Source organism: Gallinula chloropus, assembly GCF_964237585.1.
Source record: "Gallinula chloropus genome assembly, chromosome: 2".
NCBI lineage: Eukaryota > Metazoa > Chordata > Aves > Gruiformes > Rallidae > Gallinula > Gallinula chloropus.
Genome location: NC_140086.1, coordinates 38,064,100 through 38,208,278, shown reverse-complemented (window position 1 = coordinate 38,208,278; position 144,179 = coordinate 38,064,100). Strand labels below are relative to the sequence as shown.

At 41.1% G+C, this 144,179-nt stretch overlaps 2 protein-coding genes across 2 annotated transcripts; one reads left to right on the top strand and one right to left on the bottom strand.

The window, feature by feature from the left end:
* Positions 1-85,557: 85,557 nt before the first annotated feature.
* Positions 85,558-114,249, bottom strand: ARMC1 (armadillo repeat containing 1). Its single transcript, XM_084260210.1, has 6 exons — positions 114,052-114,249; positions 110,271-110,362; positions 91,944-92,133; positions 88,328-88,444; positions 88,169-88,243; positions 85,558-87,812 (listed from the first exon to the last, which is right to left on the bottom strand). The coding sequence occupies exons 1-6, from the start codon at positions 114,241-114,243 to the stop codon at positions 87,621-87,623; spliced, it is 858 nt and encodes a 285-aa protein (XP_084116336.1). The 5' UTR covers positions 114,244-114,249; the 3' UTR covers positions 85,558-87,620.
* A 9,805-nt stretch (positions 114,250-124,054) lies between these two features.
* Positions 124,055-142,722, top strand: MTFR1 (mitochondrial fission regulator 1). The gene is made up of 7 exons (XM_084260553.1): positions 124,055-124,192; positions 127,479-127,577; positions 133,092-133,210; positions 136,341-136,582; positions 138,871-139,123; positions 139,292-139,460; positions 141,132-142,722. Exons 1-7 carry the CDS (start codon positions 124,127-124,129, stop codon positions 141,189-141,191), a joined length of 1,008 nt encoding a protein of 335 aa, XP_084116679.1. The 5' UTR covers positions 124,055-124,126; the 3' UTR covers positions 141,192-142,722.
* Positions 142,723-144,179: the final 1,457 nt, after the last annotated feature.

The following is a 144,179-nucleotide window of genomic DNA, read 5'->3' as shown; positions in this document are numbered from 1 at the left end:
TTTTATCATTGGTTTAAATACTGAAATAGCATTTAGTATGCTGCGTGCAAAAGCACTCAAATAATCTCTAAGACATTGCATAGCAAAGTAGAATATATCTAAATTGCTCCATCAGTGCAATTATAAAAAACTACTCAAGGTTGGAAAGTTAAACTAGAGGAATACATTTACATAAGCATGACTATATTCATTTTTGATGGCTCATACTGAGTAGCACAATGAAGATGAAGCCCGGAAAAAGGCAAGGACCTAGCCCTACCTTTTGAGATCGCTGCTCTGAGATGTAGCCCAGCAGGTCTCACAGGGAGCTGTGAAGCTGAACCTAACATTTTAAAAACTGAAGGTTTAGGGAGAAGGTAGGACACAAAAAAAAAATCTAAAAGCACCTGTAGCTGTAGAGAGAAAAAATTCTGCCAGTATAGGAGGGACCAGAAAAAAATCCAGAAAACCAAAATCAAACAAAAAAGATCAAACAATCAACTACAATTAAAAGCATAATACTTGTTGTTGTTGTTATACGTAACATTTACAAATGTGTGTGCTCAACATGTGCCAACAATGCACCAATACACATTAGCTCACATACTCAGCTGCTGGATGAGACACTTCATCAGGTGGGAGCAAATTACGAAAGATGCTACATCATCTTTGGGGGTACAGGGTCTGTCTGCTGCAATGAGCAGCCCAAACTTGCTAGTCTGATGTAACAATACCTATTTCCCCGGAAAACAGAGGGCATTTCCAACCAGTTATTTCCAAAGACTGAGGAGGCCAGGCAGGGCTCCTCCACCACCACCACCACCAAAAACACCACAGCCACCACTGACCCGCATTTTGCCGGGGCGGGGCAGGGGGGGTGGCGGTGGAGGGGCCTGGCTGGGAGCATCCGGCTGGCAGTTGCTAAGAGACAGCACATGCCAACGTGGCTTGAATGGGAGCCAGCCGAAACGGCGGGACTGCAGGAGGGAATGGCTCACACCCGGAATACCAACTCCTGGCATCTTTTTCCTTCGACTCCCGCCGGCTCCTTAGCGTTGTGGGAGTCGGCTTTGATTGGGGCGGCTTTTGTGCAAGGGATGGGGGCTTTGCCAATTCTCCCCGGTCCTGCTTCGTAGCATTTATTGATAATGGCAATGTGTTAATTATAGGAGACTCGCTCACGGATTGTGAATCCAGCAGGAAGGAACACACTGCAGTACAAAATGTTCCCCTCGCACCGACACGCGCCCACCCGTCTATTTTCCTCCCATTTGAATTACTTTCCATTTGTCTCTCAATATTGCTGCTTCTCTTTTGTTTGCTGAGGAACCGGAGCTGGTCGGATGGCAGAATGGGTCTTCCAGACAAAAGCATCGCATTCAGTGCCCCCCATAAGCTCTTCAGTGCAAGAGTGAGCACTGGGAAATGGTCAGGCGGCTCTGAAAATCTTCATGAAACTCCAGAGTTCCTTGGAGTTAACTCTAAAGGCTGCTCCCCAAAGACAAAAAAGAAACATTTTATTCCAACAGGCATGCCAACAAGTTGTCCATTTGTCCACGCTGTTCAGCAGACATGTTCACGTAAGCCATAATTAGTCACAGAATAAGCATTAGCATAATTTTCTTACAAAGAACTTTCTGACTGTTGCAGCTAAAGGTTTTTGGCCAGGAGTGTTTCTGAATTTTTATACTCAGATTTCCACTCTAGATTGGAAGAAAGAAGAGTCTTCCTTCATCAAATACCAATCCATGAGAAGTAAAGCCACTTTTCAGAAGTGGTGAGGGTTCATGAAAATCACAACTAAAAAGCAGGGTAAAAGTGGGATTAAAAGTGGCTCACAAAACTGATTTACTTTTTTCCCGGACTATTGCTGTGTTTCCTGAACACCCTTTCAATGCAGAGTTAACCAGGAGTACTGGTTCTGTGATAGGAGACACACACACTCCAGCCATGTCTTAGCAGCTAGCAAACAGGAAGGAAGAAAAGGTCACCTACTATGTTGGATTTAACTTAAGAACAGCAAAATTTCCCATCTTCCCACTTGCCACAGAGGATGATTTTAGAAAGACTCAACTGCTCCGGTCCCTGGGGAAGCTAAAGATGACAACAGTCAGAAATCAAATGTGAGTTATCCTCTGAACACTGACCTAAAACCACTAGCAGTGTACTGAATTTCTCGTTTTGCATTTTATCAGGTCCCTTCTAAACAATGATCAAGTCACACCAGAAGAATACGGCTGAGACCCTCCATAGGAGTGCTTGTGTTCAATTACATCGGTCTGTCTCTCAAAAACCAGCAAACAAAACCTCTACACATTCAGTTTCTTACCTGAATATGTTTAGTCATAAGAAGCGTGTGGCCCCTTCTGCAAAGCACTACTTGGCAAGACCAATTAGAACAGTAGAAAAGAAGGTAAGTAAAGTGAAAAAAGTATTTGAGAATGGCTGTCTACTGTTCAATATATAGTTAACAGATGATCAAAGTAACATATTTGGGACAATTCCCCATCAATCTTTAATTTTCTGCAACTTCTACTGTCTCCTAAGATGTTAAGTGCCCTAATGCAGCACAAAAATTTAACATGCAGAGTCTTAAAAGAGAAATAATAGACACTCCATTACCAAACCTCAGTTAATATATCTGTATTAATGCACATCATTCTTAGAAGACTAACCAAAATATGTTTACCTGGAAAGCTAATCTTTCATTCACATACCTAATCATTTTTAGCTTCCTTAGAGGCCTAAATTTTAAGAGCTTTAACAGGCTTTTTTTTTTTTTTTTTTCCAGGTTAAGAGGGCTACATATCATTTTATAAAACCAAACCTTAAATATACAAAACTAAATGTCCAGGCCTGCAATTCTCTATCATATCAGTCCCAAGGAGGTAAATGAAATGTTACAGTGGCAATGAGACGACAGAATGGACTGTTCATATCCTATGAAGTCTTGCCCTGAAAACACGCTCTTTTCCAACTTTATACAGACATAATCCTTAATTCACCCTTGGTTTGGCAACTTCCCCCAGTGGGGAAGAGTTAGAGATGAAATGACAGTGCAATAAGGACACAGTGGCAGCCCTATTTCTGAATTCACTGGTTTTTGTCAGTTTTTGTTACAATATTAAAATCATTTAAATCTGGGTGTAGTTTTTTCTGTGAAGCAGACAGGCTATTGACACTGTGTGACACGGGTGACTGGGGGAGATTTTGCATGTCACAGTATATTTGCGCTTTGACTGTCCTACCTATGGATAGATCTGTTATTAAAAGCTTCAGTTTATGCTATCTTCCTGCAGGCCATTTCTTTGAGTTGATGAAGCAAATAATGGTTTTTGTTTTGCTTTAACACAGCTTTTAAGGGGTTGTCAAAGAAAGACTGACGAGGGGTTAAGAATTTCTTTTTGAAGTTGTACAGAATTACCAACTAATGAGTTGATTTCTTTGATGGGTCTTTTATAGTTGGCTGCAGCTGGACAAGAATCAACCACAAAGGGATCTTGATTTTGTTCATCGTTAATTCCAACTCAACAGATGAAGTCTGGCTATCATTGTCACCTTCACAGTTTGCCTTTGTATTATGTGAAGCTCGCATACTCAATTAACAATCTGATTAGCAAGTTCTTGCATTCTTCAAGTGGCTTTCTTCATTACTGCCAACATATCAGGTCCTTCAAGCAGGATTATAAAGCCATAATGCTTTTTTGGCAACGACATAATTTATAATGCTAGTATTTAAGATACTGAAGTACACAGGCTAGCAGAGGAAGTTAGAAATGAACTTCAGAAAGAAACTAAGAGCCTGAAAGATATTGAGAGAGTTATTTCATTAGCAGTTACAGCAGAATTAATCTTTTTTCCCTCCTTTGTACAGAAGCTGCGTGTAACAAGGAGGTTTTTAGTTTTGCAAGTGTGGTTCAAATTATCGAATTCTTACAGAATTAAAACAAACCAAGAAATTGCTCCTTTAGCAAAAGGCCCAGGTGTTCTGGACTCTGGTGGAGCAAAGTAAATGCTGCTCTGGACTGGAAACCGGTATCAGTAGCTGCTTCACAACAAGTAGATGCCATAACCCTCTCTGACTCTCTTCTCCAGTCCGAAGCCTGGAATCACTCTTCCAGGAAGTCAGACCTAATGGGAGCATGTGGCAATAGCTGAACTTGTCATGTGTTTGAGCTTTGCTTCAAATTTACATGATTTTTTGTTAAGAATAAAACCCAGAATATTGAGCAACATTTGGTTAGCAATTAAAAATTATGTCATGTTTGTGTCTAAGGGAGGTACACTGACTTAGTCAGATTTGATGTAGATGAAAATGTGCTGTTTGATTTCATAACTGCACTTAGCCCCATACAAAAGCGGAAGCAAACACACAAAAGATGACGATGACTTTTTAAATGAAGTTGTCCTATTGCAAACATACAAAGAAGAAAAGACAAAAGCAGGGTGGTGAAATACATTACATTTACAACTTCATTGACTATGATGTCATAGTCAAAAGAACTTGGGGTTCTTTTCTATATTGTATCTAGAAGGTGCGAACTGAACTGTCCCATCTTTCTCCCTGATTATCTGAAAGGGAAAGTTTTGTATCCACTTAACTGTATAAAAAGCTCGTGTTTCTTAGATTCCTTCTATAAATAACACAGAAGAAATACAAAACTTTTCCCTATTCCCTTTGTAAAATCACGTCATGTTCCCATAATGCATTGAGAGAGACCCCCACTACCCTCACGTCCACACAGTGGAAGCAGTTTCTTCCTTCACACTGTCCTATGGAATAGGCCATTGAGATATGACGCTAGACTGGACACTGCACGCTTCAGAGGATGCTGCATTCCCTGGGGAAACATGAAATGACAAGCCTTTCTAGAAATATAAAGGTGAAAAGAAATCACAGTTTTTCAAGGAAACACTTGCACTTTTATTACTGCTTCTAAAGGTTTATATAATGCTTTGCACTGGAATAGCACTCTCTCTACTCAGTGATCCCAAAATCCTTTGTAGTAATCTTATTTCACCCTGTGACAGCCCAACGAGATAGGCAAATAACACCATCTCCTTTATATAAATTGGTCAGTGAGTCTGAGAAAGTTAAGCACCTAATTCAAAGCCCATTAAAGCAAATGAAAAGACTCCCAGCAGGCTTTTGGTCAGTTGCTAATGAGACATCTCAGGTCATACAAAAAATTTGTGACAGAGAGCAGAACTCAAGTGTCCTTTTTCCAATTCATGTAGCTTAGGTAGACATTGTCCACCTTCCATATAAAAAAGATTTTTCAAAGGGCACATTTGTGTCTGTCATTCTCACAGCAGAGTGTCAAACCTGTAAGGTGATATTACACAGATTAAAGAAATAGCTACATGGCAGAAGGTCCCAGGTGGGCACAGAGAGGTCTCACAATGAACAGCTATCCAAATCACGGTTCCAGGAAATTAAGGACATATTTCAGACCAAAGTGACCCAAGTGTGTGCTGACCATTTTTATAACTACAGGAAATCTTCACCAACTGAAGCATGGAGAAATAAGAGAAGGAATAATAACCTGATGGGAGGTGGTAAAGAAGATGTAGCCAGACAGTTCTCAGAGATTTCCAGTGATGGGACAAGAGGCAATGAACACCAACTGAAAAGCAGTAAATGCTGTTTAGACAGAAATAAAAACTTTTTTACTCTAAGGGTGGTCACACACTGGCACAGGTTGCCCAGAGAGTCTGTGGAGTCTCCGTCCTTGGAGATATTCAAAACCCAACTGGACACAGTTCTGGGTAACTCGATAAAAGTTTCTTAGTAGCAAACATTGCTTTTATTGTTAACTATTTTAACCCCTATTAGGTCCTCCCAGGGACCTGGGCAGATTCAGACTCCTTTTCAAAACTTGTCTAGGTCTCGACAGATGTGGTCTCTACCCATGAATGAGGACATCCAACACAATACCACAAAAACATCAATGCTGTATTTTATTTATGGATACACTTACAAAGCATATATTTGGAAAGAACATAAACTCCTCAGAAAAGAACTAACTCTCCTGACACCAAGTCTCTTCAGATATTAGATAGATTCTGAAACTAAGGAGAAATAATTTCATTAAAAATACAAGTCATTGATTTACTTAATGTCTATTTAAAGCTAACTAAGACTGTTCTACAAAAGGTAGCTCTTTGAAAGTCATGACCCCACCCCTCACACGCATTTTAGTCACCACAATCCCATACTGAGTGCAAAAGGTAGAGTTAAGCAACACATTTCCCTGAAATGGCAATGAAGTGCAGCCAAAATAGAGATAATTATTTTAATTAATGGTAATGATTTTAACGGTTGAACATTTTAACTAATTAATTATGATTGATTGCTTGTTACTAATCAGGAATGTGATTCAAAGTTCTAATTGAAAACCTGAGAGCAACGGGCACTAAAATATGATATACTTCTGCTGAGAGAACAGGCATTTATTTTTGATATGAAACACTTCAAACTAAAATTCATTTTGACATTTAAGATGGCCAGGAAATAATATACATGTCCTTCATGCACAGACACAGGAATCTGACAGTACCCAAATAACCAACTTGAGCGAAAACGGGGTGCTCTTTCTGCTCTTGTTTGAAATCTGCTTAACCCTCCTGCGCTACGTTCCCTGTCAACACGGCATCACGCTGTCATACTTTAGTACACGAGGGAGAAGCTAACTGCACAATATTTATTCAGGATATGAACTCACTGAAGTAGCTTTATAGATCTGAAGCTGTTCTAAAGATCTCAGCGAGGCGTTTATTGAATTAAATAGCCCCACGGATATGCTTCCTCACCAACACACCACTCCTGGCATCTGCAAGCCTGGGCTGAGGAGCACACTGGTAGACCAGAAACATTCCTACTAGGAAAATCTCCCATTGCATCTGTACACCAGCAGCAGCCACCCTGGTGCTGCAAGTGGCACTGCAAGGGGACTCCATTCCCCCGGGTTGCAGGGGTGCATCCCAGGGACTGGGGGCCACGTCTCACCCACCCGCTGGCAGCCAGGACTATGGGGCAGTGGTAGGGTTTACCAGCCACAGCTGTGTGCCCCAACACTGCTACCCAGAAAGCTGGAGCACTGCGAATGACAGTGGGGTGTATCGAGGAAAAACAGCTGCGGTGCCAGACTTCCCTGGGATGCCAGGGGTTGCTCAGCAGCTGCAGCATGACCAAGCCATCTGTCCCACGGGCTGATGGGCACCACGCACAGGGTGGCAGCAGGAAGACCAAGAGCCCTCCCACTAAACCTGAAGACTGCAAGGAGAGGAAACAAAATGCCACAGGGGATAGTTTGGCACTGCCCTTTAATAGGGGGTAAAGGCAGGTTACCTCTGACAGGGACATTCCTCCTTATACACTTACCATGGCCTCATTTTCTCTTCCCTTCTTTCAGTTTCGTGTCATATTTAGACACCCCACAGCAAGCTGTTCTGACAAATAACTTATCTTTTGAGGAAAAAGGGGACAAAAGCTCCTGTCAGCAGCAGCCCATAGCAAATGGCTTAGGTGGAACGGCCAAAAGCCTGCAAAGAGAGAGAGATGTAAAAGAGACAGAAGTCCCAAGAATGATGCACCTCATACCACAAGCAGGAAACACTGATGAATGGGGAGGTCTGCAGTAGCCCCCTTTCCAGGAGGGGGACACCTAGAACTGGGCTGAAAACAGATCCTGTCTCAAAAATTTGGAGTCATAAATCTTCCCCTGATACTGGTACCTCCCTGCAATGCAAATCTTGATAAATTAAAAAAAAAAGAGAGAGAAGAAACAAAAAAGAAAAAGGGCTGGCTTGGGAAGAAGGGGGTAAAGCAAGAGTTGTAGTGCCACTAAAATGTTTATAGAACAACCATGAAGCTATTTCACAGTTTTGATAGAGGATTTGCTCCCTCGTTATCTGATTTTAAAAAAGGAGAATCCCCAAAGTACCATTTGGCAACTACTATAAATAAATGTTGCAGGCATAATATTGCTTTCCTTTTTCCAAAAAGCATTTAGTTTTACAATAAATGAATGGGTTAGAAACATGTAGAGCTGAGTTAAGAGAATGTGACATTTTAAACACAGCTCTGATACTGCAGGTACCAGTGAGAGCACCCAGCATAGGTAGTGCCTGGTCTGAACTGGCAGTGGTTGTGGTAAAGTCAGATCCATCCCCACGCTGAGCAGGCAATGCCATGGGACTGCACAGTGGCTGCTTACGAGTGTGCAAATGACTGGAGTAAATACCACAGCAGAGAACAGAAATTCAAGGACTCTGGCCATCTTCACCGTGTCACTCAGCCCCCGGTTTTGGGGCTCCGACTGCTTTTTGTGTGGCTCAGGGGTCTGTGCATGCCTGCCTCCCGGTTCAGACCAACCACCGCAGTGATGAAGTGCCTGAGAATCCTTGGGCACTTAAATCTAATCCCGTGTACATGACCAAAAAATACACCTCACCAAGTACTTCGTCACGACCCAGGGTTAAGCAGTCATCCTGCTTGAGGTCACCTAAACCTTCCAAAAAACAAATGTGATCAGACCTATGCTTAATTATAGTAGTGTTTGCTCCTGAGTTCAGCATGCTCATGATACTGTAGTGTGTAGAAGACCCTTCACTCCCACCCCAGAACCCACCAGGAGTGGCAGCTCAGAAACAAATTCATGAGTGGACCAGGTCTCCCCAATTTAGCCCACTGAAGGAATACAGGCAGGACCAAATTAATTCACCTTCATTTCCCACCATAGATGTATCAGTGACCCTAATTCAACCTCTAAAGTAGAGAGAATGAATTCCATCCCTGGGCATTTACCTGCTGTGTTAAACCATTCAGTTAATCTTAGAAGAAGAGAAAAAGAGAAATAAAAGGTTGACAGCTTTGCTGATCTGAAGAAGGTTAGAAGGGAGCCAGTCTCAAAGGTACCTCTCTTCACATCACAGGCAGAGAATTCAGCTAATGAAGCATACAAATAGCTTTAAAGACTTTACCACAATTCTTTCCTAATTATTTGCACCATGGTACAACTTCCCTTCCATAACACTCTTATTGCACCATTTCCAGGCATTACCCCACTCTAGTTCCAAGCATCAAGCTGATGGAACCACAGTTTCAGGGTGTATGGCTGCTGGCCTAAACCCAGGGACAAACCAGGAGTGACTGTACTCTTAAGTTTACTATTTACATATTGAGCTGTTTAGCTAGGGGGGAGGGAGGGAAATTATATTTGCTGATTGCATAAATAAGCCCCAAAGCTGTAGCCCTATGCGTTCTGCTCCTTTGAAGGGCTGCCGTATCATATTAGCAGTCATCAGAGGAAACCATGCCTAGAAACTTCTCTGAAAAGCTGCAGCACTTCAAGAAGGATCAGAAAGAAATGTCACCAGGCAATAGTCCCTATTGCCCCTTTAGCATAATGGCTCAGGAGAGAGAGATTACAACAGGTTTTCATCATGAATATCTTGTGTTTGAGCAAGGAGCAATTTCCTGACAGCTTTGATTCCAAATTTCAACATTATGTCACTTGCTGAAGTATCAGACACATCATTAACCAGCTCTAGCAGGTTTTGTTATGATATGATGAGTCAATATCTGCCTAGAAAATTTAACCCATTTTTTTCTCTTCCGCATGTTGAACAAGCTCTATCCTGGAAATGCCTGTCTTTCTGAACAACATTTTATCTAAATTCTAAAATACCCTCTGATGCCTCAGTATTTACACAGCACTTGCACATGCTAGTGCCTTATTCTCCAGCATTTCCATGAAGTAGCTCTACACAAGATTCAGAGTGCTTTCCAGACCTAGCTTTAATTGTATTCCCTCTCTTAGGCAGCAAAGCGTTATCCCCCCCCACATACACACACACCAATTTCAGGAAAAAAAGGGAGAGATCTGCGATACCTCACTGACTTCTGCTGGATAGCTGTGGGTCCAGGCCCTCCCAAGAGCCGGCTACCAGGACGCACAGCAAGCTCAGACACCCTTGTGATGCTGCTGCTCCTGGGGCACCCCTTCCTTCTCTCTCATCGCACACTTTGTGTGCACAGCACCAGAGGAAAGGAGCATCCCAGCTTTTACGAAAAGTGCCGTTTCTCAGCAGACTTGCTGGGTGGTCCTGGTGATCTAGAAACTGATGTGCATTGCTGTGTAGAGTGCTTTGCAAGACCAATGTCTAGGAGGGGTTTTTTTACACTTAGGTACTTTAAGTATGAAAAATTCTCAGTAACCTGTGCATCAAGGGCAGGGCTACATAAATTTCTAAATCATGGTGGAGAAAAGGGGCAAATTAGATGTTTCCCAATTGTCCTAAAACCTGTAAACAGCAGAGAGGCGGGCCAGGTGTCACCCTCAGTTTAGTCCAGCTGAGGGGAAAAATAACTAAGTTATAGGCATGATTTGGAAGCTATGTTGCAACATTTGAGGAGTGAAAGCTCAGTAGGAAACAGCTGCTTCTGAACTGCAGTAGCGTGCGTGAAAAATGTAGGAGACTGACAGCAGAGATGCGTATGAGAAATCAGGAGCTGCTATTGTGCAGTGCACATCACAGAAGCAAAAAAGAAGACAGTTTCCCATCCAGTTCACATCTGACTCCAACCTCCAAAAAGAAGTGCAGCACACAACCTCATCTGGAGAAACAACTTAAGTTCCCTTTAGTTGCCTAGAACCTTAAAAATTCAGCTTCAGCCAGGCTTTCTTATGAACCTCTGCTTGATCTGGGAGCAGGGAGGCTGTCTGAAAGCAGGCGTGACCTGGTATTTGCTAAAATGTATTTTCTACACTACCTATCTGTATGCATTTAGCACATATTTTCTGTTTCTTCAAAGCTACTATGTGAAACATTTTCATCAAAATATGTTTGTCTGTTCAAATGCTTTGTAATATGCTTAAAGCAATGCATTGGGGTTTGTGAAACTAACTGTCAGCCCTGTTTTATTTTCAGCAGGTTATGTTTATTACTTGGAGGACTGCTTCCCCTTTCCAGAGAGAGGTGGGGAAAGGCAAGCCTATGAGGATCTTCTCCTGGGAATCTCTTGCATGCTGTCTGCTGGAGGACCATAGCAGGGGTATATGTTGAGATAATGTCATGGGTTATGCTCAGAGAGGAGGGTTAGCCCTGGACCATTAGTCCTGAGCTTTAATGCTGACTATTTTTGGGTAATAACATATGTATTTTTAAATTAAGCTTCCTGAAACCTGAATTAGATGTAAATTTAGCTTCAGGTTCTGCCTGTTACTTCCTGTGCTGTTTCTGAACAACTCATCTACTCACAAAATGAACCCCAAAATAAGTATTTCTTAGCTGGTAGGGTGAAATGTCAGTGCAACAAGCCAGGACTCAGGCAAATATTTTTGGAGGTGTTCATACGTTTTGCTTGGCTCCAAATAAAGCTGGTTTTCATTAACACTGTATCCTCTGTATTTATGAACTTGTTCTCCCTTTCTTCAGAAAAATAGAGTCAGAGGCAGCAAAGTCACAAAGCTAGCTGTCAGTTGAAACATCAGCTTTGCCATCACCAGTTGCTCTCCCAAAAGCTGTTCCAAGTTTCTCACCACTTAGAGCAAAAGTGAGTAGGAAGTTAGAGGCTCTGGTTCAAAATTCATTCCTGGTAGGTTACACCTACATCTGCTATGTCTGTTGATCATTAATTAATATCTCTAGAAATACTTACCTAAATTAATATTGTGCAGAGAGAAACATAACTGCATAGGCTTTTTTTTTTTTTCTAAGTTGTCATTCAATCTATCAAGATGGTACAGAAGAACAAAAAATCGACTGTGATTTGACCTGGTGCCCTTCCTCTCTTGCAAGGCTGCTTCGAAATGTGCTTGTTCAATACGGCAGCAGCTCAGACCTCAGTTTTCTACTGAAAACTGCATTGGAAAGGAGGGTCAGATTGCAGCATCCTCAGACAAAGGGTGGAATTGAGACAGAGAAAAATCTTCTCTGCATTAACATGAGTGTCACATGAGTAGGCACATATTTCTCAGACTGAGACATTAGGCATTGTTATTTCAGCAGATGACTGTCAATTGAACAGAAAACAACAACAACAACAACTGTTTGTTGGTAGCCCCAACAGAAACACTAAGTGTTCAGTAGAATAAAGCTGCCTTTCAGCCTAACTGGTGACTTGTCAGCGGGGAAACTGAGGCACGGGGCAGCTTTTGCTGTCAGCACCTTTGCCAGGAGAAAAAGGCTTTTGCAGACTGCTGGCCTGATTTCTTCCAACACAAACCAGAATATTTCCAACTCTCTTGCAGCTCCCAGCCCCTCCAGGAGTAGAAACTCTTCCAGCTGGTACCAAAATTGTCACCTGTTAACTGAAACCAGATCTCAGAGGTGCAGTGGTAACAGTCTCTGACTGTCAATAGAAAGCCATTTCCATTTTGTGAAGCCTCAACTGTGAACTTACTCCAATTGTTCAGGGTTTTGTTATGTTTTCATTGCAGAATAAAACAATATCGAGAGCCTTCTTAATTTCTCTATAATTTGGAAAATCATTCAGAACAGCCAATTCGGTGATAACTGTATTATTAACTCAGTAGGATGCCACTGGCTTAGATCATCTCCTCTAAAGCATTCCAGTAAGAAAGGGAGAAAAGCGATGGAAAGGAGGTGAGTTGGAAGGAGAGAAAACTTACTGTGAAGAATGCAGAAGTCTCTTTGACTGTTTAATAGATAAGAATGAATGCTGCTGTTTAACTAGATCCAGCCACTGAAATATCTAATTAAAACTGATGTGCTTATTTAGTTTCCAATTCATCACAGGTGGGCCCACATTAATGTGAAAATGAAAGTAAATTACCAGCATTTGGCAATCTCACTGAATGTCATTCACATTATTAGCTCAAATCTCAGAATGCATTTTAAAATATGGTTCATAGGTAATAATGTGCCTGAGAACAAGCAAAACCTCGAATCTCTGTCTTTCAGAATTTTCCCTGCATGTGTGATTTCAAACTTTACTGGGGGAGCTGCTGGTTAATGAAGTTCTGCGCTCAAGTGCCTCACTGACGAGGGAATGTCACCCACTTTCTGACCACTAATACCACTCAGGAATGGTTGTTTATACTGGCCCCACTCCTACCTGCCCCCTCCCCTCCAGCTAGAAGCTCATAATAACTCCAAGCTGTTTTAATTGTAACCAGGTTTCAGGCTCACAGATCACAGAGCCCCCCTGTGCTCCAGCCACGGCGCATTCGGCTTTATAAATGTGCAACAGAAAAGGGAAAAATATCTGTGAAAATCAAGTAGCTTCCAAAAGTACTTGATTTTCATATATATATATATATAAACATATCCTTTATAAAATTTATCATGCATGTTTTAGGCTGATTGGAAAAAGAGAAACTCAAATGAGTTGGAGTTTGACTTAGAAAATCTATGCAAATCTTGAAAAATATATAAGGGTGCATTCAAGCCACCGGTTTTTAAGAACCGGGTTTTTTCCCAAAGCTGAAAGAGGGCCTGGATTTTATTGCTAGGGAAGTTACATCCATTTAAATCCTCTTTGAAGGATTCTAATAAACTGAAATGATTTTTCCAACTCAATTTTAGATTGAGTCACTGTAACCAAGACCTCATAAAATGAAGGACCACACTTGGGGGCTTATCCTAGGCACTTGATGTGATGGGTCTCCAAAACATAGGGATGCCAGGTTTTGGGCCAAATTTCTCAAGTTCACACACTTACTTTCTCTTACACGAAATCACAGCATTATCTTCAGTATTATTGGTAACTTAGAACTGGAACACATGGTTACTACAGTGAAAAACACCATTTTTGTTTCAAGACTTCAAAATATTTTTTTCCTCTGCTGCTTTCAAAACCCATGCTTTTCTTTTATAAAAATTATTGTAAAAATATTTTCACTGGACTTAAAAAATACTTTAGAAGTCTTTTTCTGTTTTAATATTTTCCCTACTACTCTTTTGAAACTAAAAAAAAGTGAGGAATGAACAAAATTATAAAATCTTTTGTAAATGAAAACTTAATTTTATTTTCTTTACTTTTAACTTTATTTTCTGTTTCTTAGAACATATTGTTGTCACAAGAAGGGTTTTGAATTTTTTTTTTTAAAGGGATACTTTTTCCTCATAGAAATTACATAAGGGAATTTATTAAAATCTGGAGTGACAGTTATTTTTTATACCCATATATACACACACATCTATATGAAAATGTAGACAAGTTTCTTCACTAATTACACATGAACTGAGACCTGTGTTTTTAATGGACAAAATTGTTTTTTCCTTGGCCAAACAGCTATGTCAAGGCAGCGCAGCCCCGTGCAAGCACAATTTTGAACTCAGTCTCCCATTACCAGCTACAACAAAACATTCCCAAGAGCTGTACTGAAAAGCCAAGCAGATTACAAAATCTCATCATATTATAGAGAGAATGCGAAGAAAAAATGTAAGATGAGCCAGAGAAACAGAAAGGAGAGTGAGGGGAGGGGAGAGAAAGAAAAGGGCTAAGGATAAAAATATTGTGCCAAAGAGAAATCTATTTAGGTAGAAATTTAGTTGTAGGAAAGAAACAACAAATTCAAACAAGGGTTCTACATCACAGTCTAAATGGTCTGAAAAAAAGAACCCGTGTGGCCTTAAAAGCAAAGAAAAGGAGCAAAGACATAAGGCAAGTGGGTTGCTTCTCCATCATATGTTGCAGACCCCTCTCCTATGTTTGGGCAACCTAAAACTATATATAGGTCAGAGGTTGCCAGCAGAGCCTTTAGGAGCACCAGCGTGAGAGCATCCTCCAGCCCTGGCAAGAAGTGTGATTGGGGTTCCACTAGCCCTCCAGCTGGCCAAGGAGAGGACAGCAGCCCCCCAAGGAACTCAGATGGGAAAACAGCTGGGGATCCAGTTCTCTGCCTCCATCCCACCACAGAATATCCTTCTGAAGACATTTGCAGTATGTTTAGCAAGAGGAGGTGTTAGGCCGAGAAACTGATAGGAAATAATAGGAAAGAAGTGCTGTAGTTTGATGAGGGTAATAACCTTTCTAACTGGTGTCCTATCACATTAGGTTCCCCATGAAATTATTTAAAACAGCAGGGAATCAAACATCTCCACATTATTAACCTCTAGCTCGTGCTTATTGAAGAAAATCAGGCAGATATTTTATGGGTCCTGTGAAGCCGATGAACCTGGCTTCCCAGACAATAACACACAGCGCAATGGGACCAGGGGACCAGGGTCTCCCACTGACGACGTAGAGCCTCCTGCTTGTGCTCCAACTGTGGCAAGCTGGGCACCTTTCCCAGCTTCCCCAGTGGCCACCATTGCTCTCTGCTCCGTGTGACCAGCTGTGTGGAGCTCGAGGATCCCCCATCCAAGATGGGAAGGCAAATACTTGCTTCATACGCTTCAAATCACAGCACAATGCCAGAGTAACACCAGAACTGGGTGTCACCCAGCACTAAGGTGGCTGCTGTACTATTAACACAGTGGTTCATAAAAGATTTGAATATACAAAAGCTAGTCTAGATTTGCTGAATTCTGAAGAGGATATATTTTTAAAGCCAAATGAATACTTTTTAATGAAAAAAAAAAAAAAGCAAAAGCTTCAATACAGGAATCGGCCCACCCAGGAAACTAAAGCATTGCACACATTTCCCCCTCTACTCTGCCCTGGTCAGGCCCCACCTGGAGTATTGTGTCCAGTTCTGGGCTCCCTGGAGAGAGTCCAGAGAAGGGCTACAAAAATGATTAAAGGCCTGGAGCATCTCCCCTGTGAGGATAGGCTGAATGAACTGGGGCTGTTCAGCCTTGAGAAAAGAATGAGAGGGGATCTTATTAATGTTTACAAATATCTGAAGTTTGGGTACAGAGGGGAAAATGGCCAGCCTCTTTTCAATGGTCTGTGGAGACAGGACAAAGGGCAGCAGCCTCAAGTTGGAGCACAGGAAGTTCCTCACCAATATGCAGAAGAACTTTTTCCCAGTGAGGGTGAGAAAGGTGTGTTGCAGAGTCTCCATCTCTGAAGATATTCAAGACCCATCTGGACGCCTACCTGTGCGACCTGTCCTAGGGAACCTGTTTTGACAGGTGGGGTTAGCCCCAATGATCTCTGGAGGTCACTTTCAATCCCTACAATTCTGTGATTCTGTGATTCTTATATGACCTGCATGTTTTCTAATGTGTGACAAAATACCCTACAGAAGGAAAACACATAGCCACATTCAAAGGCAGTTATTAGATACTACCCTGAATTTAGGTCATCTAAAGACAGAACTGAATCACCTGAATGATGACCTATTCACAAACTGTTCTGGGAAATAATTTAGCACTTTGGGTTTTTTTAAAATTTTGATCATACCTCAGAGTAGTATGTTGTTTGGCTGGGGTTCATCTGCTAATATTTCCGTTTAAATACTCTATTTTGCTTAAATTCTTCATGGGGAATGTGTTTTTTTCTGTTGCCAACAAACATCATCTTTATTCCCAGCAAAACTCATATGACTGTATTTTTCAAATGTTTATGCTTATTGAGTAAATACTTGTATAAAATACTAAGGAATTTAGGACAACAGAAAGTTAACAAAATGCTATTTTGAAATATTTAAACCTTTGGAGGGCAGAATCAGGTTTTTAAGGTTTTATTTTTGACGTTTGTGAAGATACACATACATAAATTATTGGTAATGCTGAATTCCAGTGCTGGAAATGCAGCGAAGGACCTTGGTGGCACCGCGACGAACAGCTGCTTGCGAAGAGCCTGCCTTCCCAAACACCCAGAGGAAGGTCAGGAGCGCTGAAGTGTTGGCTGAACATTCAAAAACATAGTAAAAAATAAACCTCATCAAAAAAATACCCAAAATGTGAGAAACACACTTCTGTTCCCAGTACCCCTCGGGCAACACTGTAGGAAGGACCTGGCTGTACATTTTACACCTTTGCTTTATGCTCCTGCATACATGCTCTTTAAAAGCAATCCTACCAAAGAAACAAAAGTGAAACAAAAAAGCCTTATTATTATTTCAGTGCCTCTGAATAACATCGGCGTCTCATAGAAAAGAAGTATTTCCTGCAGATAGCTCTGCAAACCCGTCTAGCTGCACAGTGGGAAGTATTTGCCATCTCCTGAAGTATCACTTATTAGCCCTGGTGGGACTGCAACTGGCAAAACAACGGGATGATCCAGTACAATCACCCGGATGGTTCAAAGGAGCTGGAGCGTGGGGGGAGGGAGGGATATGAGCAGGCATCTTCTGATAGCAAATGCAGCTCAACATTTGAATGAGAAGAGCAGGAGAGTTTTACAGTGTCATAGGGTCATTTCGGAGAGATGCATTATTGATAGTCTCCATCACCTTTGTGCAAAGGCACGCCTGTCAAGAGCAGGGGCTGCCGCTGTGTCTGGGGCTGAGCGCACGCGCTGCAATAAAGACGAATTCCTCCACCGAGATTTTACAAGCCAGGTTTATGATCAGACAACATACAGATGTAATACACAAACACAGAGGAAGAGAGGAAAGGAGATAACAGTAAAATGAGCATGCATTTTTCATAATAGGCAGTAATTTCATGGCTTAATTTAATCAATGGTCTAACTAAGTGCAGTACCTTGGTTTTCTCCTGTACTTGTAAGTTTTAAGGCCTCATTAACATAGGATGTGTGTGGAATATTTTATGGGGACTTATTCCATTTTAGGTAGTGGCCCCAGTGAAAAGAAAATATTTACCAACCATTGTTACAAAAGATAGGTGAGGTGTTCCACAATAATTTACATTTCCTGTAGCAAAACCAGTGAAAAACTCTCAAACTTTGGACCCAGTTACATGGGAAGTGCGAGCCAAGGCTTTCAAGGGGGTTTCACAGCATTATGTTATCTGAGTCCCACTTGCCACTGTGTTTCATTTGTGAAGGGCTCTGGCATCCGCTGGCAAAAAAAGAGGATTCAGCACTCTAGGATATTAAGTGACGTTGTCATAAAACCATTTCCATGGACAATGATGCTATGAGAAGAGGAAGAAATTACAAGAGTTTAGATGGCGAAGGTAAACTCTGGTCCTGAGGAAAGGGGAAAAGGGCTCAAATTGTGTCGCTGGTTTCCCTAGAAAAACAGGTTGTGTGTGACTTGGCAATAAGGTGTTGACATGAATATGTGCATACACATACAGGATGAGGGGTAGCAGCCCTTAAGCTTTGCCTGCTGTCTCTATTCCTGTTTTTATCTTCCACATAGAGATGACCTCCCATACAATCTAGTCTTAGGAATACCTGCACAGGTTCAGCCAAGAGACTGGATATTGAAAATATCCAAATATTAAAAGTGTGTGAATATATATATATATATATTCACACACTTTTAATTTCACTTCAGAAAATCACATAACATGGGAGGCAATTTTTCTTGCCTATCCTAATAGACCCACAAGACCCTTAAATACCAGAGGAGGAACAATCATCCTCCTACCTGTACTGAGACCAAAATATACGCTGGTGCTGCCAGAATTGATTTGGGTATAATTGAAAATCACCTTGCAGGTTCAAGTTTTAAAGAAATTGGAGCAAACTCAAATCGGGTGCCAGCTGAACAAGGCAGCAGAGTTACAGGAGAAATTAATTTGTTCCAATTATTTTAATGTGAATTTACTGTTCTTGAAAGACACTGTCTTAATGAAAGCCCTTTGTTTATCCAAAGGGGTACAAGATGAGTGACAGTGGCATTCCTCACCAACACAGTTTAGTCTATTTCTGGGGAGAAGCTCTGGTGAAAGCATTTGCATCCCATTTATCATGTTCACTGGCATCTCTGGGCTTCCTGGGCCTGACGGCAGAGCTATCATCATTTGTAATGGCATTTCTCTCGCAGTGGGGACATAGGCTCACAGAAATGAAATGCGATCGACCATTTCATAAGGGCTGCTGAAACGCAGCTAGATGATAAAGACTTGCACTTGTAAGAGATCACAAAATCTCAGAGCTAAACTAAATCATGAGCACACTGGAAGCTCCCACCTTCAGCTGCATGCATGACTCTACCCACTTTGTCTTGCCATTAGTGAAAGCTAGAACACAGCAGCAACTTTCAGACAAATATCCAAAAGTTGATATTCATCCAAAAGAAATCTAGAAACTTCAATTTGAACCTGGTCTCCTCTTCAATGGGACTATACTGGCTTAGCCTTTACCAGCACAAAGAATGGAGTTTCAATGGGTGCCATTTCATAGCAGAGACTTCATTTTTTATTACATCCCATTGGTCATCAGCTCAACTTTTGGCAGAAACCCCTTGATTTCATTAGATTTAATTTTTTAGGAGATATCTCTTTAAGGGAATATGCAAGAGTAATTACCACATACTTTGTCACAGACAAGTCTATACACTTGACACTGAGTGTGCTCGATGTTTACACCCATGATGTAGTGCAACAGAAAAATGTGCATGTGTTTGGCTTAGTGCTAATGCAACCATATTTCTCTGAATGGGAAGGTCAGACTGACAAACCAAAAACTAGAAGCAGTAAGTCAGATGCCCTTGGCCTGACATTTGGGTAGGAAGCTCAGAAAACTCTCCTGCACTTGTGGCAGAGGGGAAAAATACTCCCGTGTGCCAGATAAGTCTTCCAGCTACTCAGCTTTATACCAAGGGGAATGATTCTCCTTCACTCAAGACTTAAACCTTTTGTTTCCATGGGAAGTTCTGGTTTCTTTAAACCATTTTACTCAGCACTCAGCTCCAGCAGTGATGAGACTCCTCCAGTGAAGAGATGAAGAGTACAAAACATTTTTTCTTTATACTTTCAAATGTTCAGAAAGAACAAGACTAAAGAAACTCTTGTAAAAGCTTATGTTAACTAAAGCTTACAGTAGCTTTTGTGACGTTTATTCATGTCTGTCCAGAAAGTAAAGTACATTATGTAAATTTTAAATTTTCCTACAAACTGAAAGCATGAGTAGGATATAATCCTTCACATTCACTATGCAAATAAAGTACACAATCTGAGATTATTAAAACTTCAGCAGACATTCCGGATCCTAGAATTTCTAGAGAATCCTGCATGATGTCCTCTGTCTGTCTTCTCTCTCTAGTACCCCTCCTCCTCCTTCACAGAACACACTTCCCCCAAGTGTCTAAATGGGTATTTTGGCCCAATTCTGCATCCATGATCTGCTTTCACAGGCAAGCTGCAAATATTACACAACTGTGATAGTACTTACTGGCCAATACAATAGGTTCAAGAGCATGCTGGTTAGCAGTAGGATTTTAACCTAACTTTTAATCAAACTGAATTTTATGCCCTCCCATTTAAACAGGAGGTTGTTGAGTATTTTGATACCAGGTGGGGTAGATGTAGCAGGATGGCACTCATGAAATGTTTGGCTTTCTTACTTCAGCCACACATTTCCTCCTCCTTTTAGTGTTTATCATTCACCACCGTAGAGATAAACCCAGCGTAACGTATTTTCAATTAAGTCAAACAAAAATGCATCATCAATAGCATCATCATTAACAATCTGCAATTACCATCTAGTTACAGCACTTGTTCTAGCTTTGGGGTGGTGTTCATCCCCACACTGATGACGGTGATGATTACAATAGCAAAGGTCAGGCTTGTAGCCTCTCCGAAGCCAGTCATCCAGACGATTACCATCATTGACAGTTTTTGCCAGAAGCACGCTTATTGAAAGCAATGTGAATGCCACAAGGACTGTGTATAAAAATAGAGGAAAATTGTCTGCAGTCTTTCCTCATCTCCTAGTTGCCAATTGTAATTAGATCTTCAGGCTGCTTTGTAATCAGCCATCAATTCCGCAGTATAAAGACCTCTGCAGCAGAATATGCACTCTATGTCTTTATCAGCAGAGTCCTCCAGTTATTCCAACAGCTTACATTATAAATATCTTTTCCACATAACTTAGGACATCCAGAAAAAAGGGAAATGAATATACTAGAGTTTCTTCTAGCAGAAGCTGGAAAAGAATATAAATTGCAATTACCGTGCAGCATTTATCAGTGCAGCCATATACATAGCAGAGGTACAGAAATACTGTCAAAAAGAATCATTATGTATACACATAAAACCCCACCTCCTTTTACATTTTTCAATATATAGGATTATCTCCCCTCATATAGAAGACTTAATCTTCTGAGTATCATTAATTTGATACTCTTAACATCTGTGTTTTGAGGGCTCTGAACTCAAATGAGTTCCACTAACATAAAAATAAGAAATACCTCTAAAATAATATTCACCTCCATGTTGGATAATGTTTCCACATTATTTTCTCTCAGACATAAAGGTTTTTCATATCTATTTGGATGTTGTCTAATAAGCATTCTAGTTGTATTGATTTATAAATAGATATGTCCAGAATCTATTTTCACTATGTTTAGTTGTTAGCCACACACAAAGAAGAGTGTTCACCTTACTGAGCTAAGATTTACCTTCTTTGCACTTATTACCCTTAAAGGAATATCTGTGGATGAAGACTCATTTGCATCAGCTTCCTGCTTTTCATCATAGAGAATATTGAATAAATACTTTTTTAAAGTATGGAAGATTTGCTCAGGTAAAGTTTATCTCTCAGTCCTTTAAAATGTATTTAGTATGGCAGAAATCTCTCTCAGCTATACATCTTTTACTGAACAATGCCAGAAACCACAGTAAGCTGTTATTTTCCTGTCTCTGAAAACGTGGATATATACTTCTCTTTGAGCAATTTCACGCAAATTGTGCAAGAACAAGTATCACTGCAAGTCCTAAAGCCATAGGCTACAAGCCCAATCTTCCAAGAAGGTTTTCAACAGGTCTATAGCTAGACAACTTTCATCAGCAGAAGATTTCAGGTTATAGAGGAAAATTGTCTGTGTCAGCTGGACCTGGTCTTCTCTGACACCTATCCACATGAATTAACACAGAGGATCTCCATACTAAGGGTAGTCCTTGTCCACCTAGGTGTAGGAGCTCACTGCAATTGCGAAATCTGTTTCTTCCCTAAACAGGAATAAGTGACTTCAAAGAATTATTTCTGGGATCAAAGATCCTACAACTTCCATCCTTAATTAAAAAAGGCATTGTCAAGAAAGGACCAATTCCCTTGGTCCTTTCTCTCTGTCTCTCCAGGTGAAGAAGATCTCTCAAGTGAAGGGACAGGGGCAAAAGTTAAAAATAAGACATTTAAATAATATTTCATGAACCTTGGAAAATGTCATGCAGAGCTCCTCAGGTGGAAATTCAGTTTCTGTGCATTCCAATCTTCTTTCAATATGCCCATCTGACTCTCCAGATTCATTAACTGAGCAGCCACATTTTCTAGCAGGTTTCCTACAGTGATTGAAGTTTGCAACACATCTATTTCTACATATAGCAATTCCAACACTTCTCAAAATGATCCCTTAAAGTCCAGACTTGTGGCAGATTGTCTTTCCAGCAGGACAGCACAAGATGGGCTCTGGTATGCGTCTTGAGATGTAGTGGTAAAGCATGTTGAAATAAATTAACTATTTATACAGCGCATTTCATCTCAGAATTCTGTGAGCTATCTAACTCACAAACCATGCATAAAAGTATCAGCCTCCGAAGTTAGACAAGGAAGTTAATGCAGGTCAGAATCTCAGGTACTGAGAAGACAACATGCTCAAGAAACCTGATGAAATTGAGTGGTTCTGCTTCTAACAATGATGTTATTTGGGTGACTAAACATTGTGTAAACAAGTTTCCAGGATTAGGGATTAATGATTCAATTTAGGCGATGAAAGGCAATTTTATATATTGGTACAGAATGGCTTTTAGGCAAGACTGGAATATTATGACTTAATATTAAGAAGCAGCAGTTTTCAACAACATGTATTTCAACATTGACAGAATTAATTAGAAAAAGTTCTCAAATTTCTCCTATCTCATTTCATTCCCTAACCAGTCTTCCTGTCTACTGTGACTGTTAAAAAAAATAACCAACTAGCAATTGCATGGAATCATCTCAAGTGAAAAGGTTGTAATGGTTTTGTTATGCCATGACATCTACAAGCCCCACTTAGTGGTTAGTGGATGTAGTTTTGTTGCGCTTTTCCCTCTACCTTCTCTTACTCTGCTGATCTTAGGTTGCAATCAGACTAGCTTCTTGTGTGACTCCACCCAGCTGAACCTGAGAAGACTTCGGGCCAATGGAAGTCAGAGCAGTAAACAACATCTGCCATTTCTTTTCAGTTCTTGTGTTCCTGATACAAGAAAAACAAAGGGAAACAGCCTATGATAGAGACCTAGTTCCGAGCAGCACAGAAGTGATGCCAGGAGGTGTGCTCTCTGAGAGCTTCCTGTACGGTGAACATCCAGTTCCACTTCTTCCTTGTCTCTTTTTGTTGGGATTAAGATCATCAATTAAGGCTCTCATCAGCACTGCAGTCCATAAAACACGATGCCAACTTTACCAACTTTTTTTTATGGGAAATGACATTATAGCAGCAGCTTCTATATCTCTGGTAAGCTCCACATATTGTACAGACAGCTCTGAAGTTGCCTTTAGATCTGTCATATGGTGCAAACAGCTGCCGATGAGCCATGTGAACTGCTTTGACCTCCTGTATGCCATTTTCCTCTGGCTTCCCTTTGACTTTGAGCACGCAGCTTCTTTTACACAGCTCGCAGGATTGCAACGCAGAGGTTCTCTTCCTATTTGAAGGGATCAGTGGCTTTTCTCAGAGAATACAAATACAAATCAATAGTTTCTCATGTTGACATAAGGGAAATTTTTTAATGAACTCTCTTTACACCCCTGAGACTACTACAAAGCAACCAGAAGAGGCTCCATTAGAGCTGCTCTGGGGATTTTAAGACTCTGCTTCACTTGTCCCCATTTCACAATGTCAGAACATGTAAAAACAAAGGATTTCATTTCACTTACAAAAGACATTTCAGTAAGTGTACAACTTCAGAAGGAGTTTAATTACATGGTGCATTCACAGGTGACAAGGTGCTAGTGTTTGTATGTATAAAAACTACCTGAGCTATCTTTCTGAAGGTTTTTTCCTCTCACACAAGGAAATTAGGGCTACTATATCTCAAATATATTTGAGGTCAAGGACTCCACTCACATGAGCACTCAGGACCATGGATTTTACTTAACTGTCTGCAGAATAAATGCAGAACGTGTCCCTTGAACTAGACATTCCTTGCCTCCCCTGGAGGTTTTATATATATATATATATTTTCTTATTAGACTCATGTTATCTATTAGATATTGGACTGATTTAGCTGGGGAGTAAAGTAATCTTTATATAGCATGCCTCAAAAACAAGTGGCCTGCTAAGCAGAAATTTCATCAAGTGCATCTGCCCTTCAAAATCCTCTTGTAGAGAAAGAGGCAGCATGTAACCATAGGAATATGGCAGAGAGCTATTCCAGGGAGAGTTACCAAGCATGGCCCCAGGTACAGCCGGAACCAGGAGCAATGGATCTCTCTGTGGGCATCATTTCAGGGCAGATGCCACGCGTCCCAGCACGGCCTCACCTTCTGCCATGGGGGAAAACACCCCAAGAGATTTCACTGCCGGAGTGCTTAGGCAATGCATCCCAAGATCAGGGCAGTGCTGAGCAGGTTCAGGTGGCAGATGCAGCTCTGGGACCTGATTTTTGCTCCAGTAACATGCGTGGCTTCCTGAAGTCCTGCAGTAGGGCTGAGCTGCATAAGACTAAAAGCAAAATTTGTTTTCTTGTGTTTAGACTTAACAAAGTTACATTTCATTTCACATTCCTTATTTGTACAGCAAAGCAGCAGATTGATATTTCAAAACCTTTTCCAAATGTTTATTTTAAGCAGTGTTACAGGAACTCTGTATTTTTACATATGGTTAGTGATGCTGTTTGCAAGTTACCAGTCATCAGTTTAACTTTTAATCAAAGATTTTAAAAGGTTTCTGTATCTTTGAAAGTTTCACACATATTTAACTGGAGCTTGATGAGCAGCAAAGTTTTAATTGAACAGGTGTCCAGGGATGGAGGCACTCCTCACTGAGTAGCTGCCCCTTAAGTAGCAAGCCGTCAAATGGCTGAGAAGTACAGGTAGGTGAGAGTAGGTGTGCTGGCAACACACCTTCTTTAGTGCACAATCTGTAAAAAAAATACCCCAAACAACCAGGAAGCAAGAACAGGCTTTGCCGATTATAAAGGTTGTAAAGATAAGTCTACAGATCCAGTTACATATTGTATAAATTATATAAAGACTGCTTATCTCTAATAATATATTTGTCTTCTGTATTATATTACAGAAATCTTTATTCTTTGTTTTGCTGTTGCTACTTCTGATGATTGTATTTGATTATATTACCTGATTTGAGATGATCATTTATTCCTCTGCTGCTAGAAACAAGAGAAGGATGCAAACAGTGCAGGGAAAAAACCTCTAAGTTTAGAGGTCTAAAAAAACACATTTCTGATTCCTGTTTTTACTTCACTCTATTTTGGGGTACTTACACAATGTGTATGTAGTGCAAAGTCTTAGATAACTTATTCATATTATTTAAAATGTCATAGATTTACATGCATACACATTACACAGATAGAAAGATGGAAGCAGTTACTAAATATTCACAGATAGATACCAAGATTGAAATACAAAACAGCTTTGAAGCCATATATACACACACATTCATACATGTTCTTAAGTGCAAAGTGGTATTAATACAGTATATCATACAACTCCAAGTGATGTTCTCAGTGATTATTTTCTCAGTGACAGTTAAAAATAAGCATGCGTCTGTGGCATTCAAAAGACAGGATTCAGATTCCTTAAACAGTTAAAATATAAATACACCAAAAATAAAGATAAGCAACAGATTTAACACAGAATTTAAGAAAACATAACTTCACAAAAATAAAACATATAAAAGTAGGTTTAAGTTTCATTAATAAGATCATCATTTAAGTTTCTCAATGTATATAAAATTCTAAAATATTAATAAATATATCTGATAAATAATGATGATAGTCTCCATATTTCTTTGTTTAATTCTCAGTTTTCTTGCAAGACCTTCTTGAAGTTTGGTTGTAATGGATCATTACGTCCATAATGTGCTCAATGTTGGAGTGAATTTTGAACAGTTTTTAGGCTGCATACTGTTTTCTTCCAGATAATTTACTGGATTAAAATTAGCAGTGTGAAAAGCTGTAGAGAAATCTAAATGCCTGCCAAATCAAAGAAATAATCACATTTTTATGAATATTTAATATCATAGTCATGGCAAATAAGGCAAGTAATTAGTACTTACCATAAATTTGCAAAGTATTATTTTATGTAAATGTTACATTCTACTAGTTTGATATGAATTATTCATTGTATTACCAGACGCTGACACAAACCAGCAAACACTAAAATCTATGTGTTATTAGTTTACTTACCTTTAATGATATTGTTTGGAGAGACTTTTTGTGAGATTACTATTTTCTTCCCAAATGGGATGGAAACAAGAAGAAAGTCATTTAAAGTCACCTACTGCACATTCCAATATTGGAGAAACTTAAGATGCAAATATAGGAAATGCAAGTTCTTTCATGTGTACAGATGAAGAGCTCTCAGCTATGCCTCCGATTGCAAAGACCGCACAGGGAATTACTATTAATGGGGTATGGTAAAAGCTGTTTATAAAAATAATGGATGTGGGAGAAAAACGAACAACTCGTCAAAGTCAAGAGGCAGAGTCCTTGGGTCAGGGAGTGAGATGATGATTAAAAGAGAACCTAGACCGACTATAACACGCCACACCCAAATAGCACTTCAGGACCAAAGGACCTTTGTACCCCATCTATGGATGTTGGCTTCTCACCTGTTTCAAGGCTTGACTACTAACATTTCTTGACTCTTACAAAAATCAGTTCCTTTTCCTGATTTGTGATCAGCATCTACTGATAGCTGAAGCCATTAGCATTCATCATACTGACAGTGTTGCATTATTTTAAAGACCAAAGCCACTTTCAACTCTTTCCCAACCTTAAATGTAACCTCATTCTTCATTTAGTATTAGTAAGATCTTTCACTTTACTGTAACATTTTCTTGATATTCTTTCACTGGATCCCCCAGTATAGAGAGTGACTCAACACTAATTCCTACAATTCCCTTTGCAATTATCTTACAATGCAAAAAAAAAAAAAAATCACCATTTACCTTCTTCATCTGTCTTTCACCTACCAAACTGTTTTTATTGAATCTTTCATGAGTAGCATTTGACTTTTTGATCATACAACATCAATCTTCTTCAAACAGTAAATCTTTAAGTCTTAATAAATGACATCCACTCTGTAACAAACTCAACAGAATGAAAATCTGCTCATTATACATATCTCCTTCTTTAGTAAATCCACATAAATTTTCTGCAATTTTGATCTATTCTAACACTAATCTATCCTACTCCAAACCTATTGTATTGCTCAGTAGACTTTCAGACTACCTGATTTTGGTCCTTTTGATCATAGCTCAACTTACAGCCACTACAAATTACACATGAGATCTACTAAGGGATATTGTAACTTTCACTGCCTACCTCACTCTTCAGTTTTCTGGTAATGTCTCAGGGCACTAGCACCCACAATACACAGACAAAAAGTCAATGATCTGTTTGGTTGGTTGTGTTTTTTTAAAATATGATCAAAGTAGAGAAGACTTTTCATGTCCTAACAGAATTCTGAATGGTGAAAATGTGGACTATGTATCTACAGTAACAGCAGTACTACCAACACTGGACATTGCTCAGAGCAGCTGGAATAGTTGTTTTACTCGTGTTAAGTAAATCAGGCTCACATTGCAGGTCGATAGAGGTAGATCTGTCTGGGCCATTGGCATCTGAACCAGGAACTTACAAGCAGGAGCAACATAGGTCTATATTTAATTTATTTAACTACAGCTTTCCTCATGGAACGTTTGTGTTATTCATGCTTTTCACTGATCATTTCTGTAATATTGTACCTGCAGTTTTGTACAGCAAAGGCAAGATTTAGCCTTGCATGCTATCTCTACAACTTAGGTATGATTTTGGATTGGTATGATTTTTGGATCACGTCATGCTAAAGCATGCACCCACCAGGATGTCTCTGCAGCTTATAGGTGAAAGATAGAGCACAGGAGGTTTCACACGAACATAAGAAAAAACTTCTTCACTCTGAGGGTGACAGAGCACTGGAACATGCTGCCAAGAGAGGCTGTGGAGTCTCCTTCTCTGGAGACATTCAAAACCCACCTGGATGTGTTCCTGTCTGACCTAATCTAGGTGATCCTGCTCTGGCAGAGGGGTTGGACTAGATGATCTTTCGAGGTCCTTTCCAACTCCTAATGTTCTGTGATTCTGTGATTCTGTTGTGTTCTACAAAATGGAAAACATCCCTTTTCCAGAGAACTGAAATACCAGTGTATTTTTCTAGGGAAGAAGGACAGGGCTTAAGATGACTATCAGATGTGGTTCTATAAAATGAAATTTCAAAGTTCCAGAAAGAGGGCAGAACAGCAACTTGGGAACAACAACTGTTAGAATAGCTCCTCACTGTGAGTTCATGTTTGCATGCTGTACTCGGGAAAGTGCATCGGGGAACTTGCAGCCAAGGATCAAGTGTTAGAAGCAGTTTTACAAAGTGCGGCTTAGATCTCCCACTTTAAGTTTACAATCCACTGCTCAGTATCTCCAGCAATGCCAGCTGGCAAGTGGGAGAGAAAGAAAGTTCCTGTCCTTGTGGGTGGCTAGGCCTGTGCACCAGGAAACCTTCAGTCTTTAACAAAACTCTCATCAGTCTTTGGGAGTTACATGTTTTCCCTTAAAAATCACCCTCGTATAACCTAGCTTCAAGTTTATTTCCACCTCCAAGTAAGCAAGTTAGCAAGGTCTGTAGAAAAGCAGAAAGGAACAAATGTAATGATCAAAAGATCGTGCTGAAGAAATCCTTCAATCCCTGATTCCTTCACCCTCTGCTATGGGGTCTCCTTCCCTTCTGTACCTCACTCTGGCCTCCTTTCCCCCCGTCACAATGATAAGTAATGTGCAAAACATCCAATTAAAAGCATAATACTATTTGCACGTTTAAAGTGATGGGGGAGAAAATACAAGAACACAGAACAATGGACAGCGAAAATGTGGTTCACATAAATGTTTGTTTTTAGCTTTAATATTTTAAACAAACATTTCCTTCCACTTAGACTCATCCTAATCTGCAATCTCCACCTGGTGTTTTTGAAACCAGATGGAAATGTAAATTATTTAAAATCATGAAATTCCATTAGCAGTTGGGCTTAAGTGCTTAAAAAAAAAAAAAAAGGAAGAGGAAGAGAACTTTTCAGGGTGGGTTCCAGAAGGCGACTGCGCCACCCCATGTGTATGGCTGCAGCACAGGGCAGGGTCAGGGAGCACTCTGCTCCGCTCTGCCTGTGCAAGCTTGGAGCACTGGTGAAGAAGCACTAGATCCAAGTAGCAGCTGAGATTTACACTGCAGCAACGCTTGCAGCTCACTTGTTCCCACAGTAGAAAGAGTGTGACCCCCGGAGAGCCAGCAAAACAGAAATCTAGTTCACCTCCCAAGCAGCTATGAGCAATGCTACCTACTTTGCTCCTGCTCAATGGGGAGAGAGGGTTTACCCAAAACTATTTTTTTTCCCCCAAAGTGCAAGTGATGCCCATGATGGTGTCTGTTCCTTCCTCTTTGTAGCATAAAAGCCTGTGAGCAAATGCTGTATAAAGATGCCTGCACGAACAAATACAGCAGAAAACTGAAAAGGACCATAAGTTAGAAAATACAACCTAGCTTCATCTTTTTATATGCAGGACTTTGCCAGGAAAAGTAATAACAGAAATCACATTTTAGGGCACTGCATTCATTTAGCTGTCCTCTTTATTGAGCCTTTCTATGAGAGGTGGTAAGCAAGCAGCGAGCGCTGAAGTTGTATCAGACTACTCACAGATCTCAGACCAGGAGCAGAAAGCCACTAGCATCAATGGGCTGACGCTGCCATCTCCCTTCCTCCAAGTGCGCTGGGTTCTGCCAGCACCCATCACCCTCTGCCGAGCTCCATATCATTCTGCACAGCAAGAAATCAAGCTAAGACAGCTTCATCACTGGCTGGAGGACTCTCTTCATTCATCTTCAGTATCATTTTTTGTAAGCTGGGAGCACTCTTGCTTGGATTTTTCTGGTGTTCGGCTACATCATACAATAAAAATCTCTCTAAAGTTCAATTATGTCACTTAAAGTACAAGAACTTAAAACTCAATCTACCATTCATAAAATCCACACCAGACATATCCATCTGCCTCCATTATCATTCCCCAGCATACTATTCTTGCCCAATCACTCAACTAGATGGTAATCACCCCTCCATGTTTAAACACAGTTTCACAAGAAGAGCAGAGTGGATGGATTTAACTTTCATGGATCAAAGCCATCAAGGAAGACTTAGGCACTGTAACATTACCCTATCTGTCCTATTACAAATCCAGAACTCTGTGAGAGATGACAGTGTTTTCCTGGCAAAGCATGTGAAGAGTTTGGTACTTCTGAAGGGAATTCACAAGTATCAACCCATTGAATGGATGCTAATGCCTCAGTTACACCCCAGGTCCACTGGAGCACTGACTCTGAGCTGACACAGATCCCTCCACTGCTTGGTTTAGACCAAGGATCTGAATCCAGGTCTAGTCTAACAGAAAATGATATAGAAGGAATTTTGTATATCTTATGCTGTACTATCAGAGGATACAGCTGATAGTTAAGGGCATTAGATATATAGGTGGCAAGTGAGCAACGAATTGGAGACAGAAGTTTGTTTTTAGGTTCTGTGGTGGAAGGTGGTGCCAGTGTCTAGGAGTCTGGCCTTCTGTTTGCACATTGCTTGGTCCAGTATGAGTCCTACCTGCTGCAAGTTTGCAAGGTCTGTGAAACTCAATGAAACTGCAAACTCAGAGGAAGTGTTATTAACACTGATCATATTTGCTGCAGAAATAGCACCCAGGTCACATGTGAACGGTTAGTTTTGCACTATGGGTAATGATCGCCTTGGGTTTTTTTCTTGCTTTGTTCTTTCACACCAACATTTCTTCAAATCTTTTCATGCCTTTGGTGCTTGGGCCAAGGTAATAGAAAAACTTCCCTAGGAAATCTTGTCTCTTTCTCTTATCTCTAAAATATTGGCGTAAAGACTAAGGAAAAACCACCTGCAAGTCACAGATGTGACCCTCTACAGTGCACTATCTACCTACAATTCCTGGTATTTTGTGGGGTTGGAAAAGCAAACTCTGTTCACGGGGGAAACTCTTGTCAAATGCTGTAGCGCTAAAAGCACCCAGAAGTGGCAATGTAAGCAATAAGCCCAGTTTCAGTCTCTCATAGCAAATGCCACTGTTCTGAGCAGCTGCCTCATGGAAGGGAGAAGGCTGGTTGCTTCACACAGCTCTACTCTGCTCCTTTCTCTCGTTACATCATTTAAATGCCGGACATGTTCTTGTCATGGCTTTTCCTCTCTGATTCCAAAGAAAGAAGCCGGGTTTCTGATCAGAATGGAGAAACAAAGAGGGGAAAAACCCTGAAATAACCATGTTCCTATAGCAAAGGGAATCCTGTTAAATCACATTTTAAAACAAACAGTATTTTAGGGCATACCCGTACTGCATTTGTTGCATTTTGGGCAGAGAGAACTGCATTCACTGTATGAGTCCTGGGGACATGATAGCTCTGGTGGCACAGAAATCAGTGGGATTAGGGAGTCCCAGTGTTTGCTGAGCTCCTCAGAAAGGCTTTACAGCCAGGACGGAGCTCTGCCTTTTATGCCACTGGGAGCATCCAGGTGAGCTAGTTCAAACCTAGCTCAGATGTGTCTGCATGGGCTGCAGTCAGTTTAGCTGCAGAGTAGCTGCAGTGTCGTGTTCCCTCCCATGCAAAACAAGTGACTCTATGTTGGCAATTTTTCATAAGTTTGCATACCCCACAGGTAGACAAAAATTATCCTGCTTCATGGAAAGAAGTCAACAGCCATCTGCACCATGGTGAGCGGCACCTAGGGGTACATCCCTTTTGGGAATAGGAGCCTCCAAAAGTGCAGCCACTTTTGGTCACAGCCCACAAGGGCAAATTGCCCTGCTTCCTTAGAACACCAACCCTCAGGACCAGAACCAAGACTCTCCAAGGGTGAAAGGAAAAAGGAGGTCCAGCTGGGGTTGTACCTTCTATTTGTGCCATCTTGGACTGTAGAAAAAGAAAGCATCTCACCACTGCTTTAAGGAGATCAGAACATGGTAAAAATTCCCCTGTATCCAGCATGAATCAGGGCCAGTTTGGACAAGGCATTTTTCTTAAAGCAGGCTCAGCTATGAAATGAGATGATGCTACTCAAAACTTTATTCTGGCAGATCCAAGCAAGGAGGTAGCACACCTTCTCTGTGGACCCTCTTCCACTGCTTTACTGTTCTCACAGTGAAACAGTTTTTCCTTGTATCCTCCAGGACAAAACTTTCCTTGGCATAATTGTCTCTTGTCCCTCCACCACACACTTGGTAACCTCCCCATTGGTGCTGGCACACTTTTGCTAGGTCCCCTTGATGCCATCTCTTCTCAAGGCTGCATAAGCCCAGCTCCCTCAGCCTCCCTTCATAGGACAAGAGCTCCAGCCTTTGATCATCTCAACGGTCCTTTGCTGAATTTACTCCAGTTTATCGATGTCTTACTTGTACTGGGGAGTGCAACATTGGATGCATCAATGAAGCCAGAAGGAGCCAGAAGGAACCAAAGCAGAGACACATACGGAGAACTTTTTACTAGGAATTTCTCTATCCTGTTTTGCAGGTTTTGATATGAAATAATAAACGATTGCACCCTCAGGATGTAATAAGTTATCCCTTTCTGACTGTCACAGGGACCAATGGCCTGTACACAATGTGTCACGAATGTAAAATGAAGCATAATGATTTAGTGCTCTCTGGCGTGGTCTCGTTGTGGCCAGTTAGGAACCTGCATGCAACAGGTCCCACCAGTTAGCTGATGGGTAAAGCTCATTAACCTCCAAGCTGCTAAGTTTTGTTTATTTGACCAACAAATGCAAATTAATTTCAATTTTGTCTCCCTGTCTTCTTTTACCTTCTCTTACCACATTGCATTTCTGTGCTCTACTCCTCTCAGTCAGCCAAACATTTTCTTCACCCTTCCTCTCTCACCTTCCATCCTGAAAGTCTGGAGTTTCTGTGGTAATCACAGTGGTAATTGTCAGCATCCTCTTACCCCAGCACACAGTTCGAATCTAATCCATGGATCTGGGATCACTAGCAATTTTTATTTTGACTGATAGCTAGAGTTTGGGGCAGTCCATTTTTGAATCAGTGACAGCCATCTCCATTAGAAACTCAATTATGCATAAGAAGAAGAAGAAGAGGAAGAAAAAGAGAAATCACAAACTAAGTGTATTTATTTCTAGTATAGGTTATATTTTTAAGATATGTTCAGTACAAGGACACTGAAGACAGACTCATATTAAGGCACCTGAATTTAGGTGTTTACACCACTCCAAAATGGGGATGCAAAAGACCCTCCAGAGCCCCCCAACAAGCCAAGCTCCCTTCTCGTGAGGGCACACCAGTGAATATAGAACATGCTTGGGGGGGGCGTCATCCCCCACCTAGAGCAACAAGCAGGGGATCCCTTCCACCAGTGGGTGCCAAGGAAAATCTGGCCAACAGATAGAGACAGAACTGAGCTCCTGGGTGAAGGGGTCTGGCTGATGCTGTTGGCTGGGGCACTATACTGAGCTGGAAAGGATGGATCCCCTCCAGTAGTCACTGTGTCATCTTTTTTTGTTTTCTTCTTTGTTTGGATCCAGGACAATTCAGGTCCAGATGAGACCAAGTTCAGAGCCAGTGGACTGCAGCAGTTTCCAGTTAAGCAGAAGCCATTCAAAGTTAATAAACAAGTCTCTGCAAATGGGAAGAAAGAGATTCATGCATTAAAGCTGCATCAAGAGAAGAAAGAGAAAACAAATAATTCTCTCTGCCTGCCACAATCTCCACTTTAACTAGCTGGAGCCTATTTGGAAAGAAATGCTCTGGGTCCCCAGTGCAGAGGTGGAAGGGGCGGGAAGGTTACGTGGGGAGAAGAAGAAATCACTTTATTTCTATCACGATGCAGTAAGATATAAATACAATCAAAAGGGGTTAATCTAATCCTTTTGTGAAGCACTGAGTCAGAGAACAAGACAAAAACAAATCTGTGATCTGGAACTTCCTGAGCACCCACTCAGGGTGGATTAATGAGGAGTACACGGCTGTGAAATTACGTGCCCTCTGAGTCAGGAAAATGGTCCTAGTGGTGCATGACCTTGAAATGAGGGGAAGCAAACTTCACCTGATCCACAATTATAAAGACCTAAAAGGAGGGGGACTAAGGAGGAGGGAGAACACATTAAGAGCCAGGAAAATCTTTTCTGAATATGAAACCAACAAAATACTAAACAGACCCAAGGCTTGAAAGACGAATTAAATGTAGCATAAAAAAAAAATCCAGAGGCTTTAAAGGATACTGGCATTAGTGTTTGAGCATTATAAGGAAAGCTTGTCCTCTTTATTTACATGAAGTGGATATTTTGTTGCTGTTGTTATGGACTTAGCGATGTTTGTCTGCCTTCAATTTTCTCTTTGCAATGAAAAATTGTTGTGAGATGATTTCTAGTCTTAGCTGCTTTACATGACAGTATTATCAAGGATTCATCAAGAGGCCATCTGTCGAATTTATGAAAAAAAATGCAAAAACAAAACAGATGAAAAGGAAAGAGCAAGACAGAGACTGGTCCAGGGGACGATAGATGTGGCAGCATGTGCCTCAGTGTGAAAATTACAACATTTAAATACTGTAGAATAAATTACTGTGCCGAAAAATTAGTGATGCTCTCCCACTTCAGATTCTCCCCTTATGATGAGAACATAATGAAATAGATCACAGACCAAATCATTTTTTCCTGTGGCTATTATTATATTCTAATGAAAAATTAAAATGGGGTAAAGACATAAAACCTGTAAGGGAATCAAATAAGCTAAGCTACCGAGTCATTTCCTAGGTATCCCAAAAATGTACAGCTGATGTGGAAACAATAAGTTAAAATTTTTTTACATATGTAATCAACTGATCTCCCCTTGTTTTTCATATCTTCTTGCATCTTTACAGCTGGTATGTGCAAACTCACATATATGCTCATGACATAAAAGAGATAATGAAAGGGGGAAAAAAATGGTCTGTCCTCATTACAAAATGGTAGAATTGCATATCGAAGTAGAGTCAAATACAAACATCTATTCCCAACCAATATATAATACATGATATTCACCGACTATCTACAGTTTTTTAACTGGGTTGACACCTGTATGTTCATAGTGTGTATGAGAAATACATTTGAATCAAACGTGCTTATTGAAATCAGGAAGTTTGGATTTAATTGGAATCCGGTTTGTACCATATTTTAAAAATAAAGTACTACGAAGTCCAGACCTTTCCTAGCATCTCCCTTCAGCTGGTCTTCATCAGGAATGCACTTGAACTTCTGTGCAAATCCATGATAAGCTAACAGCGAAAGTATTGTTGTACCAATTTGAATATTTCAATAGCTTTTCCTCAAAAGCAATTTGCCTTTCTCTTTTACTGATTATGTTTAAAGTTATGGAAAGCCAACCATCAGGCTATCCCTATGAAAGTGCAAAAAATCAGAGTATGACATGCCATATATTTTTAAACATAACTGTATTACATAATAAAAAATTGAGTTCTTTGTGTCCTGCATCTTAACAGGGAGCAAAACAAAGAGAAAGAAAGGCTGATACTGCTTTTATATCACAATTAGAAAGACATTGACAATTGTTAACTCTGACTATCTCCACAAAAACCGCTCACAAAAGTAAATGGCCCACTGACCTATCCAGTTGTGCCTTTCTGCACCTGAAAAAGCAGGTGAAATTACCCCTGAGATTCACTAAAGACCTTCTTAAACTGTTCTGGTTTATCTGGAAGATAACCAAACTCTGCACTTATTTCCACACACATAAAGGTCCTTCAGTCTAGATGATGAGCAGACTTGGTGCATGGAGAAGGCAACATCACAAAATCTTCAACTGACTTGAAAAAAACCCCACCAAAATAAGCATTCATTCTAACTTAATTGAGTTGGGATGGTCATCTTGATGCATCAGTAATTAAATGACAGCAAACATCATAAAAGCAAACTGTGCACATATCTTAATGGCACGGAGCAAAGCAAAACTACTTGCAAGGTCTAATCTTAACGTCCTTCCAAAACTACTAAAGATGGTTGTATCATTCACTGTAGTTTAGGACAATTGCCCTGAGGAGACTCTAGAGGTTTAGTCCTGAAAAATATATGCTTAGTTATTTAAATTTACTCATGAGAGTAGGCCCACAAATTTCTGTTGTACTTGACCCAACTGTAAGGGCAAGCATATACAAATCCCTCTGAAAGATGGGCCATAAAATTTACATTCTGGAAACTTTTTTTAATACAATTATGCAAATATCACTACAATGATATTATGCTTTAAGGATCAATTCTTTAATTATATAAATATTCGCCTGACAACAGTGATATAATTACAAGCAAAAGAGGTAGTTATGCTTGAGGGGGGGCACATATTAAGTAAAAGTATTATGTGAAGTATTTTCATCTGAATCTGCTCAAATATCTGAACATTAAAGAAAGTCAGGTGAATGATTCTCAGAAAAAAAATATTGTACAAGGATATGTCTTCTGATTTAAAATAAGATTGGTATGTGAACACCAGGACTGGTACCGTTTTATGTAGTGGGAGCCATCATGTAAATGCAGTGAATCCGTAACTTCTCAGTGATCAGTAATTGTGAAAACCAACAGAGAACAAACCCGCCGCACTCAAGTATACCCTATTAAAGTCAATGGCATGACCAAGTGTGTAAACAACAATTATACCATAGTAAATTTTAAACAAAAATACTTGTTGACAGTGATTTTTGATTCTCAATTCACTGCACTTCAAGGAACAGTTCAGGAGAGAAAAAATGGCATCAACAACCACCACTGTACTTTGTGGTTATCTTTTAAGAATCCAGATGCCTTATTAAGAGAGCTAGCCATTTCTTCTCTGCATTTTCTGGCCCTGTGTGGAGCCAAGAGTTGAACTCAATGATCCTTATGGGTCCCTTCCACCTCAGGAGACTCTATGAGCCTATGATTTTCCCAAATGCTGGGAAAAAATATTAAAGCCTCTACCTGGATCTATGTCAGGACTCACACTGAAATAGCAGAAGACTCCTTCGAGTTTCAAGTGAGTGGGGTTTTTCACACATGTGCAGAGCTCTGCACTGAACAGGCGCCCAGCCTAGTTCATGCTACCCAGTGGGTCATTTAAGTGCTTTACCTATGCCAGACCACTATCGCAGCACTGTTTAACAAAACAGGCACAAACAATAACAATCAGCAACCACAAAGATTGTCATACAAGAATTGGAGGTGCGGTTTCATGAGGAGCAGTGGATTTTTTGTAACCCAAATTAGTTTTCTGGGTTTGGAGGCATCTGATTCTCTGGGAGTGGATTTACCACAGGAGCTGGCTCTGTTTGAGCCTCTGGCCCCGTCTTTGAGTTAAACCAATAGCCCTTGTGCCCCTCTTCACCTGTCCCGGATTACTGGGGGCCCGAGCTGAGAATTATGCCAGGGCAGGGCTGTGTGGGAGAACACGAAAACACATTCCATTAAATTAGTTACTCGAGTGTGTAACACTGCGGCGCACGGGAGTCAATTACCCTGATAGCCCGGCTCTGCCCCACTCCCTATAACCATATGACTGAAGATCCATTGTATAATAATAGCCTGCAATAAGGTGTCAAGAAAGGACATTAGGGGTCTCTGAAGCAATGAGCATTAACTGGGTGCAATATTTTCCTAGGTCCATTTTATTGGGATAATCCTTGAACTATTCAAATACATGAACTCCCATATGAAATGGATATCTCTCCATCTGCACAGGCTTGGGTACTGACGAATAGGCTGGAAATGTATGGGAAGCAGCGTTATTTTAAATAACTGTTCCATAAAATAAATAGTAAGCACACAGCTCAGCATTTCAAGAGCCGTAAAATAAATCGTCATCAAAAAAGCTTATTTTATGAAGCCATAAATCTCCTGAAAATAAACGTTTTCTTCATCTTCCTGTGTTTTAATAAAAAATTCCTTTTTTTACTCACTCAATTACAATATCACTATCAGTTCAAATTACAGGTCAAAGATACGGGGCTTAATGTATGTACAGCCAGTTCTCTTCTCCTAATAACCTGTCATTCCCAGGATTTGAATGTCAGAACAGAGCCTGCTGCGGTAATGCTACCCGGCAGCACAGTGATGAAAACTTTGGACAAATCATGAAGAACATTCCAGATCCAAATCATCGGAAGGTTACTGGGGAGAGCCTTTCATCCCGCTCTGACCCCTTGATCTGACAAGTGACACCTACAAAATGAACAGCTCTCCAGTTTAAATTGTTTAACTGTAGCCTGATCAGTTTTATTATCTTGCTAATCCGGATATCAGCCGTTTCATCAGAATGGAAGATATGCATATCATGAATTATTTTGACACCAAGACCTTTTAATTTTTGCCAGCAATATTTCACTACACCAATCAGGGCCTGCAGTCAGTGATGCTGCTCGCCTCCTGGGATGTCAGAGGACAGTGCACTCCTGACAGCACCAAATCATCTGGGAGCTGTAACGAGCTATTGCTGCAATTATTATTATCTCCTGTAGTCATGCATTTCATTACAGTGCAGGCAGACAGAGGTTTCAGTTTCGGGCCAGTCTTATTTAGGAATCTCTGTCGTTTTATGGGCTGTAGGGCTCTGTAGTGTAATTTCTTTTCTCCTCAGTAGACAAGGATAGGTGAATTTCTAATAAAAACAAAACACTAGCTAGGTACTGTAGAAAGAGGGAGCACAATACAGTACATTAACCAGCAGTGAAACAGCTTAAATGGCCCACTTGTAGTTTATGAAAGCAGTGGTTAATCAGCAATATGGTTTGCTGCAGAGAGAAATAAAGAACAGTTTATCTTTAAATACATATATATTAACCTTTTTCTAAAGTACCTGCTGCTAAACTTTTTTTGTAGGCCAATACTAAATTCTGAAGAGGCAGGCCTATGGTTTTCAGTGATATCTTTTTTTCCCCTGCCAATTCATTCAAATAAACTAGAATAGTTAAGAAAAGATGAAGAAAAATGCCTGTTCTGTTTGTTTAAGCATCTTAGGGGCTATTATTGCAAAGCAAGGGCATACAAACAAGCATGTTGGAGCAAAAGGGAAGAGAAGCACTCTCAACTAAAAAATTTATAGAAATTATAAGCATTCAAAGGTGGGTATTCACAGGTAGAACACACCACAAGCCCGTTCTCAAGCAAGCACCAACAATCACCATTTTACCTCTTTCCTACATCCAAGGTTAAATGGTGGCCCAGAAGAGGTTGTTCTGACAGACGTGTGTTGAATGTTCTTTGGAGGGTATTGCCAGCTTTCACAAGTGTTTTAAAAGAAAAGAAGATATCAAAATGCAATTCATTAGATATGGTTTGCAAAATACCCAACGTTCCCTCCCCCTGCTTTCCATCTGTCTCTGACATCCACTTTTACTATGACCGGTGCCCATGTGCTTACACACACATCACACCACATTTCCATCCCTAGCCTTCTTTTGCTTCTTTTGCACAATTGATTTCAGGGCCTTTTCTACTCTCTTTCTCCTCAGGAGTTCCTTTCTCCCCTGGTTCCTTTTCTCCTCTTCAAACCTCCTCCCCTTTTCCTCAACATTTAAGCTACAAATTATTTAATTTCCTAATAGAAAAAGAGTCACCACCAAAACCAGGGACACAATTCAGCAGTTTCCATTCTCCCATGTTTTTAGCAATGCTATGTAACACAGTGAGTAAAGAAGAAATAGGAAAGTTTCTACTAAGCAGGGGGAAGCCAAGCATCTGACTGTCTCTGTACACATAATAAAACACAGGAAAGTCAACCACACATCCAGAGAGTAAAATTTAGGAATTACTGATATAGCACAAATTGCTGCTATATTAAAAAATAAGCATTTGAGGAGCCTAATTTAAATGTAAAGAATGATAGAGCCATTTCACACCACCTTTTCCTTTTCCCATGAACACTACATGATGTCTTCCTGTATGCTGAGGTATTTAATTATTCACTTTCTGCAGTCAGCAATCCCCTCCACATGTATAGCATTTTGACAGCAAGACAGACAAAGTTCTGAATATTAAACTTGAAGTAACATATTCTGCCTCATCACTTGTGTAAAGACAGCTGATATTGCCTGAGAGTTTGGCACCAGAGGCCAAGCACCATATTTTCAACCACCCACACACAAACCCTTTCAATACAATCACTAGCAACTTGACTGTGAAATTTCCAGACATTGATGGCTAGCAAAGACTAATAGCAATGCTCCTGTGATGGACTCCCGTCATGAAAAAGCAGCTCTTCAGCTTTTTGATCCCATCTGTGTGATGTGAAGAGAGCAGGGAAGACTTTGCCTCAGCAAAGATAGGATAGTGTGTCCAAAAAGGAGTAGAGCAGCACACCAGGGTCTGTAGTGTTGTGTTTATTTACAGATGCCATTCAGTTTTATATAACTCCCTTGTTAGTTGAGGGTTGCTGATCCTGCAGACTCTTACACATGTGAGCAGTTCCATCAAAGTCAGTGGGACGCGTGTGAATTAAGATTCCTCTTTTAAGCAAGCCTTAGCAGGATCAAGGCTGGTCCTTACGGCTGTTGAAATCTTTGATTGCAATTGACTTGAAGGAAAAGCTAACTAAGCAAACTGGAAGATACTTTCTCACGTCTCATGAACCATTTTAGTCTCTCTTTGGCTACTAAGACAGTGATCATATTACTGGGGAACTGACTCTGCCGATCAGTGCTCATGGCACATATCTGAAAATGGCAAGTGTTGTCCCCTTCCTCCTCCCCTTGATAAATATTTTCATTGTAGACTTCAGAAAACAGCTTATTAAACTCACTGCCCTTTGCAGGTCCCTTAACACATGAGCTTTACATTGACTGTGGGTATCACAAGGGACAGGGGAATCACAAGGGACAGGTGAAGACATTTAGCATAAAACCAAAGCAAAACAGCTCAGCCTGATGGACCTAAAAGCATCCTAACACCAGGCTGGAATTTTCTGGAAATTTACAGCTTTTTCTGAGCTCCTATGAGAAGGTGTCATTTGCAGGAGGAAACCCCCCTCAATGTCTCTCATGGCTACATGCTCCACAAGCCCTCTGGAACCAGCAAAGATGACAGGAGCCCAAGTGATACCATTCTGGAGTGGTTCTGCTGAGGGCTACTGAGCAGCTGGCATGAGGCCAGGACTGTGCCAGCTGTGCCAGGCAGCTCCTGTTTGGATGGGTGGGAAGGAACAAAACTTAAAATTACTGATTAAAAAAAAAAATTAAAAAAATAATTCTAAATAATTAGAAAAGTTTGAAAGAGAGCCCAGACACGTGAGCTCCCCCAGTTTCACCCTACAACCTACCACTGCCTTCAGTGTCCCTTATTTTATTTATTTTGCAACCACTCTTATTCTCTTTGGGAAAAATGATTGTTTTCCTAAGTGACTATGAAACCCCTTTTGAAACTCGACCGAAAACTGCTATCACCTCCTCATTATGCATTTATCCAGACTTAAGGAAAAATCCTTTGAGGTCTTGAAAAGTTAGGATTCTCATGTGGGTGTGAGCAACAGATTAAAAACGCAATACAGTATGAAAAGAAACACTGAAGTTGCCAAACTTCAGGTCAGTAAGGAGCTCTTCAAATGTGTTCATGACAGACATTCAGGGTTACAGATTTCATATGGTGCCTGCTTTAAGATACTTTTGAATTCTTCATTACTGTGATTACAAACTTCGTAAGAATGAGCAACAGTCATGTCCACACAACAATATGCAATGATAATGTCAAAACTCATTGTATTTCTAGTGTCTTTTGGTGTGGAAGTGGCAGGTTTTGATTTTACAGAAAACAAGAGTACCTGGCTATGAGGGAATTAAATGCCAGACTATAATCAGATAATTAGATCCCCATAACACTTACAACCAGTCCCAGACTTTTCAGAATCCTGTTGGGCCAAACTTAGCGTCATCTACCAAAGCAGAACAACGCTGTCAACTGATCAGACCCATGTCAGATTCCTTATATTCCCCGGGGCTTTCAGCATACATTAGCATGTTGTTCAAATCCGGTAGTGATTCTTATTTCTTGTTTACTACTTATTATGTTGCCTTAGTAACACCTTATCTTGGTTTATTTACCTGTGGAGGCTTTGAGCCAAGCCCTCTGTGTTACAGCCTAAAGAATGTTCTAGTTTATAAGATCAGATTTTTAGTTCTTTTTTAACGGCAGTACAACAGATTTGCACCAAAATAAACATGGAGTACTTCATTAACATTAGCATGTGTACAGGCTTAGCTGTTTCTTTTTATAAGAAATCAAGCCTGACAGATTCTTTATAATACTTCTTAAAAGAAAGAACATGATTTCCATCTGAATCCTGATAATTAGCCGCAGTGTAACATTGCAGGCACCAGATAACAGTGCGTCAGCATTTACCTTCTCAGATTATAGGTGCATTTAGTCATCTAAGTGATCTGACAATAATTAAGTGGAAAAACTGGAGGAATTTGCAAAAGTCTGTCTCTCAGCAACCTGTCAAAAGCTATATCCTTAAATTCAGGGTAGAAATTTGACAATTCATAGTTCTCAGGTTTGAGCTCAAGCCATTAATTCATTCCTCCTTGTAGCTCATGTAAAATCTTTTTCCTTCCCCCTTTGCCCTCCTGTGATGTATTGTACCTTTTATTCCTACCACACTAAAAGGGTAAGGATGCAGTGTGTGCAGCAATAAGAGCACTTTTTACTTGTACACTGGTAACCTCATGTCCATGTAGGGAATGCAATACAACCTGCTTCTACCTTTGGTGAATTTAATACGATACTGTAAAATATTCTGTGGTTTATACCCTATATAAATGTAATAAAACAAATTGAGAGAAAGATTTTGTATCTCATGTATCACACAGACGTGAGCACTCATGTTAAACGCAGAAGCAGAGATCTGCAGTTCCAGGATGACCTGATAAAGGTTGGACCAAAGTATTCAAACACAATGCCTGGCAGCAGGCTTCCAAACCCACATTAGTCTTACAGCTCTCATCCCAAAAAGGGGGTTAAGCCCTGCACGAAGAAGCCTTACAGCATTTCAGTAGGCACCTGCTGTTACCACAGAGAAGGAGCCAAGCGTTGCCAAAAGCAATCTTGCTGGATCTGTGTCGTGCCAAGGTATGGGCTGGGAACAGAGCAGCTCTGCCAGCCGTGCCAGGAAAGAGCATCCAGGGAAGAGCTGCAGATTTTGGGGAGTCACTAAACTCCAAAAGCTAGATGCTCCAGAGTAAAATCCTTAGTAGGAATCTTCAGGGGTACAATCTTGGACATTTGTGGTAGAGGCAAATCTGGAATGTAAAATTAGGCAGAATACTTGAAAACTTCGGCCTATAAACTTTGTGTGGATTGCCAGTCTAAGCTGAGCTCCTAAATATTTAAAATCTTGTTTCTTTTTTATTGGACATAATTTTGTGATTAGGAAAAAGAAGAATGGGAATAAAACCTCTTAATTTCCCTCATAGGATTCATTCAGATGACTCCATGAGATCACAGTTAGATACATAAATTAAATTAAACTACACAAATAAGTGTTCTTAGGCTTGGAAAGAAAGTTAGGGAAGGACAAAGTGACCATCAACATATTGCATTTTCCATCTTGAAAACTTTCTGGGTACCCTGACCAGTGGAGTAACTCCACCAATTCTCGGTTACTAGAAGAACTAAGGGAAGGGTCCCAATATGTAAATCAGGGTAGGGTAATGACATATGTGACTTCCTTCAGAAAACCCACACTTGGCTGGAAGTTGGGTAAGTTCAAAATCAACCCCTTTGTTGGTGTTTATGTGCCACAGAGAGTTAGACATGTTCTGACAAAGCCTGTGAGCAAACTTCAGAATATTTGCTTCCAATATATTGGGTGTGTTCGTGCTTTTCTGTGAAACCTAAGGCAATGGTGCAGCTACCTGTGCCATTGGTATGTTGTTAAGCCACCACGTTGGGGAGAGAAGCCACTGGCTTTTGAACGAGGACTTGTTCAGTACAGCTGCTGTCTAATTTATTGAGACCCTTAGGCTCACTTTTGCCTTCCTCATTCATCCAAGATACTTCTGATTTCCAAGTCAGTGTGAATTAACTCATAGACTGCTACACAGACACGTTCGTAATTTTGTTTTACCCTGAACAATGTGTTTCCTGTTAATAATTAAAACCCCTTTGGGTCAGTATAAATCAGTAGTTCAGATTTGCTGTTGTCATTCTATAGTAAGCAACCCTCTGAATTACTTGGAAAAGGAACTGCCCCCAAAAGGGGAGAAAAATCTCTTTGATCAAATCAAAAATATTCTATTACATTTATTGGCATCCTGGGGAAAAGACCAGTGAAATTTTTGTAAAACCATGCAATCAAAATTTCAAACAGCATTGAGAGATAATGCAATAACTTAAAACTTAAGGAAAAGAGTTTTAGCACCACATCTTATATTTTAATCAGGTGGGCAACTGGAGAACTCATCAATTACAATATGCAGAGGATGGGCCATTGCTTGCAGAGGCGGTGTACCTCGATGGTGTGTGCATACCTGAGTGTACACAGCCAGCTTTGGTGAGGAAGAAATAAAGCTACTTTAAATCACAGCCCTCATACTGAAAGCTGAACATGTACTTGTCTTTGCAGGAATGTGGCCAAAATGACTTTAAAGGCAGAAGATGAGGCAGGTCACTCATTTCTCTGGTGAATTTTTATGTGCTCCTGGGTTAGGTAGGCAAAACAATACTCAGCTGTCAAACTAAAATCAATCATAGTTTGCTTTATTTGCTATCATTCCGCCATGGGAGGCTTGCAGTTTTTTGTCTTTGTTATTTGTGGGTTTAGCGAGCAAAATTAAAATGTGAAACCCTATCAACATGTGAACTCGGCACCCTCTGACATATGGGGCATGCCCCTCATCCAACACAATCTTTGGTTAACAGCTGTGAGGAATTTTACCAGGCTAAACAGCTTTTTAGTCTAACCCAGGGGAACTGGCATGTGTTAGCACAGCTACAGAAGGTCTCTTCAGTCCCTAAATGCAAAAACATATTGAGGATCGCAAAGAAAAAGTTGCAAGGGGGACAGAGTTCAAATAAAATTTGTTCTCTGGTTCATGGCAAAATCTATTTCTGCTCACAAATGCATTCAAGTCAGGCTCATTTGCCACAGGTTTGCGATTGCTCAGTAGGAAGAGCTCCCTCTGAAGCCACTGGGAGCACTGCCACACAGAAAAATCATTCCTCTGTGGAGACAATTTGCACCAGCTGAGGTTTCAATTCGAAATACTTACAAGATGAGGCTTGAGTGCTGTGTCCCATTATAAGCAAAATGAGAGGCAGTATCACGATTGTTTTATTTGGGGGTTCTTGCCAGTGTAGTACCCATAAATCTCATCCTCGTATGTAATAATCCATTGGCATGGCAAAGCCTGAATATGGCAAACTGAAAAGGCCTACCTAGACAAATTTCTGTGGTGGCCACTGTTTGAAGCTAGTCCTAAGAGCAGCATACAGTGAAATTTTCCCACTTAGAGGGGCGATGGAAAGATAACAGCACGTGAACTGGCGCCCATACCTAGGACTGCCATATTTCTGCTCCTGATTCTTCTATAATGCAGGTACATGAGAGATGGTACCTGCAAATTCTATCAAATCTGCTATGCAAACGTAGACATACCAGTATATCCTGGCACTTGAGGCTCCCTGTACCCTTAGAGTTCATCTTTGCATGTCCAGCTGCCATCCAGGGCATGCACAGCCTGGTCAGACCCAGTAGCTTGCACTGGCATCAGCCACCCCAAAACACTGAGCAAGTAGCAAAGTGCTGTTTTCCTACCAACCAGGTGAAAAAAAGAAAATTGTTCAAGGAAAATTTGATATATAGTAGCAATGTCCATGTAGTCAGGAATCCAGACCATTTTATTTTAGTCTGACTGCAGGACAGTATATCCAAGCTGGTACAGACTGTATAAAAACAATCTCTAACAATCTCTAACTTCAAACAACTACATTTCCGTGTGAGGAGGTGGCAGAAACACTTGTATGCCACAGTCCAGGAGTCACAGAGAGAGAGGGTTTTTTTTTCTTTCTTATCAGTGTGAAGGGTTTGTTTCATTATTCTGGCCTTGACTGAGTTCCTCTGCCTCTTGCCAAGCTAAACTTCCATTATGACAATAATTCTAGGTGCTGCAAAAGGCATTTGGTGAAGCATGAGGAAAGCTAATTGACATGGAAAAGGAAAATTCACAGGCCATGTTTTCTCCTGTGGAAATTATGTGAAATTGTTGCTGCTGCATTGCACAAATAATTTTGACGCATTAACTTGTCTTTTGCTTGTCTTTACCTCAATCTCACCCAAATACTATGCTTTTGACGTGCCCTTTTTGGTTCTTAGTTGACTGCTTTCCAGAGAACAACAATTCACAGAGGCGTCCCAGAAAGCAAGAGTTTCCTTCACATCACTCCAAATGCTGATATGCAACAGCACTTATTCAACAAGACAAGTGTCTATTTAAAAATAAAAGAAAAAGAAAAATACTTCTTCAAGACAACTAGCAGTTATCCAAAGGAAATGACCACACTAGCTGCAGTCAGGCTCCGCTCAACCTTGTGCTGTGGCTCGAGCTGAAGCTCCGCAGTGTAGCAGGTGAAGGGAAGCCCTTTGCAGTGGCTGTGCCAAGCTCTGATGAACTCTTTTTGCTGTTATGATCCCCCATATGTGCCACCCCAACCCAGCCCATTCTACTTGAAAGTCATATTCACTGCTCCATGGCGGCAACTTCATGTGATAACAGGGTGTTGTAGTTTTGTGTGGCTGGGTTCTGGTGGGGGGGCTGCAGGAAGCAACGAGAAGCTCTCTGCAGGCCCAACAGGGCAAACACCAGCTGGCTCAAGGTTGCTGACCAATCAGCGATGGTCACAGCACCTCTGGGAATCACATTTAACAGGAAAAAAACACAAGCAGCTGCATTTGCCACCAGAGAAGGGAGTGAGAAGATGTAAGAAACTGTGCAGGCACCAAGGCCAGTGAGGTGCTGGAGAGAAAGATGCCCCTGCAGCCCGTGGAGAAACCCGTGGTGGAGCAGGTGGAGACATACAGAAGATGTTGTGACCCATGTTGGAACAAGCCCCTGGCAGCACTTGCAGCCCTTGGAGAAAAACAGAGTCGCAGAGATGAGCGAGGGAGAGATCCACACTGGAGCAGGTTTGCTGGGGTGAATGACTTGTGACCCTGTGGAGGACCAGGCTAGAGCAGTCTGGTCCCAAGAGACAGAGAGGTAGGGTCACCGTCTTTCCCTGTCATGGGTACAAAAAGTATTACTGCCAGAAAACAGCAACATTTCCAAAGTGTTTTCTTCTGCCATATCTCTTTCTTTGTTGAGGGCTCACCCATGCTGACACTGTTGTTGGTTTCTAACAATTTAAGGCTTTCCTGTTTTCATTTTTCTCTTGAACAGCGTGAAGCCCCTGACAGTCGCATCTCACTGGTACACTTCTGTAACGGAGCAAATCTAAACAGGGATCAGAATCTGACTGCAAACCCTTGGATCAACACTTTATAAATTTTGCACTATTTCCACCTACACTTAGGGGTGACAATAGCAAGAAGTATTAGTTTTTTATAGTGTAAAAATATACAACATTTATAATTCATATATATTTTATAAATATATAAAAGCTTAAGCAATTTGCTTCACTGCAAAGTACTGAAATACATGCCCACTAAATTGTGGCCAAATCTGGGGATAGCTATGAATGAATCCCTCAGAAATAAATTAAAAAAAAAAAAGCCTAAAAGAACAAACATTGATGTTAAAGTATTTTTAATTATTTACATCTCTGTTGTTTCACTCTATCTTAGGTATCATTTTATAAATGAAGGCATATTTTATCTTGATTGCTAACAAATATAGTATCATTATTTTGCTATGGACTTCACATCCTTATCCGTCTTGCTAATGGATATTTTCCTGTTCAGAGAAAATGACAACAATTCTATTTTATTTAGAGACCAATAATATTCCTGAGTGTTTATCCTCACTGTTCTGGAAGAATAATGAAACAGCACTTACATGAAGAATTTACTGGTGTGCATGCCAGGACAAAAACAGATGGACAAAACAAGTTTAGACAAGTGAATCTGAAAAATTGGATGACCTTTATCTCACAAACAAAGTTACAGAAATTTAGAAATAGCCAAAAGTTGTTTTATTTCCTTCAGTGGAGAAAATACAGTATTTGTGCTTGAGCCAACCCCTCTAGTTTAAATCTGGTGATGTAACTTAGTAGCAATCCCTTATGGCAAATACATATCATTCCTAAAGCACAAATGTCTCAAATGCCTTTAAAAAAACCACTAAACACCCAGAAAGCACCCAAAAAATTAGCAGTCTTATCTGAGGGTAAAATAAAGCCTAGTACAGAACATGTGTGAGTTTTGGTTTGGGTTTTTTTTTTTTCCTTGGTAGCATGCATGGACTGATAACAAAGATGGAGTGACTGGTAGTGACAGTGTCAGGCTTAGGTGACAGCTCCTGGCTCAGAGAGCTCAGACGTGAGGATAAGGCAGAAATTCAGCAGGGAAATAAAACCAGAGGTTTGGTGGGTTGTTAAACAGTCAAGGAGGAAAGAGCGAAACATACACTTATTACCAAGAAAGCACAAGGTTTGGAACTCTAGTTTTAGGGTGTATGAAAAGAAATTTCTAAGATATCAAAGCTTGCTCTGTGCCAGAGATGTAAGCATTGAAGCAGCCAAGGCAGAGCGCTGTGATATGGTAAGGTGACAGCAAAAAGGAAGTTTTGTATCTGTGCAGAAGGATTTCAGATTCAGAAGGGATCCTGTGATGTTCTGCAGTCTATTGAATACAAATAATAAATGCATAAAATTCCCAAGTATATTTTTTACACCCATGTGAGAGCAACACTGCAAACTGACATTATAAAGAGAGGCTGATTAGCGTCCTTTCACCTTTAAACATAGCATGCTCTAAGAAGCCAGAGAATCAAGCTAAACAAAAGGTAAACATGACCCTGCACGGAATAACCACTGAGCAAATAGAAAACCTGCCCTAAAATGGTACAGCAAAGTTTGGGTCTCACCATTAATAGAACAGTCAGGCCCCCAAAATGGCTAAGTATTTGGTACATTTGCAGGTAGATACACACACTTGCTTTTTTTTCATCTACCTGCTGTTAAAGACATAAGCATAATATTGATGCAGTAGGCTAGAAATCAACTACTATTGTAGAAAACAATCAGTATCATTTCTCAGCTTCAGGTGGTCTGCCTCAAAGAAGCATCATATTCCCTAAGATTTCCAGTGAACCCTGCTGCCCATCACTGCACTAATCAGTGAGGCACCAGATCAGGCTCATGTGAGCAGGTAGGTCCTTTCTCCAGCATACAGCTCTTACATGTATATAAACTTGAGTAACACATGGCAGAAGTGGTAGCTCTCATGAGGCAATGTAGTAGAGGGACGACCTTGGCCAGTCTTTGTTAAATCAACATTTACAATTCTATCATAGGAATATGGGTCTGTTCTGTTCTATGTGTTTTTGCACAAATTCTGTATGTTTCCAGAAAATCCATTGAGCATAACGATTCAAAAAAACCCACAAAACCAAACAAACACTTTCTGAGAGCATAAGGACATTTACCTTTCACTGCCTGTCCACTCACTGTCTTTTCCATAATTGAGCCACACACAGAACATGAACCTGTGCATCTGCTTGAAATGCCTGATATTTTAAAATGGGTGTTGTCATGGCAGAACCTCATTTTTAAGAGACCCTTCTGCCTGGATTCCTGGGTAGTTATGACTTTGTTCTTGACTTAATCCATGTATGTCCTGATGCCTGAGTTGGGCTCCATTAACTTTAATGAGACTCTGCCCTGGCTCAGGAGATGTGGGATCAGGCCCCGGGTACAATCATATCTCTGCAGCTGCAACAGAACCAGGCACTTCTACTTTCAAGTGAAATAGCTTTTTCTGTAATCATTTTCCTGACTGCTTGAGTTGTGAGGCAGGAGAGATGCCGAGGCAGACCACATAATATTGTGACCTTAAGAATACTTTGTTGGCAGGGAATAAAATTCTGTTTCTCGTCTCTCAGCAGTGTCAGCCTTTGTTTCTCAGAGCTGTTCAAAGATCCAAAAAGGCAGAATCATCCTGTTCTGCTTTTTGCAAAACAAGCTGCTGTAATCAGAATTAATGCTCTGCAAAGATCCAGCTTTTTATTCTCAGCAATTACGTTTTATCTTTTTTCTTTCTTTTCTTTTTTCTTTTTTTTCCGGTAGCAAAAAATGGTTTAATTCTGTCTAACAAGCAATTAATATGTTCTTCCAAACAAATCAGAACTGGAGAACCAAATTAACACCCTTCAAGAGTGATATATCAGCACCTGATTTCACAGAATGCTTTACGACCCTTCCACCTAATCTAATGGATGGGTATTAAACATGAGAAAGTCTTAACATGGCTTGAATTTGAACACTTCGGCTCCTTAAAAGTGTGTATTACTAATTACAGTGAGCTTTTATTAAGCCAAGTAGTCACCTGTATGTATTTCAAAGACAAGAAAGCCTTTTAAAAAATAGCGACCATTAAACATTCACTGTTATTTTTATGGACCCATAGCTGGTGAGGGAATATTTACCATTTCAGTACTGCATACATATCAAGATTATTTGTAAATCTAAAATCAACCAGATATTAAAACGTGTAGCAGTATCTAGTCAGATCTAGAACTATCAACTGCTAATTTTTTCAACGTGTCTTTCACTTCCTTCAGCTCCTAAACAGATTTAACAAAAAAGAACCATGGAATTGAAACAACATATTCATGGGGAGGTATGTTCATTTAAGCAACAGGCTGTTCCAACATAACTTTTAATAAGATAGCTGAAATTTAGTGGAATTGAGTGAGTGAGAATTTAACCAATTGCAAAAATGTTTCTTCAGACATTGCAGTAACGCCAAGCTTTGAATTCTAACGAATCCTCTGTTTTTTTCATAAAGCCCCAGATCATACAATCAGTTAATTAAACAGTAATTTCATTTTTCTTTTGGGGGACTGTGCAAAATGGTGTGACTCTAGGTGGTGTACTTACAAAAGATTGTTACGAGTCAAATGCCTTAGAAAACAGACAGCAGAGGGGGAAAAGAACACAGAATTGTGTGGATTTTGTGTTGCATAGTAGGCAAAAATTATGATTGTACACCTGCTCTCCAAGTATCCACACCAAGCTGTGGCTGCTGGGAGTTCAGGTGGCACCATTGCAGCAGCACCTGCAAAGAGGATGGGGCAGACAGGGAATATCGCTTGTGCTACTGAGCTGCTCACAGACTAGTACCCAGGCTGATATCCAGCATCAGGGCACGCAGTCCTCACAGAGTTAAATATCCTAAAGAAATGGGCAACAGCAGGCTAATCTTCCTAAGGATGCCTCACTCACATAGGGTAACCCTGTTCTGTAGAAATGCCTCTGAAAAAGAGATTGAATCACCCTGCGTGCCCGTACAGCTCCTGCACTGCCAAATCTGGCAGCACAGGTTCCTGCCAATTATTTTTTTTTGTTAAGGGAATTGGACTGCAGCCTATGATTCATTTTACATATAGTAGAGCAAGAGTTGGCCTACATATAAAAATTCACACTGGTATAACTGTGTCAGTTTGGGGTGTGATATTTTGCTGACAGTTTTACCTTTAAAAGACCTGAAGTAGATCTGGTTAAATCTGTACCCAGATACCTTATTCTCACTGAGGGCTTGTCTGAGTTGGGTTTTTTTTTCCTGTTTTTCAGCTAAAATAAACAGGCTAGACTATATAACCATGGCATCTTGCATCAGGCTGCCTATTATCTGTTTTTATCAAAATGATACAGATGATGTGTAAGGCTAGACATATACCAGAGGTTCCCTAGAACAGAAAGGACCATTAATAGACCCTTTGCATGTCACCTCTTTACAGAATCACGGAAGATGTGAGTGGGAAGGGACCTCTGAGGGAATCTGATCCAACCCCTCTGCTCAAGCAGGGACACCTAGAGCCAGTTGTTCCGGACCATGTCCAAGCAACTTTTGATATATCTCCAAGGATGGAGACTTCCATCATCTCCCTAGGCAACCTGTGCCAGCACTTGGTCACCCTCACAGGGAAAAAGTGTTTCCTGATGTTCAGAGGGAACCTTTACTGGAAGAATAATCTTTTTGGGTACTGATACTCAATAATATATACCAATGTATCAAATTTTAGAGAAGTTAACAGATACTTGTATGTAACACCCTGTGATACCAAAACAAAGAGTTTCTACCTTTATTCTGAAAGTGGTATTATGGTTGTGCTCTCTGTATTAACACTTCCTAAAAGTAGATATTTTTCACTCAGTAGAGGAATTCACTATGGCTAACTGAAATGTAAGGAGGGCTGAAACTAAACCCCCTCTTTAGATATCAACAACCTCAGCCTTCTCAGAAGCACACAACCAAAAATGATCTTAATTTTTAATGCAAGCTCCTAGTTTATTACTCATGTTGTAGAGAGGGGGAGATCATAATGCAGTACAAACGTTTTAAGAGTCAAGATTTACACGGGGGAAAAAATTACATTGTTAGCCAACTATGGCTTGCTTTATTAGCATCATTTAGTTCTAAGTAGACTGAGAAATGGAAAAAGAATTGTTTTTCATTTTTAACATTTCCCTCCCCCATTAATACTCCTCGTCAATTGCAGTAATCAATCTCAGCTGGACACACAGAGATTTCAAATCGTGCTGTATGGGGGAAGAGGCTGTTTTTTGCACATTTTCTATACACTACGTTCTCCGACAAAACTAGTTTGGCATCCTCATGTCAGGCTCTTGTCAAAGGTTCTGACCTCACCATTTTAAGCACTGTTTTCTTAATATAATGTTGACATATGGCTATTGTGCTCTTAATCTAGTTATTTTGTGTCTGCTGTGTTGTTGCTATCTCATCTTCTAGATTTTCTTCAGGCAATTACTGTCAGAGGCATTTAATTTCTTCTGCTACATATTAAGCAGTTGCCAACATTCCCCTCTTTTCAGCATGGAAAGGCTGGTTATGGGGCCAAAGCAGTACTATTGCAAGGTGTCCTAGGAAGATCTGTATACCTGCAAGGCCATCTAAAAATATTCTGATCACACACCGAAGAATGGAAGAGAAGCTTCAGAGAGAATAAAGCTGTTCTTTTGGCCTTCACATGTCACAAAGCCAGAAAAAAACACGCTATGTTGCTTTCATCTCTAATATGTTGAATAGTTGCCTGTGGTTAATTACACTGCATCGTGGAAGGTGCCACAATCAGGCAGTAGGATTAAGCCAGTTGAAAGTGATGTGAGGAAACAGATGGAAAATAACTCAGGTAACCATGTAAAGCAAGTACAAAAGCTCTAGCCCTAAGTAGGCGAAACACCACTTTTAACCATTTTGTGTTGTGCAAAAGCAAACATGCCTGCAACGAACAACCGCACAAGCTGACACACGTTGTTCACTACCATGTGTTGACAGTATTTTGACCTTGAGCAAGCAAGACCAGAAGTATGTATGAGAAACTGAGAAATGCAATAGCTGGCAGGCAGAGATTTAGCACAGGGACAGGAGAGGGGATGTTCTTTGTGTTAACTCTTGCTGGTTCGCAACACACTCCGCATCCTGTGATGGGGAGCAGCTGCCCTCCTGTGATGCTGCCTGACCACCATCGAGGCCGTATCCACCCTGACCAGCCTGTAGTATATATTATAGTTTATTGCCATTGTTTGGTTCTTCTGTGTTGTTCCAATGTCCCTTAAACCTAAGCTATGAAAAAGCTGCCAACAGAGTATGAGATCAGAAAGTATTTATTCTACCAGGCTTCACAGGGCTAGCGCTGAGTGGTCCTCTGAGGAACTTCTCTCCCTTTTCATTAACTGCAAATAATTCACATCACAGGCATCTAGTCCAGGCAGTGTGGGCACCTGCTCACCATCTTTGTGCTACTGTGCTCTGTCCACATTCCCGTTGCACAATGCAAATTCATTTTTCTGTCTTCCCTACTTGGGGAATGGGGATGATAAGACCTACCTCACCAGCTGCAAGCACTCCAGCATGCTATTGGGTGGCCAGCTTTCCCTTTACAGGCATGACTGGTGGTCATAATGTTTGCTTCCATGGAACAAATTGCAGATCTCAAGAAAATCAGCATCTAAATTTGTTCCAGTAGCTCATTTTGCATGCAAGCTAAATCCATGTTTTCAGATTGTACCCCACAAACACTAAAATAAGCCCTTCTTGGGGGCTGGAAGATAAACTTTGAAAAAATAAACCCTTGATTTCTCAGGGAAGCAAGAGTAGATATTTGTAGAGGAAGAGCAAGAGATATGTGATCTATCCCTGTACCTCACAGTTTTTGTCACATTTTGCAATGAAATTCAACCTGCCACTGAGTCGTAGGTCGGCACATGCTATTTACAAAAGCTGAGTATCACCACTGGTTTTACTCACAAATGCTCATGCTGTTCTTTAATGATTCCTAAAGAAATTCTATCACACACACACAGGTTGCATAAATGCCAGTTAGGCAGACATGACAGGGTTATTGATAATATCATAAAAGCAGCAGTTACGCTTTACTTGAGCACTTAGCTGAAATGGTATCTGTGGCAGCTAATCAGACAACTGGTTAGGAATTTAGAAACCAGTTTATTCATAAAATTAAATGTAGCATCAAAACCAATGTGGCGATATGACTAAGCTGTGATCATAGAGGTTGACACATATTGGGCAAGAGACCCGTTTGCGAAGTCCATGAAAATCCGGCTGCGCGGCGATGTTCTGTCAGCCGTCACCATTATCTGGTACAGGTACCTGGTGGACAAAATAACAATCTGAACTACAGAGAACCTGTTAAAATTCACAGTTCAGTGAAAGGCTGATTACAGCAGCAACCCTCTTTTCTTCTCCCTGTCCCTCCCACCCTTTTGTTCTCCTCCACTTCGCTTTTCTCCTTGGAATGGCAGACAGCGGTAAAACAGTGTGGGTAACATGTGGTATATTAGTCTTATTAGCACTCATTTACAATGAGCCACATAGCTGCACTCTTCCTGAACCTGGGCTGCTCAGCACTCCTACTGCCGGGGCACAGGATATCCCTGCTCTACGTGGAAATGCCTGAAACCCCTTCTTCTGTAGACCCCTTCTTCTATAATGGACTGTCTTCTCCTGCCCTCCAGTTTTCCTGCCCTGGGAAAAAAAAAGAGCTGCTTTCTGTCTCCTTTGTGCATTTGAATGTCTCATTGTTTAAATCAAATTACAAGCTTACATTCCATCCGATCTCTTTATCCCCTGAAACCAAGTTTGAATGTAAATGATAATAAAATATTTACCATAAACATTAGTCTGTTCCATGACTGTAATTTTTAGCTTCTAATTGAAATACTTATTTTCCTTGCCTCAGTGAGCTATTTTAAGGAATTATTGTATGAGACTGAATTGGAAGACACACACACACACAGAATTGCTCAAAACAGAGTTTTGGGGTTTTTTTTTCTTCAATGGGAGCAAAACATACCACTTCCAAAAGCAGTTGAAAATTAATCACCTGACAGATACCTGGATTGTCAAAAATTGGCTTTTCTCCCAGCTTCCATAGCCAAGTGGTTATGAAAGGACAGTTTGTGAAAAGTTATCTAAAAGCTACCTGTATACCATGGCTGGATGCAGTCCTTGCATGAGGCCTAACACAGGCTACAAAAATGTCCACCCATCTAAAACATCCTTCTGAACCCCATGATGTCGCTCTTGCTCAGAGAAGAAGAGGTCCCATTTTTAAGGGACATTACAACTTTTCTTAACCCTCAGCAGACCACATTTTCTCATAATTTTTACTTCAAAATGTAAAAATAATTTCATTTTATTATTTTTCTTGTTTATCTGAATGTCTTAACCTGTGAACCTGTGAATCTTAAAATAGGAATCGATGGGGAATTTTAATTTTTTTTTCCCAAACAATCCAGTTACTGAATGGATTACTTGATCTCATCCCCAAAAACTGGTTCAGAAAATCTCTGGTTCATTGGTCAGGGAAATGGGAAGTCTGGACAGTGGCTGATCTATTATTCTGAGCTGCTAAATTTTTCTTCCTACCTCTCCAGCTCTGAATCCGTGAAGCACACTGATGGATTTTGGCTGGCACAATCAGTGTGATTAAGAAGATGTCCTGAGACAGTGGAAGTCACCTGTGAGACAACAGAGACGTGAAAGCCAGGGTCAGGACAGAGAGCTGCTTTGAGACTTGGATGGAGTTGCTCCTCCATCACACAGCACAGTGAAAAATCAGGTGTCTGCTTTAGCAGAAGGGAAACACTACCAAAAATAAAAAGGGGGGGGGGGGGGGGCGTAGGGGGTGTTTTGTTTTGTTTTGTTTTGCTTTGCTTTGCTTTGCTTTTAAAGGAAAAAAAGCCTCTGATGGGTTTCCTTCTCCCTTTTCCTTCCTGCCTCCCTCAGCCCCAACAGAGAGATAATGAATGGAAAGACTTGGTGTTGTCAGTGAATCAGGGCCCAGTCTCCATCAGCGTCTAGAATCCAATTTGAAATCATCATGCCATTTTCCAGGTAATAGATATAAAAGTTCCTGTTGGAGACAAAGCACCTGAAGTTGGATCACATCATCAGTTTTGTACTGATGAGACACTGGATGGGTTTTCTATTACATATCCAAAGAATGAACATCTGTCTTACCAGAAAGCTTATTCAGGCTCAGCCAAAAGCTTTCATATTCAGGGATACATGTCATAATTTGAGACTAGTGAACTGGAGATATTTTGGGAGAAGAAACATGCCAGCAGGGAATATTTTAACACAGCTGAGATTGGTCTAACATGGACAGGACATTGAGAAAAAAAAAAAAAAACAGAGTCTTTGGAGTTTCTATTACTCTTTAATTCTGAGTTAATTTTATTTTTTTCCTGTATTTCTGGACTGGCAAATACCCACTGGGTTCCTAATGGGAGATAAAGCCACTGTCCAGAAAAAGACTTATCTAGCATTAAACAAAACAACCATAGTTTTTAAAAGCACTGGCTCTAAAATAGATTCAAAGTGTGTGGCTTGTTTGTTTTTTTTTCTGATGATACAACAGGAAAATTCTCCCACGATAAGCCAGACCTGCCTGACCCTGAGTAAGCCTCCATAAAGCATCTATTTGTGGACAGCAAGGAGATCAGACTTTCAGGGAATCTTCCTGTAAAGTTCCTGTTATAAGCAGGCTTCAAACATCCCTGCTCTGGCTTGCTTCCTGAAGGCAGCTGATGGTACAGTGACCGATCTGCAGCTTACACACCTTTTTGGGACACCTCAAGCTGAATGGAGTAAATATGGCCCAGCATGACCATGAAATAGCACCTTCCTGGGCTCACTGTGTGATATAAATCAGACAGCTGCAAGTCAACCAGCTATCAGAAAATTTAACTTCCCTAGGAGACTTTCAGAAGACAATCCACTTTGGACACTTAGGCATCCAAGTACAAAATACTAGGGTGCAACCTGGAAACTTCTTCTTTACATGGGCAGCACCATCTATTTTAATGCAACCGTTTTCATAAACAAGTCTTTTGCAGATTCACAACTTTGTTTCATAAGAACCTTTTGTATAAATGACATCCTAAAGCCCTTTGTGGCATTAAATAACTCTGTCCACTGATATAAATTACAGAAAACAGTGTCATAAAGATATTACACAGTGGATAAATCAAACCAATAAGTCATAAGACCAGTGACCAGGGGAAAGAGAAATTAAAAGACATTGGCAAAGGAGAAAGGATACGTTTTAAGATGAGGTTTGAAAACAGAGTTGATGAGGCAGAGCGATACATGCATGCAAGGGGACCACGTACAAAGAAAAACTTTCAGATGTTCTGATATCCAGACAAACCAACCATGGACAAGTTGGACCAGACACATTGTACATGGAGGCTGTCACTCATCTTCCTACACAAACAGCAATTCTCACACCTCACAGATTAATTATAGGGAGAAGTCTAGTGCTTGGCTAGTTTATAACCTGTTATGTCTCTAGTTTTTCAGCTCACTGCCCTATAAAGGACATCTATGCTAGCACTAATACAGCAAGGCACTAGGGAAATAGCTTCAACCCACAAGCCAGAGACATACATGGTGTTCTCTGAGAGGAGGAACAACATTTGTGAAGGTACTCCAAACCCTTTTGATGTTTTATGCAGAACTTCAGTCACCATATTTTGGACTCTGGCAATCCAAGGTGCTACAGAGGTTGACAAGATTACTACAGCCATAGTATTATAGTCACAACAGAAACTCCTGACAGGTAGCATTGGGTTTGGTTTTCACTTCTGAAACACATGGGCCATACATATTTAGGTTGTCCTGTGCCACTAAGTTCAACAGAACTTAAATACCTAAATAGCTCTGCAAACACAAGTTTTATGTTTGGCTTTCAGCTAATAATTTAAACAATGTATACCTCAAATCATTCCCTATAAAGTTGTGAAACTCTTGGTAACAATAAATGAAGCTAATGCAAAGTTCCTATAATAACACACAGCATTAGAGCCATATTATCTGCCTGACACTTTCTGTGTCACACCACAAGTTATATGAAATTAGGTGTGACCTAATGTGCACTTCATGTATTCATGTCACCCATTCAAATTTAAAACTCCTTGAACACATAAGATAAAGGATATTCACACACAAAAATTTGGAAGAAGGGGTGTGTATGTGTCATAGCAAAAAAAATTCTATTTTTTTTTGAAAGCAACAAGCTTTGAGGAGAAGACATATTTTTTAAAAGCACTTATTATGTGTGGATGGTGTGGGTTGGTCACTGAAAAGTGTTGATAAATAAAACATTTTACCACATTTGGCTCTTGCACTTCATTAATATTTTGTAACAGTGTTGTCAGTCAGATCCCTTATGTGACCTTCTAAGACAATAGCTTTTTCCAAAAGTCTGTACCCCAAGGCCACTACTCTCAAAACATCAACTGATATTCAACTCTGACTAATATTTCAATTCCACAGTCCAGTAATTATTTCCTTAGTCTATATAAAGGATTTTCAGTTTTCACAATTCTCATGTATGGTCAATGCAATGAAGAGAACGACATGGCAATTAAAAAAAACTTGGACTGTAAGTTGGTTTGGGTTTTTTCTGGTATTTCATTGTCCATTATCTGGTTGTTCTGCCACTGAAGTTAGATAATTTCAAAATTAAACCAGTCCCTCCAACGTATCAACTATTCTCTAGAACTGCAGTTACTTCATTTTGGGTTTATTTTGGAGAAATTACCTCCACATCCTACCCCCTTTCTTTTAAAGGTACCGAACTGCAATCAAATATTTAGCAAATGCCTTGTTTAAACTAGGAAACCCTCAAAGCAATCTGCTTGCTCACCTGCTTTTAAACCATCGCGTTAACATTCACTACTCTACAAAAACAACTGCTGATAGCCTATCAGTATATCTTGTCTGGGAAACAAGATGCTCTATCCTGGTAAGAAGAAATAAGAGAAAAAACAGTTGCCTTTTCTGTCTGAAGACAATAGGAAAATAAAATCTCACAGAGCTATCTGAAGAATATGAACCAGGAATTTAGGTTTTCTCTTTGGCAAAGACTTTTTTGTTTCCTAAGACTAGTCACACTGCCTGCATTTTCCATGCTGATATCTTATTTTACGTCCTCAGGCACTATAGGCCTTGTCTCCAGATGCACTAAGCACTTCCAGATTCATGCTGTTTTAGCTGGAGGTGCAGCCAAATCATGCTTCCCTGAGCACTGGTTGTGAGGAGACTCAAAGAACAGAGGAGCCAGACTGAAAATCCACCATTTCTTTTGAAAACTTGAATATTAACATCCTTTCTTCTGAGTTTTCCCCTCTAGAGAAAAAAATGTTGTACTCATAATGCTCAACACACCTGGGCATTATGAAGCTGAAATCAAAACTAGAAATAATATGAGACTCTTGGAAGAAGCTGCCTCAGAGGAATGATGGCTTAGCAAATTCCTCCTAGGAAAGGGAGGAGACAGGTGTTACATCTTGTTGAGCCTGCCTGTCGAAGTGAGACTCCAAAAATTGTATGGAATGCAGAAAGGTAAGACATTTGCAAGACAGGCACATCCTTAAAATTCTCTTTTGAGTCACATGGATACTTACTAACTCTTCATTAGCCTGACGATTCCTGTGCATGGAAGGACAAAGACTACAGATTTCCCCACGTAGCCTGGGAGCTATGAGGTCAGCCTTACTGAATGAATTTATCAATATAGTTAGAGTTTCAATTTCTCTAATATGCTTTACCTAATAAGGCAGTTCCTGTCATAATTGCTGTTGTAGGGATAGGAGGTTAATCTTTTAAGTGACGGCACTGAACTCACCTGCTGAGAGATGATCTGGAGCACTCCAATAAAACATTCATGGCTTCATGCCTCCTCTGTTGCACTTAAATCTATGTTAACAGTTTCAAAAAGCTAAAAAGCCAGGCCTATGCTCTGCGGTGATCAATAGCACCGCAGTTAGATATCAGCGCATTCAGCTCAGTGGGATAAATGTTCAGTCTTTGGTAGATTTAGTAGTGGGTGGAAATGACAGATGGAATTTAAGTCTTTTGTTCAAAGGCTTTGTTCGTTCTCCTCCTTCTTTAGTGTAAAGAATTTAACTGTGATATTTTGCTTTTTTTCCGAGCCCTGAAGCAGGAATCGTTTTGCTTTGTTCCCCTTGAGAAAAGAAAAAAAAAAAAAAAAAAAACCACAAAAAAAACCCCAAAACCCAAGCCAAAAATAGAGAAGGAAAACACTTACTTCATAAAGATATGTTGTTAACAAAAAACTTAGATCAACAGAAACAAGACCCAGCATGACTGGATAGCATCCTTTCAAATTTCAAAGTGTACAATTAGATCAAATACAATTTGTAATAAATTGCTATTGAAAGTGTATATTTTTATCACATAAAATATGTGATAAAGGATGAGGAATCAGAAACACCATTTTTTCTCTGGAACTGCTTCCTCTAACCAGAGTTTCAGCCTCCTCGGTGCCCATATTATTCATATACACTCAATCAAGGTTTGTAACTGAGTAGAATTTGACCTCAAAACTCTGAAGACAATGCAGTGCCCAGAAGGCTTCCTGGCTACTGCACTGAGTACTGTCCTAGTCCTTGAATTATTTAAGGGGGGCTACATCCATGTTTGTAATGTTCCCTTCCTTATGTTTGCAGTTTTGATGCGGTACAGAAGTACTTGTACAGATAATTTTGGGAGCAGTAGTGTTTTGATTACAAACCCAAAGCTCACAGAATCTTAAACAAAAACAGAGTGAGAACTGGTGTCTCTCCTGGTATTTCTAATCATTGTTCACAGAAACATTTGAATTTATTTTGTTCTGAGAGAAAGCCTGATCCAGGAGACCACAGGAGAAATAATTTATTGTGGTAATATACTTACAAAGAACTTATAAGCCAACCTCAATATATTTTATTTTCCAAGAACATGATTTTGATAAGGTGAACTGTATTATTTTTATTGGGGGCTGGTTTTATTAGACACTGTGCACGTACAGGGGATGCTTCGAGAGTCATCAGGAGTGTTGTGAGCAATGTGGGGGCAATTCTGTGTTTTGTACAATGTATCACTGCCTGCTAACCAGCATTCCAAGCAGAAAAGTCCTTCAAGCTACTTAGGTACCTGATGCACTGCCATGACTTCCATCTGAGCAGCTCAAAGATTTTCTGTGTTAAATACATGAGCTTTGCTGAGGAGTAACCACACACTGCTCATCTTTACTGAGAAGAGTGGTAGGAGAGGGGACAGGAAAGGAACAAAGGGCCACACACTCACCCCTTCCCTACTGACACGACCCTGACAGGTTTGCATGGGGTAATTGAAGGATTTAGAAAACGAAGAGATAGAAGTAACTGATAAGAATGGCAGAACTCGACAGGGTGACTCTGCCATGTAATAGAAGTTGCAGTGTGGTTTAGTGGCTCTTATTAACTAGTTACACCATACTACTGAACTGCAGGGGACAGAAACTGGTTTAATCTGTTGATGATAGAGTTAAGAAAGATAATGGATAAAAGTTTCTATCTGGTGAATAAAATGGTATTCCAGAGTGAATCATCAAGCCCCCAAAACTGCTGGAGTTTTTCTCTTTTGCTGGGGTTATTTTCTGAAAAACAAGAAGCCTCTTCCACAATGGATGTGTAATTAGTTTAGGTCAAATGCAGAACACAATTTATTGGCAGCCTATTTATTACATCAGATGGATGTTCAATGTTTCACTTTCAAACTGCTTTTTTATAAATGTTAGGTAGTTAACAAAGGTATGATAGACATAATTTTAAATTTGTGGACTAACCAAGATATAGACACAGGTCCAAGTCTGTTATATTTGGATGGCAAGAAGGAAGAACATATACTAATGCAAACATTTTTCAATTAGATTTTCCCAGACTGCTCTCAAGGATCTTTTTCTTTGATTACACTTTGTGGGGAAATAGGGGGAACCCTACCACTACCACTCATACAACTGTGGGTAGTTCCCTCCTAAGGTGTAACAACACATCAGTAGAACTTTCTTTAACAGCACAACTAGAAAATCTTTTATTCAGACATTACATTCTATGCAGTCCTGGTCTCAGTACAGCAATCCTTGCCATACAATCTTTCCCTCATTGGGAAGTGGAAGTGTGTAATTCCCTGGATAATGCCAGAAAACTGGATTGTAATTGTTTCATCAATTTGAGCTTCTCTTAGTTATTCTCTGTGAGAGAAAGGAGCTCTATCTACCACTTCTATAACCTGGGCCCCTTGCTGTCAAAGTTAGATAGAAATCCAAGTATTTGTAGGCACAGAAGAGCGACCATCAGTGGTGATGATTAAACATTTGTTAGTTTTTTCAGACTTTTCAGGTTATTCCATGAATGGACTTAATTTGCAATGTCTTTCACCAGTTCTCCATGATGATGAAATTTCTTTACAACGCCTTTTTGGTGCAGTAAGTCTTTGACCTGTTGGTACTTGTAATCTGAGCAAATACCAGCACATCCATGGGGAATCAACTGATTGCCACAAACAGGATTTTGCTGAAGAAGACGCAGAAGAAGAGATGCAGCAAATTAAAAAGTTGAAGATTAAAGTCCAGTTATCAGTGGCAAGGACAAATTTAGCCCTGGGGCATAAATCCCACAGAATTGGAACAAATCCCTCTTGCAAGGCCTTTTTTAAGCCATGTTTAGAATAGTTTGTTTGGTATGCTGCTTCTTGAAGACAGATAATCAGGTATAACAGAAGAAACAAGATTCATCTAAGAGAACAAAGATTTCAGAAGTGTAATTCAGCATAAGGAAGATTGATTAAGATAAAAGTATCATTGTTTCAATCTTTAAAAATAGCCCTTTTGTCTTGTAAAGAAATGCTACTATGAACAAAATGGAACTTGAAAATCCTCGAAAATCCTACTAAAAAAAGGCACACAAGGGTTAGAATAATTTGGAAGCTGCAGCATAAGTAGAGCCATACTGAATATGAAGATGAGACACATTTAGTTGAAACCTCAGAAAGGGATTTTCTCAAAGGGGGATGAAACATAATGTTTGCTATATGCAAAACATAAAGATTGCCTCACCATCCTTTTAGTTACAGCATATGAACATATCTGTTAAAAGTCAAAAGTGAAAGACTCTAGGAAGCTGCCAGACCTAGGGAAAATGAATATTCTGCAAATATATTTATTTTACATGTAAAGCAAAGCAAAAAAAATATTGTTAAATATTTACTCATCACCCAGTAGCTTATTAATCTTTGTCGCAGCAAATACAGCTGACTCTATAGAGTGTGGGCAGAGATGGTCCTTACCAATAAAATACCATGACTGAGACTCATAGGTAAGCAAAAGCCCTGACAGGAACAGTGACTCAGCTGCATGGAGAGCAGCTGCACAGGCAAACCTGCCTGCAAGCAACCGTAATCATTGCATTCTCCTGCTTCCCCCCACTCCCCTGCCCGGTGATTTCCTTTATCTGGCTCCCAGATTCATTTTGCACTACCAGACATCCCATAATTATTACTGCAGCACGATTTTTAACACCAGCAGAAGGCCGGCAATATGGACTGTGTTCTGACCACCTACTACAGGCTTTTAATTTTAAGGGTTTCAGCACCTGAAAAATAAAAGCCTGGTCCCAGCCTGATGAAGCAGGATCCCTATATAGGACCAAAGGCTGCCCAGCTAGTCCTTGGGGGATGAGATTCAGCTCATCAAATGTCTTTTTCTCCCCTTGGTCCTCTAGGCTTCCTAAATGCCAAACAGGGAGCTGCCTACCTGGTAGGTAACACTGGTTCCTAGCAGGTCTACACAGGAGCTTGGGGCAGCCTGCTTGGGGATGGCTCAGAAGTCTAAATATTCTTCTGATGGAGGTGGCAATGATCTGCTTTTGCACAACAACATGGTGGCAGGTTTCCAAACCCAAGAGAGAGGACCTAAAATCTGAACTCTACTTCAGGCTGAGAGGAATCAACATCACAGTTCCCATGCCCCCTGTGAGTACCCCACTGAGCAAGTTGCACACCATTCAGGGATGTTCCCTGTCTGTTGAAATTGTGCCTTCTTGTCCCTCTACATGGGTCTGTGCAAGACTCATAGCACCAAAGAACAAACAGGGAACCCGCTTGTGCCATCCAGAAAAAGGGGAAGAGTCCTGGTTCGTGGTTTCCATCACTCACAGGTCCTCACCAATTCAAAAGAATGACAGAATCATAGAATCATAGAATGGTCTGGGTTGAAAGGGACCCCAAGGATCATAGAGCTCCAACCCACTTCCTGCAGCAGGAACCAGATTACCTTGAAAGGGTTTCCTCCTCACCAGAGGTGTAGAGGAAGCTCTTTGATTAGCTTTTGATTTTAAAAAATCAAAGAAAAAATCCCAAACCATTTACACAGCACATATTGAGAAGACCAGAAAATAGTTAACAGGCAGCTCCACTGGAAAATGTGCTAAGAGGGGCAGTGGGGTCTGGCAATAAAATCAGTCCTGGCTGTTTTCCTCGGGGATACACTGGCCTTTAACTATGAGTTATTTAGTGAACATCCAGAGGTCTATGTTATGCAAGAAGGCAGATTAGATGGTCATAGCAGTCCCTTCTGGTCTTAAACAATTAATCTCTGATGTGATGTCAGAAGGTTGGTTCATCACAGCCAAAAAAGGCAATTTCCTTACTGATAAATGAAAAAGTAAATCCATTTATACTCCAGGATGGTGATGGGATTCCTCTGGTCCCTGAGGGCTGTTTTCACGTTTAGGCACCAAGCAGCTGAGCAAGGTACTGCTGCACCAAAGAACGTGTGCTCTTGCCAGGACCTGCATTTATTCTCCCTGTTCCTAGCACAACCACAACCATGAAAAGTGAATTCTGGCCTCTGAAGACACTGATAAGACTAGATGAGGTCTTGGTTTCAGAGGAATACAGAATCCTCAATGTTATGGAGCTAAAAAATGATGGAAATCAGGGGAGGAAACAACGTGCTATTTACGTTGCAGGATCAATGTAAATGGAGAACTGCACCTGTGATAAACAGTGGTGGCACAATCTTGGTCACTGATCTTGGCCACGCCACTTTGATCTACATTTTGCCCATTAATTTAGTTCTACTAGTCAAGATCTGGATGCCAACTGCCAAGTTTCAGGACATTTTACGACAAGAATTGTGCAGATATTGAGAAATCAATTCTCAAATTCCCATGTGATACCAGGGGCAGCACCCTTCTTATCTCCAGTTTACCAAGGAGGAACGTAAAATGAAGAGGACATGCACAAGGGCCAAAACCCACGTAAGCAAAAGAGAAGGACATGAAAGTGGAATTGGCCAGCTCTCCATCCTGCATTCTGATCACCAAATTTCACAGTCCTCAGAGGTCACTCCTTCTATTTCCAAAATTAATAAAATTTCAATTTTCAAAAATTCAAATCTCCCTTTAGATAGCATCTTTTCATCTTCCTTGTCCTGGCATCTTATCACAGATTCACCTTATGAGGAGAGTGAGAAAATAACTGTGGTCAGAGCTTGGCCCTTTTTTAACTGAGGAATGGCTGTAATTCAAGACAGCAGAGGGAAGCAAAACCACAAAATGAGTTATGCACCATCATCCACAAGGAATGAAAATAAGTGTATTACACTGCCTATCATTATGTACTTAATGATACCACTGCCAAGAGGGATTTCTGTACAGCAAATGCAGATGTAAAGTTTGTGGTTGCAGAAATAACGTAATTTATTACATTTTTTAATTCCTCATTGGTTACATTGAAGTATATAACAGAGAAATTAATGTGCACGTTTCTAAAGGACTCATAGAGAGGAACCACTCTGAAATAATCTGAAGTGGGGCAACAGAGTCTTTATTTTGTGTTTGAGGCATCTTCCCAGTCAATGAGCCTCTATGAAAGATTAATGTAGTTTGAACTTTTATTGTGGAATATCATTCGTGCACTGTCACACTTCGCACAAATGGTGCTTCAGTCACAGTTCGGTAACACTCCAGCATATTATTTCCAAGGCATCTGAGAGTTTAGAGAATTATTGAAGGGCACACTGTACTCATTTGGTAATAAGGCAGAGTGCAGTTGCAGTCTCCATATGATTTCAACAAATGGAATCAATGTTAATTTCATTGAACGTAGCAAAATAGTTGTGATAATAACCCCAGTGATATATTCCACCAGAGAAAAGAGATGGAATATAGTGTTATAGTGGTTTATATTATCTCCACTAAGGATTCCAGGAGAAATACAGAACCTGATGGGAAAAAAAAAAATCCTAATAATTTCTAAAAAAACCCATATTCATTTGCAAATATAACTTGTTATCTCCCTCCCCCAGTCTTTTCACTTTGATTTTAAGAATGTGCTGCAGAAGAAAGAATTAAAGAAATCATCTGAGATTCACATCCTATTTTCACCAGTGACACCCAGCTTTAAGGCAGCCTAGATATTTCAATTTGGCTTTACTGTTTGTGCAAATACGTGTTATACTGATCCTGAAAGTAAACACTTCTCAAAGCCATGATTTGTTAGCACTGCCTTCACATGTTATAGCCAATTAGTCAATAATTAGTCAAATAATTAAAAATGTAATTATGTAACGATGTTGCCTTTTTTTAAATTAAGGACTCGCTCACAAGCTGATTCCTCGTTCTGATTATATGTTTCTTTGCTGCTACGGTTTCAGCACATAAAGCTTGGTTGCTTTTCCTTTCCTTCTGAATTAAAACAGGATCCTGCTAATAAATGGACAAATGCTTATTAATATGCTGTCACCAGCAAATACACAACTGTGCAGCTAAATACTTACACAGCGCCCACCAGATGCAAATATATCTGCAAGAACCATCACTGATGTGTTGGAGACCTCTAGAGCTGTAGTTCTTCTCATGAAACTATACTTGCTTGATATTATCAGGTATTAGAGCTGCAGTTCAGATATACAGTATCAAGCTATAATAAAAACAAGCTGGCCAACTGAGAAGTACCTTGCAGAGTTACCAAAATAGCTCCTCAAAATTATCAGAATATCTCCTATATACAATTGAAAAACTGTATTACACCTCAGCAACCACCATGTTTTCAGTATCTTTAGACACTTGAGGCAGAGGGATACCAGCTGTTAGAAGGGCCCTGATGCCATGCAGGGGACATGGGACCACTCTTACAGAGAGAGGTATCAGTGGTGTGTACTGCCACCCAGAAAAATGACTTCATCTACTTAAAACATCCGTAAAACAACCGAAATCGGGAATTCAAAGTGTTTTTAACCATCTGTTAGCTTACTTCTATCTATCTATACCAAGGCTATAGGATTTCCAGCTTTTGAGGTCTGAATGGAGGGACCTAGACAGCTTGCAGAGAAGCAAGGCACCTGCTTCACCTCACCCCTTGGAGCTAAATCTGTTAGGAACATAGAAACAGGAATGCATTATATCAGTGCTCTCCAGTGACTTTGTTCACCCTCCTATATAGCTCTCTTTTGTAGTAAGGTTAATGAATCATTATTATTATGATAATTTCTTTCATCCAGGCACAAAGGTATCAAAAGGAGTAGCAACTACACTGTGTTACCCATGGTCTACTTCAGCCACATCCTTCATGTGCACGTGAATTTTTGGATGGCTGCGTAGAGACTTTATCTCCCTGCAATCTCACAAAGTTAGATCTGGTCACACAAACAAATCAAACACAGACCTGTTCATTATGTGCCCAGGTGGCCAAGAAGGCTAATGGCATCTTGGCACGTATCAGAAATAGTGTGACCAGCAGATCCAGGGAAGTGATTGTGCCCTTGTACTCAGCATTGGTGAGGCCGCACCTCAAGTACTGTGTCCAGTTTTGGGCCCCTCACCACAAGACAGACATCAAGGTCCTCGAGAGTGTCCAGAGAAGGACAACCAGGCTGGTGAAGGGGCTGGAGAGCAAGTCTTACAAGGAGCAACTGAGGGAACTGGGGTTGTTTAGTCTAGAGAGGAGGAGGCTGAAGGGACTTTATCACTGCCTACAACTACCTGAAAGGAGGTTGTGTTTAAAAGGAGGGTAGATGAGGTGCTCAGGGATCTGGTTTAGTAGAGGACAGGTATGTTTGGACCCGATGATCTCAAAGGTCTTTTCCAACCTAGTGATTCCGTGATTCTTCAATTATTGCACAAATACGGAAGGAGGAAGGGACCTTCTAAAGAGTGTCAACTGTAGATGGAAATGGAAACCAAAAGCTGGACAACACTTACAATCTGAACATAACTCATATCAATCATTCATCTCTTCAGAAAAAAGCAAAACACTATTATTTTGCCAGGTGCAGGCCATTCCTGTAAAAAACTCATAAAAGTCACTGTATATTCTTCCTATCACCCCTTTGGGCCAAGCCAGCCTGAATCAAGCCTCAGTGACAAACGTATCTTAAAGTTGGAGAGTTAAGTACTGAAGATACTAGCCTTTCAAACCACTCAGGGGAGCAGGATTCTTCTCTGAGTAAGAACTGAGTAAAGAGATCAAGACTTTTAACTACAGTTATGAAGATGAACATGCAATTCTAGTCACGCTTGACTTGAAACTCTAAACTAAATGCATCCAATGCTCCATCAGAAAGATTCATTTTGTTCTACGTTTTCCAAGAAAACTCTCAACCATAATTGGTACCAAGATGTGGGTTTGGCAGGTGTATAGAAAACTTCAATTTTTGTCTCTTAATACGTGGTACTAGAGATGGGAAACATTTTTGCCTTCATACAGGACCCAGATGGCAAACTGTGAAAGCTTAATTTCAGGAGCATTCGGGCTGACAGCTCTACAAGCAGCAAGCTGAATTTAACTTATGTGATTATGACACATACACAGGACTCTTCAACCAAGTGGTCCAATGCTCTACCTATTAGAGGCATGACTATGAGATCTGTGAGTGCTGCACAAAAGCCTTTAACATGCAGATCAGGTATGGATTATGACACTAGAAATCACACACACACGTGCACACAGCGAACTTCCATGGGCTCCCTTGTCTGCCAGGACATTCATTCTATTTCTGCTTTTGCAAGGGGTACAGAAGGGTTTCTACAGTCTTAGAGGAAGGATCACTTTTACTCTGTACTTTACCTTAAGGGCTTCGCTTATGTGTGTTATGCCTTACTCAACTTCATGCTGGCACACCACCTACTGACAGCCCAGAGTTGCTTTCTGTATTGAGTGTTTCTTAAAATCCTGTCCCTGAGTGAGCACATGAGCCCTGATGCTGAGATGTCTGTGTGTGCACAGTCAACACAGCAGCATTTCTCATGACTCTGAGAAGAGAAGGAATTGATAAAAAAGGGTCTTCAGGCCCCTGGTGATATATTGATAAAAAATAGCGAGCTCACCTGTTCATCATTTCAAGCCAGGCAGTGAAAAACTAATTGTATTCCCAGACAAATCACAGAATCACAGAATCATAGGGGTTGGAAGGGACCTTGAGAGATCATTGGGTCCAACCCCCCTGCCAAAGCAGGTTCCTTAGGACAGATCGCAGAAATAAGTGTCCAGATGGGTCTTGAATATCTCCAGAGAAGGAGACTCCACAACCCCCCTGGGCAGCCTGTCCCAGGGCTCTGTCACCCTCACTGTGAAAAAGTTCTTCCCCATGTTGGTGTGGAACTTCCTGTGCTCCAACTTGCAGCCATTGCCCCTTGTCCTGTCCCCACAGACCACTGAAAAGGGGCTGGCTGATTCCCCCTGCATCCCCTGCCTCAGAGAATTATAAACATTAATAAGGCCCCCACTTAGTCTTCGTTTCTCTAGGCTGAACAGTCCCAGCTCACTCAACCTTCCCTCATAGGGGAGATGCTCCAGGCCCTTAATCATCTTTGTAGCCCTTCTCTGGAGTCTCTACAGGAGATCCTGGAACTGGACACAATGCTCCAGGTGGGGCCTGACCAAAGCAGAGTAAAGGGGGAAAATGAAGAATGAGAAGCACACAGTCAAACAGCATATCAGTAAATGGTTAATGAAACTCTTGTATTCTGAGAATTTATTCCATTCAGGTGCAGAGTTAGGAGAGCAGTAACAACTGTATGGCGCTAATCCCATTCACCACTTCAGCCACCTCCTCACCTCCCAGGTGCCAGAGGTCAGTTCAGGTTTCCTTTGATTCTGCATCACTTTGAGGTACATGTGTGTTTTTGTGGTTGCAGATTTGCAAACAGATTGTGGTGCACAGAGCAGAAATGAATTAAAGCACCATGGGTTTTTTTCCTCTCTGGCTTTTCTTTATATACCACTGCTGCACAGCTCAATGAGGCTGAACTTCTGTCCCTGTTTTCAGTAATGCTTGATGCTCTTTCCCATGTATTTTCTTTGATACTCCATAGGTAGCACCCATGGACCTCACAAGATATTCTAACGAAGAGGAAACCATGACAAAAGAGATGATCCTACTAGTGAAATTAAGAGTGTCTGGAGAGAACTGCCTGCAACTAATGACCCCCATTTCTCCAAGTTACAACTGCCTGTATATTGAGTAAACCAAACCTTCATGAACTTAATCAGGCTGGGATTTGACAGATATGCCACCTCATCCTGTCACCTTTGGCACTGTTTGGGATAGCCTTCTCCACTGACTTTGCCACCTTCACAACCTCCCTTCCTGCCCTCACATAACAACTTTGATCTGACCTCTCCAGATCTCAGCACATCTGTTTTACCTCAACAAAGCACCCTTAAAAACCCTATTTCTGGAACTTCTGGTGTTAAGAAGACAGCAGTGATAAAAAAGAAGGGAAGGGCTGTTACATGTCTGACTAACCTGAAGATCTATGAGACCATCCTCTTCTGCTCATAACATGAAGGTCACACCCATTGAATTGGTGGTCCTCAGTCTAAAGATCATAATTTGCTTGTCCTTGTTAGACATTTAACAGCTATTTAGGGTGATAAATAAAGGGATATTTACTATAAAGAAGTTTTAACTGTTACAGTCTCTTGAAGAGACCACTGTCTAGAAGTCTCTGGTGCATCTAATCAACTCTAGGGTCAGTTGGAAAGAAGATTAAGGCTGGTCTGATCCACTTAGAGGGGATTTGAAGAGGAAACAATAAAAAAGCTGTAGAATAACATTTAACAAATTCTCATGCACCAGTCTGAGGAATGTACGTGGTATGTATGAGGAAATACGTGGGCTTTTCATTATGTGTGGTCCTAGTGGGCACACTGCTGCAAGGGGCTTTGTCTTCCTACTAACTTTTCTCTATTTGGTGTGCATACATCAATTCAGAAGGCACAGGACACACTGAGCAATCCAACTCCCACTGCAGCTGCATCCAGTCTTGAACAGTGTCATTAACCTCCACATCCAGGAGGAAAACACAAAGAGTGATTCCTTCATTTGCCCAGGTGGGAGCTGAAGCAGGAAAGGTTTGTTGACTTCCTCAAGCCACCCAGGAACAGCAGCAAAGAAAGCCTTCTCTTTACTCCAGTTTCAAGTGTTGCTGATAAAATTTCATTAAATCAAACCACAACATTTAAACTAATCCAGCAGGTGATTTTTTGATATTTTATATCATATATCATATCATACCATATATATATAATTAATATCATATTTTATTTGGGGAAAGAGTACAGCTTTGCTATATGTTAATAAAAAAAGGCTCATTTACTTCTGGACGTTATTTGTGTTCAATAGCTTGTTCCTGTTTTCAGTTCCCTCTGCTGCTCCTTAATCTGACTTGTAAAATAGCAATAGGCAAAGATGAAGAACCAGCAGTCTTTGTGCATTGAACTGTTAAATGTATCCCGTGAAGGGGACAACAGAGAGGCTCATACGAACCTACTTTTTTCTCTACTGGTGTACCCTGGAAGCCTGTCTGTTCGAAGCCAAATTGAATTCAAAACCCTTAAATTTCCTTTTGAGTATGTCCCTATAAGGTGGACAGAAGTCCGAGGAGGCTTTCCACATGAGCACAAATCTCCTTTTGAACAAAATACCCAAGAGTGTATTTTGTTGGGTAAGGCAGCTTGGAGGTTGTTATATAATGACTGTTTTGGACTTACTATGGAGAAAAAAAAAGAGAAGAAGTAAAAACAAACAAGCAAACAAACAAACCCCAACCAAACAAGTACTGCACCATGAAACTCAACCTAAGGCACTGGATCGCAATCATCTAGACTTGCTGTGAGTCCTTGCCACTCAGGACATTTGTAAAGGCTTAGATTGAATTCTCTTTTCTGCTCGACTGCTGAGAGAAGATCTCCTTTCTGTCCCCACATAAGAAGCCTCCACTTCTGTCATCTCCGTAACGCACGATCCTGTGCCTGTTTTTTCTGAATCACTCTGCTATACATGCCTTTCTGCTGTTATACATCTGTTGTGGCACAAGCTCATATCCCCACTGTCATTCTCTGACTCAGTATTTGTACTTCTGTCTCATATTGTGATGAAAACATCTCTAGTGGCACCACACTTTAATTGGTATCAAAATATTTGGTAGCATAGTCAGTAACACCCACAACTTTCATTTATTGCTTCTCTCTCTATGGAATATTGCTATCGTCATCCACTTTCACGAGGCATTATTCTATCCCTATTTTTATTTCAGTGATGGGACTCCTAGCTCTGAGCAGTCCATTCCAGCAATATATCTCAGACCCTTTACAGCAAAGTGTCTAGAGACCTGAGAATGGCATTTAATCCCTTTACAAGCATCAGTAGACTTTACACCGACATCTCCTGTTGTGCTTAAAGCCAGGGCCAGCATGTCTGACGTGAGGCCAGGCAGGACCATAAGACAAAGGCATTGCTAAAATTACTGCAGTTTGGTCTTCTTGTTCAGCACCTCTGCCCACACACTGAGCTGACTTCTGCTGGAACAGTCTCATGAGGGAAATAATGCTAACCGTGACAGCGTGTCCTGTGTGCTACGTGCTGCTAGAATATTAAGGCATTTACTGCTGTAGCAGTTCAATGAAATTTTAACTTTTATATTTATTGCATAGGATATGGTTGTGGAGTATGCACTGGGGGGCAGGGGCAAGTCTATAAGCAGCTTGTTGTCTGCTTGGGAAGGTCCATGTAACAAGAAGGGCTCTTTGAAGTAATACCCATAGCATTTCTCTTTTCTGTACACAAATTCATCCACATCCACCAAGTCAACTGATCTTTCAGCAAACCATTTTAAATGGGGCCTACAAGAGGAAAAAATATGTGCTTCCACTTGCTGCCTTTTGGAATAAAACACATATAGAGTACTGTGGAAATGATCAGTGCATCTCCTCTGGGTTCTGAACTAACATATCATGGTGATTTAACTCAGCCAGCATCTAAACAACCACATAGCCCTTCACTCACTCTCTGTCCCCAAGAGGGACCAGGTAGGAATCAAAATGGGGGAAAAAAAAAAACAAACAAACCCTTACCCATGGGTTGAGTTAAAGACAGTTTAATGCATCAGAAAAGGAAGATAGTAATTAATCATCATCATTGTCGAAAGTTATACACAGCACAATTTCTTACCACCAGGAACAAATGCTTGACAAGTTCCCAAGCCAAACAACCTCCTGGCATACCCCAAGTTACATACTAAGCATGATGTCATATGGTATGGAATATCCTTTTGTCCAATTTGGATCACCAGTCCAGGCTGTGTCCCCTCCCAGTGTGTGTGACCCCCACTTTCTTGTTGGCAGGGCAGTGTGAGAAGCTGAAAAGTCCCTGACTGCTTGGCAATAACTAAAAACATCAGTGTGTTATCAACTTTATTCTCATCCTAAATCCCAAACACAGCACTGAGCCAGTTATTAGGAGGAAATGTAACTCTATGGCAGCCAAAACCAGGACAAATATATTTTTAGATATTTTTTACAGTAATTGCTTCAATATCAGTGGGATTAGTTTCCTCTGATTTTAAAGTTAATTCCTCTATTTTTTTGGAGGCTAAAAAAACTGGTGTGGAAGAACTTTCTGAAGAAGCAACTTGGATCTCAAATTTTGGCTACATGAACCTGGGATCTAACTTTATTTATACCAGCATAGTTAAAGCGTGCAAAACTTTACCCAGGCCCCTCCTTTGCCCCACTCACCCTTCAACTCACCCAGGCACCAGCCCCACAATAGCAGCAGCAGCAGCAGGGAGGCACTTGCAGTGCTGCCTCCATTGTAGCAGGAGGAACCAACTCTCCCTGGGAAGGGGCAGGAGCCAGGCTGCCCTCCCTGCACCCAGTGCTAGATGAGGCACAGTGCAGTCCAAAGTAAGAGCAAACACATATAGACTAAACCTCGAACACTTTCCAGGAAGCACTTTTTTGTGCCTCCCACTAATTCCTTGTTTATGTGGACTGCTCTTCCAATATATATCTCCAACAGAAACAACAGAATAAGCGAAAAAGAGAGGCATCGTTCACATTTCTGTATTTTAAAGGCAACTAGGGGTAAAGAGACTCCAGGGGTGTTGGATGAAGACGTTTTGCAGAAGACTTAGCAGTGTGCTGTGTAGGTCTGAGAGCCGAGCACCAGCCTCCAGTTTGCTTATACAAACTAAACCTGCAAGTCCCGGGGCCTGTGCACGAACACTGCTCTGGAGGCTGGAAGGTCCTCGTCCTGGAACCAAAGCATGACCTAGAAGGGAGCACTTACGTGCAGAGAGCCTTGGTTAAATTCTGATTTCATTAACCCCAGGCTCCTCTCCATTCAGAATAAAACTATGATTAAGTTAGCGTGTGCTTGTATTGCTGTCAGGTGGACCAGTTCAGGGCTTCTACCACTCGAGCAGGTGGTACACAGGGCATAAGTACGCAGGTATTTGCATGCGAACGTACAATCCCCTCTATCAGCTCCATTTCATGGGTCATTAAGATTGTCTGTGGCACTGTATATGCCGTTATGAATAAAGTCATTGTAAAAAATAAACAGTGGTCTTTCTTTAGTTACAGACAAAAAAATCACTTCCATAGGAAGTTTTCAAACAAAAAAAAAAAGAAGTTAAGGAAACCTAACTGTTTTCCATGTGAGAACAAAGGGAGTATAATGCTTGTCTCTCACAGCTGCACAGAATTCAGCAAAGTGGAGAAATATTTAAAAAAAAAGAGGGGAGGAGGCGAGTTAAAAGACGAGGAATCACCTACTGCCTCTCATTCGGCCCGGGAAGGCGTCCCGGGGATGCGGCGGCGGCAGCATCCTTGGCCGGGCAGGCTCCCTCTTCCCGCCCTCCCAACGGCACGTCCATGCTGCCATCTAGCGCGCCCGCCCCGCCGCACACCCCGCCGCTCCTCCAGCCCTCCTCCTCTTCCTCCTTCCTGCACGGCCCGGCCTGGCCCGGCCTGGACCTGCACGGCGCCTCTGCCCCGCTGCGGGTGGTCTCTACCCGCGCCTGGGCAATAATGACAGAAGGGGCATATTCGATAGGGATTCATTAACGCTCCCTCATGCTTAATTTGCAGAGCGGTTTTCAGCAGGATGATGTCATATCTCTAAGCGGATGCTGGTGGCTGGGAGTTTCACAGAGCTGCCGAGGCTTGGGCCTACAGATTGTGTGTTTGGTGGAGGACCAAATAAGTAGTAACGGGAACGAGCGCCGGGACGTGGAGGTCTGCGTCATTAAAAGCCCTTTTAAAACATGGGCAAAAGGGGCGTGTTAGACCTCCAAAGGCTGAATCAGAAACCCAGACTGAAAGCACATCAGGGGAAGGTGTTGCGACAGGCATCTGGTTGTGCGGGAAGTCAGCCGATCCCACCTTCCCTTTGCTCTTTCACACAGGTGGTGGAAGCACGGTCAGTGAGGTGGAGACTGAGCCTCAGGTGGAGCCAGGGCAGCTGGGCGCAGAGGTCCAGACAGGGAGGAAACCACCTTTTCTCCACCACGCAACCAGAGCAGGACTTTCCCCTTTTCATTAGAACTGCAAGGCTAGCCCATGAAAAAGTGCCACCTCAGAAACTTAATCACACTGAAACAGTCACAAACCACTAAGTAGAAGTTGGGGATATAAAACTAGATTGGCAGCTACCAAAAATAGCTGTGTTGGTAAGACAAGGCAGGAGTCCTTACTGGCAGCACTGGTGCGTTGCACTAGCAGCCACAGAGGTCCCTGGCAAGGGGAAAGATACTGGTACTCTGAAAGACAGAATTGCGAAGTTTCCTAACATCCCACATTTTGGTTTGTATGGGAATCATCCAGGAGGAGAGATGATACAGCCTCTCATCATAACCATCACTGTCTCAGAAACAACCTTTTGCAGTTTCATAAAACATGAGGGGATAAGGTTTGCTACCAGACCATTCCTCATCGGGGCCTTTACATCTGTGCTGCTCAGTGAAGTACCTCTGACTTCATTCAAGCACTTGACTTTACTAAACCCTGAAGAAGAAAACTCCCTGCTCCCTTGCTTTGCCTAGCTGAAAAGTGAGACACAGAGTTATTGTCAGCAAAGCAGGCCAATAAAACAACACCAAACCCCAAATCATTCATAAGACTCTAATTACTTTATAAAACCACTGAGCCAGGGAAATAGGAAAAGGTAGGATGAAACAGAATAAAACAGGGGTCAGTGGGGAAACAAGTGAATTATCGAAGTAATACGAAGGATGGAAAGCTGTTTTAATCTTGTTATGGAGTTTGGTTGGTTTGATTTGGTTTGTTTTTCTGATGCTTGCTTTTGCAAAGCCCTAATTTGTAAAGGAAGCCATTCTACAAAGTCTCAACTTTCATTATAAAAAACCCAAACAATCTAATCCTCGGAGTCACAGAGACAATGGGAAAGAAGCTTGGAACTGCGCTGTAGCACACCTAAATGACTAGAGAAAACAATCAAGAAACAAAATGATTGGTTTTAAATCCTCAGGGAATCTTAAGTCCAGCTGATGGTGGGACTTTGGGGACAGTTTCATATTTAGTATTCCCAGGACTGAGTGGATGGAAGAACACAACTACAACAAGTGTTGTAATAAGAACAAAAGAAAGGAGGAGAGTGTACTAGAAGGAGGAAGAAGCAGGTTTGCACGAAAGAAAAGCCCTCCATACTCATTAAGGATTTCACAAGCTGTGCCCATAGACACTGGAGTAAGATGAGAAGTCGAGACATAATGTCTTGGATGTTTTTTATTGCTCAGTGAATGCATCTGTTAATTTTATGTGTCTGGAGTTAAGGTGCCAAAGAGTGACAGGTCTAGAAATGAAAGCTCAGGCCCAGAAACCAAAGCCAGTTCCCCTGCCTTAGTGATGATCAAGCCAGTGTTGTACAGGATGGCTTGGCAAGAAGAACTGCACAATTATGGTGTGTGTCTAACCTGCTGAGCAGCTCTCCCCTCAGCAGGAGAGAGATGAGGTGCTCAGTTACTCATTTTTATGTCTCATACAGCAACTTAGCACTTGTATAAACATCTACCTTCATCCACTCTATATTCTTTTCTAATGCTGAGGTTTAGAGAGTGGAGACTGTGCTGGGACTCCGCTATTTTGTAGGACAGTCCTAGCTGTACTGCACTCTACTACAAGGAAAGGGAAAACTCCAGTAGAAAGAGATTAGCAGTCATTGCTGAAGAAAAGCTAGTGCCAAGGAGCAATCACTGATAACCAAGTGCTTTATTTTTAGGCTTGTAACTTCTCCCCTTGACAGATTCAAGGGCCAGCCCAGGAGGGTACGTTGTAGTTTTTGCATGGCTGGGTTCTGGCAGAGGAGGGGGGATACAGGGGTGGCTTCTGCAAGAAGCAGTGAGAAGCTCTCTGCAGGCTCCACAGAGCGAACACCAGCCGGCTCAAGGCCCGAGTCATTGCTGACCAAGGCCAAGCCCATCAGCGACAGTCACAGCGCCTCTGGAAATCACATTTAGGAGAAAAAAAATCCTGCAAACGGATTGTTTTGTGCCACTAGAGGAGGTAATATATGGCTTGTAGGAATTGAAGCTTAGAAAAGGGAGGTAACATAACTGCATTGGGTCTGACTGCAATGGAGTTAATGTTCCCCAGAGCAACCCTTACCGTGCCGTGCTGTGTATCAGTGGCCAGCAAGGTGCTGATAACACACCGGTGTGGTGGCTACACAGAACACCAAGGCTGTTTCTCCAACATTCCCCACAATCACCACCATCAGTAGTCTGGGGCTGGGCAAGATCTTGGGAGGGGTCACAGCCAGGAAAGCTGACCCCAGATGACCAAAGGGACATCCCATACCATATGGTCTGCTTGGCAATTGAAGCTAAGAGAAATGAGGAGGAAGGGGGACATTTGTTATTTAGGATGTTTCTCATCCAGAGCAATAACTATGAATACTGTAGTTCTGCTTCCTGGGAAGTGGCCAGACATCACCTGCTGATGGAAGTACAGAATAAATCTTTTGTTATTCCTTTGTTTCCATATGCAGCCTTTTGCTTTATTAAACTGCCTTTATCTTGACCCATAAGGTTTTCTTCCATCTTATTTTCTCCCCTCCCTGTCCTGCTGAGGAGGGGAGTGGCAGAGCAGCTTGGTGGGCACCTAGTGTCCACCCACTACAATTACCCATGGGCAAAATCCCCCTATTTTTACAAGATTTATTTCTATCAAATAAAGTTTCCCACTAATAACAGTGGAAGATGTTGATCAATTCACAGACTTCATCTTTAAAATCAGCTTAAGGACAACATTGCAATCTCAACAGCATTATGTGGGGGCATTTTTGTCAGCATTGACAATTTTTATCCTGTACAAATGGTGGTGTTTAACAAAGACATATGTTTACACAGATGGAGGAGGGAGGTTGTAGTAATGGTGTGATTGAAAGTAAATTGGATTGGTTGAGTAGCTGATGCCAGCTGCCGTTTCAGTCTAGGAGTAGGTGGGTACTTGAGATGGGCTGTAGTTGCCGAGTCCACATATTGAAAGTTTGCTGGGTACCTGTTATTGTCCATTTAGGTGATCCCAAAATTATCACTCAGCAGCTGTTGTAAGACCCAGAAGTGCTTTAGCTGCAGCTTTTGCTGCTGCTCCATTTGGCTAAGCGAGGAGGTGCTTCCCCAAAGAAGCCTTTCACAGGTCCCCGCACATAGAAAGCTGGCTGGGGGCTCAGGATTCAGTGGGACACTTGGCTTTGGGTGTTCCCACTCTAAGGAAGCAAACAAAATGTTCATCAGTGGGATTTAAGCAGTGAGGTTTTAAGTGGTGAGTGCACCACACGTAAGTGAAGGCCAGATCAGTGTACTTAGAGCTCTCCAAATGGAGAATTTGTTTAATGACCCCTGCTCTCTGTCCTCCCCACTGTGGTGGTTGACTATCCCACAAGACAAACAGAAAGACAGCAGTAGCGCTGTTTAGCCCAAATGGTAGGACATTGATCTTGCACAAGAAACACCACTCTTGGAGCACTAACACTGTGGCTGGTCAAATTTTCAGGATTTGGGTCTTTATCAGCTATTGTCCTAACATTGTCAGGGATAGAGTTGATTTTCTTCCTGGTAGTGGGCCCAGTACTGTGTTTGGGAGTCAGGATGAGAACAGTGTTGATAACACAAGGATGTTTTCAGTTGTTGCCAAGCAGTCAGGGACTTCTCAGCTTCTCACACTACCCTGCTAATGAGAAGTGGGGGGCATGCAAGAAGCTTGGAGGGGACATAGCCAGGATGGGTGACCCAAACTAGCCAAAAAGATAGTCCAGACCATACAGTGCCATACTCTATAAACGACTGGGGGTTGGCCAGGAGTCAGGGATGCTCTGGAACTTGCTGAGCTTTGGCTTCAGATGGCACAAAGTCACGCTGTGTATTACTTGTTTTGTATATTCTTTGCTGTTACCATTATCATCATCCTCTTCTTCTTCTCCCTTTTCTGACTTATTAAACAGTCTTTATCTCAACCCATGAGTTTTACTTCTTTTTGATTCCCTCCCCCATCCCACTGCAGGCAAAGGGGTGAGCGAGAAAATGGCTGTGTGGTTGTTTTCACTGCCGGCTGGGTTAAACCACAAAGATTAGTGGAATCTTAAAGTACTGTAGAGTTAACAGGAACACCACCTGTAGGTCCCATCTTTTTTCACTTAGTCTGCTCCTTGCCACACCTCTGGGTTTACAGCCTGAGGGTGATGGTGTTGGACAAGCCTCAGAAAAGGATCAGGGAGGGCTGGGCTACATTCGAGCTTTCACTACATTTTGAGGCATCAAGTGTTGGGTATTTTTCTTCTTCCTACTCCAAATTAATTTAAACAATACAGATAACTTTTACACATTAAGGGTCTTCATAAGTAATTGGTCTAGCTCTTGCTGTAGTTTACCAGATAGATGTCAATGCACTCTACACAGAGGTCAGCATCACGCTTCCTTATGAATTATCTCCTGTATTATGAACAGTGGCTCAGTAAAGCTTTTTTTTGGTAAACTTAGAAACATATTTTTTAAAGTCCTAAAGCTGGTTTTGGTAGTTTGTCCCAATAACTACCATTTCTTTTTCATAATTTATATCATTTCGCAATTTATAGGCATTGCATCAAATGGTACCTGACTAGCTATGGCATTAGTGATAGCTGCATCAGGGCTGATTACACTGAGGGTGGTGTGTGTATCTGTGCAAATGGAAAGCTGAAGGAAAAAAAAAGCAGAGCACTATACAGCATTCTCAGCTCATGTAGCCAGGCATGCAAATACAAGCTACAAACATGTATTAAAGAGGCCTTGACTTTTCAGACACCACAGGTGAAGAATGTGCCATCACCCGCTTTCATTTCCAGGGTCACAGATTCACAGAATTGTAGGGGTTGGAAGGGACCTCCAGAGGTCATCAAGTCCAACCCCCGTGTCCTAGCTCTGGAACGTGTAACATGCACCTCTTTGGTAACTAGTACTGCAAAACAGGGTTTCAAGAAGCCATCTTCACAGAGAAGGCTTATATACCTAACAAAATTTTGCATTTTCACTGCTGAAGCCACCATGGCGAAAGTGGTTTCAAAACGAGTCAATATTTACTTTATCTCTGCTTATTCTGTTGGAGGGTCCGGATATAACTTCATTTAAACAGCAACAGTAGCCCTAGAGCACGTGTAATTTACTGCTACAAACAGCAATGCATTTTATACACCAGAACATCTACACATATGGAGAAACCAAACCAGCTACATTGACTATAATAATAAGATTGCTTCACAAGCCTAAATGACAGAGTTAATGCTCGACTATGTTAAATGGCTGCTATTTCCCTATTACAGCAGGTGATATATCCTCATTGTTTCAGTAGGGGAGCCAACAATCAAGAGCTAAGTAGTAGCCACTCTTCACCTTCAGTAAGCTTTACAGGTATTTTATATGCAAAGAAATAGGCTCCTTAAAATATGCCATTTACTACATCCCACTGAATTACGCTGTATAAACAATAACGGTTATTTGCTAACACATTACGGTGTGTATTTGTGGTAGTGAAGGAGGCAAAACCATGAAATCCAAGGACAAGGTGTAAGCTTTTAGTTTTATACCAAGGTAATGAATGTGAATGGATTTGTCAATATTAAACGTGGGACTCCTGTATTAAAAATATAGGGGGCTTTAAATCAAAAAACTATTACGGTAGTTCCAGTTTTTATTCAGAAAAAAAGAAATAATCTTGCAAAAAATACAAATTAAACCATCACCTTTAGACAGTCTCATGCAATGCTAAATGAGTAGCGCTCCTCTGGCCAGGAGGAGCGGCCCTTTGCGAGCAGAAAGCATTTTTCTCTGGGAACCGGCTTCCTGCTTCCCTCTCTCCCACCCTTTCCAAAGAAGGACACACACCCCCCCTCCCCCCCCCCATGGCTGATCTTCTCCCTAACCTTCAAAGCTTAATACAAACCAATGCACCCACCCTGGATTCTCCCCCGCTGAAGGAAGCACAGCCAGATGGTCACACCACAAACAGAACATCGTGCTGTGCTGTTCCTCAAAAGGAATGAAAAAGAAATACCACGTCCATATCAGCTATATGATGGTTTGTATATATGGAGTCTACAAAGATGACACCTTCTTAGTGTTCAGGGATGGGAAACCACTAATGACATTAAGTGCTGGAAAGGGTGCAGACGCCACTGTCGGGGTGATGCTTTAACATACGTGAAGACGGCGAATGCCTGGGGCATGTATTGCACCTAGCACTGCCAAAATACATCAGCGATGCTTTTGAAATATACCATAACATATGAAAAGATAGCTACATTTTTTTAAAAAAACAAACTAGAAAGGGTATTTGCTACCAAAAGTTCTTCCTTACCTAGAGCTTCAGCTAATCAGTGATGACTACTTTGATAACAGCATTGGCTTTCAGCCATGTTGTAACAGCTTTATATTAAGCTCGTGATGCAATCCTGTGTATAACTCAGTAAGGAACGTTGCTCATTTGACTTTTCCACTCCAGGCCAGAGGAGTTCAGGCAGTGCAAAGGCCTCTCTTAAAACAGAGGGCAGTTCAGCTTAGTTTTGTAACGAAGCACGAAACAAGGATCGGAGGCAGCTCGCCAAGTTTCGCAGTCCCCAGGATTCCTGACCGATTTGGGTAAGCAGACTCAGTCGTGCAGCCTGTAAAAGGCAGCTCATAGAAAACCACCTTTGCAAAGACCTCACGTTAGGGATGTTCGCGTGGGATGTTAGGTGTGAACAGCGTGCCAGCTGCTCCCTGCCAGCTCACCGTGGGCTCATGCCGTAGCTCACCCTCCCTTTTTCACCAGCAAATACTGAAAGGGGCAGTTCCCACGGAGCTGATGCGACTCCCGCAGCGGTGCATTTGCACACCCACAGCCCTGAAGGACCTCAGTGAAAAGAAACGTGGCTCTCATTGTCATCTTGTCCAGCTCCTTAGAAACACTGGTTAGATTTGCACAAGCACTGGTATCTAACTCACCTGAACTGCAGGCACTGGGCCAGCATTAAACACTGCTGGAAATTAGTTACCACATTCTGTGCAAGCTTCGTGCCACGGAGAGACCGAGCTGCTGGGAACTCGATCCAGCTAGCAGCCTTCAGATGCTAACACAGTGAACAGCTTCTGCCATGACAACTGGCACAAAAACATGGGAAGAGTTTGCATCTCCTCTGAGATCCTTCTGTGTCTCCAGACAACTTTAACTGCTTTAATGGACCTTAATTTATTCCACAGGGGAAGCTCTAACGCTTCCAGTCACTAACAAGCTTAGTGCAGGTCCACAGAAGTGAATGGTAACATGAAAAAAAAATGAAAATAATGTCAATTCTGATGTGGCCCATGGAACAGCTTCCCCAGGTAGACCTTGCTCTCCATGTTTTAACCAATATACATGCAAAGAACTGCAAATTTAAACGGGCTTTCTTCCAGCTCTGTTCAAAACCTGCATGTAAAGCGGGCTAAATAAATAGAACATTGCCTGCTCTGGGTAGAATAAAAGAAATCACAGAATTGTAGGGGTTGGAAGGGACCTCAAGATATCAGAGTCCAACCCCTGACAATATCTTTTTGTAACAGCTTTATATTAAGCTTTAGAGCAGGAATCTTAATACTCAGCCTCACCCCTGAGGCTAATTAGATGTCCTACCTCACTGAAGAGGTCTCCAGTGACCCCACCACTCACTCCCTTTTTCCAAATGCTTTTCCTGGAGAATCACAACAATCAGAATCTCAGACACAGATGAGAATAACCTCTTGACCCACCTCCACTTACTGACAATCCTTCCTTTTAACGAACAGATTTGTTTGCATTTTAGGAACTCAGAATTAGGTATGGATGAAGGAATGAGAAAGACTGTGTGGTCCAGCCTTCTGCAGAATGAACACAGCTGCTAATTTTTATTAGGCATGTTTTTAAACTCTGCTAGCTGACAGCTGGAGAACTGTTCACAGGCAAAAAGGAGCACCCACGTTTTATTTTACATTGCAGGCAGTTACAGGAGTACTTCACACCTGCCAGTTTGCATCTGCCTAGGTATTCAGCGTTTTCCTCTGAACTAGCCCCACACAGCACTCTCCCCATCAGCTTACACGGCCTATGGCAAAACTCAGCAACAACAGCTATTTTTGTACAGAATAAGCCACAGGTGACTGTGGGGTGGGGAAGCTGGAGCGGGTTGTATTTCACAATACTGCCGAGCACTTACAGTGCTTTGACAGCTGCTCACAGAGGCACCGTTCTGAGCCCCAATTTTGCCTCTACCGATCCCACCAGCATTTCCTCTTATTATGAAGAAACATGGTAGTGATTACTCTGTTACACTGCGTACAGCTATAACCCTAGGACAATTCAGGATCTTAAACCACGATGCACACGGTGGCTTCCTTGGCAATGGAGTGCTTTGCAACTAGCGCAACGTGATACCCGCGCCCTGCTCTGCCTCTCGGTTCTGATTCTCATTGGAAGCCTCTGGTTTTGCAGTAACGGCTTCTGTTCACCTCCTTAATGCCACACATGACATTAAGGCAGTAAAAGGGCTTTCTTAATGTGGCCTCTGAAAAAGTACAGGCATTAATTTTATGACCACGTGCACTGTTTCTTTGTTACTTTTTCAGTATCTGAGTTATCTCCAGGAGTGCTGATTCCCTTTAACTTCCCTGATGAGATATGACCTACGCTGCATCAGTTATAAAAAAACCCCTCATACCCTAAAAGAAACACTGAGTTTAAGATGATGTCCTTCAGTAGCTTCTACTCACCCAATTTTTAGGAAAACTTTGTTTAAAATGCAAGCATGTTCTGAATACAGATAAACCCCACCGCTGCGATACGCAGCAAACGTTTCCCTACCACTGGATGTTCGCATTCCTCTCTGTTATATTCAAGATGAAGATGATGTACGTTCAACACTGCAAAAAAAGAATGTCAGAACATGTACAGAGGCACCAAGCCTTTGGTTACACGTTTAAAAAGGCACCAGTCATGCTTTGTTTAGTTATATTATCCTTTATTATCTTACAATATATTTCAAAAACTTTTACAGATGCCTTAAACTGTTCTACAGGAGCTGCAATACTGTCATATAAGCACACCTACAGACTGAACACACAAACACACTGTAATACCTACTGGTATTAATATCCAAAGGGTGTAGTCTCTTAGTAAATAGATGTGCAGTAATGCAAATGCAAACAGATGTTAATGCAGAAAAATAAAACTCTGCATTCATGGCTATAGAACAGAGGACTTTTCAAACACGTTTGGTACTGTAACATTCTAGACAGCAATATAAGTAGTATTACATATTTAAAGCAATACATGCCCTGAAAAGCCTGTATTTTCAATCTGTGCGTGTAAACCTGAATCAAAAATAACCTAGTTATATTAAAAAACATGAGACATCTAGTCTGCCAACAAGCTTTTGTTTCTTTTTTATCCTAGAATGGCAATTAACTTGGGTGGGTGAACTCTGACCAGCATTATTATTTTACACTATCATTTCCTCAGCATTTCTGTAGCAGTATGACAGCCTGTGGATTATTTTTTGTATTATTCCTTGTGCACAGACACAGGGGAATAACTTTAATGCATTAAATTTTTTTTTCTGAGTCTCCAAGTGGTAAATATAATTAATATTAGAGCAAGTACATCACCACAAAAAAGCATTGTATAATGAGGTTTATAACATTCTTTAAAGTTCTCAGCTGTATTTCTCTGGTGCAACAAAGCAGTGGCACTGCAGTTTTCAAGCACTGTGTATTGAATCCTCTCAGGCACACAGTGTTTGCTAACAGCTCAGATATATATTAATCTCTGCCTACAGAAGTTTTGCTTTTATTATCACTTCTGGTCATGGAAATTACCCAGACATCTTTAAACCTATACTGTCTGTCAGTAACAAGGTAAAGCCAATTTGATTGCATATGTTTTTAAGCCTATCCAAGCTGATGTGCTTTCATGGGAGTCCCAGAAAAGATATTAGGAGGGAACAGTAATTACAGATCAGATTTGTTAGGTAAAAAAAAAAAAAAAAAACAAAGAAAAGAAAAGGGTTAAAGCCAGAATTTACAGGTGTGGCACTGTGGCAAAAGAGGCATTCAGTTCTGCTTTATTCTTCAAGTTTAAAGTTTCAGTTACCATTAAGTATTTGCTAACAGTGAACACCACTTCCTAACCAAATATGGTCTACATCCCTCTATATTGTCTGCAGACAGACTGCAATGGGTCATGGCTACATCAGACTACAGCTTTGTTTGCTACAGTCTGCCCAGCTAGCCTACACAGCCGTCAGTGGTATTTATTAGCTATATACATCAGTCACGCCCATCATTACAAACATGTTCTAGTTTATTTACTGTACAATGTATGTATACATATTTGTGTTTATTCAGTCCTTTCCTTCTTAATCTCAAGCACTCCAATGGTTAAGGGCAGGCTGGAAAAAAAATTCAATATACATAAAACAGTTATGGATTTCAAGTCTGTAGTGATTCTAGTTTAATGGCAAAAGGGGAACGTCGTGCTCATGGTGTGAACATGGTTGGCAAAAATAAAGGCAAATAAAGAGGCAGACTACATTTTTCTCTGGAGTCAAAATCTAGAAAATTAAACAAAATAACATTAGTCCAAAGGGATGCAGAAATAAAAAGGGCATTTTATTTAATGCACAACTAGAGCTATTAAGAATTTTCTTTCACAGAGGCCCTGAGTCTTGAGTTAAACGGATTCTCCCTACCATGTGTTTCACGTGAAGTCAAACTTACAGCTCTATATGCACAAACGTTTGGTATACAACAGTGGACCCATTTTTAAAAAGTGAAGCAATAAAATCTACATGAAAAAAAAAATGAAAGAACAATTTGATTGGAGGCCTCTGTCCTTTGACCGCTGCCCTATCAGGTTAAATGTCCAATAAAATGTAAAATGCAGCATAAATTTGCTTCATCTAAAATTTTTCTGATAATTTATTGCAAATTGCACTTGGCAGTTCACCACACCAATGGAAAACTGGCCCCCCTGTTGGTTCATTCACACAGTCTTTTTATAACACCAAGCACAAGTCACCAGTAGAAAGATCTTGATAGAAAGTTTGCTGCCGTGCTGAGCCAGCTTGCTGCACCTTCTGGGTGGGACCCGACACGGGACACCGCTTTGTCCTGTTCTTTCGTAGGGCTTTCATCTTCTGGTAAGTATTCAGGTAGATCTGTATTCTGCTCTACTTCCACTGGGGTATCTTGGAACGGAACCAGCATCTGGTCAAACACAACGGATTAAAATTATGTCAAATGTTGTAACTTCGAAGAATTAAAGTTACACATACAGACACATTCAGGATGACAAGCGTGCTGCGAGCCTCCTCCCCACCCCCCTATACAGTGAGAATATAAACAAAACCTAGGATATATCTGGAATCTACTATGCTTGTATGGGTCCTATGGATTCTATGTGTCCATAGGATCCTATGGATACGTGCCCCTTTATTCTCCTCGTACTATACACGTAGCACTCCCGTTTACAAAATTTTGCCTGGCATCAGATGTTATGGGTGTTGGTATTAAAGACAGAGCCAAGCTAAACCAGCTGGTATTTAGGAAGACACATATCCTACCTCCTCACCACTTTCACTTTTCACAACTTGCTGTGCCTTCATAACTTTGGTCGATGCTATTGCCGTCGCCAACGCCTGTAAGTACGCAGAAGAAACCCAAGAGCTTAGTGTGACAAAAACCAATAATCTGGGGAACTGGAGGGTGTATTGTGCACTCACCTCTGCTTTTAAGTCTGAGCGAATTCGGACCACGCACCTTTGAACAGCCATTTGAAAGGTAAAACTAATAACACCTTTAATTTTCAACAGGGCTTCTTCACAAAGATTCCTTCGAGACTAAAAAAAACAAACAAAAACCCCACAGCTGAAGTACCTGCATAATACACCACATGAAAAACACCAGCAATTAGTTGTTAAGGAATTCCTGTATGTCTGAGAGCAGGTGGTTACTCAGTAACACTTTTGCAAAACAAAAAACCAAGACTTACATTTCAGCATAAAAATACCAGACTCTCTCCCCACAAAAGAAAAGAAAAATTTGCTTACACTTTAGAAGTCAGAGAGGATGGAATCAACTGTAAATAATTAGAGAAAAGTGCTGAAAAGCAAAGAATGTTTTTATCCGTATGATCAGCTAAACAGTCCCCTCTGGTTAAGTTCTGATTGACTGAAGTGCTCATTGATGAGTAGTTAGTGTTTAAGTTGCTATTTATCAGACACCTTGCCTCCATACTGACTGAATGCATCAAAGCAGCTGCTCTATCCTTCAGCTGCTTCATCTGTGGCAGCTCACAGACATCACTGTGCACCATAAGCTTAATTCTTATTTCAATGGGAAAATATTTGGTTGATAACCCATGGAATGTTACGTTTAAAGCAAGTGACATCGCCTACTGTGCTGTAACATCACATTGACCTGTACTAGTGACATCTGTTCTACATTATCTTAGGATGTTCTTCCTTTTTTTTTTCCCCCTTCTAATATTTGCACAAGATGGTTGTAACAAAAAGGATTAAAATATACTCAGAGAGACTGCTAGCACAGAAGGGGGAAAAAAAGCAAACACTGTATCAGAAATAAACTGACAACCTTACAGGTTCAAAATAATGATGCTTTTAACTTGTACTGCAATTTTCTGCAAGGTTGTAAAAAACAATTTATTTCAAAGCATATTTATATTAGTTACCAAATAATTACTGGTCAGTACTTGGGATAGTTTCATGCAGAACAAGTCAGTCAAACTCCTGTGGTATCCAGAGAAACTAACCAAAGGTTTCTGCTATTTTTATTTTTTTTTGCATTTTAGTGCACATATATATATACACACATATATATATAAAGAATTCATGTGTTCAAGTTTATGTAAGTGAAATAATTCACATTTTTGACAATTTAAAAAAATAACATTTCCAGATAGGCTACATTTCTCACACACAGGAAATATATTTGATGCAAAGATGATAGGTTTCCTTGCATGAGTCAAAGTCAAAACTACTTTTGGACCCAAGAAGCAACACATTCGCAGCTCCTTTGCCTAAATAAATAATTTATGCTCACGTGGGTGCATAGCAATTCTGTGACAGAATCTGGCTTTTTACTCTGAGCTCCTGGGTTAAGCCACAGGCACATCCATTTAATACGTCAGTTAAAGCCACATTTTTAATTGGTGATAGATAACTGGTGAATCGATTCTTAAAGACAAAACTTATCAAGGTCCACAGAGGCTCCATAAAAAGCTGGAAGCTTGGCAGCTACCAGCCTTGCTGTACGTAGGTCTTTTAGAAAGCATGTCTAACTACAGCAACTGGGCACAGACCCCAGCAACGTGCACCTAGGCATCCTTCTGTGTGGTACCCCTGAAGCATGGGCACAGGGTAGGACAGGTGGAATACAGGTTATTCTCTCACACACCTTGTATGCTAGCAAGTAGTCCTGCTAGACCACTGCACTCTGATTACCATATTCTAATAAACATTACTCAAATGTAATGCTTCATTTAAAAAAAAAATTTTAAGGTTATAATCAAAGTTGATGATTAGATCTTAAAATAAAACATCTGACCTCACCCTACAAAACCACTGACCTTTCCCCTCCCTTCCTGAAACAATCAATACCTACTATTTGAGGTTCCAAAATCCACAAGCATTTGTAGGATTTGTAATCATTCCTAACAGCAGCTTCTTGTTTCACCTCTAAATGACAACACACAGGTGAACTGAGAACACGGCACTTACAACCCCATGATGACTTCCTATGCCCTTTACCACTGCAGGAATAAACTGCTGAATGAAACTAAGGTGCTTTTAACGTTCACATCCTTCATTGCTCCTCCAATCCCATCTTATCCTGCCATTTAAAACAGTCTTATAGGGATGTTTAACTGCTGGGTGGGCACCTGGAGTATCGCTAACATGTCTTTAATCACCTGATGAAATACAAAGCTATGTACACAGTAGACATCTTCAGCCAGCACAGAGTCAGATTTTTCTTTTCTTCAGCAATGTCCTAAGAAAACATGCTGGCATGCTCCAGGCAGCTACAGAAGCCTGCAGTTTTCCTCTCTGGCACGGAGTATCTAAGTATCCTACACTTTCAGAATACCTTTGCCTTAGCATTTAAGAGGGAAACTCCACAAATCTCGCTAAATTCTGCTTGTCAAAGAACACAAAAAATGTTTTTACGATAGAATCAGACTACAGCCAGAATATCTAAACTCACAAAGTGGAAGTGGATTAAATTTCTTGCTTGGAGATACCAGTGAACACACCAACAAACTACAAGCTTAAAAACCAAATAACTGATGTACAACTTAACAGGAAACAACTAACTGGACTGAATCAAAAAACTTCAGAGTACAGAAGCCAACAGCGATGACAAAACATTGACTTTCTGGACAGAGCACATGCTGGAAGGACAAAACTGTAAAAAATACTTACTTTGTATAAAGTGAGCTAGAGCAGCATGTTATTTCTAAAGGAATTAACTATGGTCTTATGAAAGCAGTACGACGGGTGTGCTGTTGATAAACTGGGCCTGTGGACACGCTTACTTGGCAAAATGTAAAGCAACAAAGCAAAGGATCAGGTTTGATCATTTAAAATGGGTACAAAACTGAAGATACAGAGTCCGGAGGGCACTTGTGGATAACATGCTTAAACAGTCTACATGCTGTTTGGCAGCCGTAAAAAGGCAAACATGGCCCTGGGGTGTTATCTACAGGGGTATGGTAGATAAATCCGTAGAAGTTATTCTGACATTACATAAAGACTCAGTGAGACCTCATTAACTCAAATGCCATTCTGGTCACTACAGTAGAAAAGATCTCACAGACAATGAAAAGATGTAGCAAAACAAACTCAAAGACAATGCAGCATTTCTAAATTAAAAAAACCCAAACAAACAAACAAAACACAACCAAAAAATAAACAACACAAACAAAACCAATAGTGTCAGAAATCTCTCATTACTGAAAGGAAACTTCTTTCATTTAACACAATACGAGATAGCCATAAGAGAAACTGTTGAAGGCACCTTGTTTATTCCGTTCTTTCTTGGAAAGAAAAAAAGAAAAAGAAATAAAATTAGGAGAGGTGGAAACAGAATGGCTTCTAGAGTAATTAAAAAGCCATCAAGCAAATTGCCTTAAAACATCTTCTTTAGGTATTCTGAGTAAGCTCAATTTATGCAAGATTTTATACGTATCTCATGATTAAAAATACATTCATAGAAACTGCTGACAACTGGTGATGCCACACAAGTAGTCTGAATACATTACTTGGGTGGGCAAAATACATCTCAGCACAAGCATGCCCTACCTACATAAGGTTTCCTTACCGAATCATCAAGGCCATCTATATGCAGAACCACTGTCTTGGCACGCTTATTTGTGCTGCCGAGGAAAAACTGCGCTTTCCGTCGACGGTAATTCATCTCATTCACATTGTCCATGTCTGACATGTTGGAAGACTGAAGGATATCATAGACTTCAGAAGCTAGTAGTTTAGTCTCTCCTGGTGTAGTGGTCCTTGAGGAAAACAGGAATTCAGACTTTTAAGTATTTGGTTTTACATCAGTATTCCAAAGACCTGCTGATTCTGTCCTTGCAACTGGAATATTGTATGTGCTATGGAAATAAAATTCTACAGTTAATATATAGCAAAAAATTTAAAAGGGAGGGGAAGAAATTGAGTAAAATTATTTACTTTCCCATACTCCAATTTTATGTAGAACTGTTAATTCTAGGATCATTATAAACGTGTGTTCTCAAACACGAATATAGTTTACGTCAGTTTGACAACTACAAACCAAACACAGTCGAAGATGCCCAGTACACCACTGTTACTTTGTTTGCACCGAGTTGTTCTGGTGTAAACAAAACCATCTCCAACTGCCCTATGATAGGTTTAATTTCCCACTTTCCCTGTTACATGATAATTTCTCTACAGAGCTGTATTTTTTCATAACATTTTCTTCTCCAAAGTTACTGAGCATCCCAGTTTCTCTTAAAGAACCTAAAAGTTAGTTCCAATCAGACTAAAATTTGTGGCATGAACTGTATGATAGCATTTGTTTAGAAAGAAAAAAAATATAGATAATAGACTGAACACATATTAATGTCTTATGATTAAATTACAACTATTTTTAATAAGGTACTGATATAAATCTGTTGTCCAAGTTCATCCGGTTTAATTATGCCAGTGATTTAAAGCCATGGGCAGGAAAAAAAAGTCATTACCCCATCAACTTACAGTTAATCTTACAATGATGAACAACAGCTTTGCTGCTTTGTTTAGCAAACACTAAGTAACGGGTACCTTGGGATTATTTTTTTTTCCCCATGTGGCTTCTGTAACTACCATACATCAAACATGCTTTCCATCCAACCATATGGACAACAAAGAACACTGGAAAACAAGCATATTAGGAGTTCTCAACTTGTGGGGCTCCCAGCTACGCCGTGCCTGCACCCTGTTTTGAACAGCACCCGTTTGAAGAGGAAACCATAAGCTCTTGTGATCAATCATTACCTCAATTGAGAGCATTCAAAGGAAAAAAATTAAAATTAAAAAAAAAGGATAATAAGCAAACAAGCAAGACCCAAAATAGCAAAGCATTTCAGCATATGTTCAATGTTAAATACATGCTTATGTTCTACTTTGCTACAGCAAAAAAGCCTCACCCAACACTTAGGCTAATTCACAGAAACAAGTGCTGGAAACTCACAAAGATTTCAACTTCAACCTTCCATAATTTATTAGATAAAGTAATAAAATGGATGGTAAAGCCCTAGAAGCGGATGTCTTGAGGTAGTAATAAATCAAGCTTATACAAAAGTGACATCAAGATACTAAGAGATTCACCCACCTGTTAGTTTTGGCAAATTCCTTCAACATTAAAAAATAAAAATCTGTCCATAACAAGTAATTTACAATAGAGAATTTATTATTTTTCCCATGAGTTTAAACACAGTTAAGTATGCATGCTATTGAAAGTATTACTATCCCACCTACAGCACCTACTATGCTGTTGGTAAGACTTTTTGCTTCAATCTAATTATATTATTACATCTCAGAGTAAAAAAATAAAATCAGAAAGACAAATAAGAAATGGAATATACTTAATATTAGTCATAATATATAGATGCATAAATATACATACACAAAAGAGAGAATCAAGTTAACGATATGTCAAATATAGAACCACAGGCTGGTTTGGCTTGGAAGGGACCTCAAAGGCCATGTAGTTCCAATCCCCTCCCACGGACAGGGACACCCCCCCACTAGCCCAGGCTGCCCAAAGCCCCATCCAACCTGGCCTTGAACACTGCCAGGGATGGTGCAGCCACAGCTTCTTCACGCAGCCTGTGCCAGGGTCTCACTGCCCTCACAGGGAAGATTTTTTTCCTAATAACTAACCTAAATCTTCCCTTTCAGTTTAAGCCCATCACCCCTTGTCCCATCACTACACTCCCTGAATAGAGTCCCTCTTCAGCTTTCCTGGAGCCCCAGTACCCTTTGGCTACTGGAAGGCTGCAATAATGTCTCTCTGGAACCCTCTCTTCTCTAGGCTGAACAAGGCCAATTCTCTCAATCTGTCTTCACATGAGAGGTGCTCCAGCCCCCTGATCATCTTTATGGCCTCCTTTGGACTCACACCAGAAGCTACATGTCTGTCTTGTATTGGGGACCCCCAAGCTGGACACAGTACTCCAGGTGGGGTATCACCAGAACAGAGGGGCAGAATCACCCCCCTCAACCTGCTGGTCATGTTGGTTTTGATGCAGCCACAGTTGGCTTTCTGGGCTGCAAGCACACATTGCCGGCTCATGTTGAGCTTCTTGTCCAGCAATGCTCCCAAGTTTTTCTGCTCAGGGCTGCTCTCAATCCATTCTCCCCCCAGCCTGTAGTTATGCTTGGGATGGCCCTGACCCAAGTGCAGGACCTTGGACTTGGTCTTTCTGAACTTCATGTGGTTCACACAGGCACACCTTTCAAGCCTGTCAAGGTAACTCTGGATGGCACCCCTTCCCTCCCGCACTTCAACAGTGCCACACAGCTTGGCACTGTCAGCAAGCTTGCTGGGGGTGCACTCAATACACACACATGTGAAATACACAAGTGCCTAAAACCCAAAAATCAACACTGATTTTCATGCATGTTCTGTGCTCCCACACCACAGTTAACGGAGTTCTTGAAGAACTACCGACCTAAGATTCGCTGAACTACTGAAGCAACCTGTGGATTTGGAAACACAAATTGAAATCTGTTTTTATTTGATACCAGTATTCTAAGGTATTCCTAAACCAAGTCGTCTATACACATAACTGTTATGTGTAATAATAACTACTTAGATAACTTCCTGTATTTTTCCAAACAGAGGATTACTACTACCTACCAGGAAGTTGTTATCCCTCTTACATTTAAACCAGAATCCCGAACACAAGGTTTTAATCTTATTAAAAAACCAAATCTGCTGCAAAATAAGCAACCTACTGTGTAATAAGAAGCAGCATGAAACTCAAGACACTGAACTACAAGAGGAAAAATAACAGATATCACATAAGAGTATCAGACTGCAAAACAATCCCAAATAAAGGTATAAGCCAGCTTTATCCTACTTAATGCAATACTATGGGCAAAATTCAACATAAAGCCTTCTACAATTAGTGCACTGATACAATAAACAAATACAAGTTTTTAATTCTATCTCTCATTCTTTCCTTAAAGTAATTGATAAGCAACAGGTGTAAAAAGAATTGGAACCTTAATATCTTTAAGGCAAAAAATATCTGGAAGTATGTGTAATAAACCCTCTGTATCGTAAAACCAAGATGATGCTCAGTGCTGACAGTTTCTCTATACACTCTACTGGTAACGAAAAGATAAATACAATTAAACCATGTGTAAAATTCTAACACAGTAGAATAGCATAAGGTTTTTTTAAAAACAGGGATAATACATGGGCTTTGGTTTTGTTGCCTGAAATGAGAAAAAATTACAACCTTAAGTTGTGAGAGCACTGACATAGACCCTCCCAGCACCTGCACGTTTGCAATACCGCCACTCACAGCTGTCCCACCCAGCCTCCTGCCACCACCCGTGTGTCAGGACTCACACTCAACTTCCCACCACCCCCATTCACAGTCTGGTCCAGCACTTTTTTCACCACTGAACACACAGGTGCACACTACGAAGTCACTACGCAGTCAGAGATTGATTGAGAACGATCAGTCACTGGGAACAAGCTCCCCAGAGACGCTGGTGGAGGTTTTCAATATGCAACTGGACAGGGTATCTCATCTAGGTTGACTTTGCTAGGAAAGATTGGACCAGTTGGTCTTTCTAGGTCCTTTCCAACCAGCATTGTTCTATGATTGTATGGCTAGTGTTCTGCTACCCTGCTATGGAAATTATAGTCTCCAGTTAGAGCAGTGAAGGAGTTGGTAAATCGAGTTGGTTACCACCTCTTTCAGAGGCGGTAACATCTTACATTACTTCAGCAAGATTCAGAAGATGCCTGACAAACCCCCAAATCTTTGATTTTCACTGTCTCTTGAATTCCTGTCATCCTAGATTGTTGCCTGTCCTTCTATTATGTTCACCAAGGCTGGCTGTATAATATGAAGGCAGAATCCAAGTGACATGTGCTGTATCTGTCAGAAGAAGATAGAATAAATAGTTCTCATTTTCTTCAAAATTAAAAATAACTTTGTCATGGTCCAAATGCCACAGAGGTTTTAACTAGCATAACAAGACATTTTTCACAGTTTTAGCTTAACTTAAAGGACACAGAAAATAGTGGCTACAACCCCTGACAGTGTATGTGATGTGGGTTGACTATGCAGACTTAAATTAACATGTAAGCAGCATACAGCATTATGGCTGCCCCACCTGCATGTAATTTAAGTATACACAAAGCATCACAATGGTAATATAAAGGCCCTGAAAACCCTCCTAGCATAGCTGCACCTGATGTAAAGGTAACACAAAGTTATTTTTCTTCCTTTAGAAAAAGCACAGACTCTGAGAAAGACTACTGTGTTCCCCTTTTGGAGAAAGGCAAGATAAAAATATGTTTATAAAAATATATATATGCGGACACACACTTGAGTGTGTAAAAGACCACCCTATCCTTTTTAAAGGATACATAATACTTAAGAAATTTTATGTATACATTTTCAAATAAACATGTATGTACAAATGAATATGGGCACATTACATACACGCTCCTATATGGAAGGAAACAGATGCAACCATAACCCTGCTCAAAGCACAGCAGACCCTCTGCACAAGCACAGACACTATCACATGCATTTCCTTGGTGGCATCCATTGCACTCTGAAGACACATTAGCCAAACAGATAACACACACACCATAACAGCGTTTCATTAGAGTGTTTCTACTGGGTTTATAACCTAGAGACAGGAGGCTTTCAAATTAAAGAGGGCATCTTTCTTTGCCAGAGATTCAATTACATCCCAGATTCTATCAAAAGGAGATTTGTGTCATTTAATTCCAAAAGTCTCACTTCTACACTGATGCTCCTTTTGGCTGAACTTCCTCAGTTCATCCGCTTCCCACAATAAGATGACAGTTAATTACTCATTCATTAAATTTCAAGGCTCTTGATAGTCACCGAACATCCACCTCCACCCCACAAAAAGTGATGGAACATATGTGAAAACCATGCCTTACAGGCACATCAAGGACAAGAAGGTGACCAGGAAGAATGGGCTTGGATTCACAAAAAGGAAGTCATGCCTGACCACCCTGAGAGCCTTCTCCAATCAAGTGACTGGCTTCACAGATAAAGGGCCAGCAGTGGATATTGTCTTTTGACATTGTCTCCTACATAGTCATCATACAGAAGCTAATGTAGTGGATAGCACGGTGTACTGATAACTGGCTCGACAGCCAGGCTAGAAGGTGGTAACCAGGGCCCTGAAATGTAGCTGAAGGCCAGTATCTAGCAATGCACTCCATGGGTCAGTATGGTGTCCAATCCTGTTTAGTATCTTCCTTAACAATATGGATGGATGATGGGGCAGAGTGGACCGTCAGCAAGTCTGCAGATGACACAAAACACATAGGAGCAGCTGATACAGCACAGGGTTGTTCTGCCATCCAGATGGACCTCTACAGGCTGGAGAAATAGGCTGATAGAAACCTCATGAAGTTCAACAAGGGGAAGAGCAAATCCCTGCCCCTTGGGAGGAACAACCCAGCACCAGCACAGGCTGGCACTTACCAGCTTGGGAGAGAAGGACCTGGGGGTTCTGGAAGACATGAAGTTCAACATGACTCAATGTGCCCTTGTAACAAAGGCAGCTAATGGTGTCCTGGACTGCATTAGGAGAAGCACTGCCAGCAGGTGGAGGGAGGTGTTCCTGACCCACTATTCAGCTCTACTGAAGCAGTACCTTGAGTACTGTGTCCAGCTCTGGGCTCCCCAGCACTACAGAAGAGAGATGAACATGCTACAGAGTCCAAGAAATGGTCAGGAAGATGCTTAAGGGGCTGAGAGCTGGGACTGTTCAGCATGGAGAAGAGCAGCCTCAGGGAGATCTTATCAATCTGTATAAATACCTGAAGGAAGGGTGCAAAGAAGACAGAGCAAGTGGTGCCCAGTGACAGAATTAGAGGTAACAGGAACAAACTGACACACAGGAGGCTCCCTCTGAACATCAGGAAACACTTTTTCACTGAGAGAGTGACCACAAACTTGCATGGGTAGCCCAGGGAGGTTGCAGAGTCACCATCCTTAGAGATATTCAAAAGCTGTCTGGGCGTGGACCTGGGCAATGTGGTTTGGGTGACCCTGCCTGAGTAGAGAGGTTGGACCAGATGACCCCAGAGGTCCCTTCCAACCTCAACTGCTCCATGAATCTGTGAACACATTAGAAATTGAGAAGTCATTACATTAATTTAAATAGCAATGTACATGGAGCATTTCCATTTTAATCTACTTGCGAATATCTATTTTCTCAGGTTAAGAGTATTTTAGAAGTTAGGCTTTTCTGTAAGTAAATCAGTAATATATTTAATTCTTCTCCAAAATATTTTCCTTTTGTATTGTTTTCCAAATAGTTTTGCATGACATCTTACATACCTCTAATGCACCTGGTAATTAGAAAGGCTAAAATATAAACAGCTGTGTTAATTTTGCTTTGATGTCAGAAATTTCCTGGTCCCATATTTAGACTTACAGTTTACTGTTCAGTCGTAAATTGTTTTCCCTTAAGGCACCATAAACTAAAGACAAGACTAGAAAAGACTGAAAAACAGAAGCCTTCATTCTCAAAATCATGAGACAATTTGCCAATGGCATTTCAAGTGTTTTCACCTTAGCTTATAGCACTATCTTACTAACCACAGTCATTAAGGAAAAGTTACTGACCTAATTAGAAAAATAATTTAGGAACTTTTAATACAAAGCTTAAAAATCCAATAGTTTACTGGTTCAAACACAACAATGATTTTAGGAAAATACTGCTCCAAGTTTTCTCCCTACAGGACTTCTTCAGGAGTTTGCTTAGCACAATAATCATAAATTTAGTACAGAGCCACAAATGAGATCACACAGGAGTACCCAAGAAGTACTGCTATCTCAAGTCATTTCACAGCATAGATCAAAATGTCAGTGTATATAAGCTCACTCAGGAGTTTGCATTTTTACTCTCTCTTTTAACCAAATCTGAAGTAGTTCTAGACTACTCAATTTGTAATCCAGGGATCAATTTCAGCCTTGTACCAATGTACCTTTTTCCCCAGGGTTGCTCAGGAATAAGAGATGCAAAGATATATTCAACTTCTATCTTTAGAAGGGGGCATCATTTATATTTCATGATACATGGAGAAGGCTTACAGTTCATTACCGACACAGGGCTGAGAAACCCCTGTGAGAAGAGAGCAACTAGAGGTCGATTCTTTCTATCTCAGAACAGTCCACTCCCTGAAACTCTGTTAAGACCCAAGCAAGGAAAATGATACCCAAGAGCTGTACAGTGGCAGTGCAGCACCTAGACACATGTAACAGACACTTTCATGTAACAGAGTGTCTGTACAACATATTTTTGGTATGCATGGCCCCCATAAGGGAGGGAGCACAGCACAGAGCCTCACAACTCACGGGGAGAGGCCGTGCCACAGCTGACCAGGAGAGGTGGACATGCACTGTATGGCTCATCACTATGTTCGTGCTCACAAGTACTTGGGGAAACAACACAGAAAAATTAATACTAACAGCAGGTCTGCAAAAGAAGAAAGCTAGCAATGGTGAATGAAAGGTTAACTCAACCCACAAGACTACAGAAACATATTTCAAGCTTTTAAAGTCACTTCAGGTAAAATTTGCTTTAGTAACAACTCAAGGAGTTTTACATACTAATGGAAAAATAGTACCTTAAACCACAGGGGGTTTTTTTGGTTGTGAGGGGGTTTTGTTTGTTTTTGTTTTAAATTTGCCACACAATTAAAGCCTAACAAATATTAAGAGTCAGAAAAATAAAAATGTCTATTATACAAGTTAAGGTTCAGGCATTTGTCAAGGTGTCAGCTAAATCCTATACTAAATAATGTACTCATGAATTAAAAGTAAAAACAACTCTCTGATTTACATTATAGTACTATCACAGAAAGATGCTAAGTCAGTAAGAGGTAACAAAGATCTGAATGCATCATTTTTCTTCAAAATTATCTGAGTACCTTTCTAAAAACTTTGAGAAAACATATGATCACATAGAAATAGATATTTTCTTTTGATCCTAATCCTTTTCATACATACAAGTATCTATAAGGCAGAATTAATGATTTTCCCTAGGATCCTGCGTAGTGATATTTTTGACTATCATTTTATTTCTGTAATGAACCTCATTTGCTGCAATAAACACAGTATCTTATATGATACAAAAAGCACAAGTAAGAACTTAAGGGATTGGCATGCATTCCATCTAAATGTATGTTAGGTCAATGTATTAGAAACCTTAAAACATATACTTTAAGGTAGAGATTTAGTATTTGATTTAATTATGGTTAAAAAATGGGTAACAAATTGATATTCGTATCAACTATGCCTTAAGGCCACTGATGTCTGTTTCCAGGTGACCAATTTCTTTCAGAGCCCGTTCTTCCTGTATTTAAAGACAGGAATTGTCTCTAGCAATAACTAAAGGGAGCTGTAAGCTGCAAAGAACTGCTACATTTTGTAAGGGAGTAGGAAAATCACTAATCCTTGATTCTAGAAGTGAGACACAGTGATTGACATGGTTTTGATGAAAAGTTTGAGCATGAATGACAAGCCTAAAGAAAGAGCATAGTATTAGAGAAAAAGCAATCTGTTTCAAGACAGTTATCTGATCTGGCTGGTTTTATGGCTGTTCTGCTCCAGTGCCAGGGCAAGATTCTTTCTTATCTCCAAGAATGCTGCTCTTTCTTGTGAGCTTTTAGTGCATCTCATGACACGGTGAGCTCACAAGCATATGGCTGCTCTCCTGACTCATTCCAAGCACCGGTCAAGTCATCTGAAAACAACCTGAAAAAGAGCATTACTTCAGCCCACACTTCCTTACAGTCGCGGCACGGTGTAATCACTGTGCCACCCAGCACAGTACACCTCAGCTCCCTCCAGCCCCAAAACTCCCAGTAAAGAGCAGCTGACAATAAGGATTACCACCTGCTTTCTTAACAGGAAGAAATAAAAATCCTTAAGTATATAGACAGCAGGATCCATGTGCTGGCCAAAAAGAACGTATCCAACATAGCAGCAGTGAGTTAACAATACAAAAAATACCTCATGGGCACAGAACAGGAAAAACCATGTAGGCTTAAAGCGGTACACTGAGCTGCAGGACTACCAAACTCCAAGTGAAAAAAGGCAGCTGCACTGCTTGATAAATCTAAGCAAAGCCTGGCTGCAGTTGTGTTATGTGACTGCACACCAATGGCATCAAGCATGTGCTAGCTGCATGTCACCTTTATTTACTCCAAGGCTGTTGCACCATGGAAACAAGGCAAGGTCAGGCAGACTTTCCTAGAACGCTTTCTAGACCTGCAAGATGCCTCTCACTTGGCAAGTCTTCCAGACTCTACTTACACTATTAGTCGTGACAGTTTGACCAGGAGACACTAAACTGAAAAAAAAGTTTGAAGGTGAAAGCCTATGTCTTTAAGTTGATTTTTTGTACTAAACAAGAGATACCTCACTCAAATTAGGAGCAAGGACTGAATTTCCCAGTTGAATTTAAGACATATGCCCACTGATCCAGGAAATTTTTAAAGAAACCAAATGTAAACATTGTGATGTTCTGTATGCTGAAAAAAAGGCTAAATATCAAATATAAATTGTAAATCTGAGTAAAATCACAGTGCAATCCCATTAACTGCTGTAAAATCAGCATCTGTGATATAATCTTGAACATCCAGCAAAGTGAGCTATTACCCATGCTTAGAACATTTCCCTGTTTCATTCCATTGTCCTCTATCACAAGAAGAAAACGAACTTTCAAGAATGGGATAACAGATTTGAACATATGCCATATGTTTAACCCAGCTATTCATCCAATTTTGTTTAACTCTTGCTATTTATATGCTAAATGGAAGATAACTTTTGATCTTCCACAGCTTGGTATCTACCATATGGACATATTCTCCATCTCAAAAGAAAAAAAAATAAAAAAAATCAGGGCCTGTTAGTCAACTAAACTCAAAAGGCTTCAGAGTAGCATTTGCTAGACGAGTCTGCATAACAGACACAAGCTCCATGTTGAATTTCACAGCAGCTAGTTCCAACATCTTGCCTGCTAATGAACAGTAATCATTTAATGGATTTATATAGCAGAAATAATGTTTATTATACGGCCTCAACAAATTGCACTGGGGTTAAAAAAATTAATAATCTTATGGGTAACAACTCTCTCCAGTCTTTTCCAGTAAAAGTTCCCAAATACTGTCATTAAAAAGCCAGCCCTTCCTGGTAACAATGCTGTAGCAATCAGGTGCAAGTATAGGTAGTGCTGGAATTGGGCTCTGCATTTTAGGAACATCCTGAAGGAAGTCAAATACAACTTCCTGCATTGCCACTACACCAATAGCATTAAGAAAATTATATAATAATATATGATGAAGGTATATAATTATTGGGACAAAACCCTTTTATGTCTTAAAAGAATCCCCACAGTTTGTTGTAGTTTTGAGAAACTTCATCTGATTATTTCCTTGAAATGTACTGGATAAAGTTTAAAAACCCCCATGTTTACAAACTTACACATCAGGGCTTCCCTAAACAAATCCTGTGTGAGTAATAAGAATTGAACTACAGGAACAATTTGCGCCACAGGGAAAAAAAACTAAAAATATGCAGATTTAGTCTATGTAGGCTTATCTGTGTCTAAGCTTTGTATGTGACATTTGCCAATATACTTAGTATTCATCTATTTGGCAGAGACTTCAAGTAGGTAACTTTGAAAACAACTATTTAAACACCTTATTTTTGTAGTCTTGAAGTACGTACTTGTTGGCAATAGATTTATTTTTTTTTAAAGCATATCAATATTAGCAGCTTCACTGCTAGCCAAAGGGACAGCAGTCACACAAAACAGACTGAGGCACACAACAGAGTTTTTTAAAAAATCATGTGAAATTGATGATGTAACTATGTAATTACAGAATGGGCTAAAACTTTTAATTTGTTCCAAGTTATTATATAGGACTTCCTACCTGCAAAATGTAACGCAAATCTCATAGAAAAAGATACTTTAAAGTGTACTGCAAAACAGCTAAGTATAAAAACACATTCCTAAACAGGAATATAACATATTCACTTTGCATTAGTTGTTCCAGAGTAAAAATCACTTCCAAAGCTGCAAATGAAGACAATTTCATCATTAGTAGTGTTTGAGGAATTTCCTTTTGTTGGCACATATTGTCTGTAATACCCATGTGAAGCTCTAAGTTCTAACCACACACCAGCACCTGTGTTTCTTGCTTGAACAGCATTCATAAAAAAATAAAAAGGAGCATAAAGGTAAAAATCCAAGGACAAGCATCATCTATGGACATATTCACCATAACCCAAAACCAGACATATAATACCATCAAGGAAAGATGAGAAACCTCACAGTGCTAAGTATCTACCAATTCTTTTTTTCATAGATAAATGGCTCCAGCCTAAAGTACTGCGAATCCACACCTGTGCTAAGTATTAAATACTTCAAAACATAACTTGCTACTTTTATTTCAAAGCACCTTGAACCTCATTTGCTCTTTATTTTAGTAATCTGTCAGAAAAAAAATGTATCCCAGAACCCACCTCAGCACTTTTTCTTACAAACTCAATAGCAACCAGTGAAGGTCACTGTATCCCTCACATGCCTTCAACACCAGATGATGACAAGGTTTACCAAGTGTTAAAGGCACCCTGTGTGCCATTACCACTCCTGACTATTAACCCCTGCAGAGTATAAATTCACATTAATATTTCACCATTCAAATGACCCTTTACACTGGAATGGTTGGCAGTCAAGCCTTGGACTGGCTAGTCTCACATTGTCCATCTTTCCATCCTCTCCATCCTCTCCCCTGTCTCTCCACTCCATCCTATATATAATCTCCTGCAAATACCACAAACCCCTTTGACAGACAAAAGGAGCATTCAGTCACTTAGAACAAATAAAATGATGTATTTAAAGAGGACATACTGATGTTTCCTAATATTTCATTGGAGGGGTTTTGGCAGAGGATGCCTTTTCAAAAATAATTTCAAAAGCAATCTATTTCTGCAACTTGTCAGATTAGCAAAATATACAATGAAAACATTCCTTAAAGAAGCCAGGGGTGTGGGAGGGGGATATGAAGCCACTTTGCTTAACAATGCTGAACAAAACAGCCTGCAGATGTCTTCCTACTGTGACCATCTATTATTAAAAGCATACTGCTACAGCACTCAACAGCCTGGAGCCCCACAGCCCAAAGAGATGCACCAGTGACCAAGGCTGTAATTTCCTAAAAGCTCTTACCTTCTAATAGGCAAGATGTAACAGTGAAGGTAAAACAAGGAGGCTTGGGAAAATAAAGGGAAAGAAAAGGCCAGGAAAGTTAATATGGAATAGAGAGGGATGTGTGTATCACTCTTGTTCCAGGTGATACACTGCAATTTGTAAATCATTTCTAAAAAAAAAGTTTTGGAATCTCCTGCTCACAGGAATATTTAAGACATTGGATAACCATGTTTTTCTCAAAAAAAAAAAAAAAAAAAGAGAAAGAAAAGAGTAACTTCTCAATACACAATCACAAATACAGCAGAGTCCAAAAATAATTAGGCAACAGAATCATACTTCCCATTACCCAATCTCAACTGTTTCTCAATTTTATCTCTACATACAAAGGATTACAAAATTATTATTACTGATTCGGGTATAAGAAAATAAAATCTCTGCAGTCTGTAAAAAAGCTATTTCCTTCTCTTTTGCAGAGCAGAATTCCAATCAATAGCATAAAAGTGTAAATGCAGTAAACATTAAAAAGTTTACAGGCCTTCTTAGCTGTAATTTCTCAAGAAGTATTATTTTTAAGCCAGTTATGATATGGCAACATCCCCTTCACCATCAGACATCCCCTTAAATATGTAGCTTGCTTCCTTTCTAATTAATCCATGGCCTTTGCCCCATCTTCCCCCAACCATTCACCCTCACAAAAGAAAAAAAAAAGGTATGCCACACTAAAAATACAAAAATTGTGGTACTATATCTCTACCAGTTTAATTTCAGCAAATACTACCTGAAATACTTGGCTTTTCTCTTTGTCAGACATCATAAATTTAAACCTGCTGGTTTCAGCAAATAATTAAATTTTCAAAAAAATATAGGTAATTAAGACTACCAAAAATTAAAATTGAGTAAGAAGTCAGCAATTATAGACTGCATGTATTTTACCAGATATGCAAGGGACTCTAATTAAACACATATTAATTGCCCTAATCTTCTTAGGCAAGTAATAAATTGGAAGAGCTGATTAATGCACTGGATTTAGTTCAGCTTGTTAAATCTGACACCCTGGCAAAGGAAGACTATCTTGAGAAGCTCTTTTAGCTAAGTAATTAGAATTTTACTCTCAGTAATTTGCCATTCCATAGTAAGAGCTATTTACTATATTGATTCTTCATTTGTTTTGTGTTTTTTTTTTAAATTCGTGTTACATTTAAACAGTACCATTATGCTGCTCATAAAGATTATGAAAAACTATGAACTTTGACCTTTACTGTCCATCAAAAGTCACTTTCACTCTGAACACAAATTAGTATATTTCCTTGTAGGCTATAAATCCTAATTAATTTTAATTCAGGAAGCTGCTAATAACGTTTTATAAAGTCCATACGGACACATTAAGTCCTCCATACAACTCATAAAGCCAGCAACTAAACCAGTTTTCAATATTAAATAACTGCTGATGGCTGCTGCAATACAATGAAACCCCATCCTGCAACGTGCCTCAACTTCCCCTCTCTCTCTATTTGCACAAACACTTCTACACATACACTTAGAGGTCCTCAGTCACCTGGCAAGGGAATGAAATACTTCTGTGATAGCAATAAAGCAGTATGAGCCATGAAAAAGCAAAAAAAAGGTTGGAAACCTACAGGTAGGGATTTTAAAGGTCTGATTTCTCTCCAACACTGTTACTGCTCCCTAGCTTATAACATCGAAAGATGGACCAAGTTTCACTTAATGAGCAGATGTGGATGAACAAGTATGAAATCTGCCCTGCTAAGGAAAAACACAGCAAGCATAGAATAGGACAGCAGAAATTTTTATAGTTGAAAGTACATTTGAAGTATTCTGTGAAACTTGAACAGATTCTCATATGTCCTAGCAAATGCAGAAGTGTATAAAGCCTTTCATATGACGTATCTCAAAGTCATACGTGTTCCAAATCAAGTTCAGACTCAAGAAAAATCCTAAATATATAAGTATCTCACTGCCTTCACATTTTTATTCTGTATCCCTCAGAGCTGACATTTCATAGTTCTGCTCTAGAGCCTATAAACTCCAGGCTTTACATCTAAAATCTGTTACTCTTCTGTTAGAAAAAACTAGTGCTCATACATCTTGAAAAAAATACTGTCACAGTGAACCACAAACCTACCCTTTGCTCCTTAGGTGAGAGGTAGCACCAACTAAGGAGTCAGACAAATGTTTATTTTAAGCAGGAAAATTATTTTCACAAATGAACTATAATGCTTTTTATAAACAAATACCAAAAAGCTGAACAGATAATACTGGAGGACTGATAAATCATTTAATGAAACATTAAAGTACCTTGAAGAACTACAGTTAAACTTGGATACGTCTCAAATATTTCCTATTTTCCATGATGCAGTATGAAGTCTAATTACTGCTTATCCATAGATAAACAGGTGGCCCTCACTTTCAACTCTCATCCTCCGTAGTCTTATGAAGTAATACTTGACCTTCATGATAATGAGTTTTAAAAAGCCCTGTATTCTCCTTCCATTGGTCACATGTTACTGCCAACAAAAGGATTTTGGCCTGTGCCTGACAGTCCCATGTACTAGTACAAGAAATTGTAATCAGCAAACCAACTCCAACTATTTTCTGGTTGATGGTATCAATCATTTAAAGATCTGTTAGACTGGTTAGCTGTAGGCAGGTTACAACAAGAAATTCCACCCCTGAATTTGAGGTCTCTCAGAGACTTTGAAGACTTTCAAAAAGCCACTCACATGATGAGAAAAACCCTCAAACTTCAGGGTTTACATAACTGAAAGGAAGAGAGAGCTGGAATTCTAAACAAACTCTTGACTTCCTAAGCACAGTGTCAGTTCAGCACTGTTGAACATCAACTTCAGCCTGAAATATGACAAATCCTCAGTTTGCAACTCGCCTCTGTGCATGCAAGCTTGGTTTCACTGCTTGAAAATGTAACACAGCTTTACCAGTAGAAGAATACAGTTTGTCAGGATTCGGTGCTGAAGAGAGAAAACCACTGGGTATTATTCAGCTAAGTGAGAAGTCAAGGAAAGTGAACAGCCAGAGTTACAAAATCCTGAAAGGGTGAAAGGGAAAGATTCAGACCACATCATATTCTTAACCTGTCAAGAGCAAAAAGCCAGTGACTCCAAGTTCTGCTCCAGAAGATGCTCGGTTCTGTCTTGCTTGGAAGAACTGTGTAGTAACTGGAAAAGCAAGATTTCGTTATCTTCTTGTATGTTTTGTAGCATTTTAATAGCACTTCACCAAAAAAAAACCACCCCAAATGAAATTGTGGAAATAATGAACCATTCAATATGAATCACACAATGATGAGCTAGGTACACATATTCTGGAAAGCACACTGGAATCCACAGCATGAAGTCACTACGACCACAGCATTTATTAATGTTTAGTTTCAATTCAAAGGACTACAATACCTTCTGGTAAAGTGACATCAGATTAAGAGCTACACCCTGATATTTGTAAAGCACAACTGAAGAAGGTCGAGACCTTGTTTTCTCCCTAGACTTCCTAACACAAAAACCCAAAACCAAACAACCACCCAAAACCATTGGTTTTTCGTGACAAAAATAATTCTACATCTATCTTCTCAGCACTTTTCTACCATCTTTCTCCATATTTCTGCAAGCAATACGAAACTTAGCTTCAGCATTTCCTGTCAACATTAAAGCCTAAAACCCTGACAAGCACATGACAAAGTCTTGTGTTTGAAGATGCTGTGCATTTAAATTTTCATGATATCACACTTCCCAAATGTTACAGGCATACAAATCAAATCCATGTTCTTCCCCTTGCCAAAGAGCTATCTAGAAAAAAAGGACACCTACAAGATTTCTAGTTTTTACTGACTTATCTCTCCTCTTCTGCACGTTTCTGAACTTCACACTCTTTTGGTCCTTGAAATTGAAATGTAGAAAAAAATTCTGTTGAAAAGATTTCCATAAAATTATTTCAACAAAAGTTTTAATTATGACTGCTTCCCAAACAATATCTGTAAACTACAGAGACTGACAACAAACTACTGTGTCCCTTTGAATAACTTCTTAAGGATGTCCCTGTGCTCTAAATAGAAATATAATCTATACTAAAAGTAAGTTCTTCTGAAATACATGCCTCATTACCTAAATATTTGTTATTGTAATTATAAAAGTAGCAAGCAAAAGCTTCTGTATATTTTACCCGAATTACACTTGTCCTTAAAAAGGTGAATACTGTAAGACTTAATTCCATTTTCCTCCCATACATCGTATTAAAAACACCTATCATTTTAAAAATTCGTAATTATTGCATTATTCTAAACACACAAACAAAAAATAAATGAGAGAACTTTTCTCTTCTGAATTCTAGTCATGTAGCTCATCGCCCCATTGAAAATACTGGTTTTAAATCTTTTGGGGGAACTATTGAATAACAAGTTGACTTTTAGGTATAATGCTGAATTTCATTCCAAAACATAATCTTCTAAGTTTCAGCAGAGTTAAAAGTACTTAAAGGTAAACGGTTTTAATCTTCCTTAGATCATATATCACATCGGACTTGTGTACAGACCAGAATTCCCCCTCCAGTTCTTCAGGATCACACCTTCAGATAAGCAGTGTCAGAGAGAGATACAACAACAAAAGACACACCATCAAAACCCAGAGGAGCTATGGGATAAAGGAACTAGCGCAGCCGAGCCTTGTGTTTTGCTTCATAGAAACTTGTAACTTACACCACAAGTGATACATTAGAGATTCAGCATTAAAGATTCAAAAGCTTTCCACCTGAATCTTTAATATACAATTTCACTTGTGTTTCATCCTTTTCTAAATAATGGTTTTAAACATTGAAACTCTGCGGCAGTAGGGCTTTTCTCCTCCTCCATGGAGCAGTCTCTCACACCTGAAAAGTCCAGTTAACTAGAACACTATCAAACTGCATAATCACCTTTTGATTACTCGATGGCAAATTAATTTTTGCCATGACACACTGATCTTTGAAGGAGGTTGTTTTGGGTCGTTCTGCTAATGATGATTCATCCTAGTTCACATTAATTTCTATTACCTGCAGATGTGCATCTTCTCCAGCGTGCATATACCCACATGTTCCAGTATTTGAGACCCAACAGTCAGTGATCTTAGCAAAATGCAACATTTACAAAGTTTGAGATATAACTCAGCTGAGGCATTCTGCAAAGAAATTAGAGACCACTACAAACCCTACTAACTTCTACTCCACCTGCAAGATGTTTCCTCAATACACCTTTAAAAATACATTGTAACAAATACATTGCATACACAATTTCCCTTTCCAAAGCTGGGATTCAAAGAGCACCTGAGACAGATGCCAACCAATTTCATTAAATGCACTAGTGCAAGGCAACCTTATACAATGGTGAGAAGCTTTGTAGGAGAACCTAAAGGGAAGAGGCAAAATTAATTATCTGTAACAAAGGCAAGAAATTTGTTGTTTGGAAAATTACTTTCAAATGAATATTTCTTGTAGATTACAGTCTAAGACCTTTGCTGTACTATAAAACTAATACCATTGTTTGCAGCCACATGACCACCAACAAGAAAAAATGCAGTATTTAAAATCTTCTATACAAATTCACAGTCCTAAGTTTTACTTTGCATCAGAATGTTTGCACTGATCCAGCAACCCAGCATAAACTTACTTCTGTATTACATTCTGTAAGCTGAGCATCATGCCCAATTCACTTTTCATCTTGTCTCTGTTGGCACGGCACTCTGCCAGGTATCGGAGAGCCTGAAGGAAAGAAAGAGGACCACAGCAGATCACCAACCCCTGCAGTACGTTACCATTCTGTATTTTTTAGCATACATCAGCCAAACATTCACAATCCAATTTCTAGTAGGAACGTAAAGCGTATTATCACCTACTGTGAACGTGAAAAAACCTGTTCTATTATTATAAACACATAGAAGGCATAGAATGTCTAATCTATAGGAAAAGGGTGAGAGACTGGCTTTCTTTATATCAGCTAAGAGAGTCTATGGGACACTAGAAGCTGTCTACAACTACTCTAAAGCCTTTACAAAGACAACTGAGCCAACCTTTCCTCTACAACAGTGGACAAGATAACAACAGGGGAGCAAACACAGACTGCAGCTTGGAAAGTTGAGATCCAGTATTACAAAAAAGTTTTTTTCACTATGCAGGGAGTTCAACACTGGAATAGATGACCTAGGGGATTGCAGAACCAACGAGACAAAGCTGCAACTGACCTGTCTGAGTGTTGGTGACAGTCACAATTCAGGCAGGAAGGTGAAGTGAACTGGCTTCCAGAAGTCCCTTCCAACAAACATTTATGTGATCTGAGGTCTAAAGTATTTTTTATGCACTATGCTTCTATTATAATTTAAAGCAATCCTACGGGCTACCCCAGTACTAGAAAACTTACCACCAAATTTCTACTGGCCACAGAAAGAGGTCTAATACATTTATAATCTTCTGAAGACTAATTGCAGTATTCATCACTCCATACTGGAGTAAGAATAGAAGCAGCAGCAAGCTGCTCTAGGTTATTGTTACCGACACTGGGAGTTTACATTTATTTCTTGGACAAGGTTTTGTTTATTTGACTTTCAAGGTGGACTCTTGGCACAACTTAATGTTGCTAACCCCAGCCAGGACCTGTGTATTTGCATGCTCCTCCTAACATAATCCTCCTCCACTTAAAATGTCAGTCCTTTCCATGAGACATCTTTCTCCTGTCAGTGCTGACACAGTTTTCTTAGAAGGAACCTCCAAAGGTGCACTGTGCTTTAATTGGTGTTTTATAGATGTATGTACAAGAACTGCACTTGTAAAATTCTGCAACGCACAAATACAGCTGGTTATAAAAAGGGGTCTGAGATAGCAAGGTTTAGAAGTGCATCAATTTTTTAAGTATAGTCATATAATACCTACGCTGCTTAACAGCTGGTTTAAAAATAACACACTCCTTAATCCCTTCAGAGAGAGTGAGCTAACTATCTGGGCTTCTTTCTAAACCATATTCAGCAGGTATTAGGTAAAACTCAAGACCACTTTATTGCCTTTTGAGAAATCCTGGCAGCTGGCTGGCACGATAAAAACTCCAAATGGGATTTTTGCTATTTCCTGAGTATCAACAATTGCAGCTGTATATGCATTTATTTTCTTAGTTTCCAACTATGGGAGATACCTGAATGATAGGTCTGAACTGCTGACTTCCATGTTAAGACATGTACCCTTACTGCCACAAAAAGCCGCTCATTTTTATTTATCTAACTCCAGACAATTTAGGAAGGTAAAGGTCTTTCTCTTAACAGCTAAATCTTTGAGTCAAAATACAGGCCACCTCTTTTCCATTGCTACATATTCTTCATATAAAAACGCAGCTTCCACTAGAACAAGACCAATGACAAAGTTATCAGAACAACTTAAGTGATCTGACTTGTCAAGTCTAGGAAGTCCTATTCCTCTTGCCCCCTATGGGAGTCACAAAGGTCTGCACCTTCAAAGAAATCAGATCATTTATGCTTATTAAATCACAGTCTACTGAAGGCATAGGGAAGATTAATGTTATGGACCTAAATCCACCCTGCGTTCAGCAAAACACTTACCCACGTGAGTTTTAAGCTCACAAGTAATTTCACCATAATCAACAGAACTATCTGTACTGGAATATACAAATACACTGTTGTCAAAATAACAAAAGACACATTTGATGTTTTATGAGTGAAATGTTAAGTGCACTTTCTTACACTCACAGTCCACTTTTGTTTAAATTTTAGCCCAAATTTAAGAGAAAAAAAAAGTATTATTACTGGGTTACTTCTGATTTTATTACTGGGTTTTACTGATTTTATTACTGGGTTACTTCTGTAATTTTAATTATTTATTTAAATCATTCAAAGCTGTTAGCATTTGAGGTGTACAGTAAAGAATTCCTGGAATCAAAACTAGAGTCAACTACAGAAAAATATGCCACTTCTTAATCAGACACCACAACTACATGTGAGGAGGAAAACACCCTCCCTGAAAGATTCTGCTACATATCAAAAATTCCTTGTTATGTGGAGTTAATTTTGTAATGATCACAGACTGATTACTGAACCTTGTGCAGGCAGCAATAATCTGCCCAAAGACACAAATGAAGGAAAAAAAGAATGAGACATCCAAACAAGATCCTCTTTTAAGATCACAACCTAAGGAAACTGCACTGGAAAGAAAAAATAGTGCAACATATTCCCAAGAACCATAACCTCAATGCAAAGTTCTTCCAGTGAAGAATGTTGTAGTCTCACAAATGCTATGGCAAGGCTACCCTAAAAACCTATTAGCAGGACAAAGGTCTCCTGGATTATGGCACCTCATTCCCTGAGCCCAGAAGAGTATCAGAGACACTGAAGTAATTCCAAGAAGATGACTAATATCCACTGTGAAGTAAACCAAATGATAAATAGATAATTACAGTAGCGATAGCTCTTGATGTTATAAAGAATAAGGTATACTTCTATGTAAAAGCCAGAGCTCACTACTCATTAAATGTTTCACATTGTTTAGAATTCAATAATGACACCAAAAAAAAGGAAAAAAGGGTACCACAAAAGCTTTTAAATTACTAAAATCTAGTAGAATAATTTAATTACTTTTAACAAAATCTTGACTTTTGTTTGTCCTGTTTCCAAATAAGAAAACTTTTAAGTTATTATTTAGGGCCTGGATGAGAAATAGTGACTTTATGATTTAGAACAAGGAGGAACTGACAAAACATTGAAGGAACATAAATAGATTTTTTTTCTTTTGTGGGCTTTTTTGGTTTTGTTGTGGTTGGAGGCAGGAGGGTATGTGCTTGTTTAGTTTTAATACCATGACTGTAGTCAAAAGCTGGAGCAAGGTGCCAGAGAGATTTTGGAATCTTCATCCTTCGAGGCGTTCAAGAACCAAGCAGACACAACCCTGAGCCATGACGTGAATACAATTAATTTGAGCATGGGGTAGGACAAAACGACCCCAGAAGATAATTTCTAACCTAAATTAACCTATTTTGGGGGGTGGGTTTTTTTTGGTTTGTTTTTTTTTGTTTGGTTGGGTTTTTGGGGTTTTTTTTAACACAATATGATTGTGAATCACTGTGTATATTTACCAACAACTTAATCTTAAGAAAGAGACTTCAGGGTGCTTACCTTTTTCCACACAAAGTGAAATAACTGTATTAGGGGAAAAATGCAAAGTAAATGAATCTCTTCTAAAAAAACCCCTATGAATTCTCCTGGAATAACGTGGTGGTGGTGTTAAACAATTTTTGAAATACATGTTTAAAAAACAAGAAAAACCTCAAACACCCATAGACTACTAACAGAACATATAACTAGGTTTTATTTTTTAAAGTTTTACTTTTTTAAAGACATACTAACGAAGTTACAAAACATCCCACTGACAAACAAATTTAGGTCCACAATACTTACTAGTAAAGCTGAATGAACAACTGGAGGGTTGGGATGGTCCAAAAACAGAATAAGACCTGGCAGACATCCTTGATCCTGAACAATGGCCCGTCTGTTCAATGGATCAGCTGCTAGATCTCGGAGCTGGTTAACTACAGATAGTGCATCAGGCTCCTCACTCATAGTAGAATTCATTTTTTCTGCACCATGCATACAAAATACCTGCTGGGGGGGGGAAATAAGCTGTATTACTAACACTGCATCTGTGATCAATTAGAAGGCAGGCAAGACAAAAGCACAAAGACACTGATTTGCTATACCCATAAAAGTATAAAAAAACCCAAGGATTAGAATTTATGGAACATGGATGGAATTGAAATTTGTAAACCAGAAATCTAAACTTTCTCTGCAGAGAACAGGTAGGGTTGCTTAACAGTATTTTGATTTCTTCCCTGTACATAACTTCAGACCAGTCAGCCTTTACAGGAGTGTGTTTAGATTGGGTTTTTTTTAATACTACTGACAAATATTTCTAAGAAATCCAGTTTCCTCACAAGACACTCTATAAACATCCTTCTGTATAAACACACATCAAGTCAAAATATCTATTTTCAGACTACCTTTAGCAACCAAATTTTACACAGATGTGGACCAGAAGAGCCAGCAAAATACTAACACTGCATCAAAACCAGCACACATTGGTATTAATCCAGATCTATACATCAAGTAACTAGTAGAAAGCTATATTCATTCAAATGCAAATACGGTTTTAGAGGGTGGAGTTTGGAGTTGCTTTTTTTCTTTTCACTAGAACCCTCTCAATAGAAAGCAAGCAAGCCCGTCATGCCTCGCTCCAGCCGAAGTCCAAGCCACTGTATCAATTTCAAAGGAGACACGTGTAGCTTGAGAGTATCAGACTCCAGAGCTGTTAAGACAGGCAACAAAAGCGTAGGTTTACTCACGGGAGAAAACGCTACATCTTGGTGTAAAAAGAAAAAACAACCCAAGTTTCCCCTCAGAAAAGTGTCTCTGAAACTACTAAACACACTAACTGTGGTCCTGGTGTTGCCAGTACACCAAGTAGTAATTTTTCTTAAGGCACAAAAGTGTGAGTAAATACGTACTGATAGTGCTCCCTTCATTTTTTTTTCCCTGCATAAAGCAAAGCAAATTTCAAAGTGGTCACATTCTTTTAACATTATCTCCCAAACAAACAATATTGTACATATGTGATATTGTTTTCTTACTGAAAGGAGGCCTTTCAGCAACAGAAATTAATCATGCTAATCAAAACCAACAAGCCACAAATATGTACTTTGGTTACGATAATCCCTGACATTTTCACACAGAAAGAATGCTGTTAATCTCTCTGTCAGTAGTTTTTCCTTCAGGAAGAAGAGTGCTCACGTGAAAAGTACATGCCAATAATTAGTATCCAGACTATTTTTTTTTTCTTACTATCCCAAGTCCAAAAGAGATCAACTAGGAGATACAAGAACTCAACCAATAAACAGTAATTTTTATTTCCAAAGTAGACAACTCTGAATTTAAGAAACAAACCACAACTCTCTGTTATATTTCATTAATTACTTTCTGTAGTTGGCATGGGAACTTATGCAAAACTTTCAAAAATCCATTCAACTGACGAGCTGATGCTAACCAGTCTCTGACTTCCAGCTCTGCATCCTGAGCACCAGTCATTCCTACAACTCACTTCATCCTGATCACGTTTTGCCTTTTTTTTCCTCTCATCTACTAAAAAAGCATGAAACCAAATTTTACACCCCTCCTGTCCCCTTAGGCCACACTCACATTCATCCACTGATCCTTCCTCCCTCTCTCCTCAGCCACAACTGAGACAAGTGAACTTCTTACCTGCAACAGCCAATTTCTATGAAAAGGAGCATGTCCAGCATTTTTAAATGTAAAAAAAAAAAATCAATTCAGCTGCTTGCAAAGTTTTAAGAAGTTATCTAGAATTTGGGGGCCTAGCAGAGTAGTCCAGTACCGCCTCTTTTCACCTCCTCGTAGCGCTGAGATAGGGGCTTAATAAAGGCACCACAGATCTCTCCGCTCAGGTAGGCCCAGGAGAGGAACCACCACAGCCTCACACCCCCGCTGTCACGCCGAGCGCTCCCTAAACTGCGGGTCTCCCAGTCCGGCTGCGACACGGCCCCGGGGCTCAGCTCCCGGGCCCCTCGCCCGGCGAAGGCACAACCCTCCAGCGACCGGCCGGCGTGAGCTCCGGGACGCAGGCAGGGAGGGCAGGAGGGACCTCAGCCGGCCCCGCCACCGGCCCCTCTCAACCGCCATCCCGCCCTTCCCCAGCGCGCCCCGTTCCCGCCCCCTCCCTGGCTCGGCCCGGTCCCCTCCCCAGTCCGTACCGTCGCAAAAGGCGAAGCCGGGCGGGAAGCTCAGCCCCGCGCCCCCATCGCCCGCGGGGGCGGCGCGTCCTGGCCAGCGGAGAGCAGCGGGACGAGGCCGACAGCAAAGCCCTCCGCACACACACCGCCCGCCAGGCCCACTCTGACCCCGGCACCCAACCACCACGCCGCAACCCGATTGGCGCGGGCGGGCCCACGCCCTCCCGCCACTCACGAGGCGCTTTGTTCATGACTGCGCGTGATTGGCTGTCGCGCTCCGTGACAGGGGAGCCGCTGCGCACGCTGGGAGGCGTAGTCGGGAGGGCGGCGCGGGGAAGAAGAGGAGCCACTACTTAAATTAACTACTTCATCGCTAATTTATTGTTTGTCCATGGGCGGCCGCCGCCAGCACTCGCATCCACCGATCGCGAAGCGCGCCCTAAGGCAGCGCAGCGTACAGGTCTTCCCACGGAGGCGCTTGGACGCGCGGAGCGGGTGCTCCCCACCCCCAAGCCCGGGCAGCTCCCTGTGTTTTACTCTCAGCGCGCCCTAACGCTACTGTCAGGCGCACCCGGCTGTCAAGGCTCTTCATCTCCCCCTTCCCCTGCTCCATTCACAGCTTCTCTGCTCAGGAGCTTCCGAGGGAGGTTCCCGGTGGAGCCGGGACAAACCCCCCCCCCACCCCAAACAACCCTCGCACGTGGGGGAAGGTGGGTTTCCGAGCTGCCCCGTCAGCCGCTCCGCCGGTCCCACAGACACTCTCCTCTCGCACAGCAGCACTCGCTATCCTTCGCTGCGCGCTTTAGTGGGACGCGACCGGCACCCGCGTCCCGGTAGCTACCGCTGAGGCTCCGGAGTAGCGCCCGGAGACACCCCCACCCCGCTCCCGCCCCCGAGGAGCCGCCGCCTACCAGCGACCCGTAACCGCCCCGGGGCCCCTTCGTATTGGAGGAGGCCGATCACGTGGTCCGGCGGTCACTGAAGGGTTTCACCCCTCTCCTCCGGGCCCAGTGGCTGCTGGGTAGGTCGCCGCGCTGCAGCCGTGTGGAGGGCATTCGAGGTCCCGCCTCTCGCGGCCGCGGCGGCGATTGGCTAGGGGAGTGCCGGGGAGTCCGCGGATTGGCTGCTGGGGGAGTCGCGAGCCGCGGTGGAAGAAGCGGGTGAGAGAGCGCGGCCGTGGCGGACGGAGGGTGAGGCCAAGGCGGCGGTGCGGGTGGCGGCTCCTTGCCCGAGGCGGCCCGTGGGCCTCCCCTTCCTCCTGGGCAGCCCTTTTCGGGGGGGGGGGGCGGCGCGGCGCTTGAGGGGGAGCGCGACCCCGCCCCGGAGGTTGCTGCGCTTAGCGCGCCTCTCCCCGCGTGCCCTGCGGGCCGCTGCCGGGGCGGGCAGCGCTCCGCATATCCGGCCCAGCCGGGAGGCCAGTGCGTACGTGTGTCATGTTGGGGGGGGGGGGGGTGTGTTCCGCGGGGGTCTGCCCTCGGGAGCTCCCGCGCCGGCGCCGAGGGGAGTTAAGGGTCTCGCTGCGCGACTCGAAGCGGCTGCAGATCTCTCAGGGCGGCCCCGCTCACGGCTGCTGTCCCCGGGCAGGGCGGCGGGATAGAGCCGCCGCCTCCCGCTGTGAGCGTGGCAGCGCCGAGGGCCCATCTGGGGCAGGGCAGGTGGTGGGCAGGCGGCGGTCTTGCGAAAGTGGGTGCTTGGGCCGCCTTTCCCGAGGAGCGGAACGGCATGGCAGCGGGGCGGGGGGTGGGGTGGGTGGCTGTGGGGGTCGAAGCTGCCGTTCCTGCAGGCAGGTTGACCGAAACTGAAGCCTTCTTGCGTTACTGTGCCGGGAGCGACAGGTGGGAAATCATGTAAATACAAGATAATCCGGGGATAATCTGGAGAAGTTTGAGGGAAGGCTTTTCAAGGAGGCTTTAAGAAGCAGCGGTGGCATAGAGAGGGAAAAAGGGCCTAGTGTTTATCTTCTGTGAGCTTACAGTGCTTGCTTTGTATGCCTTTAGTGGGACCGCTGCTGTGCTCTGGTCCTGCTGCAGTTGTCATAAATAAGTAGCTTGATAGATGCTCGGTTTTACTTTGTTGAACAAGCTGTCGAAATTCTGAGTGTGAGTAGTTTGAATGCTGACACCAACTGTAGTGCATTGATCTCTTGATAGCGTCAGCCAGACGTCATTAATGTTTACCTCCAGTCCTCGGGCAGATGTAGTCCTCTGTAGCTCTTGTGAAGATGAGACTTAGACTGCATGAAAAGGAAATAATTCTGTTTTCTGATATCCATTGCTTTTTACCTAGGTGATAAAGAAGAAAGGGAGCTAAGCTTTCTGAATACTAGCTCTGAGCATTCCAGCTAACTTTCTGAATCAAAAGTATTTTCTCTGTGGATGTCACTAACAGAAAATCAATTGCTTTGTGTAGGAAATCAACATTTTTACAAAGAGATGTTTCTTTTAAAAAAATGAACAAGTAAAATGCTTTTTCAGACTAATACACCCTTTCATTAATAAAATTTGCATGCTCTTGTTTCTCGAAGATGTAGCAGAAGAACTGGCATTCACAGCAATGACTAGGGAGGTCTGTATGTCTGGCAGGAAAGTGTAGGTGTATGCTTATGCCTGTATAGTGCAACACAGTATGGTTTAGAGATGTTGAAGGATTTCACTGTGCTTCTACTGCACCATGTAGGTATAATCTCCACCAAACAAAGGCTTCTGATTAGACTGGTGTTGAAACATGGATTTTTTTGATTCTCCCTCCTTAGTTGGCAACGATACTTTAGCATGGGAGATGTGATGAATATGGTTTTGCACTTTGAGGTATATATGACTGGGCTATATTTTTGAGAAAGCTTTAGCAACTTCTATTGCAAGCATGTATTGCTTTCAATTCTTGTTTTAGATCTCACGCTGATATTAGCTTAGATAAGCCCTCGATTGTCCCTATAGTATTCAGTGACTTTTGTCTCTCTCTCTGTATCTTTCCAAACAGGCATTTCTGAAAGTAGTAAGACACTTCATTATTTGTGGCTTCGAAGCCAAGAAACAGACCTCTGTATTCAGCTGAGTGATCTCTGCCAAATAAGTTACTTATAACTGGTCGGTGTCAATTCTGGAGAGGGTCCAGTCCTTTATCAGAAGATTCTTCTGCCTGTTTGGCTTACTGCTGCTGTGATAACTTTTTGCTTGCTTTATCTTTCTTTATTGCTTCTTTAATATGTTTCCTTATGGATGTTATTATTTTGTGACATGAGCTTGGTCATATGTCAGTCTTAAGGACTGTGAAGATATGCATGCCCTAGTTTTCTGCTAAAATAAGGAGGAACCCGCTCTTTCTGTGTGTGATATTTGATGTGGTTGGTATCACTTTGAAGCCACATTTCTTTGAAGTTTTTTTACTTCTTTATGTTATACATACCTTTTCAATTTACAGGCTAGACCTTTCATTTTTCAGGTTTTGTGCATTTGGTTATTCTTTATTAAGGTTGATCTTCTGTATCGAGCCCGCTAAGTCATCTTGTATGAATAAGAGAACTTTCCTTTCAGTAAGAAAAGCATGAATATTTCTAAGAACAGGAATTCATAATTTGAAAGGTACCTAGAGAAATACAGCTTTGAAAAATACACATAGAAGAGTTTAAATTTTAAAGCAGTTGCATCTGATTTTTCTTTCATCTTTCATGTGTAGGACCCACCAGGCAGCCTGGCAGAGGGCTCCATTTCGTATTTACTGAGTGGTATGCCTTACGTCTACAGCCTGCAGAGCCTTTACATTTATTTAATGAACACTTTGTAATTTATAAGTGGTATTGTCTCTTAGCTTTGTAGACTGATACTTGATATGATAGTATTGAATGAAACCTGCAAAAGTGGTTGGGAAAAGTAGGGGCAAAAGAGAATTCAAGGGGGGGTAAATGAGAATCCCAGCACTCAGTAATATCAACCTCCTCATTTCTGAACCAAGGAATTCCTGCATGCTTCCGTATCAGAAAGTAAGAGTATTGCTAACTTCCATGCAGAGTTCTGTAAATGAAATTCCAACTCCCACATGCTTTATGCAGTGAAATGTAATTCTTTCTGTTATTGGTCTTCTAACATCTTTTGGTAATCTTGCCTATGAGTGCAGTTCATTGTTGCAATAGTTTTGCTTAAGCACAGTAGAAGGAGCGGGTTTTAGAGTAGTACTATTGTCACTTGGATCATTTTATTGTAGGAATTGAGCTGTGGAAATTTTAGGGGACTTAAGCTACAGCTATTTTTAGTTTAGCTAGTATGAAGAAGATAGAGGACAAATAAAACAAGCATTATTTTAATAGAGGTATTGTACTAGCTTACTAAAAGCAATAAGCATGTATGTTCTACAGAGCATGAGAGAAAAAAAACACAAATGCTTTCATTCCTGCTTTTCAGCAGTTTCTCTTGGAATGAACCCTTTCTGTTCTTGGCACATAAAATAACTGAAATAACGGGTTTATGAAGAAAGGTCTAACGCAATATATCCCAGAAGAAATGGGTATCAGTTTTTTCTAGGGATAGTGCTGGAAAACTAATAGATCAAATAGATGAGTGAGAAATCAAATAGATAGAGGTACTAAGCTGATGTACTTTGCCATTTAGATAACAGATTAGCTGGAAGTTGTTAAAAAAAACATGGTGGTTTTCTTTAGGGCCAGGAACTCTTCACTCTTGCAGATTGACTTTGGTCACTTTCTTCTGTAAGAGCAGAGAACAGGTCATTGACAAGAGCAAGGAGCTGATGACCCCAGTCCTGGAGACTTTAAGTAGTTAGGCTACGGAAGGAACAATGATTTATAAGGTGAACTATAAACAATCGTTTTATTGAAGGGGTGGTTTTGTTGAATGAATGCTCTTTTGTGTTTCGTCAACCACGTCTTAGAACCTGGAGTTATCAAAGGTCATCTAAATGTTGCTCTGCAGGATCAGTATTTTGGACTATGTGCAGTGCTTTGTGTCATCATGCTGCTGCTTTTGTTCCTGAGTCTTTTGGATCTCACTGAACAAGTTTCTAAAAGTAGTCACTAATTTTTTGCATCAATTGCTTTGGCTAATTTCTGAGCTGTTGAAGGTGAACCTTATTAGACCTTGTTGTCTGGGATGTTTCTAACATCACAGAGTTATCTAAAACCCATTATAACATCTGTTTCTGTCTTTCTACCATCTTCAAGTGGAAATACAGAATACAGTGACTGACTCTGTCACCCATGGCTTTCTTTTTCTGGGCTGTAACATCATGACTTTATCTGTTGGCTCCTGTTCACTCCCAATACAGGTGTAGTTTTCTTTTTTATGCCTACAAGCTGAAACCTATTTTGTGCCTTTGACATTTTAACTTACTACTTTGTATTTATACTGTCCTGTCATCCTAATATGTTGTTACTTTTTTTTTTCTGCTTCTGCTTTTGTGCTTTTAATTGATTATCTGATCAGTTTTGTGTCATTCTTTACCTCTTCGCTTCTACTTCCTGAGTTCAGGGAAACTCTGTGGACCTGCTCTGACTTCCTTGGAAGAAGTTCTAACACTCTCTTTTCACTTCTGTCCAGATTGTCTCTGTTGTTAGAGATGCAGTCCTTCCTTTTCATAACTTCCTGAAACAAATCATGACTCTGATTTGTTGTCTGGGTTTTTTTAAACTAATGACCTGGCTACCTGTTGAAAGAGCGGTGTGTCAGGATACAGTCATCCCTATATAGTCCCACCACTTGCCTTTGCCAGCCAGCCCTACCCTAGCAATTGCTCAGCGATACAGTGTCTACCTTTTTTCCTCTTCTGTGTGGATGTCCTGACGTGGCTTCCATTTTTCTTCTCTTTGATTTCCACACTATGTGTTTGACAAGTTTGAACTTTGGAATGAGGCAGAGTGCATCACGTGTGTCGCTCTTTTGGAACAGGTTTCTCCTTCTAAAGGCGCATTCCTGTCCCTCTTACGTCACTGCATGTCTGCAGTGCCAGATACAATGCCAAATCTAATGCAGGCCATGTGGAAAGACTTGTATTCTTCCTGTTACAAAAACACAGCAGGTGTGGTGTCATCAAAGATCCATACAGGGCATATGGCAGCTTGTCTGAGGGAGGAATAGCAGATGCATAAGGGAAGAATAGATCAAATAGATGGTAATGATTCCATAATGGACTTTTCCAGTCTTCCATAAAGAAGTCCATGACTTAATTGTTTAGTATGTACAACTGTAGCTTGTATTTGTGGCTTTGGTAGGTAGCCCGTTATTCTTTCCTGTTGTTTTTCTTATAATAGTTGCAGTTTCCATTCTAATCTCATGGTGGTTGATTAACTTTTTTTTTTAATAACTGTTTTTATCTTATATTTTCATTATGCCTCTAGCTGGCAGACTAGTAGTTTCTTTCTAGTTTATTTGGAAACAGAAGAAAATCCTGATAAGAAATGTCTCCTACTTTATGTGGAGATGAGAAACTAATACTAACTTTTTTCCTTTTTTTTTTCTTTTTATATTTTTGTTCTTTTTTCTGTTCCTTTTTTAAAATTTATTTTCTAAGCCTGTCTAAAAAGAGGTACCTCTGGAGTTGCTCCGTTCCTGCCAAGTTTCCGCAAGAAGCAGGTTATTACTAAGGAACTGTAAACTGTTGGGAAAAAAAACAACAGGGAAACAGACCACATTTCTAATGGAAACAGTGATGGTTAAACTGTAACACTTGTGGACACTTTCAAACAGCACAGCTTTTCCATCTCCTGACTTAGAAACTTCCCCAGTACCAGTTCCTCCCTGCTACATTGCTTTAGTGTCATCCCTCTCGGAGCGTGTGAGTGTGTGCGCGCGCACGCGTGCTTCAGCAGCACTGTTGTTTGTTCTTCAGCGTGGTTCAACAGAGTGTTGTTTCTAGCCTGATACACAAAACAAATGAAAACCTAATTTTTTATGGCTTCCTTTTTTGGTTTTTGGTGGCATACCCTTCTCAGTGAGATCCAGGTTACGCCTGGCGTAGAGCGCCGCTGTTAAAGGAAAGCTATGTGCCTGTCACTAAAGGAGCAGTAAAACCATCTTGATTTAAGTGGATTGTAGTACATAAAAACAGACACAATTTGAAATCTGTCCAACATTAGAAATCACTTGAATATTTTCAGGTCCCACATCTACGCTATTTCCTGTCATTTTTTTGCATGAGTCATTTTTCCATGTGTCCTTTTTCTCCTCAGCTGTGGGAAAAAGGAGGAAACAACAGAACTGTTAGAGAATGTGAGTGAAGAGAGGTGATCAGCTTTCTGTAGTTTGTTCCTGCATAGAAATTACTTTTAGATAGGAGTATGGGGGTGTTGGTCCCCAAGAGCAGGCATGCCATAGTGTTGGGTGCTCCCTTTGCACTGTAGAACACCATCATCTGCCCAAGCTTAAGTGAGCAATCATTTCCCCAGCTTTTTAATCGTTAACTTTGCAACAGTTTTGATTTCTTAAAAAAGACACTTCTAAAAATCTTGGTGACCTGCATGAAGTAAATGCTTTATGAGTGCCTGTACTTTGCATAACTAGGAATTGTTGCCACCTAACATGTCTTGTTTTCAGTAACTGTTTCTAAAGCTTGGTTGTTTGGGTTTTGTTTTTTAGGAATACATGTAACAATTACTACAGTATATGTTTGTACTACAAGCACCTAAAGTTCTTATGTTTCTCTTTTCAGAAGTACTATGGAACCTCCGCCGCCCTGTAGGTTTGGAAGGCTTAAATCCAAGATTGGAAAGGCCTTTTCCACGCCAAATGATTTGCTGGCTTAAGCGCTTAATTAGGATGGCTTTTGAACAAGTTGGATTAAACATGGAATCAGTAAGTGTTTCAAACTTACTTCGTGTTTTCAGAAAATCAGGTGTAGAAAACACTTCATGTATTTCAGTTTGTGCCTGTCCCAGCAGAGCACTTCAAGTAGACACAACACTTGAATCATTCTGCTGTGCTGAAGAAGCATGAAGTTTACTACTTGGACACCCAAATACTGAGTAATATATATATTAAAAATACCGTGCAGTTCCTTCTAGCTCTAATAACAAACTGTTTGCAGAGTAGACACTGCTTTTCATGCTGGGCTTCTATGTGTGTTTTGAAGTGGACGGAAAATTTTCAACCGATTTTTAACAGTGATATTAATACTTAAATGATCTCAGTTCTTTGCTCTCATCTTGGAGGTATGAAAAGCTCCATGAAATTGAGACGATGATAGTTGTCCTGTATTTACATCTGCTGAAAGTGTTGCAGTACCTAAAAGCAACACGTCTGTGTTCTTTAGTGAGGGAACAAGGGAGTGAGCATGCATAGCTCTCCTCTGGAAAGAAAGTGTATATAGTTTTCTTTCAGTGCTTAGTAGAGAGGGAGAGAGATCTGCTACGCATCAACTGCCTTGGCACTGGGACCTTTAGGAAGCTATTTAGAGTACAAATGCTGACCTCAATGCAGTAATCCCTGTAAACTGTCAAAATATCTTAGTATTTTATCAATGGGGAAATACTTCATAGCTATGTGCTGTACTTAGAAGGGCAGTTCTTACCCTGGTTTATTGTGGTAGAACCTTTAACCAGTCTTAGGAATTTATGCAGAGCAAAATGTTTATACATAGTAGATTAAATTTACCAATAAGAATCTGTATGTTAGGATTTTGTTAGGACTTGGATCTGAGATCTCATGCAGTGTAACTATGAAAATTCAAAGTACAAGAATATGCTGGACTACCACAGGGGTAGCTGCTGTCATTGTCAGCAACATCTTTCAGCCCAAATGGGGAAAGGGGACAAGTTTTTAATCTGTTTTCCCCCATCCTGTACTTCTATCAAGCTTATGGTAATGCAATTGCATTTCCAAATGTCTGCTGTTCTGGACAACAGCAAAACACTGATGCAATAAGAGGGTATGACTGAGTAATGGTTTGCAGACCTGCTCTGCAAGTGCTTCAAGTTGACAAGAAGTCGTGTGAACTTGGCTAGAGCAGTGCTGAGAGTTACTAGCTCAGCTGAGCAGTGCACTGACTTGTCACACAGCTTGCATGCAGTTTTCTGAAAATAATATCTTGAATTACCAAAACTGTGTCATTAAAAGTTTTGGTGCACCAAACCACTGTTGTTGAACAGCCCCAAGGGCATTTGGGCACTGAGTATTTTTGAGGATCTGGGTGCTAGTCAACATCTTGTCTGTGGTCTGAGGAATCTCTAATCAAGTTTTACCACTTGTTTAAAATTCACTGCACTTATGTTGGTAATACAGCCTGTAGTCTAGGCTCTTCTGATGTTGTGGAAGTACTTCTGCAACTGATTACATCTTCCCTTGACTGGTAGTATTTTTTCCAGTGCCACATTGCTTTGAGGCTATTGCTTCTGCTTCTGACATCAGAATCTGTTGTGAATAATGATGCTGTATTACTGCTTGTCAGTGATTTTCTTGAAGGCTCTTGATCTGTCTGCTGTTTGCTCAGACACACAAACAGTAATGTGGTAGTCACAAATGTGAGGTCTTTGAGGCATCCAAAACATAGCATCAAGAGTACTGTGCATTCAAAAAAAAATTTGTGTTCAAATTTAGCAGCATATTAAGAGAATGTTTCTTTCATAGGATGGGAAAAGTGCTTCTGAGTCGATTAGTGACAGGGGCAGCTGTGATGTGAGGATCTAGCATACTGTATCTGCAGTGCACATTTACTCTGGCAATTTTTATACATTCAAGTAAAGCCAGAGGTAGGAAAGATACTTGCTTAGAAAGAAGCAAAATGCTTGTGTGAAGTTCCAGAGGTAATACAATCTAGGGATAAATACCACAGAGCATATTTTTTTCTTTTTTAATACAACCTTCAAAATCTAAGTGGTAGTGATCTTTACTTAGTATATCAGAACATTGATCTGTGTGCTGTGAAACTCCCAGAGCTGCACTACACTAATCACACAGGTAACATTGCTGTGACAGATTAAGGTTGTTTCAGTATTAACAGCCTGGGTTTTATCTAAGTTTTCTTTGTTAAACAGCCTATTAACAGGATGTTGGGTTTGCTAGAAGCTATGAGCCCTTTAAAACTTAGATTTGAGTAGTAAATGCTTATCGAGGTCCCTTCCAACCCCTACAATTCTATGGATCTATGATTCTACAATCTACAGCTCTAAGCAAACAGTGGCCAAGTTTTTTAAATTATTGTATGGTGTTCTAATTGTTTACTAACAAGGTACTCTTCTTGAGTATTCCTATTAATCTTTTGTTTCTTTGCATTGTTGCCTTTCTCTGTGCTGAAATCTTTCTTACTTCTCTTTGGGGTTTGGGGTTCTTCTGTTTCAGCTCATTTTGTATTATTCTCCAAGGATTAAAGTCTCATTTTATTTCATATGACTATGGTGAATAGCAGAGGAAACATTCCTATAATTTAAGTACAACAAGAGGAAGCAAATTCAGTCCCTGTTGAAACAATGTAGAAGAAATTTGAACTGCAGTGTGTGTTGAGGTGCTCTGTGTGATTTTTCTCTAGATGAATGTATATATATTTATTTTTGCAAGGAGAAAGTTTCATTCTCATATCTTTATTTCCCCCCTTTTCTTTGATCTTTAATTTTGCAGTTATATTTTCATGCTTATGCTAGCTGATAGTTATTTTTACTAAGACTGGTAGACACTGTTTCTGTGTTAGAAGAGGAAAAAAACCACTTAAGCAAAAAGGTATTTTGGGAAATTACATACATTTAGGGTTTAATGGTTGAGTGGCTCCTCTTGAAATGCTTCAGAAGGAGGTGTCTGACCCAATGGAGATTCTTTATTGTCTTGAAAATGGAAAAATTATGCTTTTGAAGATGCTTCTAACTCTTGAATGCTTTTGTGTTCCCTGATTTATTGCTTTGAATTTAAAGTTAATGTAAAGGCTGTCTTGAACTTGGCCATAGCCAAATTTTGTGCAGATTCAGGTATAAAATGTAAGGAGTTCCTTGATAGAGATTTCACTCTGTGTGTGTGTATAAAATATTCTAGCATGCAAGAAATAACCTTAAATATGTTTAGTACAAGCATAATATGGAAAGATAAGGGAAAACTATTCCAATATGATATAAAAATCAGTTACCTAACAGCTGGCTGCTTTTTCCTTTCCATCCAGGTGCTTTGGTCAAGCAAGCCTTACGGTTCATCTCGAAGTATTGTCAGAAAAATTGGTACTAACCTCTCTCTAATACAGTGTCCACGAGTTCAGTTTCAGGTAAGTGTTCTCAATAGTTTAAAATTTGCTCTTGAATCAAAATATTTTAATGTCCTTCATTTAAATAAATGGCTAAAGGGTTTGTAGAAGCAGAATGTGACAACCCAGGCATGTAGGTTCTTCCAGTTCAGATATTTTTTTTCCAAATACGGATTCTTTGTCTTCTACACTGCCTAAAACCTGACTCCATTTTGCTGTCAGGAAATTAGAACTTATAAACTGAGGCAATACAGTGTTGAAAAGTTATTTTGGGGAAAAACATAAAAGAGAAAGATGTTTGAAACTTATTTCTGTAAGCTGTACTTACAAGCTAGGCTTGAGAGGCATGTAAAAATAAGTGTTACTTAAAAATATTTGGGAAGATAAACAACTTCATCAAAAAGTAAAAGATTAACAACAAGATAACAGGAGTGTCCTGTTTGCTTGTGTTTTAAATACAAGGCTAGCACTGTATAGGTGAAAGGGGAACATCAGTTCTGTGCAGCTTTCTGACTCGTTTGCTTTTAACTTCAGCTGCATAGAGTGGGAGGGTAAAGAGCGAGGGTAAACGCTTCTGGAGGAGAAAACCTTTGCTTTTTATAACAAGTTTTTCAGGAACAGATGGGGAAATGGAAGCTGTTACACATAATCTCTACAACTCTGTGTGTGTCAGGGATAGGGGGTGGGTATAGAATTGAAGAAATTTAGTGTTTGAAACTAAAGCTGAGCGAGAAATGTTTCTTGGGCTGAGCAAGGGGTAGGTGTCTTAAAGATGAGTGGTGGGAATCATCACCCGCAGTAAGACAATGTAATTTCCAACAGCTAAATTTTTTCTAGTTAAATTAATTTCTTTATCCTATACAAAATGTATGAACAATATTTAGACTTGAAATTATAGTAGCAAAATCAGATAGTTCAGGTACAAAATGTAAGGAGTTCAGAAGCCGTTTTTGGTGTGGTAGTAAAAGCCAGGCTAACATTTTGGCTCTCTTAAATAATTATACTGAGAAACTGGGGAGCAACCATCTCCTACTACTAGTGGCTTGGTGAAGCTCAGAAAATAAATATGTATGTCGTGAGGGTGGGGATTTGTGCAGGTGAGAATCATAGAATCACAGGGGTTGGAAGGGACCTCGAGAGATCATCGGGTCCAACCCCCCTGCCAAAGCAGCTCCCCAGCTCATATTGCACAGATAGATGTCCAGACGGGTCTTGAATATCTCCAGAGAAGGAGACTCCACCACCTCCCTGGGCAGCCTGTCCCAGGGCTATGTCACCCTCACTGTGAAAAAGTTCTTCCCCATGTTGGTGCAGAACTTCCTGTGCTCCAACTTACAGCCATTGCCCCTTGTCCTGTCCCCACAGACCCCTGAAAAGGGGCTGGCTAATTCCCCCTGCATCCCATACTTCAGATATTTATAAACATTAATAAGGTCCCCCCTTAGTTGTCTTTTCTCTAGGCTGAACAGTCCCAGCTCACTCAGTGTTTCCTCATAGGGGAGATGCTCCAGGCCCTTAATCATCTTTGTAGCCCTTTTTTGGACTGTCTCCAGGACATCCCTGTCTTTTTTATACCTGGGAGCCCAGAACTGGACACAATACTCCAGGTGGGGCCTGACCAAGGCAGAGTAGAGGGGGAGGATCACCTCCTTTGACCTGCTGGTCACATGCCTCTTGAAGGACAACAAAACGACAGTGCTGGATTCAAACTTTTGGATATATAGTAATTAGTGGTATGATATGGTATAGTATAGTGCAGTCCAGTCCAGTATAGTAGTTATGTCAGCAGTAAGGCTCTGTGTACCTCAGATTTGAAAGGAGGTTAGAGTAAATAAAATACTTGCCTTATTTTTTTCTTCTTAAAGAGACATTCAGTCAGGTTTGCTTAGATTTCAGGCATGTTAAGTATAAGCATTCATCTGCTGTTAGGTGAAAGGAAAGGATCCTAAAAATAGGAGTGCAGTTGTCAGAGTTGATTAAATTAAAAATATGAATTTCAAAATTTTAGTCTTGAAACACATTAACATTTATATGGTTTATGCAGGATTTCAATTATTTTAATCTATGAACTGCTGAACATGTAAAAGTGTGATGCTAACATCTGTTTTTTATGTCTTTATCTCAGCATTAACATTCAATAGTGAAGTTCAGTACTGGTATCGATCGTTTTTATGCTGTTGCTATTGATGCTTTCCTATAGCTGTCTCTTCCTCTTTCTTTCTTGCCAGCTTTAGCTATAATATGAAAGGACCATGCTCTGAACCTTGCTGTAAGTCACTTTATTTAACAACCAAAGCAAACTTTACTTGCCTCATTGAGGGTGCATGTACATCATCAACATTTCTAATTTTATCTGAGAGCAACAAACTTTCCAGAGGTTTTAATTTTCCTTATGATAAATAGATAAGAGATATTGAAAAACTGTTACCTTCATTCTTTCTTCTCTTCTTGCATGCTTTTGTTCAGCTAGTCTGATCAAAAGGGTACTAGCCTAACATTTTGATTTTTGAGGTCTACTGACTGTTGGGGAATCTGTCTCTATGGATCTTGCCATAGTCAACATTTAAATTAATTGCTAAATGCAGCTTATTTATTCAGTAGGCTGTGGCAGAGCTTAGCTTATATACTCCATGTGGCATGAACAAATTCAACTGGTTCATAGAGTTCTTCTGTATGTCATGTTTGTTAGGTTTATCTGTAGTCTTCAGGAGAAAGTAGAATTAGACTTACTGATATCCCCTGGGTAGATTCAGCCAAGTGTACTGTAGTGACTCTCAAGATAGTACCCCTCAGCTGCAGCATTTCAGAACAAAAACTGGGACCCTGCTTTGATAGCCTCCTGAGCTGTGCTTCACACAAACGGGGACCCTGCTCTGACAGCCTCCCGAGCTGTTTATCAGCGCAGTGGTTATCAGTCACCTGACATGCGGCAGGCCACGGGCGCAGAGCTGTGGAAGCGCTGGCGAGGCCGGCTTGCTGGGAGCTGGGCTCACGGATTCCTTCTGCCTCCCTTCCAACTCGAGGTACTCGATGGCAGCCAGAGCAGCCCAGTGTGTGTAGTCTTTTCTTCAGAAATTGGTGGAGTGCTGGTTCTGAAACCCACACACTGTGTGTGTGTGTGTGCGTGCAGCATAGGTACACACATGGTGAAACAGGCAAAAAAGCCTGTGAAGGAAGGAGTGGTGGTGGCAACTACACTGTTTCCAGAGAAAGAAAAGCAGGCTGCTTTCCCTGCTTTGTTTAGTTCCTGCTGTCCAGTAGAACTGGGCCTCTGTATTCAGCTCTCTGTTCTCCATTCCAGGTGCTGGCAGAGCCATTGTCCAAGTTTTCTTCAGCTGAGACTGGCTGGAGGAATGGGGTAGTTACAGAATTGTTAAGGCATCATTCTACAGACAGGTGAAGGTTTTAAGAGATGGGTGTTGGTTTTACCTTTAAATGAAATTAAAAATCTTGGGTTACCTTGAAATCTGCTGCTGTGGAAGGCCTGGTTGTTTTTAGGGAGAGAGAAAAGAAACATCTGTATATGGGGTAACAAGCAGATTCTGTTTACATATAAATACGAATTAAAAAGTAAGAAGAAACTTGCATCACAGTATAACAGAAGGCTTGCTACTAAATGTTGGATTAGAAGTTATTTGTCTCACAATGCAGGAAACCTGGCAGTGGTAAATGCATTCCTTGCTGTTGATTTATAAAATTATTTTTGATGCAAGTATGTGCAGTGCCTTTAGTTAAATGTGGCTTCAGTCTTTCTGTGGTAATAGTTCCTCATGTGGCCATTACTGTCAGGGAAATTTTGATCAGCTGCAAGAAGTGGCTGATGTTTTGTGGCTTTTTAAAGTTGCCATTAATGTTAATACAGATGCTGTGGTCATGAAAACTTATTTAAAAAAATTAAAAAGCCAAGGAAACCTCAAACAATGACAATTCCAACATGCAATATAGTATTCTCTAGACTGTTTTAAAGAGAGGCAGACTGTGATGGTATTAGGCACAACTGTTAATGTGATAAACATATTACCATCTGTGCTGATGCTACCTGGAAAAAACCCTGTTGTTTCCAAATGATCTGATGGTGCCAATACACACTCCTGGGAGCTGTGATAAAGGCTCACATACAAGTTGCAAGAGTGTGAGGTGAAGATGACTAATCTCGATTTCCAAAGCTGTTTGTAACAACTCCTGGGGAAAAAACAACCCCAAAGCCACAACTTCTATCCTCCTGGGACTTGTGTATCAAAGGCTACAACTAAAATACCCATGTATGTTCTTCAGCAGTGGTTTCACCTCACCCAGGCTGCAGTCCTGCTGTGATAGGTCTGCTACAGATTCAGGTTAATGCTAACATTTCATAGTTGCTGTTACATAATTGCTGCCTCTTACAGAGGTGAGTTGCCTTGAAAATTGACCTGAGTGCTAACAGGCTGGATCCAAGCTGCCTCCACAGGCTGTGCTACAAGGACTCATGCAAATCTTGCCTGTGGATAGTGTGCAATACAAGCAGAAGGGGTGGTGTAGTTGTGTTGGAGATAAGTAACTCAGGGTTATTTATTATACTGCAGGCTGAGCAGAAGAAATTACTGAAAGAGGTTTCAGTAGCTTTGTTCTGTGAAGATGCAGAAACCAGGCTGCTTGGGAGTCCAGTGACTGAGTACACGTGTCCTTGTCTAATCCAAGGAAGCAGCCAGTATTTCAAAGTCGATTTGAAACAGTTTTGTGTAGCTGTGGAGCACATGTTGATGGTCCAAACAATTTTTTAAGATCTCTGTTCAGGTCACTTACCTGTAAATCTACAAAAGGTTCCAGTCTCTGGAGGCTTGTTCACCTTTGGCTTCAAACAGCTACAGAGCTAATGGCAGAAGCATGGTGGGAAATGATCATTTTGTTTGGCATGCTGTAAATAAGGTTGTTAGCAAATAGTGTATTCTGTTATGATTGCATCCTACCTCTCACTCAAAGTCTTTGTAATTACTGAGCTAGTAGAAATAGCTTTTTGCTTGCTTTTTTCTTCCTCACTGTATAATGTGCACACCTTCATTCTTGTACAGAAATTCTGGAAGTTGTAGGGGAAGAGAAACACACACCAGAAGAATTTCACTGTCAAAATAATCCTAAATCAGAGCAAAAGACTTAAGTACTAGTGGCCTTAATCTCTTTTAACTTCTCATTATGGGTATATTTCAGTTAATATAGCAAACTCCTTGAGAATGCTGATGTTTGTTTGCCTTTAAGGTAACGATTTGCACTGGACTTTTAGGGTTCAGTAGTGTCATGTGATAGCAGTACGTGTAGCTAGCCATGTAGTATGGGTAGTTAGCCATAAAGTGTTCAGCAGATTAGATTGAATAGTTTGAAGTCAGCAAAATGGTTCTGGACCAAGCCCAGGACAAAAAAGTGTGCTAAGTGTACAGATGTGTTTCATGCATGTATGTGTTGATAGTTATGTGTAGCCTCACTAAAAGTATTGGGTAGAATAACTGTGACTTGGGCTGGGAGTAGTGTTGCTAAACCTTCAATCTTGTCTTTAAAATTTAGCTTACGTCTCATGGCACAGAAGGAAACCATCCTAATCACCTTAGAGAAGATGCAGTGGCCTCCTTTGCAGATGTGGGGTGGGTTGCTCAAGAAGAAGGTGAAGGCTCTACAAGGCTCAGGTATGTTCCTCAAACCTTCACTTTGAACTTCTGAACCGAGAGGAGAAAACCCAGCGTCTCTCCAGTGAGAATCTACTGTGCACAGCAGTCAGCAGAGAGCACCTGGGTGCTGGGAGAAGAGAGAGGGAAGAATGTTAGAAAAGGCAGGGTCTGGAAAAGGAGTAGTAGAGGTTAGACTAACAGGATTATGAATGAAAGACTGGTTGGAGAACATATAGGAGATGGGCTTTATACAAGGAGGCTGTTTTTTATTTACTTATTTATTGCAAAGAATCACACGTGACAGCTTTAGGCAGCCTTGTCCCCACAAACCCGCCTGCTGCCATACGGCACAATCGCCAGCACTGATGCTCCAGCTCTCCTGAGACTTCCATTAATAGGGGGCAGTGTGCTGTACAGCTTCCTAATGAGCAGCAAGGGCCGTTCTGCCAACCCAGTAACTGGCACGTTGTTTTTCACCTTTCTGGTGAAGGCTCTGTGGTCTGCTGAAGACAATTAAAACCCCGTGGTTTATATTTTGTCTTCAATCTTCATAACTAAAACTGGCAGGGAAGCCTGTGAGCACCTGTGGCCAGAATGCTGGGAAGGGGACTGTCGTGTTGGCCCGAGAGCACTGACTGCATCGCGCCCGAACTCCATGGAACAGGTTGGCTGAAGTGAGGAAGTTCTTTATTCCAGCCTGCCCAAATCGCTGCTCAGATTAGCCAGAAACAAAGGTACAGCTCTGGAGTGCAGAGGAAGTTTTTCTTCTAAACAAACTAACCTTCCAGAGAGAGGCACAGATTGTTGGCTTCAGAGATTACAGGAGGATACTGTTCTTAATTTGAAAGCACGGAATAGGTTAGTAATGACCTAGATGTCCTCCAACATGACTTGCCACAGTGAAGTTTTGCATAACAAATATTCTGGCGCTGTCATGTTAATTTCACAGACTCAGAGGGGAGTCAGAGAAATCAAGGCTTGTTCTGGGATCACTGTTTGCAAAGTCTGTTTGATGCAAAGGAAATTAACTGGCCAGTACTACTATTGCTCGCACAGAAACGTTTTGTTCAAGGATTGAACTGTAAAGCTGTTAACGTTTAATGGAGACAACTGGCTGAATAGCTCTTTGGTGCTTCAAAGAACCTCTTACAAAAGATGTGGGACTTGCACATTTGCTGAGAAGTCTGCATGGGAAGGGGGGGAAGGGGGACAGATGGATGTGGGATGGGACGAAAACAATCCTGCAGATAGATCGTGACCTTAAGGCGAGCAGCTTCTAGTGGAGCACAGGAAGTGAGTTACTTGGCAAATGTATTTCAGCATGCACCGTTTCTTACGCCTGTGCACAGGATTATCTAGTGGAACTAGTGTGCATTAGGTGTTTTCCAGGCACTTGAAATTCTCTGTTTCAACAAGATCACGTAGGTGTTACTGTTAAATATACATTCACTGCACGCTTCCATAAACAGGCTCGCAGGCACAGGGGGGTTTATGTGAATGCAGTTTTATAGAGGAAGCAACTAAACAACAAACCATTTTCCCCTTGCCCCTGGTCAGTGACAATTCAGGCACAACATTTTTTCAGAGTGTTAGGTAAAACACCGTGAGTGCCCAGAGCAGAACAGGCCCTTGGTTGTTCAGCTATTCTGCTCCTTTAAAGAGCTTCTAGAAGGCAGATTTTAAAGCGTGGAGCGACCACTGGCTTCATCCACCCTACTTAAGGAGAGCAGGCAGGTAGCTGCTACAGGAAATATCCTGTTCTCTTCTCAGCTTTAGTTGCTCTCTGGGTAACAACACCTAAATTTTAACATCCTTGATCAACTCTGCTTGATCAAACTTCCTCAAGTTGTGCTGGTGTTTTCTGTCAGTGTCCTGGAAGACTCAAAAGTGTTTCTAATCCCGGATCAAGGTGGTCAGAGCACAGGACTGGTTCTAGCCTTAAATCTTGCCTCTTGCTTTAAGTCTAACACAACTTTGCATCTACAATAGCTTTGACCCGTGAACCCAGAGCCACAGGGCTCTTTAGCTGTGTTAGCCTGGAGCCATTCTGCACGTTTTGAAGTGTCACATCACCAGTCATTGGTCTTACTCCCATGTTTGAATAAATAGTGGACTCCTCACCTGCCAAGTTGAAGTTAAGGAGGATTTAGGAGTTAAGTATGTGGTCATATTGTGCAGTTACAATGTCTATGATAATCTGTTGTCATTGGTCCTTACCAGTTCTACTTACTGAATCATATAATGGTTTGCGTTGGAAGGGACCTTTAAAGGTCATCTAGTCCAACCCCCCTGCAGTGAGCAGGGACATCTTCAACTAAATCAAGTTGCCCAGATACTTTGAGATAAACTGTTTAAAAACATTGGTGTCTTCAGTGAATATAACCTTTTGTAGGTGCTTATTTGGCTGCAGATGCTCGGTAATGCCCCAGGGTTTAATTTAGCAGGAGCTTTGGTGGGTAATAAAGGAAGGCAACAGACTTGCACGTTATTACTTCTGTGAGGAAGAGGAAGAACCTTATGAAAGCTTTAAAAGCTGTATAAAGCTTTCTTCTCTGTAGTTTTATTTATTGTTTTGAATAACTAGATGTAAGACTATGTCCCATGTTGCTGATAAGCAGCCTCTGTATCACTCAGCTGTTGCACATACTCTCTGTTCTCCAGACTGCTAAACGAGAGGACTGTCCCTTCAGATGTCCAGTAAGTACAGAAATATGTTGTGGAATTAAGAGACTTTTCCTTCTTCAAAGGAATCAACTGCAAGTAACTTACTTGTACCCATTGGGGAAAAATGCATTTGGGGAAAAAAAAACTTTAAATCTTAATTCTACAAAAAAATATAATATGTGTGAGCCAGAGAAATAGATTGGGGGTGAGGGGGAACATACTCCTTTTTTCTCCTGAAATCAAGGATTCCACGGAAAGCTGGCTTGGGGAAGAGAACAGATACAGCTAGTGATGCAAACAGAGAGGAGGTGAAGCTCTTGATTATTACGTCAAGCTATGTAATGCCATGGTGGAGGTGTTCTGTGTAAACACGGTTTTGAAGTCAGGCCTTCAACTTGTGTTCCTGGATTTTGTGTAACCTTGCTTTAGTTTTTATCCACTACAAAGCCTTTGAAAAAGGAATCCTGTCTTATTTTTGTTACAGGTCAGAAGTTTGGTCAAAACCAGCCCAGACCCTTTCAGGTGAACTCCATCATTCCGGAAAGTCCCCCTGCAGACAGGCGTCCTTGCAAAGCCCGTTGGAAGAAGAGCCGGTGTCCAGGAGCACGGTGACTGCCAACGAAGAAGCTCTGCAGAAGATCAGTGCTCTAGAAAATGAACTGGCCACCTTAAGAGCACAAATAGCCAAAATTGTAATCTTGCAAGAGCAACAGAACCTGACAGCAGGTATGAAATTTGTTGTGCTTTTAGCAAAAACTCATTAACGAATTAGTCCCTTTTGTAAGTAATAACGTGCTAGTTTGGCTCTGTGAGACACTGCAACATGGAATGCTTCTCCATGTTGTTTGGGTTGGTTAGACAGACCTAGCACACTCACACAGGGATACAGAACAGGTCTTGAAGACAAGAGACCTGATGGGTTGTTTGCATTGTCTGTACTCTTTGTGCTTGTGTGAAAGCTTGCCAGAACTCGGAACCTGTGGATGAGTAAAGAAGTATTAAGCAGCTTTAAGAGCAAAGCTAGTGATAAACACAAGGGCTTAAACCAAACTAAAAGAATGTAGCTTAATTGCTAACACTTAAGTCCTCCCATCCAGTAATGAACCAGGCTTTCTGATGTCAGGATCATACAGATGCTTGTTACGCCTTTGGAATACGTAACACACATCTCAAGCTTCTGAAATAAATAACAAATAGGGAGATTAATTGTTTACTGGAATAATCTCTGGGATCAGACACGTTGTTCAGATGGAACCAGTGTTTCTGGTAGCAAACCACCCTTTCCTGAGTTCCTTTCCCCTTCTTCCCTCACCTTCCCATTCTAGGGTACCGGATACCATCTCCAGTTAGTGGGAGATGGCCCTTGTCCACGGCAGGTACCAGGCATTTGGTTTTCACTCCTTCCTAAAGTCACACAGCACGTACAGGTCTGCCTGTGTGTAATGTTTAAAATCATATTCAGAGTCTTCAGCTGCTCTTGATCAGTTTTTGCCTGCGACCTGATGGCAGTTGCTTTATTTTTCCTTAACTGTTCATACTCAAAGCTATGAAAGAGTGTGAAGGATCACATGGCATCACTCTTGAATTCAAATTGCTGTGAGGGGTTTGTGAAGTAATAACTTCTTTTTTATCATTTTCCCTACACCTCAGTTTAGTGGGAAAATTAAATTTTGATTTTATTTTATCATCTTTAACCCCCTCTTCTGGTAGAACATGGTAATGACACTGTGTGAATGCCTGCATACATGTGTGTTACCTATACACACACACTTTATACTCCAAGCCTCAAAACTTTGGTTTGATCTGGTTTTGCCCATTTCTGTAAAGGTCTGTTGAAGCAGGTTTCTTCAATTATTTGTCAGGTTGTTGCTGCTGTTACAGTTACAGCATCAGACTTTACCTAAAGAGCACAGGGAACTTGAAATGAAAATTATCATGAGAATCTCAGCCTTCAGACAATTCAGCTGGCCTAAAAAACCCTTAACCTCAGGGAGCTGGAACAAGCTTCAGTTTAAGCACTATTTGAGCTCTGAAATCCACATTTAAAGACCCTGCGTGGCCACTTCTTGTTGGTGATGACAAGTTGTGAGAAAAACACTGCTCACCTGGCAGAGTGCACGTGGCTGCCAGGTCAGCACGTGCCTCTGGGAACAAAGGGAAGTACAGGTAACGCTGGGAGCAGGACGTAGCTAGAAGACGTCGTGACGTCCAGCCCATCGCAGGAAGGACACGAATGCACCTAGAACTTGAACTGGGATTTCAGAGAACACTTCTCACTCTTCAAAAGTACATAGAGGGTTTAGGAGTGAAGAAGTTGTGGGGAGTAGGGAATAGAGAAGTGATCCTTCCCCTGTACTCTGCACTGGTGAGGCCACACCTGGAGTACTGTGCTCGGTTTTGGGCCCCTCACTACAAGAAGGACATTGAGATGCTTGAGCGTGTCCAGAGAAGGGCTACGAAGCTGGTGAAGGGTTTAGAAGGCAAATCGTATGAGGAGCAGCAGAGGGAGCTGGGGTTGTTTAGCCTAGAGAAAAGGAGACTGAGGGGAGACCTCATTGCTCTCTACAGCTACCTTAAAGGTGGCTCTAGTGAGGTGGGGGTTGGTCTCTTCTCCCTGGTGGCTAGTGACAGGACAAGGGGAAACAGTCTGAAGTTGCATCGGGTGAAGTTTAGGTTGGATATCATGAAAAATGTCTTTACTGAAAGCACTGCTAGATACTGGAACAGGCTGCCCAAGGAGGTGGTTGAGTCACCATCCCCAGAGGTGTTTAAAAGAAGAGTAGATGATGTACTTGGTGACGTGGTCTAGTGTTGGATATAGTAGGGCTGGATTGATGGTTGGACTCAATGTGAACATCTTTACCTACCAAAGCCCTTCTGTGATTCTATAATCTAAAGAGGTCAGGGGGAGGCAATTGAACCTGTTGCAGACCTGTTCTTACCTAAGCGTTTGTGAGCCCTGAAGGGGATTTACAAGTAAACTGCTGTGTATGTAACACATGGTTTGTTTGTAGTTGGGTCAAGTCCAGTTGCTTCAGCTGCTGTCCCTGCTGCACCTCCACCACCACCACCTCCTCCGCCGCCGCCACTCCCCACCCCAGGCCCACGGCAGAGTGTGTCTGCCATTGACCTCATCAAAGAGAGGAAAAGCAAAAGAACCAACTCTGGCCAGACCCCCTCAGAAAACGGGCCCAAGAAGCCTGAGCTACCAAACATGCTCGAAATCCTCAAAGACATGAGCAGCGTCAAGCTACGCTCCGTGAAAAGGTAACCGGGGGATACCAGCCTGTTAACCTTTGCACTGATCATTTGGCCTTGTGTCTCAGCACTGTTCCAGGGCGAGGCAGATGGGGCTGCAACCTGACAAGCAGGAGCAGTCACAGCTTCTGAAGCTCCCTTTTGGGTCCCACTCATGCTGCTCGCTTTCCTTTTCAGATCGCCAGAAGACACAAAAGCTAAAGCAGCTGATCCTGCAGACCCTGTGGCACTGATAGCAGAGGCACTCAAAAAGAAGTTCGCTTATCGGTACCGAGCCGACAGCCAAAGCGAAACAGAAAAGGTGATTCCAAAGACTGAAACAAAGACAAAGAGTGAGGTGGTGCTGGTGAGTATTGCAGTTCTGAACTTGCACTAAACTCGAGTTGTTGTGGAACCTGGAACACCTGGAGGTGCTCAAGGCCAGGTTGGATGGGGCCCTGGGTAACCTTGTGTAGATCCAGGCCTGGAGGTTGGTGGCCCTGCCTGTGGCAGGGGGGTTGGAGCTCTGTGATCCGTGGGGTCCCTTCCAACCCATGCCATTCCATGATTCTATGATTCTATGATAGTGAAAGCCAATGTCTGTCTGTCCGTATGCCAACATATGCAAGTACCTATGAGTTAGCCTCCCTGTCCACAGAGGTGCGGCAATCGTGTGCTGTTAGTAGCGGGGTGTAAGGTTGTGTGTGCTTTTAGCCCTGGGTTTAAAAGCCCATTACCCTTTTTTAAATCAAAAATAGTTTCTGTTGCCAAGTGCACGCTATACTCTGAAAACCTGATGCTCTGGCACCTGCCAGAATCAAATCTCAACTGAGTTTGCCCATTGCTGCCACCCTGAACCATTCTGAGAGCACATCTGAGATTTTGAAGCAAGATCCTGAGATGTGGCAGCCATCCCTAGGAATGCAGAAAGCAAATTGTTCAGAATGCCTGCTGGATCGTGGGACAGGGTTTCTTCTGAGAACTGGAAATGCTGAGTAAATAAAAGCAGTTTCTGTATATAGAGAGAATGTTAAAATGAAATCCTGTTTAAAAGCCCCATCACAGTACAGGTTAACAGCCTCTAGTTTGTCTGAAATTGAAGCTGTTTGGGGTTTTTAAGTGGTGAAAATTCAAGATGGAAGTTTCTAGCAAGATACACTTACTTAAAAACAGGTTAGTACAGATCGGGTTTGTCAGTAAGCAATCCTCAGAGCCTCCTGCTGCCGGTTTCAAGGAGAGGAAGTGTTATTTTTCCCTTTGTGCATGTGGATAAATGGACTTAAAGCTCCAAGAGGGGGCTGCATTCTCAGTTAACTCCTGAGGAACATAAGATTCCCAAGCCCTAAGTCTCAGAGCGTCTGAGTACTTCACCTTACTGATGTTGATGGACTTGCTTTCTGCTTCAGGCTGTTCTTTGTAACTTCAAGCCTGGATGTTCCCCAAGCATCAGTTGCTTTTTTTCCCAGCATCTCTGGGGCTTTCAGGTAGAGCACATGAGTTGGCCACGTTTTATTATTTCAAGTCCTCAAAAGCTAAGAAAAGTGAAGGCTTTAATTTGATGCATGATGGAATGTTGATCTGTAATGAGCTAATAAACACCTGTCGCTAATTACTTACAATATATAACTTTTTTATGAGATCAGTCCTCGTACGATAGTTTTTAAAAGCATTTGGACAAAAACACAGGCTTGAGTACGAACAGAAATGCTGTTAAACTGCCACTGAGCAATTGGTTGTCAACTTCTGAAGGTGACAGCATCTGTCTTCCTATTTGTGGTGGAGTGAACCATCATCTCCAGTCAGGGTTAGTTGCCTCCCCCAAGCCCTTTCAGCTGACTGTTGACATGTTTCCCTTTACTGTGTGGCTGTGCGGTGGGTGAAACCCCCAGGCAGAGAAGCCTGAATCTCCTGAAGGAAATGCTTTCTGCCCAGGTTCAAGTTTTACTTGGGTTTGGGTTTTCTTTAAACTGTGGGTGGACAATATTCAGCCAGGTCTCTGTGTAAAGCAAGCTGAACATGTTTCTGGTTTCCTTCTCAGTTCGGACCCCACATGCTGAAGTCGACAGGAAAAATGAAGACTTTAATTGAAAAATCTTAACGAATTTACCATCACTACAGGAAAGACTCTTGAGCTGTTTTGTCCCAAGTCTTTTATGTTGCAAATAGCACTAGTACCCAGTGGTCTCGTAACACAGGAAAAAACCTCATGTGAAACGTAGAATTGAGGCACTAAACATGCTTTATGGGATTTATTAAGGGAAATAAATTTGACCATTATACTCAGGTATTAATTTTGTATTCAGACCTGGCTTTCTACTCAGACTCATGGGGTGGATTTAGTTTCCTAACACTAAGTTACATACACAACATTCTTCGTGCATAACTGACCACCTTAGTAATACAGAGTGACACACCCCTGCCCTGCTGGCAGTTATCTGAGCTCTAACTTGCACTACAACCTTCGGTTTGATGCCGAATCTTTCATGTCAAAGTCTTTTCTCTTAAACCTAATTTTAGCAGGTTTTTAGCCCCAAGAAAACCTGAATGCCTTCTGCTTCCTGCTGAAAGGGAAAACTTAAACCCACAGCAGAGGTCACCTGGTATGAGACCTTTTTAGAAGCAGCACGTTCTTGTGCAGGGGTTTTCTTCCTTTTTTTCAAGGCTGAGTGAGGAAAACCTGCTTGTACCATCCCACGGCCAAGGTAAAGAGGTGAGTAAGTTGTGGGAGCCTCTGAACAGGCAGGACAGGGATTTGAACTAACCAGTAGATTGCAGCAGAGTAAAACAAGTCACGTCAGAGTACGTGTAACTAGCGTAGAGGTGATGTAGATAGGGAAAAAAAAGGTGCCAAGCACTGCAGAGTGCAAGTTGCCAAAGTACCCTGAGCATCTGGGCGCAGCTGAGATGCTGGGGGACACTGCTGTTTCCCTAACTGTGCCTTGGGTCCCTGGCTAGGCTGCCTGCACCTGGGCACTGCACCGCCCTCCCAGCCCTGTTTGCAGGGAGGAGGTGGTACAGGCCCTTGCACAGATCCCATGTTCCCTTTTGGGGGCTTCCCAGAGCAGCTGTTGGCTGCCAGACCCTTACGGAGCCGGTTATCATTCAGCTAACCACCCGGGCTTGTGTCTCCAGAAACACGTAGAGAGGGCTCAGGCTAGAAATAAAGTCGAGGTTGAAAGAAGTGGTTTAGGAAGCAGAGAGCTACAACTTACCTGTACCCAGAACTGGAGCTGAGGTGGGAGAATCTGAGTGTGGGTATTCCAGTGCTCTGAGGTGATCCCACTACTGGAACCAGTACAAGTGCCTCTTGGAGCTTCTGTTTCCTAAGAAGAGAGCAGCACTTCTCAGCTCAAGACGGGTGAATTGCTCTGACAAGGTGGCTGAAGAGGACCAAAGCTTTGCTGCTTATGAGGAGGATTTTTTCTGGTGTGAACCCTGAAGTGGTTAATGTGTACACAGTGTAACTTCCTTCCCAACCACTGCCCTCAGTCTCACCGGCAGGCCCTGGAATCTCTGTGTTCTTTTAAATGCTTTTAAACCACCTTTTCGAAAGTTAATTTTGGTTCAAAGTTTTATATTTAATGCTGTATTGCCACTGTATAAAATTAAAAGCAGTTAAAGTAAACATATGCAATGTGTGGTACTCTGCAACCGACAGCACCTGGAGAGCAGCCACAATAAAGTATAGTTGACGTTCTATTACAGTGACTGTCCATCAGCTCACTGTCATCCCTGTCAGGACTGGACTGCTTGACTGGCTGTGCAGGGGGAGTAACATCAGAATTCAGTCCCAAGACTGCACGGTGCTGTTAATTTAGTCCCAAGACTGCACAGTGCTGTTAATGCAGTTTTACTTATGGGCAGATTTAAAAGAAAAAACCCCAAAAGAATTAGGAACCAGTGGTGAGATGCTGATGCCTCATTACAAACCTAGCAGCAAGGTCCTAGTTTAATATTGCTCTGTCCCCTGGGTTTGCCTGGCACACAGTTCCAGCTTCAGAAAATCTGGCCCAGGAGAACCTCTGCTGAAAGCGTTTCAGGTGACATGACTGCAAGTGTTGGGAGTCCAAGCAGAGGAAATAGGTCTAATGAGATCATGAACTTGTACAATTTAAGATATGCCCTCCCCCCCCCGGCCTATCAAGCTAGGCCAAAACATGAGCAAACCCACCCCAGGCACTGCCAGCAGGAGTGCTGACAGGACGTGTGGGTATTATTCAGCAACCCAGGAATGCAAAAAGCACATGGCACAGTAAAGGAAATGCCAGCTGCACAAGAAAACAAAATCAGCTGCCATCAACCAACCTACTTCAGGCTGTCCTGTGCCTGAATTCCTCTCCTTCCACTCACACCTCTGGCTGTGCAGTGCCCCTGCCTCCAGGGAACACGGAGCAGCAGCAGCAACTAGGGCTGCCCCTGCACAGCGCCCAGCACCCACCTTCACCTGAGGCCTGGTGGTACCTGCACATGTGTGGCTGTGCCCAGCACAGCCCCTGGGACCAGACCTGCAGACCACAAGTGTGGCTGCAGGGGGGGCTGATGGGTCAGCAGCAGCTGGAGCACCTTAGGAACGCTCCTACCCTGTGGAGGCACCTGGCCCTTACGGTGAAGCTGTAGGATTGCAGCCTGAACACGTAGAGGTGCAGAAGGCATTGCAAGAGCCTGTGTTTAAGAAAAGGCTGTTCTTCTTTTTTAAATTCAGTGAAACATCAGCAGCTGCCAGATAGGGCAATAGATGGGACTAGAACCCATCTCTAAATCCAGCCTGGCAGGAAAGGACAGAAGCCCTGCTCCAGGAAATGTGGCTGAGAACAACCACTCATGTTTTAACACCTTGACAGGCTGCACCAGTTCCTGCCAGAGCAAGGCTGCAGGATGCTGCACAACCACAGGTTGTGTGTAAGCACTAAAACACTGCTGTGTACGTACTGTGAACCCACTAAAAAGTAAAGTTAAGGTATGCTTATTAACAAGCCCCAGCGCTCCTGTGGCTGGTGTGACCCCGTCCTTAAACCAAGTCACATTTAAAAAAAAAAAAAAAAAGCATCACAGAAGCCATCATGAGACAGATTTTAGTGGTTTTTCA

What these genes read in the sequence shown, in the direction of transcription:
- MTFR1 (XM_084260553.1), top strand. Translation starts at nt 124,127, where the DNA reads ATGATTTGCTGGCTTAAGCGCTTAATTAGGATGGCTTTTGAACAAGTT. An exon ending in GAAGGCTCTACAAGGCTCAG is followed by an intron (nt 133,211 to 136,340) that starts GTATGTTCCTCA and finishes TTTTTGTTACAG; the next exon opens with GTCAGAAGTTTGGTCAAAAC. An exon ending in GCAACAGAACCTGACAGCAG is followed by an intron (nt 136,583 to 138,870) that starts GTATGAAATTTG and finishes GTTTGTTTGTAG; the next exon opens with TTGGGTCAAGTCCAGTTGCT.
- ARMC1 (XM_084260210.1), bottom strand. Translation starts at nt 114,243, where the DNA reads ATGCATGGTGCAGAAAAAATGAATTCTACTATGAGTGAGGAGCCTGAT. An exon ending in GCTCAGACTTAAAAGCAGAG is followed by an intron (nt 88,244 to 88,327) that starts GTGAGTGCACAA and finishes GCGTACTTACAG; the next exon opens with GCGTTGGCGACGGCAATAGC. An exon ending in AAAGTGAAAGTGGTGAGGAG is followed by an intron (nt 87,813 to 88,168) that starts GTAGGATATGTG and finishes GTGTTTGACCAG; the next exon opens with ATGCTGGTTCCGTTCCAAGA.